Source organism: Lepidochelys olivacea (assembly GCF_965140295.1).
Source record: "Lepidochelys olivacea isolate rLepOli2 genome assembly, chromosome: 6".
Taxonomy (NCBI): domain Eukaryota; kingdom Metazoa; phylum Chordata; order Testudines; family Cheloniidae; genus Lepidochelys; species Lepidochelys olivacea.
Genome location: NC_140416.1, coordinates 122263821 through 122385716, shown reverse-complemented (window position 1 = coordinate 122385716; position 121896 = coordinate 122263821). Strand labels below are relative to the sequence as shown.

Genomic DNA, 121896 nt, shown 5'->3' with positions numbered 1-121896 from the left:
TATAGTCCATTCATCTAGCCCATACTTCTTTAACGTGCTGACAAGAATACTGTGGGAGACCGTGTCAAAAGCTTTGCTAAAGTCAAGGAATAACACGTCCACTGCTTTCCCCTCATCCACAGAGCCAATTATCTCATCACAGAAGGCAATTAGATTAGTCAGGCATAACTTGCCCTTGGTGAATCCATGCTGACTGTTCCTGATCACTTTCCTCTCCTCTAAGTACTTCAGAATTGATTCCTTGAGGATCTGCTCCATGATTTTTCCAGGGACTGAAGTGAGGCTGACTGGCCTGTAGTTCCCCAGATCCTCCTCCTTCCCTTTTTTAAAGATGGGCACTACACTATCCTTTTTCCAGTCGTCTGGGACCTCCCCCGATCACCATGAGTTTTCAAAGATAACGGCCCATGGCTCTGCAATCACATCCGCCAACTCCTTTATCACTCTCGGATGCAGCGCATCCAGCCCCATGGAGGGGCCACAAGGGGGCACAACCGTACAAACTTGGTGGAGAATGTGGACATTGATCTAGCCGCTGGAGAAGGGAGCAGGTCAGGACTTTAAACAAAAACAAAACCTAAGAAATGCATCCCCAGCAGCAGGGACATGGATCAACTGCTGTAACAGATGGCAGAGCAGAATGCCCAACACCAACAACACCTCCAGCAGATGGTTACACCGCAGCAGCAGCTGATCCAGGATTTAGCTGCCCGGCAGCAACCGCAACAACAGCTAGTGCAACAAGTCACAAACAGATTGTGATCTCCCACAGTGGCAGGGCCTTGCCTTTCTGATCCTATCAGACCAACAATGATGTGACCTGAGGATGATTCAGAGGGTCTTTCTCAAAATGTTTGAAAGGGCGGCAGTGGCAGCATGATGGCAACCTGAGCCATGGGTAATCTTTTTGGTCCTGTACTGGACCAGGATGGCGCAAACAGCCTCGTATAAGTTACCGCTAGTAACATCCTGAGTTTATGCGGGACTCATATTTTGGACCCCTTGGGTATCTTGGAGGAAACATTCCACCAGCAATTTCAGGAGTGGTATCCTCCAGGGGCCTGACCCTACATTGTGGCACAGAACTTGTGAGATCTGTGAAGGCGGTGGACAGGGGTCCAAGTACCAGCAATGATTTTGCTGGAACAATTTATGTAGATACCCCTCATCATGTGAGAAGACTGAGTCTTATACCACTGATCCAAGTCAACAGCTGAAGCCTTCCAGCTAATGAAGAATGATATAATGGCTAGGACAGCTATAGTGACATCCCGATAGGGACCCCTTAGGGCCAACGGATGGGCTCTGGTGAATGGGAACCTGCCTGGGAGGCTCCTAGGCCCAGTTGATCCTGCCTTACTAAACCTACAGCCAATGTCAGGTGTGGAGAGGGGAGTTAAAAGAAGGTGACCTAGACCAGTTGAGGGCTGACCAGCAAGGACAGCAGAGCTCTGCTACTTCCTCAGTGAGCCAGCCCCCACCCCATACCTCTTCCCCAGCCACCTCCCCTCCCCCTCCATCTGTAGCCCTCCCGCAGCCACCTCCCCTCCCCCTCCATCTGTAGCCCTCCCGCAGCCACCTCCCCTCCCCCTCCATCTGTAGCCCTCCCGCAGCCACCTCCCCTCCCCCTCCATCTGTAGCCCTCCCGCAGCCACCTCCATCTGTAGCCCTCCCCAGCCACCTCCCCTCCCCCTCCATCTGTAGCCCTCCCCAGCCACCTCCCCTCCCCCTCCATCTGTAGCCCTCCCGCAGCCATCTCCCCTCCCCCTCCATCTGTAGCCCTCCCCAGCCACCTCCCCTCCCTTCCCTTCCCCCCATCTGTGCCTCTCCCTGTGCCCTAATTGCCCTTCTCCCTCCCTAAGCCCCGCCCACAGCCCCCACCCCCTCTCTCGGCCCCGCCCCCCGCCATCTATCCCTCTGCCCCGCCCCTCCGCTGCCTGCCCGTGTCCGCCTGCGGCGCTGTCAATAAAGTTGGTTGAACGCGAGACCCCTCTGCCGGCCTGCCTCCCCGCTGGCGTCGTCCCTCGCGCTCGCTCCGCGGGCAGCCGATTGGTCGCGGCCGCTGCCGCTCTCGGCCTTGGGCCAGTGGGCGGCCTAGGCCGCCCCTTTCTCCCCGCCCCTCTCCTGCTGCCCGGCGCTGCGAGCGAGCGGCTGCTGCGCGGAGGCTGAGGCGCTGCGGCCCGCGGAGGGACCATGTTCCGCCGAAAGCTGACGGCGCTGGATTACCACAACCCCGCCGGCTTCAACTGCAGAGGTGCGGGGCCGGGCGCCGCGAGCGAGGGGACGAGGCCGCGGGCCCCTCTCCCCGGGCGGGCTCCGCCTCCCGCAAGCTGCTCCGGGCCCTTCTCACCGTCCGCGGGCTACCCTGAGCCATGCCCCCGCCGCCTCCGCCTCCAAAGAGCTGACCCGCCCCTTCCCCCTCCGGCCTGCTCTGCCGCCTCCCCCGCGGCCCTTCCCCCCTCCGGCCTGCTCTGCCGCCTCCCCCGCGGCCCTTCCCCCCTCCGGCCTGCTCTGCCCCCTCCCCCACCCGCCGCTGCCCCCGCCCCGCCCTTCCCCCCTCCGGCCTGCTCTGCCCCGCCCCCCCGCGGCCCTTCCCCCCTCCGGCCTGCTCTGCCCCGCCCCCCCGCGGCCCTTCCCCCCTCCGGCCTGCTCTGCCGCCTCCCCCGCGGCCCTTCCCCCCTCCGGCCTGCTCTGCCCCCTTCCCCCTTCAGGCCTGGTCTGCCCCCTCCCCAAAGAGCTGACCTGCTCCTTCCCCCTCAGGCCTGCTCTGCCGCCTCCCCCGCGGCCCTTTCCCCTCAGGCCTGCTCTGCCGCCTCCCCCCCCTGCCGCCTCCCCCGCGGCCCTTCCCCCCTCCGGCCTGCTCTGCCGCCTCCCCCGCGGCCCTTCCCCCCTCCGGCCTGCTCTGCCGCCTCCCCCGCGGCCCTTCCCCCCTCCGGCCTGCTCTGCCCCCTTCCCCCCTCAGGCCTGGTCTGCCCCCTCCCCAAAGAGCTGACCTGCTCCTTCCCCCTCAGGCCTGCTCTGCTGCCTCTCCCCCCCCCCGCCGCCGCCCCGCCCCTTCCCCCTCCGGCCTGGTCTGCCCCCTCCCCAAAGACCTGACCTGCCCCTTCCCCCTCCGGCCTGGTCTGCCCCCTCCCCAAAGACCTGACCTGCCCCTTCCCCCTCCGGCCTGCTCTGCCGCCTCCCCCCCCCCCCCCGCCGCCACGCCCCTTCCCCCCTCAGGCCTGGTCTGCCCCCCCACCCCCCAAAGAGCTGACCTGCCCCTTCCTTCTCAGGCCTACTCTGCCCCCTCCCCCGCGGCCCTTCCCCCTCCGGCCTGCTATGCCCCCCCCCCCCCGCTCTGGTGGCCCCCAGGGCACCCTGTCCTCCTCTGCTTTGGTAGCCCCCCTATCGTCATCCCTAGCTTTGGCCTTAGAGCGCCCCTCCCCTCCGGCTCCTGCAGAGCTCCAGGGCTGCTCCCAAATGAGCTACTGGACCCTTTGGCTTCCGCCCTCCAATAAAAACGCTTGCCGCCTCTGGCCCCATATGCCCAGCTGCTGGTTGGCAGCTGCTCCAGCCTTTATTGCTGGCTTCATGCACACAGGGTTGTGTGGCCCGGCGTCCTCCCCTCCCCTAGGAAAGAAAAGTGTGTGTTTGGGGTGGGTGGATTCCCCACTGCCGGCTTGCCTGGACTGGGGAAAGGCAGCGTTAGGAATGGTGTTAACTAACAATCCATGCAGACTAACACAGCTGCTACTCTGAAATCCATGCTTTGTCCTTCCTGGCAATCAGGCTATGAAAGAGATGTTCCTGGACAATGTACGATAAGGCTGTTTCTGGTCAAAATCTGTGTTTTTATTTTTTAATTCATTTTAAATTTAATTCATGAAGGTGGTGAAGTGACACTGTAAAAAGTTAGCAAATGCCAGAATTCAAGTTGCCTGTGCAACCTTACTTCAGCTGGGTGTGTGCATTGTTTTATAGTGTGTAATTACCTGATCATATTCAATTTTTTTTCCACAGGCTGCTGTCTCCGTGCATAGGATTTGCTTAGTTAATGAGCAGCTATTCCATATTTTGTTTCATCTTCGTTGTTAAGGATGTGGCCCTAGACCTACCTGACCGCACACTATTTAAACCCTTCCCTGATCACAGAATTATTTCCTCATGAGTTTTTCCATGGTGTTTATCACAACAGTACCTGAGTGCTTCCCAAACAGTAATGAATTTATTTTCACAAGACTTCTGGGGGCTAAGGTGGTGATATTATATACCCATGTTTGCAGTTATCGACCGGAGGAGGCACAGATGTCCAGTTTGAGATGCTTAGTAACTGATTTTTCAGAGTGCTTTCCATTATATATTGCTTTATGTGTTCAGACGCAGCTTGGATTGATTGACTTTGGTTGCAACTGTGAGTGCTCAGCACTTCTGTAGTTCAGATCCCAGGATCTCAAGTTGGACACCTAAAAAAATGAACACACAGTTTAGTTGCTACCTGTGAAAAGTCTGGTTTTAAGTAACCTACCAAGCCTGCTGTAGGAGCTCTGTGCCAGAGGCAGGGATAAAACCCAGTTCTGCAGTGCACCGTTTGGCTGACTTTTTACCATGAGACCATCCTTTCTCTTCCTGCAATCCCTACCTTGTTCACTACACACCTTCCAACATCAACAACCAAGGAGGTACAGTTGTCCTGCAGACAGGTCTCATTCACACATAGCCCTGATTCATTCCCCAGAGCAGGTCCAACCTTCACTGAATCAGGTGGTGTTTCTATGGAAAAAATAGTACCTGATCATGTAATTATAGACTGTATCATAATGCATGTGCACAGGCATCCCTACTTCTGGCACTTCCTAACTTTTCAGCGCTTGATTTTTGCAGCCTTAATGTTCTTTTACTGTAGTCTTTTGGGAGATAGACATATATAGATCGATAGATGTGTAGTTTGGCTTGTGTGTTCAGTTTTAAGCTTCAGGTGGTTTGTTCAGAAAGTGGAAAAGAGATGTTCTTGCATACTGACATTTGCCATTGTTGCTTGTCTAAAGTGCTTTGTGGTGCACCTTGATCACTGTTGAGTCTACCTTATCAAATCTATCTTGTCAGGCAGTTCCACTTCATTTAGGTTGGGAGCACATCTCTTTTTTGTTTTTTCCCTTCTGCTTTCAACAGGATTAGGGTACATTATTCTGCCAAAACATTTTTTCAGGCATTGGGAATATCGATTTCCACCCCTCCTGAAAGAATAGCTCACTGCAAGGATTGAAAATTAACCCTCGTCCGAGGTCCAGGAGTAGAATTTGCTACAGGATATTAAGCACTGAACCAATGCAAAATAGCCCTGCTGCTTTGAGGGGCCAATGTGAGATACTATAGCTTAAAAATATCCATCAACTGTGTGTAGAAATTAACGTGTTATATCACTGAAGAGCAGGTTTTTGTTTTCTGGATCTCATGGCCAAAGAGAGAACCATCTTGCACCCCTCCCTCCATCCCCAGACCTCAATTGGTCTAATTTAGTGATTGTTCTGTAGGACCTGTTAGATTTGAAATAAGCATTTTACATTGAATGAGAGCCAGGAAACCCAGGTCTACATTCGCCAAGGGGCTTAGGTGCTTAATTGCCATGTTAAGTGCCTAAATCCCAGAATCAAACCCCACTGGGATTCACAAAACCCCTGTTTATCTGCTCTGAACCCTGTAGGTGCCTGAACTCACTCAATGCTTAAGTTTTTGCAAAAAAAAGTTTCCTAGGCATACGTTTTTCTGCGTCTGAGCATGCACAGTGCTTCGTCACTCGAGACATCCAGATGCCTAAGCTCTAGTGTGATGGTACGCTAGCTTGGGACACTAGCCTCCGAGAAACTAGACTGACAGGAAATTTTGAAGAGTGAAATAACACCCATACTCTAAGCACTGAAATTTTGCATTCTGACTAAGAATGCTTTCACAGATGGATACAGATACTGCTGGGGCCATTATGTGTTTCTGATTTAATGTAATTTAGCACAGTATCTTAATTATCTCACCCTAAGAATCTGCATGGACAGTTTTTAATATTTTAAGTTTGTTCATGTCAGTCCTGGATCACTGATCAGGAACAAAATTCTTTCTGCCTCATGAGGGGGTAGAGGGGCGTGTACATGTATCATATATATGAATGTTGTCTTTACAAGACAGTGTTGATGCACATTACAAAATGTAGCATCCTTGTTTCAGTGACCTGCTAGCCAATCCGTCTTGTAACCTGTGACTTGATAGAGTATTGAATTGCAATTTTTTCCTATCATTGCTTTGTTCTCCTTTCTCTTCATACTTTGCTTAGTTGTAATTATAACTACATTTTCTGACAAAAATCTGTTCTTGTTGTTGACTGATTAGAAGTTTAAGCCCATTTTTTAACATGATTAAACACTCAAGTAAATTCTCACCAAGAGACCACATGGTGAAAGATTATAAATTAAGGTGTATTATTGGAATCACTGGACAATAGAATTTAAAAAGAAAATTAATTGGCTGGGGACACAGGTATTTAAATTACCTCCATGCAGTGGATCAGAATTTAAGGGCCTGCTTCTTCCCTCATTGACTTCTGTTTCTAAGAAAACATTACTTTATTCTGATTTATTTCTTAGCTTATTTTTATTTCTGGCTTTAGATGAAACAGAATTTAGAAACTTTATTGTCTGGCTCGAAGACCAGAAAATCAGACACTACAAGATTGAAGACCGAGGAAATCTAAGAAACATACACAATGACGAATGGCCTAAAGCCTTTGAAAAGGTAACTTTGTACCTGAAATAGTAGAACACGTTATAGCCTATGTGTGGTGGTAGTTTTTGGTGATAAACCATTTCTCTTTTTACTCAATTTATATGTTACAACAAATATTTGAGAGAAAAGGTGGGTGAGGGAATATTTTTTTTATTGGACCAATTTTTGTTGGTGTGTGACACAAGTTTTTGTGCTTACACAAAGCTGAAGAAGAGACCAACAGAAGTTGGTCCAATCTAAGATATTCCCTCAAACATACTGTCTAATATCCTGGGGCCAAGGTGGCTATAACAGCACTGCATACAACAAATATGTATGAAAGGGGGAAAATGATGAATTCGAAATTTGCTAGAAATCTAAATATTTTACAGAAACCAAAATGCAGGGGTGATTGAACGCTTTAATTTGTTGTACATAATTTCCACTTTAATCTAAACACTATCAGTTTTTGCAATATTTGGTATCTTTACCTCTTTACTGGATAAGGTATTTCTGCCTTTGATGCGGAAGGAAAGGGACTAAAAATAGTCAGTTTTTCTCTAAATGAAACTATACACCAAGGTGGAAACTGACTAGGATCAGATAATCCTAGTTTTAGCAGCATATAAAGGTCTACTGTAGCCAACTCCATCTGTTGCTACTTCTGATGGATGATTGTCCACTGCGTGCAGAAAGCATGGTAGACAGCCATCTATTTGTGGCAGACCTGCTGTGCATGAACACTTTGACACTCTCCTCACTGTCTGTGTGTGACATCCACATTCCTTTCTGTCTGAAGGCACAATCCTGCAAGGTGCTGAACACTCTCTGGATCTGATACTGCAAAGCCGTTAGTCTTTCAGCACATTTATTTCAGTGGGACTACTTGCATGCTTCAGTGTCTTGAGGGATGAGGCTAAAGTGCTCAGGACTTTGTAGAATTGAGCCCTAAAGCACTGGAGGTGTAGTTCTTCAGTTTTTCTGACCTGTCCTTTGCTTTCCCTGCTTGTGTTGTTGGAAGAAATGTGGGGGCTCAGGGTGGTGGCATAAAATATAAATTTAATTAGAATGTTTTAGAGTGTCTTAAATCTCTTGTGTATAATATTATAAGGAAAACATCAATTATTCACTAGCTCAGAAGCAGATATGATTCCAGTATAAGCTGTGTTATCCGGCCCTATACCAACTGGAAAGCTCTATAAACCGACATTTCTAATCTTCATAGAAAGTCCAGTGTATAGTCCAGTTGGCTTGGGGCCAGCAAGGCTGGCTCTGTGTGGCTCTCTGGAAGCTGCTCCTAGTGTGGGAGAGGGTGCGGGGCTGGGGGTTGGGGTCCAGGAGGGGGTGTGGGGTGTAGGCTCTGGAGGGAGTTTGGGTGCCGGAGGGGGCTTGCGGTGTGGGAGGGGTTTTGGGATCTGGGGGTAGGGCACTCACCTCAGGCAGCTCCCCGCAAGCCGCGACCTGTCCCAGCTGCTCCTAGGCGGCAGCTGTATGCTGCCTCTACCTGCACGCACAACCCCCTCAGCTGCCATTGGCTGCGGTTCCCAGCCAATGGGAGCTGTGGAGCTAGTGATCAAGGCGGGGTGAGGGCAGCACGCAGAGCCACTTCCTGCACCTCTGCCTAGGAACAGCCGGGACAGGTTGCCGCTTGCAGGGAGCTTCTTGAGATGAGTGCCCCCCCCCCCCAATCCAGCACCCCAAAACCCCTCCCACACCCCAAGCTGCTGCCTCGAGCTCCCTCCCAGAGCCCATACCCCCTCCCGTGACCCAGCCCCCTGCCCCCTCCCACACCCAAAGTCACTCCCTCTTAGTTAACCGGCATTTTTCACTCACTCATTGACATTCCCCCAACAAGCCGGATAAAAAAGCTTTTACTGTACTAAGCTGAGAGACATGGATGAATTGTGGCATGGGAAGCACTGAAATGCCTCAGAGGAACCACAGTGGGAGTATAACGAATTTCAGGATGACATCATTCATTAATACTAGCCTTCTGACAATACAGAGCTTGATAGAAGAGGTGATTGTCCATAATGCTTATTTATCAAAGCAGTTCTGCCCTGCTGACTCGTTCGTGGATATGTTCTCTCCCAACCAGCCATGATGATGGATGCGTTTTCCCTTTTTTTTCCCTCCTCTACAGTATCTGAAAGATGTTAACTGTCCCTTCAAGATACAAGAACGACAGGAAACAATTGATTGGCTTCTTGGGTTAGCTGTTAGGCTTGAGTATGGAGATAATGGTATGGTTGATTTTTTAAATACCTTTACTTAAAGGTGGTAGGGAAATGGTTTTGAATGATTTTTGTTAATATTTTACAGGATTTTTCAAACTGAGGCAAGGAGAACGCACAGAAAGTTTGTTTATTAAAAAGGTGTAATTTACTTTCAGCGTTTTTATGAATTCCTATTTTTATTTTGTAACATTCAAAATAAGAGTTTTTTCTCCTTTCCAGAGCAACTTCTCTGGGTTGATTTTTAACAGCAAACTCAAAATTGGTTTCCTAGTTTGTTGGCAGAGGAAGGATTGAAGTAATACACAGAGTTGACTTCACTATGGGATCAATGTGAGGCACGGAGGTGCAGAAAAAGACATCTTTGTCTGTCTTCAGCATATCTTTGATCTTCAGAAATAACAAGTCACATGTTCTTAGCAAGATATACTTAATTTTTTTCCCCAATATGAAAGCAAATGGCAATATTCCTATCATGTTATCCAATAGGAATGGTGTCAGTTGTATAGTAAAGTGTCATACTCATCCATCCAATGTCCAAGGATCAGGGTCAACTGAAATGTGTGACTAATGGTCCCATCTAGAGTGATTACTGAATGTCACCTTCATTAATATTGAAGCGGCTCTAACTTGGAAAGCTAGTTGACAACCTTTTTTTATAGTAGTTCTTAACTCTACAAGAATCAAATTGTTCCTTTGAGCTAGTACGTAGGCAGTAGTAACAACTCCTACTTGAGTAAGGTTTATTAGAATCTTACTCTTCTGGCGTTTCAGTAGTGGGGAAACAACTGAAACCTCTACAAACTGATTTGGCTGCCAGTCTTCCACCATGTGGTGAAAATGCAGCTGGCCCAATTGCAGCTAACAATGTGCATTAATAATGCTTTTTTCTATGCTTTTGAGCTCTATTAATTTTTAACTAATTATTAGCTCTCACTTGAATTTTACATTCATGAAGCAAAACTGTTTTTATTTTGGCAGCTGATAAGTATAAGGACTCCACGCCTGACAGTGCTAAAAATACTGATAATGCTGCAAAAAATGCAGAGCCACTGATAAACTTGGATGGTAAGTATGTAGTAACTTTCTTTTTGATCTCTAGAAAAACGTTTTTGTTGTTGCATCTTCCTTCAATCTGTTCCACTTAAATCTACAACCTCTATGTATATTTTAAGCGAGAACCTGAAAGTCAATATTTTAGCATTTTGGATACGAGATAAATTGAGAAAATCATCTTCTGAGTTTTTGAAATTTGTGGGTTCTGATATTCTAATCCTGTACTGAAAATACCTATCTCAGGGCATGCTATGTCTTTTGATGTTCATTTTGAAAGCTTTATTTCCCAAGATTCTGCATTTATACTGAAGGAGAGACGAGTGCTAGTGTTTTGCTCCAAAATAGCTACTCCATTTTAATTTCAGTCTTTTTTAATTGGATTGATGAAGAGCTTGTTTTGGTGGGAGAATCTTTTTCCTGTAGAGCAAAATACCTAGAGTTTTATTCGGGCATGAGGAGGAAGGAACGCAAGCCAGAAGAAGGGGGGTGGGGGGAAAGAGAATATTCTAAATAGTCTAGTCTAGTCTAGTCTAGATGTAGTGTAGTCGGCAGGGCCTGATGAAATGCACCGTAAGTACTTAAGGAACTAGCTGAAGCAATGTCGGAATGATTAGTGTTCTCTTTGAGAACTCAAGGAGGATGGGTTATGTCCCAGAGGACTGGAGAAGGGCAAACAATAGTACGTATCTGTAAAAAGATGACCTGGGTAATTACACTGTAATTTTGATCCCTAGAAAGATATTGGAGCAAATTATTAAGTGACCAATTTGTAAGCACCTAGTGGATAATAAGTTGATAAGTAATAGCCAACATGAATGTCAAGAACAAATCATGCCAAACCAATCTAATTTCCTTCTTTGACAGGGTTACTGGACTAGTGGATGGGGGAGAGCAATCAACATGCTATGTCTTGATTTTTATTAATGCTTTTAACGCAGTCCCATGTGACATTCCCAGAAGCAAACTGGTAAATACACTTTACCAAGTGATCCAGATCCCTGTCCTCTTCATTATTTACCATTTCCCCAATCTCTGCGTTGTCTGCAAACTTGATCAGTGATGATTTCATGTTTGCTTTCAGATTATTCATAAAAAGCTTAAATAGCATAGGGCCAAGAACTGATTCTTGTGGGATCCCACTGGAAACATACCCGATGGATGATGATTTTACAGTTACATTTTGAGACCTATCAGTTAGCCAGTTTTTAATCCATTTTATACGAGCTACGTTAATTTTATTTAGTTCTATTTTTTTAATCAAAATGTCATGTGGTACCAAGTCAGATGACTTACAGAAGTCTAAGGATGTTATGTCAACACCACATTTATCAACCAAACTTGTAATTTAATGAAAAATATCAGGTTAGTTCGATAGGATCTATTTTCTAAAAACATGTTGATTTGCATTAATTACTTTACCCTCCTTTAAGTATTTGAGTCCCAGGATCGATGTCAAGCTGACAGGCCTAAAATTAAGGCTCTGATTTTGTCATGGATATTTTTAGTAAAAGCCATGGACAGGTCATGGGCAATAAACAAAAAGTCACAGAAGCTGTGACCTGTCCCTGACTTTTACTAAAAACATCCCTGACAAAATGGGGAGAGAGGAGGGTCCAGCACCTGGCCCCGCTGCATGCAGCGGCTGAGAGCTGCGGCCTCCCACCACTGGCCAGTGGCTGGGAGTTGTGTGTGGGGGGGTGTCCCCCACTGCTCTTGGTAACTAGGAGCTGTGGGGCGGGGCGCTGCCTGTGGGGGCTGGGAGCTGCAGGGGTCCACACCGCCGGTAGCACCTGGGGAGCTCTGGGGTCCCTCTGCTGCCCATGGGGCTGGGAGCTGGGAGGGATCCCTCACTGCCCTACAGGGCTGGGCAGCTTCCGGCTCCCCCTTCACCCCTGCCTGTGGCAGCTGCTGGGAAGCTGCCTGGTCCTCCCCACAGCAGCTGGGCAGCTGTGGTGCCCCAGTGTCTCGGAGGTCTCTGGAAGTCATGGATTCCGTGACTTCTGCGACCTCCTTGACGTAATCTTAGCCTTACCTATAATTACCTGGATCGTGCCATTGAGCCTTTTTAAAAATTGGCAAAAGATTAGCTTTCCTTCAGTTTTCTGTAACTGGTCCAGTATACTCCTCAGCCAGCTCTTTGAAAATTATTGGATGCAACTTACCTGGACTTTCTGATTTTAAAATGTTTTACTTTAGTTGCTTCTGTTTATCTTGCTCTGGAGATACTAGCAGAATGGAAAAAGTGGTTATCACCATAGGATGAGATTTTATCATCTGTCTCCCCCTCCCCCATAGAAAAGACAATTTGATTGAACACTTCTGCCTTTTCTGCATTATTATGATGATTCTACCATTTCCATCTAGTAATGTACCAGTACCATTGTTAGGGTTCTTTTTGTTCCTTGTATATTTAAAAAACTCCCTCTTATTCTCTCTAACTCTGCTGCCCATAGATTTCTCCTTGTGTCCCTTTGCTTCGTTTGTCCTAAAATTCTTAACTTCTGATTTATATTCATTATTGGGATGTAAATATTTTTAAAATTACCCATTGAATCTGTTAAAATTATATCTGTTTACTAATATTTTACATCCCTAGTTGCTACCCCGTCAACACCCCCTCCTGCACACTGTCATGGCAATGCGGGGAGGGGAACACCATCACATGATCTGGGAGTGTTATGGTGGTGGGGAGAACCTGTCATGTGACCGGGAGGTGTCATGGCGACATCAGCCTCCCCATCACATGACCCAGTCTCCCTCGGTACCTTGTGGGACTTTGGCAGTTGCCTGTACAATAGGAGTATGGATGATGTCCAGGGGCCCGGTGGAGTCCCCGGGGCAAGGGGTATTCCGGGGGGCTGGGGCAGTGGCTGCTCCCCAGGCAAGGGGCCCATGTCTGTGGGGGAGGGGATGTGCCTGGCCACGGTCCCTGTGCTGGCTCCTGGAGGGGAGCAAGACACCCAGCCCTGGGAGCTGGTGCTGATCGCCCAAGAGCACAATGCATTCTGACTGCCTCTGGTCCCTGCTGTTCCGGACTGGCCTTCTGCTTCTTAAGACATTTCCATGTATTTAACATGCATACTGGGTTGAAAATAATGCTAATTACACTTTATTGCCATTTTTATATAATCAGTTTTCAGAATACAGCTTCACTTTAATTGCTCAGCAGTTCTCAGGGTTTGCTTGCTTTATAAAATGAAATGTAGATTAAACAAACATATTGCCAGATTGTGAATCCCTTACTCACCTATGTAGTCTTGTGGGATTACTCATGCAAGTTACTGTGAACCCCTTATTCAAATTTGTGATCAGTCTGATACATGCAGAGCTAGAAATCTGACCTGCATTTTAGAACCAAATATAATGACAGTATTTATCTTGCAGTGAATAATCCTGACTTTAAGGCTGGAGTGATGGCTTTGGCTAACCTTCTTCAAATCCAGCGACATGACGACTATTTGGTAATGCTTAAGGTGAGGTTCACATCTTTAGTTTTTCATCTTTTGGGAATCTGGTCTGAGCAACTATTATCTACCAGGAAACAAACTCACCCATAACATAGTGTGTGAAGACAGTAACTTTTGATTTTTTAGGTGCAAATAAAAGTTTGTCTGCTAATACATTTTGTACTTAATTTCTGGTTGGAGTAAAAGAAAAATGATCTTCCAAATTGAAGATATGGGCATTCAAAGATTTTCAACAAATGTTGGTAGAATTCCTGAAGTCGTTATCTGAGAATTCGTGTTCAGTACTTGGAATGCTTCTGAGCCATCTAAAGCTACTGCTTTGCACTTATTTCATGCCTTTTATTCCAGCATCTCTGAATGCTTTAAAAATGTTAATGAATGTAAACCTGACAACATACCTGTGAGATAAATAATGGTATTCTATTCTAGAGATGGGAGAAACTTAAAGACAGAGGCTAGGTGATATGTCCAGAGTCTCTTAAAAAATCTGTGGCAGAGCCAGAATTAGAACCTGTTTCTCCTGACTTCCAGTCCTGTACTTTTTCCACATGACTGTCATTCCACTTTGCCTTAACTAAAGCAGATTTTATTTTATCCTGTAAATTAATCAGACTTTCTAGTGGCCAGATAAAGCAAATTGGCTGATTAATTTTCTAATTTATGCTCCGATCCCAAGTACTAATTGAAAGGCACAGAAGATCTGTGGTTCAGTGATGGAACTCTGGAAGTCTTCTATGAATCTCAGTTCAAAACTGTATTCTTACATAATTGTACTGGATTGGAGCAAACTAACAAAATCATTTCCACATTTTATTATAAGCTTTGTTTTGTTCAGCAACCAAAAACCTGCTAGGTATTTCAGACAAATAAAAGGATAAGGTCCCTGCCCTGCAGAGTCTACAATCTAGTGTAAATTTGTTTTGGAGATAGTGTGGATTTAGAAGTTTGTAATGCCTTCTTATGAAGTATATGGAAACCTGTAATAGCTATGTTAAAAATGTAGTTTTTACATTTTCACTATATCCAGTGCTAGACAGCAATAATTGCTATATTTTAAGGCTGTCAGGCGATTTAAAAAATTAATCGCAATGTTAAACAAGAATGGAATAACATGTTTTTAGATGTAGTCTACACTTTCAAATGTAATTGAAATCAGTATAACACAAAATACAAAGTGTACAGTGTTCCCTTTATATTTATTTTTGATTACAAATATTTCCACTGTAAAAAACAAAATAGTACTTTTCAATTGCACTACAGTACTTGTATTAGGTTAATCTCATTATCATGAAAGTTGAATTTAAAAATGTAGAATTATGTACAAAAAGTAACTCCATTGCAAAAATAAAACCATGTAAAACTTTAGAGCCTATAAGTCCACTTAGTCCTACTTCTTGTTCAGCCAATGACCAAGACAAACAAGTTTGTTTACATTTGCAGGAGATAAGCCTGCCCACTTCTTGTTTACAGTGTCACCTGAAAGTGAGAACAGGTGTTCAACATGGCACGGTTGTAGCTGGTGTCGCAAGATATTTATGTGCTAGATGCTCTAAAGATTCATATGTCCCTTCATGCTTAACCACCATTCCAGAAGACTTGCGTCCATGCTGATGGGTTCTGCTCGATAATGAGCCAAAACAGTGCAGACCAGTGCATGTTCATTTTCATCATCCGAGTCAGATGCCACCAGCAGAAGGTTGATTTTCTTTTTTGGTGGTTTGGGTTCTGTAGTTTCCGCATCGGAGTGTTCTTTTAAGACTTCTGAAAGCATGCTCCACACCCCATCCCGATCAGATTTTGGAAGGCGTTGCAGATGCTTAAACCTCGCGTTGAATGCTGTAGCTATCTTTAGAAATTTCACATTGGTACCTTCTTTGCTTTTTTTCAAATCTGCAGTGAAAGTGTTCTTAAAACCAACAACATGTGTTAGGTCATCATCTGAGACTGCCATAACATAAAATATATGCAGGAGACCTACAATTCTTCCCCAAGGAGTTCAGTCACATTTAATTAATACATTATTTTTTTAACGAGTGTCATCAGCATGGAAGCATGTCCTCTGGAATGGAGGCCAATGCATGAAGGGGCGTCCTAATGTTTAGCATATCTGGCACATAAATACCTTGCAATGCTGGCTACAAAAGTGCTGTGCGAACACCTGTTCTCACTGTCAGGTGACATTGTAAATAAGAAGCCCGCAGCATTATCTCCCGTAAGTGTAAACAAACTTGTTTGTCTTAGTGATTGGCTGGACAAGAAATAGGACTGAGTGGACTTTTAGGCTCTAAAGTTTTACATTGTTTTGTTTTTGAGTGCAGTTATGTAACACACAAAAAAGTGTATTTGTAAGTTGTACTTTCATGATAAAGACATTGCACTACAGTACTTTTATGAGGTGAATTGTAAAATACTATTTCTTTATCATTTTTACTGTGCCAAATATTCGTAATGAATAATATAAAGTGAGCATTGTACACTTTGTATTCAGTGTTGTAATTGAAATCAATATATTTGAAAATGTAGAAAACATCCAAAATATTTAACAAATTTCAATTGGTATTCTATTGTTTAACAGTGAGATTAAAACTGCGATTAACTCAAATTAATCTTGATTTAAAATATTAATCACAATTCATCGCAAGTTAACTGCGATTAATTGACAGCCCTACTATATTTGTACTATGTTCTTCTATGTAAATGTGTTTGGGGAAAAAAAAAATTGAGAGAAAAGCAGTGAATAGGACCAGAAATGTGGAGAGGATGACAAAACAAATCAGGCAAGAGGAGAGTATGGCAAAGAACATCCTGAGAGAGCTCTTTTGCTCTTAACTGGGTTAAGACTAAAATTCCATGTTGGCAGTTCTGGCTACATAAACCACCCTAATTTTGTTCTCGTGGCTTGATATTGCTAGAATGTGTCAGTGGAATTGCGGTTTGTGCACAATTTTGTGATACATAATATCTGTATGTGAACAATGTGATAATCTAAATTAATACTTGGATGTTATACAATGGCTGCTTTAGAAAAACCTAAGAGAGAACGAGTTCCAGCTAAAATTTACTAAACCTTAGTAGCTAGTAAAGCAAAAATTCCTTTATATTCTCTTTGCCCAACTAACATTTTGAGAAGTTGGCCGGGAAGAACATCTTCCTCACAGGTACCAACTGTGCTAAAATAATTTTCTTTTTGCTACGTCTCATTATTTTGATGATCATCCGAGATGTAATGATTTCATGAGATATACTAAACAAATTCATATTCTTAGTCAAATTAATCTCTCTCAATGCTAGCTCCCCTGGTTTGAAAGAAAATTCTGTATTGCCATAGATCAATTTGTAATGTCACATGTCAACTTTAATCATATGCCAAGCAACAGGAGAAATAGAAAGTGAAGTGATGCATGAAGTAATTTTGAGTGCTTTTGTCAAACTTGGATAACTCAGCAAGGAAATGGTGAGAGAAACCGCTGTAATGAGCAGGCTTTTTGCTTTGTTATGGTCGAATTCTGGCTCGCTCATATCCCTTGTTATTTTTAGAGGCCTTTATACAGACGTGTATCAATATGAATAGTCCTGGAGTGGTGCAAGTTGCCAAGTGCAGGAGCCAGTAAATTAATCAGATGGGCAGAAGGATTCTAAGATATCCAAGATCAAGGCTGGACTTTTTTCCCCCATTTTTAAATATTACAGGTCCTTTTGATTTCACATTTTATAAACAATTCAATAGCCAGATTTACTTCAGATTCTGTGCGCGTGGATGAGGGCTTAGATCATCGCAAAGGACTCCCAGCTGCAGAAAGCACATTCAATGGAAAGGTTCCAGTAGCGCAAAATTTTGGGGGCCTTGCAGTTGACAGCATAGCCTCAAAAGTAGGTACTGCTGACTTGGGAGGGGACCATGGCTAGTTCATCCTGGGGGTGAGCTAGCCTCTGGTAGAGTTAAAGCTGCTTCAAGCTGTTTGACTTCCTTGGAGTACTGGAGAGACATGCATCAACATGGAATTCTTATGTTGGTCTTCAAATTTTGTTTCCTAGGCAATTCGCATTTTGGTTCAAGAGCGCTTGACTCAGGACGCCATAGGAAAGGCAAATCAATCAAAGGAGGTATGTGCATGTAACACAAGTCCACCTGATGTAATGAGTCTTTACAGTGTTCAGTCAAGTACATTTAAATATAGAAATGTTATTTGTATGTGGTAGCATTCAGGTAGGAGAAGTAGAAGATGATTTATCCACTTCATACAGCAAACCTGAATCTGAAAGAGCAAAGGAAAAGTCACAAAGCATAATCAAATGCATGTGATTTTTCATATTACAAATATAGCTATATTTGTAAATGATAGTTATTTAAACAAAAGTTTACTGCTTAATGGAGTGTAATCACAATCCTCTAACATTACAGTAATGTACACTACGACAGGTTTCAGTATCATTTCAGTGAAATTGGCAGAGAGGTCCTGGGCTGACTCTTGTTTCCAAGTAGTAGTGGTGGCTAAATAAACAAGTGGAAGTATTTTATTTTCTTCTCTGTAGTGTAGAATATGCTGTTTCTAGCTTCTCATGTGACTTTTGTGGGAGTTTGGGAGGGAATCTAGGCTTCTTTCCCCCCCATCCAAGAGAAATGACGGAGATGTATAATTCCGTAATTAAAGAATTGCATGAATAATATATCTGTGCAAATACGGCTACAGAGCCATTTTGAATACTAATAGGTTTGTAAGGCATTCAGAATGCTTTTGGACAAACATCACAGAAGGAATGTTCACAGGGAATAATTCTGGTTTATCAGAGTCGTTTCTTAAACATTCTGGCCATTCATTCCATTACTTGCAGTACGAGCTGCTGGTGTGGTGTACTGAGTTCAGGTAGTAAAGGCAACTTGTACACCTTTAGGGCAAAGCATCGTCCAGAACTGTTCCTAAAAAGCATCTATATGTGCTCAAGAGTAGCAGGTCCCTTCATTCCTCATAATACCTACATCACAGCACACATACTGTATGATAAATAGATGGCACTTCTTGTACTTGTTAACTGGTGACTACAAATGAGTCTTGAGTTATAACCCACACTGACTTAGTAAGCAGTGGTGCAATAAACAAAGGCCGAAATGTACATGTGATGGGTTCCCCAGTTCCAGTTGGCACCTTGGGTGGTTCCACTGAGCCCTCTGACCCACCAGCCTGGGCTCCCTCTCACACTGTGCTGCTGGGACAAGCTGCAGACTGCTCCCAGTTCTACACTCCCACCAGCATTCACGCGGGCAGGGACACACTGAGCTACCGTTACATGCCAGCTGTCCAGCCACTGCATGAACCAACAATAGAGAGGCTACAGCCAAGATATCCCCAGCTTCCCAGCCTAGGACCCCAGAGCTGTACCGCTCTGCCCTGGTCGAAACTCCAACCGGTATGAATTTATTTTCCGGTTCACCTCTCCCTCAACATGGAGAGAAACATGCAACAAACTTGTGTTAACCAAGTTGAGATTTTTTTTCCCAGACACTTCACTTAAAGGCAAACAGGTTTAGGTCAAAACATAAAACAAGTTTATAAACTAAAAAAAGATAGATTTTAAGTGATAGCAAACAGATCAAAGCAGATTACCTAGTAAATACACAAAACCACAACCTAAACCTAAGATATTAGAAAGATTGGGTGTGAATTAGCTATTTCTCACCCTGACTGATGATACAAGAAGGCTTGCAGATTCTCAAGGCACAAGCTGCACTTGCTTTGCAGTTGGGCTCCCTGCTGCCATTCCAAGTCCTTTTCTTTTAGAGCTTCTTTCAGGTGTTCAGTTGTGGAGGAGTGAAGAACAGATGATGTCACTCCCTGCCTTATATAGCTTTTCCATATAGTGGGAACCCTTTGTTTCAAACTTGGTTCCCAGACCAGTTTGTGGAAAAAATACAGGTACCCGAAATGGAGTATAGAGGCATGTGGTCTGGTCAGATGCCCTTGAGTCATAGCAGCCATTACTGACAGGCTGTCTGGAGTTCTCAGGAAGGCTCACCAGGTGGGGGATAAGCTTCTCCTAAGGCTTATTGTTTTTCCTAATGGCCCATTATCCTAAATAGGCCCTTCACCACCAGCTGTCTAGCTGGAAGCATTTTGCCTAGTGGGTGTTACCCAGGTGTAACCACATTTGAAATACAGATATATATATATATATATATATATAGTCAATATTCATAACTTCAGATACAAAAATGATACATGCATACAAATAGGATAATCATATTTAGCAAATCATAACTTTTCCAATGACCGCTTACATGACCCATCCTGTATGAAATGCATCATTATTATGCCATAATCCTATCATCATAATATTACTATGACCAATATGAGGCGCACTGTCACAGTACCTTAGTGGTTGAATTAGATTTTAAAACTATTACCAGAAGAGAAATGTGAACAGCTGAGATTACGATATCAATTTCAGTTATAGGATGTTAAGCTTGTAAAATTGAAAGCTAACCCTCTGCTGCTGTGACTTGCGTCACTACGGTGTTGGAGTAGGAAAACAGAAGTTTGATTTCTCCCCGCCCTGCCCCCCCACTAGTAACTGCTATGAGAAAACATAAGCCTATTCTTTGTTTGGGAGAGGGTAGAATTCCATTTTGTTCTCTACTTTCGGCAATCAGGGTTATCTGTTAATATTTTGTAGTTCCCAGAGGTGTGTTTGGCTCTTCACAGAAGGCATAGAATGAGCCAGTAACTAGCCCAGAGTTCTTATGGACTAAATTTTTAGAGTGATGCAGTAAGTGACCAAGACAAATAGTAAGGAGGAAATCGGTTTGTGAGAGGATGAGTGTTTTGGTAACATAACCACTCAGATACTTAGTTAATGAATGTACACAACTTGGTGGTGCTGCATAGAGTTGGGAAATCAGATTAGCAGAATAAATAGATTATATAATGAACTACTGGATCTTCCACAACACACCTTCTAGGAGGAAGAAAGACCAAAGGTGCCAAATTGATCAAAATGTCTTTTAGGAAGTTAAATCATTAGGAATTTAATGGGATAGAGAGGGTAACAAACTTTTCAGACTTTGCCCAACTTTGGACACTACCAACCTGAGCTGTCTGATGGCTATTAAATAACTGCTTTCAGTGAAGCTATGGTCTCTTTCCTGTGCCCCTTGGACAAGACTCTGCATAAAAATTGTCGTACTGACATTCTTGGCAGCCTCAACACAATGGCTAAGGATTAAATGGATGTAGAAATGGAACTCCTAGAGATGATTTCTCCAACTGAAGGATGAGGCATGCTGCCAGGACTCTGTGAGGAGACTTGCACAACCCCACCTGTTTTTTACCAGCTCTGTGAATAAACTGAAAACTTAAGTTGGCTAGGACTCTCAAAAACTACATCTTTTAAGGTCAGTAGATTTACTTACTTAAATAGGAACTAGGATTTTTTTTAACTGACACTTTATAGCTCTAGGTCAATATTTAATCAGAGTCTAGACTAAGATTCTGATTATACTTTTAGCTGAAGAGAAACTTTTATCACTGACTTGAATATGAACACTTTCCAATTCCTGTAATGTACCTTAGGTATATTTGAAATATGAAAACAAATTCCGTCTATAAACATAAGAAGCTTTCAGTACAAGATCATTTTATCTGTATTACAGTATTTAAAGGTTTGCAATCAGTGTCCATACTGTAAAGTCTTTACAGTAGACACAAGGGAGAGGAAGTAGTTACATTAATTATTTTGGTGTCTTGCCACAAGACCACATTCTCATCCCTTCATAAAGCCTCTTTATGACACAAAGGGGATATAAAGCTGCCTTAAGACAGCATCTGATTCCTGGGGTTTTTCTGACATAGGGAGTGTCAGAGGTAGGAAGGGGTAGGTCAAGTCCAATGTGCTCCAGTGAACCTGGCCAACAGAGAGGCCCTTTGAGAGGGCCATTAACGGTCAGCACGAGTTAACGAATACCCCAGGGGCTGGTTCAGGAGCTCAAGTGTAAAACGGACAAGGGCATTTTTACCACCATATTGTCTAGACCTTGCTGTACAGTGCACATGATTCAATGCAGCACTGCTTACTTCATCTGGTATAAATGTATACTAGAGTCACTGGAAAACAATAACTGTCTTGTGTAACAAATTGTATAATGGCATCCCTCAGTGCTTCTAAAGAAAAGATAGCCCTCTATTTTAAGGGACTAGTATTTAAAATTTTAGTGACACTTCCGTGCTGGATAAAACGTGCATGGAACGGCTAGTCTTGAAGCAAAGGTTTTGCACAGCCTGAAATCAGGCAGGCTTTCATTTTATTTGCACTGGATTGCAAAAACGATAGGTGACTTCAATTATTTTTGGTCACACAAAATTGAAATTGGTTTGCTTATTAAATTTGATTCTTCCTGGACATGAGTCTGTAAAGTGAATTAGTGTAGTGGATGGAGGGGATTTTAAATGACCACTTGTTTCCTTTTCTTTATGTATTGTAGTCAGGGCCTAATTTCAGGTTGCCAGCTCACCATTAGAGAACTAAAAATCACTTTGGGCAAAAAGCCTGGAGCCACTGGGGGAATAAGAGCACACCCACTGTTGCTGCAGAAACATCTGTTGCTCCCACAGCTCCTTGCCTGCCCCAATAACAGATACCACATGATCCAGGAAGAGAATGACTTCCCTGCCGCTTTGCCAGGATGAACAGCTGCTATGAGAGCCATAGATCACTGTGTATCACCAAAAGGACTCTCTGTTCCAGGGACAGAGCTGACGCCATGTCCATGTGGGAAGGAGGCATTACCAAATAGTATTTCTCATCAGAAAAGTAACATTAGTGGCCTCAGTCCTCCAACACACTTTAAAACTAACAAGTCACCAATTTACGACTGGTTGTTGTCATGTTTATGTTGTAGAAATATTTTTTTCGCTTTCTTCCGAAATGAAGAATTTCACATGGATTATCTGGCCCCCGGAAGCTAGGGGCTTTCATATGTGGGTAACAACTTTCTGAGTAGTAGCTTCAAAGCCTGCTGTAGATCTTGCATGAGTAGTTCCTAAACACCGAATTTGCATTGAAACATTGGGCCATGACTGTTTTGAAAGTGTGTCCATGCTCATTCAAGACTGAAGATGCTAGTTGTAGCTTTGTGGGGTTTCTTTGTATGTGGGAACCAGTCCACAAGGAACTGACTGAGTTCACTTACGTCCACAGGCCTCTAAGGCCCCATAAGGCAATGAGGGTCAACTTAGGTCCCAAGTTTGGGTTTTTTTTAAATGCGTGTTTATAGAAAACATCTATAGCGGTTCACAAATTTTAAAAATTGTTTCCATTGAAATTTAATGTTCTTCTGGAGCGTTTGCAATACAAACATATAGCATCTTGTGAATGTACAGTATGATACTGATTAGAGAAAATTGTTTTCATCGTGTCAGATGAATGTAGTAGAAGAGGTAAACAGAATAAATTGTGGGAAATAACACTTTAGATGATTACAAGTAAAGACTTAAAAAATCTAAGAGGTAGGAAATTTAATATAAAAGTTTGAATCTGACAGTTACCCTTTACAGGTTGGAGATGGAGAGAACATTGCATATAAAGGACCACTTACTTTCCTCATGCTCTAGGAGCCTTTGTGTAGCTGGACTGAGGGTGTTGTGCTACATTTAACTTAATTCGCTTGGTTTGGCTGTGACCTCTCAGTCTTACATAAAATTTGAACTGCCTTAGTAATTGGATTGTTCCCTCTTGTGTTTAAGTAGTCTTGTATTATCCTTGTCCATGGACTTCTGTCTCCCAGCCAGTAAAATCTCAGCTGAAACTATTAGGCCTGGTCTGCACCTAAAACTAAATTTTAATCTAGCCACGTCACTCAGGGCATGCAAATTTTTCATAGCCCTGAATACCATAGTTAGGTAGACCTAATCCCTGGTGTAGATGCGTGTAGGCCTTCAGAAACCTTCTTCCATTGATGTACCTACCACTTCTCAGGGATGTAGATTATCTACGTTGAGGGGAAAAAACCTTTTTTGTCAATGTAGGAAGTGTCTAAACTGGGGCTCTACAGTGGCGTAGCTGCGTCACTGCAGTGTAGACGTAACCTTACAGTGGTGCCACTGTGAGATTGTCTTGGCATTTCTATTAGCAATGCTGTAGAAATAGGACTTAGAAACTTGGCTACCGCAATCTGCTCGAAAGCTGGAAGGTGATCCAAAGTGTGCACTCTGTGCTCTACGAGCAGGCAAGAGAATGAATGAATGTAGGGAATGGTGTTAAGGATGAAACTTTCCCTTTGATGTACAGCTAGATTACACATTGCACTAAACTGGGTCAAATGCTGTCCTTGTGAGGAACATGGTACTCAGGTGGGTTCAACCGGAATGATCACATTTGTGTTTTAGTTGGGCAAAATTATGGTCCATTTTATTCCAAAGTTTAGTCTAATTTTTTCCCAAGCATTTCTAATGGCATTTTAATTTTTTTTCCTTTTAAGGGTTTGCCTGTTGCTTTAGAAAAGCACATTCTTGGTTTTGACACAGGAGGTAAGAGATTTTATTCTTTATATGCTGTTTTAAACATGATGCTGCATTGGACGAAGTACATAGTTAATCTCTAGAAGTACATGACATGTTCAGTAAAAAGGCATAATTTTTCCAGAAGCGGATAGAAGCCAAAAAGGGATGGTTTTTCTTACTTGCAGGAATTTGTTTACAAAAGTTCTTCCATCTTCTGCTGGAGCATAAAAGTAGAAGACTACTGGTATATTGATAGAGTAGAATATGTCTAAGGATAATGTTTACATGTTGCTGCCATATAAAGACTGACATAGTTTATTGCAGGAGGGATTTATCCTTTTGAAAGTGTCTTGTTTATAAAACCTTGTTTCTCCTGGCAGAGGACTTCTGTTGATTTAATGGTTGCCAAAGGAACCAGTGTTGATCTGCTGTGTTTTGATTATTGGTTTGCAGGTAGCATACTTGAGCCAGACATAATAGTACAAACTGATGTGCTCTCTGTTTGAGTGAATAATGGTTAACTGTCTACAGTCTAGTCTACTCTGACTGCCACAGATATAGTTTTTACCCTTAAACTACTACTCAAAACTAATTCATTTTCAGGTCTGCTGCAGCTCCCTTGTTCACTTAATCCTGGGCAGCTTCAGATTTGGAGTACCACAGAGGTTGTGTAAAGCCAATTTAGGTCTTGCACAGAACACGCTGGCCAGGCCTGAGAATCAGGCCCATTATTACAAAAGGGTTCATGGCAAATTTGGAATACTTTAGTTTGTGCTCTGAGCTTTTCATACAACTGTGAATTATTCTGGTCTGAGTGTCTCCATGTTTTAAAAGGGAAAGTGCTTATTAGCTATTAATCCATTTCTCCTTTTGCCAATGAACTAGATGCTGTTCTTAATGAAGCTGCCCAAATTCTTCGATTGCTGCATATAGAGGAACTCCGAGAGCTGCAAACAAAAATTAATGAAGCTATCGTAGCAGTTCAGGCAATTATTGCTGATCCAAAGACAGACCACAGACTGGGGAAAGTTGGAAGATGAGCAAGTGAAGACTATAGTCTCCTGTGTACTTAGTACAATTAGGAGCTATGTACAACTCTGGCATGCATTTTGAAGTGGATATTCCACTCTCTTGAAAGAAAGCAGAGGAAATGGAATCCTGACTGGTCTAGTGAACTACCATCATTTTTCTTTTAAATAAAGTTGGGGAAATGCTAAACAGAACAATGTGTATCTATAAGTTGCCAAGTATAGTAGTCATTCTTATTCCTTGCTTTGTTTTTGTGTTTGCAAATCTTTATATAACACGCCCTTTTAGAGTTCTGTGTTGCTATATTCTGCATTATGAAATCCTAGTTTTGGTACAGTTACTACTACTCTGAACTCTGCTATGCAACAAAAACCTAGATCATATGGAAAATTCAAAACATACTTTATTTAATTACTGAAATAACCTAGAAAAAGTGAGAAGTTACATTTCAACAGATATTTACGAACATGGATTGGTCAATAATGGGTAGGTCTCTGGAGGCACTTAAGGACCATAGTTAGCATATTCTTCTAATATAAATACTAAAAGACATGCATTGAGGCAGAGGGAAAGATATCTAGAACTGTATGTTGGAAAATCTTTAATGCATTTGCCATTTCCCAGCACAGTTTCTAAAATACACACAAGATCAGGGCTGTAGATTAATTGACCCAGGTAAGACACTGCATTAAAATCTTTCCATTCACATTTAAGTTTTTGGCTAAAAAGAACCTATTGGTCAGATTGTCCATTTTTTTTAATTTCCTCCCATAAAATACTGGATTAAGAAAGTTACACTAAATTTTTTTTAAATTGCTTACATAAGCAAAAATTAGAGTAATGGCATAGTATTCCCAGAGCCATTATATTTTCTTGCAATATATCAAAATGTCATCTTAAAAAAATACAGTAGTAAAGATTGAGGTATAACTTAAAAAATACTTGATAATCTTTTGCATTAAACTAGATCACTTCATTGCCTTCAGTAAATATCAATGGCCTTTTTTGTAGTTTCTTCCCCTCAGTGGTGTGCAGTGATAATTTTCTGGGTCTGGAATTCTTCCTCCTGGTGTAAAGATTGAACTTTTTTTCACTTGAAGTAGCAGATTATTTTCTTGCTGCAGAGGGAGAGGAAATAGATGGAAGTTCATGTTAAGATAGTGAAATTTACATATTGGCAGTAGCTGGTCTACACTAAACAAGATGGACTTTACCTCCTGGGCAGTATGGGTAAACTGCAGTTATTCCATAGAGATGTGATCTCTGCTCTGGAAGATACTCATCAGTAAGGAAGCCATTGTCTTTATTCACAGCTATAACACCATCCCTATGAACAAAAGTGAGAAATCCTTTAGTCTCCCACAGAAATAAATAGTCTTTCAATCTTCAGAATAAATTATAATGGTTCCTTGTGTCTTAAATTCTATGACCACCTGCATAACACAGGCCAGAGACCCTCACCCAGTAACTCTGCATCAAGCCGCTTCGTTGTGCTAATGTTATTTTAATCAGCACAGGGCAGAATCATTAAGGGAACTTTCAAAGGCAGTGGTATTACGTCCCAAATGTCTGTCATTAAAAATTTGGAAAGGACACACAGGTTTAAATTGAAAATAATGGAATGAGGTTGGGAGTGGTTCTTTGTTGCCACTACTGTCACTATAAGGGTTTTTTGGAGTGGGTGGAAGAAACAGGAAGAGGACCTTAGTTATGGGGCATGTTTCCCATTTGGAAATGGGAGTCTCAAGATTTTTCCTGACACCAAGAATGTTTTATAAAAATGTAGCTGTGGCCCCATTCATACTTTTTTTGCATTGATAATGTGAAAGCTGGGGTAGGTTCTTTTAAAATCATCATATACCTTTGTACGCTGCTTTTAATACAAAGCGCATATTCCATTTGGGCCTCCATTGAAAGGACTACTAACCAGAACTGGCTTGAAGAATATGGGGTTGATTTTGCAGTCTATTTGACACAAATGGTTTCTGTAAAAATGACTAACTTGTATATTAGTTAAAATTCAGTTGAAAACCCCTGCCTATAGTACCAAGGCAACTTGGAAAACAAGAACCTGATATTCTAGTGAGTCAACATCATTCAGTGTAGGCTGAACAATTGCGATGGAACAGAAACTTCCCAAACCATGCCATAACTGTTACTAATACAACTCTCAGAATAGGCTGGCTTGCTGCTTAATATGACATGCTGGCATTTTGCCTTTTAAATAGTTAGGTGACCATCCAGAGTGTAATAGTTACTAGCCTACCTTCTCCAGTCAGTGTGATAAAAGTGATTGGCATAACTAACAATGCTGAAGGGGTAGTTGAGGTTATTCTGAATGACACGCCTTCGTGTTCCATCTGGTAACGTGCACTCCAGCTTTTTAGTACCTTTTACAAATAAAACATTTAATCAGGCAAGAAATAGTGTATTTTCCATGGAATTTTACTCAAGCTAGAAGTTGATAATAATCAGAACAGTCCTGATCAGTAAACTTGTATCCTAGGTCCCTTCCTTCTAAAGAATGTGAAAATCCACATAATTCAGGAGGACTAGAATTTTGGTTTTTAAGGTGTTTTCTTTACCCTAGAGGAATTAGAATCATAGAATATCAGGGTTGGAAGGGACCTCAGGAGGTCATCTAGTCCAACCCCCTGCTCAAAAGCAGGACCGATCCCCAAAATTAAATCATCCCAGCCAGGCCTTTGTCAAGCCTGACCTTCTCTAAGGAAGGAGATTCCACCACCTCCCTAGCTTACGTATTCCTGTGTTTCACCACCCTCCTAGTGAAAAAGTTTGTCCTGATATCCAACTTAAATCTCCCCCACTGCAACTTGAGACCATTAATCCTTGTCCTGTCATCCACTACCACTGAGAATAGTTTAGATCCATCCTCTTTGGAACCCCCTTTCAGGTAGTTGAAAGCAGCTATCAAACCCCCCCTCATTCTTCTCTTCCGCAGACTAAACAATCCCAGTTCCCTCAGCTTCTCCTCAGAAGTCATGTGTTCCAGTCCCCTAATCATTTTTGTTGCCCTCCGCTGGACTCTCTCCAATTTTTCCACATCCTTCTTGTAGTGTGGGGCCCAAAACTGGACCCAGTACTCCAGACGAGGCCTCACCAATGTCGAATTGATTCTATCCTGGGAGTATAGTGACAAATGGCATTCCCACTTTGACTGGGTACATACGCACGCACCTCTACTCAATCCACTATAGGTATGTAAAGGAAAGCATTTACCATATATACTTGTTCATAAGCTGAATTTTTTTGGTTAAAAAGTGAAGCATTAAAGAGAAGGGGTTGGCTTATTGATGGGTCTACACCAAAATTTGACGATTTTAAGCTCTATTGAATATCTAATACATTGTTGTTTTGCTTACCTGGAGCGTTCACAGGCACAGAGCCCCTCAGCTCCCAGTGGCCGCGGTTCGTTGTTCCCAGCCCATAAGAGTTGTGGGATATGGTGGCCAGCATGTTCCTCGGCCCGCGCCACTTCCCGCAGCTCCCATTGGCTGGGAATGGCAAACCGCGGCCACTGGGAGCTGAGGGGCTCCGTGCCTGCGAACGTTCGAGGTAAACAAGATGTCCTGACCCAGTAGCAGCTTACCCTGATGGGCCGGGAGCAAAAGTTTGCCAACTCCTGAAATGAAAGGTTCATATAGTTTTTGCCATTTTTACCTATCCATCTTGGGGGGGTCGGCTTATAAACAAACGGGCTAATGAACAAGTATATAGGGTACTTTATTTTTGTCTGTGCGCCTGAGTACAGAGGCTCAGTTCTTCAATCTGTGCCATATATACAGTATTCACTGAAAGACCCATGTAGACTCTAAACTCGGTCCTGAAACATATCTCAGTACAAAATGCATCTACACCTGCATTCTCCTTAGATGCTGTATAGGTACAGAAAATGTCCATCTGTGTATAGCAGCCAATACACCCTTGTGATGAAGTACGAGCTGTTGTGTGTTAAATGTTACAATTCCACATTAATATTCATGACAGTCAAAACAGCATGCAAAAGAACTGTGGAGAAATCTAAACAAGGAACGCTTTTGTAGAAACTATAAAGGGGCATCCCAATTTTAGAAGTTAAATTATTTCACCTTTCCTTTAAAAATAAAAATCTCCTATCTACGTTGAGTTTCTACATTCTACTGCTTGAAGTTGGAAGCCTTTGTTCTATATACAGCCCTCTGCCGGTGGCTCTAAAGCTGGTCTGCCCTACGCTCACTTAACCTGTGAAGACATCCACACTTTATTCACATACATAATCCTAATTCATGGTAGAGGAATATCGTCCACAATCTTTTAGCTGACAGAGGCCAGCTAACACACTTACACAGCCTCAGCAAGACCATATTATTCAGTAGGACATTTTCAGAAGTCAGTAAAGTATTTTTTGCCTTTTCAATCTAAAATTTGTCATGTTTAGACAGGCAATGTGTGAAAAAAGTCTACTGTGTTTGTTTGTTATGGGGGGATGATGGGAGGTGAGGAAGCGTAAGGAGAATTTTTATAGCTGTGCTTTGTTTCCAGTATGTTTCAATCTGTATTAGCTTAAGTTACCTGCGTCTGCCCAGCAAATCAGTTTGGAGAACGGGTCAAAAGTCAAGCCATTTGGTAAGCCGATGTCCTTATTCACCAGAATCCTCCTGTTAGCTCCATCTATGGTTGAGGTTTCAATTTTAGGTGCTTCACGATTCCAGTCAGTCCAGTAAAGGTTGCTGTGAGGGAACCAATTAAAAAACCTCAGTAAGGATGCACAGTGGGTGAACCAATTTAAAAAAAAACAAAAACAGAATTTGCAATAACTATCAGAAAAGTCCCAGACCTCTCAGTCTGCTTTCTGGAACAGATCATTAGCGGATTTGAAAGTCCATAAAAGGAAAGCTGAACAAGCTCCAGAACGTTTTTTTACAACCAATCATTTGCAATGATTAGATTAAAGATATTCTTCCGTGATTAGGGCCAGTCCCATTAACTTTCTAGATAGCAACTGTACATACATGGGGGGTTATAACAATCGTCATAAAACCTGTGTTCCAAATTTGCACAAGATTCAAACCTTTCAATAATATTTTAAATCTGAACACAGAATATAATTGGCAAATTTAGCCAAATACTAGATTAGTAAATAAAAGGGGACAATGCATAGGGCAAAAGTGTTTCACGCTCTGACTGTTGCGATTTTGAGAGCTTCCTTCCTACACACCCTTAAGGAAATAACTAGCTGGAGCGTGTGCACATGAGAGAAATGTCTATCATGCCAGACAGTACCACTATTACTTGATTTGCAGCTAGGTAGCATTTACTCATTATTTAGAGCACAGAGAGTTTTGTCTCAGTGACTGATTAATAAATTACTGTAGGGGGCAGCATGTACATGAGGAAAATTCAGATCACTTAGCCACCGGTGCTTTTCCAGCAGGGTAGCCAGGAGGCCAATGTATTTACTAGCAGGTTTCTCTAACCCTGTTCTGAGACTTGTCTACACTACAGCTTCCACTATTGCAGCGGTGCTAGAGGTGAATTGTGGGTCTGACTTTTAACACTGAAAATGCGGCTCCTAGGTCCAGCATTGTAGTCAGTGGCCCTGTAGGTGAATCTCATTTCATTCCAACCCACCCTATGAACATACTGACACAAAGGTCTGTGAGAAGACAGCCTTTTCCAAAGCATGGGTGCTGTGCTGCCATTTACCCTCTGATTGCATCCACAGCGATTGCACGAGGATTCACAAGGTCTGCATCAAACAGAACTCGGCGCTCAGAACCATCCAATCTTGCACGCTCAATTTTGTCCAGGCCGCTATCTGTCCAAAACATGGTTCTGCGGAAGTGGTCGATGGCGAGTCCTTCGGGACTCATCAGGCCTGGAAGGATATGCAAAGAGGAGCACGGTCAGTATATGTGCAAGGGAGTATTTCATGCTCATACTTGGTATTTATGTACAGTAGAACATCAGGGTTACGAACACCTCGAGAATGGAGGTTGTTCGTAACTCTGAACAAAACGTTCTGATTCTTTCAAAAATTTACAGCGGAACATGGACTTAATACAGCTTTGAAACGTTACTTTGCGGAAGAAAAATGCTGCTTTCCCTTGATTTTTTTAGTAGTTTACATTTAACACAGCACTGTACTGTATTTGCTTTTCTTTTTTCTTCCCCCCGTCTCTGCTGCTGGCTGATTGCATACTTCTGCTTCCAAACGAGGTGTGTGGTTGACTGGTCACTTTGTAACTCTGGTGTTGGTAACTCAGGTTCTACTGTAATACATTATATTACAAAATTTAAAGTAATTAATCCTCCCTGTACCCCTGTCTGGCGGTTTACTATTATCCCTGTTGTTCCATCTTGCTTGGTAATCATAGTTCTCCTCCCCAGAATCTATCATAATTTGTGATGCCTAATTGGGAAAGCCAGGCAGATAATGGCTTGCCAAAGGTTATAGAGAGTGACCGCGTCAAAGCTGGGATTAGAGCTCAAAAATTCCTCATTCCCAGCCCCACTGTGATTCTGCTATGTGGACGACAGCTTCAATGTCTGTGTTCAAACCCGCCATATTCAATCCCAAGGAAATGGTGTTTTACCTGAGTTAATAATGGTTTCAGGTTCAGCCCCTGGTTCTAAACTTGCTCGGTTAACTGTCCGACCAGCAACGTCTGTCCAATAGACCATTTTTTCTCGACAATCATAATCTAGTCCAACCACTATGGAACCCTGTAGGGATAAATATATCTATAAATTATTTTTACTTATTCTTCTCCACTGCAAAGGTCTTTACGTGGCTGCAGCTGATGGGAGGCAGAGCTGACGCAGGCAATCCTGGATGCCTGGCTCGGCGTTCTAGCCGTAGCTTGAGGTTTGTCACTTTAGTTCTGCTGGGTACAATTTGGTTAAAATGAGCAACCTTTCTGTGTGCGGGAATAAGATTGTAAGACATCAAAGTTCAAAATGGGTGGTTATACTTTAATTCAACCAGCGGGGCCAAATTCTGTGCTGCTGTAAGTGGCTGCAGCTCTACCAACTTGAGTTGCGTTTCAGCCAGCAGAGAATTTGAACCGCTCTATTTGTCTGACTTTTGTTTGGTTTGAGAGACTCAGGCTGGAAGAATGTAGAAGTGCTTCCTTCTACGCTGAAGCACTGGTGTGTTACTGTCCAGGTTTTGTTAGTTGCACGGCCTAAGGGTTTGTACTGAAATCTTTGGGAATTCTTATTTAAGACAGATGTCCAAGCCACATGTCTGTCTCCAGCTGGGCTTTAAAAAAACCTCCGGGATCAAGCAGAGACTTGTACAAGATTGTAGCCAACACATGTAATGCCCTTCAAGCTTTCAGGAGGGAATATTTCACAAGTATATTTTCCACCAAGATACAGATTTGATGGTCATGCCCCAATTCTTAGTGTCTGTCTGCCTGTTTAACCCCTTTTGAGATATGTGTGACTAAGTGGCTTGTCTCTAATGGGGAGGAGGAGGAGGAGGGAGAAAAGATATAAAAAGAGAAGGGGCTGGGGAAAGGTTCAAATACTTTCTCAACGGAGTATCTGAAGCAAAAGCTCAAATGGACGTTACACCTTGGAATCATTTGTATAGTTGAGAGCAATCTCTTATTTGGCCTGAAAAGAGATATTTACAGAGTGACGATGTGGATAGTGTCTTAAAAACAGACTGGGGCAGAGGAGAGCAAAAAAGTCGCTCAGGAACGTTGAGAGGAGGGAGACGAATGCTGCCCATGTTGCTGGGGTAGTGGAGGCAAGTGACTGGGAAAGAGGAGGGGCTGTCTTTCATACAGTAGGGATAACTGACCGGTTTTGCCTCCTGTTTTCTGGTCGTTGGAACCTCACCACCTCAGAGTCTGGTTTTATTTTATTGGATGGAGAAAGAGGAGAGAGATGACAAAACTGAAAATATTATCCTGATACACAAGCCAGGCCCACTGGGTGAGGGGCTTTGTGTCCCTCTAGTGGTGGCCATGGCACAGCAAGGTCGATGAGTCTACTACAGCCTTGTCTCCAAGACCTGGGTCTTGCAGTTCAGGAAGCAGAAGCACATACATTCAGAGCCGGAGGTTCAATCCCCGGCTCTGACAACACACGCGGGGCATGGCAATACAAGTGGTGGCCTGTACAGAGAACTCAACTGGGAAACCTCAAGTTCAAGCTGGCCAGGTGGAATGCGTAAGCCATGTCCGCTTGGCGTAGTGCTCGGTCTCCTCCTGGTGGGGGCTAGGCCGCACTGCGATTGATTAGCCTGCTCCAGTTTGGGCAAGAGAGTTGGGTTTGTTTTTAACTTAGTCAGACAATTCCCATCACCCGGCCCCTCTCCCCGGGGTACTGGTGTTACATACATATACATTACTTATACAGACAGCTCATCTCCCGAGGCAAAGATTCTGTATCGACTTGTCACCACAGAATACGCATCCTTTAAAGCCTGAGCTGCTGGACTCAACGCATTCTGAAGAAGATACTTTACATGCAATGAGAGCAGGGTCTTTGCCATCTCTTTCTGAAGCCTTGTGCCGTTCAGCGGTAAATAGCCTATTTGCTGTCCCTGAGCATACAGCAGGAAGGTGCCTGCAGTGGGCGGAGTCACATCAGGACGAGGAGAGGGCTGGACCGTGGGAGGAGCAAGGCTGGGGAGACCTGTCAGTCAAACACAAAGATTACATTCCTGCTTGACCTCACACAGAGAGACTTTAAGGATGCAGTGACCTCCGGAAGGGGAAGATCAGCTGTTCTGAGCAGAGTTCAAGGTGGAGACGTGTGCGTGTGTGGGGGGGGAGAGGGGGGGAACACTCTCGTTTGCCCCTCGCTCCACCACCATTTTCTTTGTCAAAACTTTGTTTTGATGGGAATTTTCCACCCAGCTCTAAGACTGTGTGTGGGCAAGTGCACGCACACACAGAGACAATGTGGGAGAGGTCGTATCTTTTATCGGACCCCCTTCTCTTGGTGGGAGAGAGACCAGCTTTCAAGCTACACCGAGTTCTTCCTCCGGTTCCACACTTCTGAAATCTACCACACTGGAATCATTGCTAGATGGATGACAGTTCAGCTTCCTGATGATTGATTTAGGGCCTGATCCTGCACTTGGAGCAGAAAAGACATCTGGATCCCATTGCAGCATCAGGACCTTAATCAGTTATATCCTCTGATCTGCAATGTCTATAGACCCTTGGCTGTGACCCAAGTGAATCTACGAGCATTAGACTAGCAGCAGTGTGACTGTTTTCCTTGCCCCAACAAGCCTTTTGTTTCATACACCATTTCCCCCCAGCAAATCATTGCGTACTCACACGGAGGGGGAATGCCAGGTTGCGATCTCGTTCCTTGAACCTCTCTGCCGCTTTCATCCACGCACCAACAATACCCACTGTTGCCATGACACTGCAGCGGGTTAAAGTTGCCCAGAGCATCACACTGGGGTACGTACTGGTCTTCACGTGGCCTGCCACCGTAGTGCTCAAGAAGGCTTTGCCTCCAGCGTTCACACATCGTCTGCGGTCTCTGGGTGGGCTCTACAGCGAAGGGTAAGAGGTTCGGATGGGAGCAGGGCCAGACTCTCCTTACAACACACACAAGCCCTACGCACAGGCTCCACCTTGCAAGGCTCACCGGCGTTCCTGCACCAGGCCCATCAATGACGCTAAAAAAAGTTTAGCGCCCAAAATAATTAAAATTGACTCGAGCTTAATGGAAAACGTGCAGCCATCTGAAGTATTTTCAGGCTGGTTTATAATAGCTTTCAATGGGACGGCGTCCCTTTAAGGACTTACTCATCGCTCCCAACCCAGGTCATTCTAACCCGTACAATGCCAGCCTTGGCAATCGGTATCCATGAAAAGAGATGGTGGCATTTACTACAGTAAAGAGAAGATACATTTTGAGGACCGAAGCAGGGTCAAGTACAGGAATTGACACTTTGACTCTGGGCTCTGGAAACCGTCTGAGCCAATGATAAGCCCTGGAGAGCAGCCGACTGGTTTATACAGAACACAGCGGGAACTCTGCTTAGGAAAGTATTTAGAGGTTAAGCAAAAGGCTATAGCCTTACGGCTAAAGAAGGGGGGTGGTTTCTGTTTGAATTATTTTCTGAACAGCTTTTAGCACCGGTTACACAACCCACTGAGCTGAGTGCAATTTGGAAATGGGGGGTGCTGATCGTAAGCTGGGCCATCCCCGATCGCGTGCCCAGAAGGGCAAAATATAACCAGCCAGCGAGGACAGTGATGGGATGGGAATGGAAGGGAGAATGGAGAAATCCCTTTTGTACCAATGCAGCTCTGACCCCAGGTGTGAGCACTGGGCATCTCACAACCTCCCTAGGAAGGGCCTTGCCTTTAGCTCAGGAACGGTACGAGAAAAGGCTCCGATTTGTGGGGCTGGGATCTCAAAGGGGAGCTGAAAACAGAAAAGGTCACGTTGATTTGGGAAGCTCCCCAGTGACCTTCTTCCTCCCCCAAAGCAGCAGGGGGCCGAGGCTCAGCACCTCAAAGGGATTTAGGTGCTTAACTTCCAGAGATTTCAATGGGAGTCAGGTGCCACAATATCCTTAAGCATCTGGGCCCGAGTGGCTTCAGCCTGCTTGGACTTCACCGGGGGCAGGGGGGGCTTGTTCCATCATGGGACAAGCCCTGCTCCACGTACTTTGCCTTACTCAGCAGACAGATTAGTAACCCTCTCTGTTCACTCTCAGCAGAGGGACCTTAATACACCTGCTGCTCTGGGCCTGATGCTGAGAGGTGTGGTGCACCCACAGCTCCAGTATATTATGACAATAGCTAGTGTGCTAGGTGCTGTACAAATACCTAGGGAGGGACCGTCCCTGCCCCAGAGAGCTTCCAATCGAAAGCGGTAAAGTGAGTTACGCAAGCTCAGTGGCAGAGCTGGAAATAGACCCTCTGGCACCTGGAGCCCAATCCAGTGCCCGGGCCCCACTGCCAGCCAATATGTGTGGAGGAGCAGGAGGGAACAGGGCTCAAAGCCTCAACATCAGCCCCTAAGCCAGGGCTCATAGACCTACAGCGCCACCTCCTCCATTGCCACCCCCCGTGCCCAGGGCTGGGGCTGCGTAGTACTCAGGAACCCAGGTGCATTTTGGCTGTGCACGCTGAAAAGCGGGCGTCCTTGGTACCGGTGTCACGGCCCCCGGCAGTTCCCACGGTGGCCTCAGGAGGGCGGGGCTCACTCACCCGATGTCCCGCAGCGCGGCGGGGCGGTGCCCGGTGGGCGTCTGCTCCCAGCGATCTCCTGCCCAGCTCCGTCCACACACCAGCAAGAGCCAGTGCTACCGTGGCACTGTAGCGGCCTGTAGCGCCCCTCGGCGTCGCACTGGGGTCTGTGGAGCCCCGGGCGGGCGGAAACGCCCCCCGGCCCACCGGCGGGCTTTGGATAGAGGCGCTCCTGCTCACACGGCGTCAGGCGCTGGGCGGCTTCTGCCCACAGGCACGCAACAGCGAGCAACCGACACAGCAACGAAAGAGGGGTGAGGCCGAGGTAAAAATCAAACACTCGTGGACAGCCCCGGATAGCCGGGGCCAGGGGAGGCTAAGTCTCCCCAAACAGTCTGGGTGACCCCGCCCATGCTCCACCGCAAGACCCCCCTCCTGCCTCCCGCTCTTCCCCTGTGGGCCCAGACCAGGCTGCTCCTCTGCCCACCCTTGCTCAGCCTCTCCCCCGAAGCGGGCAGGGGCTAGCGTGGGCCGGCAGCCTGGACTCGGGGTGGCTGGGGCCGGTGCTTGGGCTGGCCGGTTGGGGCCAGGGCTGGCCAGCACTCCGGGCTGGCTGGTGGGCTGGGACTCAGGGCTCCTCTGGTCGTGGTGGGGGGCTTGGGGCTCTGGCGGGGGAGGGGGAGAAGGGTGGGGCTTCAGTCTGAAGGGACGGGGCTGGGGACTAGTCCCACCGCCCATGGGGACAGTCGTTCCCCCCAGCCTCTCTGAGCTTGTTCCGGGCAGTGCTCCAGCCTTAGGCACCTTTGCATGGGAAGCAAATAGCACAATCCCCTTTCTATTGGTAAACTGAGACATAGAGAGGTCGGGTGATCAGCCAAGGCCACACAGCATGTCACTGGCAGAGTCAGGACTAGACCCCATGAGTCGCAACTGCTTCTCCCTTGCTCTAACCACTTGACACCCCCCCTCCCCACCTTGCAATCCAGCTTCCTTTACTTGCCCAGATTTTGGGTATTTGTTTTCATATTGCCCCCCATGGCAAACATTGGCCAAACCAGACAGATAAGCTTTGGCCACGTACATACTCACGCTGTACATACACCAGTGAATGGTGCTATAAATTACAATCCGCCCGTTAAAGTACTCATTACTTGTTCTGCCCAGCATCAGCAGGGTTTGACCCTGGCCCCTTCAGCAGGGCCTCTACCATTTGAGCGAATGGCGCACCTCTGGTAGCAGTAGTAGGCAATTATCCTCTAGCAGTGCAGTCAATAGAAAGGGGAGCATGGTATACACGTTGCCAGTGTGCTCAGCTAAAGAGAACTAGGCTCATGTGTTCAGTGACTTTTGTCCAGCCTTGGGCAAGAACACACAAAACAGGCTGCACGAGGGAAGCCAATACAAGGCTAGCAGTCAGAGTCGGTGGGTATAAGAGGCCAGGGGAGGCTAAGCCTCCCCAAACAGCCAGCCCCACGGCCTTTGGTATGCGCCACCACCAAAATAGTGGGTGCTTTGGCTGCGGCCCCACCATCACACCCCGCTCCAACTCGTCCTCCTCCCCTGAGGGGCGAGCAGCAGACGGGGTGGTCAGGGGTGGGGGCCTTGAGGAGGGGGCCGAGCAGGGCCGGTGATGGAGTGTGGGTGGGGCTTTGAGGGGAGGAGGCTGAATGGGGGTGGGGCCACAGTCTGAGCACGGACCGCCTCCCCCCCCCAACGGAGCAGTCACACGCCTTCCACGCGAGCAGTGTTTATATGATGCTCAGACGACGCATGGGCCTGTCCTGACGTTCGTACTGCATCAGGCCTTCAGCCCGTGAGCCCTTACCAGGTGTGCAGTGGAAGCCGTCCCCTTGGTAGCCTGGTTTACAGCGGCACGAGAAGGAGCCGGGCGTGTTGTAGCACGCGGCGGCTTGGTGACATCTGCCTTCGGCGCATTCATCCACATCTGCAGTAGAGTCAGAATCTCAGGGTTGGAAGGGACCTCAGGAGGGCATCTAGTCCAACCCCCTGCTCAAAGCAGGACTAAATCCCCAGATCCCTAAATGGCCCCCTCAAGGATTGAACTCACAACCCTGGGTTTAGCAGGCCAATGCTCCAACCACTGAGCTATCCCAGGTAGCAGTTTACAGCTGGTCTATACCACCATGTTTAACCCTCCCCTGCCCCACCCCAGGTGCAGGCTCAGCGGTGCCATGGTAGAGCCCGGGTTGTCGGTTTCGCACTCACCCACCCGGGGGATGCAGCAAGCGAGGGCGTAGTCCTGCTTATTCCCAGACCCAGGCTCCAGGTTGCCGGCGCAGGAGCGTGAGTGGGGGACTGACTCCCTTGCACGTCACCCTTGACCCCACAGAGCGCAACCCGCATTGAAGACCCGATTGAAACTGACCGACCCTGTTGCTATCGATTGTCCCCAGCCCAGAGCTCTGTGTCGGGAAGCAGGCCAGCGTCCCATCCCATCGGTTTCCACGGCGGCTAGGAATATAGCTACAGCCTACGGCCTGCTTCATTGATACGTTTCCCTAGTCGTGTTAGGGCAGTACACCGGGATCAGGAAAGTGCAAGGCACGTGTGAGTGTCTGGGTTCCTGCACGCGGTCATTCTGCCCATCCCTTCCGGCTAGCCCAGGGCGCGCCCGTCGGCACTGCTCTCGCGGCCCGGCTGCCGCAGCGACACCTCCAGCTGCAGAAAGGCAGCGAATGTATTGGGCACGGTAAATACAGATGTGGAGCAGGACAGAGCCTAAGGGGAGGGAAGGAGAAGCCCCCCGGCAGAAGAATGTTCAGGGCCTCCGCCAAGACGCTGGCTTTCCCCCTTCTGCAGGGAGCGGTTTGGCTGTCCACGGCCCCGGCTGCGGGCATCACCCGAGCCTCGAGGGGTGGACTCGATCAACGGGTTGCAAACCCTCCATGCTGCAGAAACTGATGCCCTCGACAGCTGGCTGTGGTGATGCGTACCACGGCAGCCCCTGCTGAGCCCAGTTGTACCAGACTCTCGGGCCATGGTCTGCAGGGGCTTGTGGAGAGGAATGCAGCGAGTTCAGACCCTGGACTATGCATCTGTGTAAGAGAATAAAATCTCTCCTTACGCTGGATCTCCAGTCCTTGGGCAAGGGACTAAACCGGACTAAGAATCCTTTTGCTCCATCCCTGAAGCACGGGGATGGGGCGTGGGCAGGGCCTTGGCTCGTCCCACCCACTCACCAGCCAGCACAGCTGAGTTGGCACAGGGGTTGGGATTGCCATAATTTACTCCTGGTCCAAGCCAGCAACAAGTCGCTACCCCATTCCCACGCCTCTCCCCAGAGGGCAATGAGGAGGCAGAAGAGGATTCTGGGTCTAAAGTCACAACCCAGTCCTGAGGCTAAAGGAGGATCCAGTCCTGCTCCTGCTGAAGACACTGGCCCAATGCCCACTGGCATCAATGAACATAGGAGCTGGATCCTGGGCGAGGTGCCCGCTTGCGAGGAAAATCCAACAGGCATAAGGCTCGCAGTAACCCTGCCTCCTCCTGCCCAGGCTGTACGTTCTGTTGCCCAACAAGGGCCAGGACACACCTGGGGATAAGTTAATGTACAGATGGGCCCAGAACAGCCCCTCAGCTCCAAAGGACCCCGTCCTTTAGGAGTGTTCACAGTCTGAACCCAGAAACGTGGCTGAATTTTGCAAATGGCCTCTCTCTTTGGAATGGGGCCATGCCAACATCCCCTGAATGTTGAGTCCAGATCCGGATTTTGCAGCATGTTATCACCAACCCAAACTGGCATCTCCCCCTGACGGTCCAAGCAGAGAACAGTGGTCCTGACAGGGGAGCACTCCAGAGGGAAAGAGGTAGGTGGGGAGCCCAGCAAGGCCAGTCTGAGTGAACATACCAGAGCAATTATGCCCGTTGCCCGTATAACCCGAGAGACACACGCAGCTGAATGAGCCGCCTCCGTGGTGAACGCAGTGGGCCCGGTCTGCCGAAGCGCAGGTGTGGCTGCCGTCTTCGCAGGGGTTGGACGGCGGGGGGATTGCTGGAAAGGGAACAACATGATACGAGGATTGTGAGTGGCCTGGGGCTGCCTGCTTTCTCGGACTCCTAGACTTTAAGGCCAAAAGGGACCATCATGATCATCTAGTCTGACCATGGAACCTCACCCACTCCTGGAATAGACCCCTAACCTCTGACTGAGTTACTGACGTCCTTGAATCATGGTTTAAAGACTTCGAGTTACAGAGAATCCACCATTTACACTAGTTTAAACCTGCAAGTGACCCATGTCCCACGCTGCAAGGGAAGGTGAAAAAGCCCCAGGGTCTCTGCCAATCTGACCTGGGGGAAATTCCTTCCTGACCCAAAATCTGGCAATCAGTTAGACCAGGGGTGGATACTTTTTGGCCCAAGGGCCACATCTGGGAGGGGAAATTGCATGCAGAGCTGGGGCAGGGGGTTGGGGTGCGGGAAGGAGTGCAGTGTGTGGGAGGGGATGTAGTGTGCAGGAAGGGGCTCAGGGCAAGGGGTTGGGGTGCAGGAGGGGTGCGGCAGGGGGCTAGGGGTCTCAGGGTTGGGGTGCAGGGTGCACGAGGGGTTCAACATTCACACTCCGGCCTGACGCCACTTACCTTGAGTGACTCCGGGATGGCAGCAGCATGCAGTGGGGCTAAGGCAGGCTCCCTGCCTCCCCTGGCCCCGCGTTGCTCCCGAAAGTGCCCAGCGTGTCCAGCAGTGGCTCCTGAGGGTTGGGTGGGGCAAGCGCTTCTGCCCCACGCTGCCCTTGCCTGCGGGTCCCACCCCCAAGCTCCCATTGGCCACAGTTCCCCGTTCCCGGCCAATGGGAGCTGAGGGGGCAATGCCTGGAGGTGAGGGCAGCACACGGAGCCCTCCGCCCCCCCACTCCAAGGGCCACAGGGACATTGTGCTGGCCATTTCTGGGAGCGGCACGGGGCCAGGGCAGGCAGGGCGCCTGCCTTAGCCCTGCAGCGCCATGGGGTTGGCAATCCCGTGGGCCAGATTGTAAGCCCTGATGGGCCGGATCCAGCTCGAGCCCTAGTTTGCCCTCCCCTGAGTTAGGCCCTGAGCCTGTGGGTGAGATCCCCCAGCCAGGCACCTGGGAAAGAATTCTCTGTAGTCGCTCAGAGCCCTCCCCATCTAGTGTCCCATCACCGGCCGTTGCAGGTATTTGCTGCTGGCAGTGGCAGATCGGCTACGTGCCATTGTAGGCAGGCTCACCAGAGCGCTGGGTACAGCAGCGAGAGGGCCCAGCCCTGGCCCGTCTGCCATTCAAAGGAATGGGCCCAACAAGAGCCCCTACAAGGAAAGCATCTTCCCCTGTGGGCGTGGGTTTTACATTGTCACATAAATGACCAGCAGCCAGCCAGCCCTCTCCATCCCACTGCACTGTCACAGGGCAAATGGGTCAGGCCCTGGCACAGCATCGCCATCTCTATGCTTCCACTCCCATTGCACAGAAGGGCCTGGCAGGGCTGCGGGGGGGCCTGGCCAGAGTGTGCTGAGCTCTGGTGATGCCCACTGGCTTTACAGCCCTCGCGGGGGCATTACAAGCCATCACAGCCCCCAGGCTGCTTTAACTTGTGCTGTTGGCCTGCGCCAGGCTGAAAGATGGTGGAAGGCCACCTTTGCCCCATCCCACCTCCCTGGGCCTGGGTTATTGCAGGGTTAGCCCGGGGAGTTGCACCCGGGTCCGAGCTCCAAGTCAGCCTCGCCCAGGTGCGAGCAGCCACCCTGCAAAGCCCCGCCTGCGTGACTGGGTCCTCACTGGTGCTGCGGTCCCCCGTGCGTGTCGGCAGGGTTTCTGGGGAGGGGCGCACCCCGTGGTGCACAGGGTGCTGAGCCGCAGTGAGTGGCGGGAGAATGTGTCTGTCCTTCTGGGTGCACAGGGGGCATTGTGGGAAGGCGATGGAGGACGAGCAGCACTCGGGTGAGCTATCTGCATGAAAGCAGCCCCCGAGCTCAGGGGAGAGGGCTCTGTGTGCGGGCCAACACCTTGGCAAGCGCCAGCCCTAACTCCACCACCCCTGAGCACGGTAATTAACAAATGCTCACCAGGGTGGTCCCCTGGCAATCAACGGGGGCAGCTCACGGGAGTGCAGCGCTGATCAGGGTGAATACGGGTGGCCCAGCTAGGCCCCAACTCAGGGGTGGCCAACCTGAGCCTGAGAAGGAGCCAGAATCTACCGATGTACATTGCCAAAGAGCCACAGTAATAGATCAGCAGCTCCCCACCCCATCAGCTCCCCCGCCCCCCACGCCTCCCGCCCACCAGCAGCCCCGCCAATCAGCACCTCCCCGCACCTCCTAATCAGCTGTTTAGTGGCGTGCAGGAGGCTCTGGGGGGGAAGAGGGGAGGAGCAAGGACATGGCAGGCTCAGGGGAGGCGGCGGGAAGGGGTGGAGTGGGGGCAGAGCCAGGGGTTGAGCGGTGAGCGCCCCCCCAGCACATTGGAAAGTTGGCGCCTGTAGGTCCAGCCCCGGAGTCTGTGACTAGACAAGGAGCCGCATGTTAACTTCTGAAGAGCCGAGTGTGGCTCTGGAGATGCTGGTTGGCCACCCCGCCCCAACTGAACGGGCCCCGGCGAGTGCTTGGGGCCAACTCTCGATTAACTGCCAGGCGATGGCAAAGCTCCCTCCGACTCCAGTGGGAGCAGGATCCTGGGAAAGACGCCTTTGACCCGTGCTATAGCATGCAGGGAATGTACAGCTGGGGTCGCGGGGAGGGGGAGGAAGACTCGCAAATGGGCTCGACACTTACGCACGCAGGTGTGTCTGTCAACAGCCAGCTGGTACCCGCCGGGGCACTCGCACCGGTAGCTGCCTGGAGAGTTGATGCACATGGAGCGGTGGCCGCATCTGCTGAGGCTCTCCGCACACTCGTCGACGTCTGAGCAGGAAGAGAAGAATCCGATTACACAGACGGATGGGGAAAACATTTGCTTTTAACACTTCCCGGGGGCCTCAGCGCAGGGGTCTCCGTTTAAACCGGCTGATCAGGAGCGTAAACGTTTCCTTCCTAAGCACTGGTTTGGCTCTCTTTCAGCGGGAACATTTCGCCCCCCTCCACTAGAGCCAACACAGAGAGAGAGAAATGTCTGCAGATGTTTTTAAGGGGAAGCAGATCTATGAGCTCCTTCCTGTACTAACAAACATCAACTCAGTCTGAGAAAAACACCAACTCGGCTCAAACGCACAGAGCCCGAGCCGGACCTCGTTTACACCAGTGTAACCCCACCGACGTCAGTGAAGCTGCTCCCAAATTCCATGACAGTCACTGAGGGCAGAATCAGGCTCCGAATATCCCACTTCCCCCCAAACATGTGTCTATAATTTCCTCCCTTCCAGCAAAGTTCTTGGAAGACTTTTTTCCCTCCCCCACTAAAAATGTTCAACATAATTAGAGCATAATTAGATGACGGGGCTACACCCTGGAGCTGGGCCAAAACCCGCAACCAAGCTCCCGGAAACTTTGGATTCCAGTTCAGCAGGTAGGCCCAGCACTACTAGACTTCAGGGAATCTATTCCCGCCTCTGTCACAGGCCCACAAAGGAGGCAGCATGGTCCAGGGGATAGAGCGCAGGCCTGAGCGTCAGGAGACCTACGGTCTATTGGCCTGAAGAGTCACCATGGGCAAGTCATTGTGCCTCCCTGCCTCAGTTTCCCCGTTTGTACAATGTGGGTACTGCTGCTGCTGACCTTCTTTCGTAAAGTGCTTGGGGCTGCATGGACGAAGGATGCTACCTACTAGGTAAGTATTATTCTATTACGACGTGGCTTTTGGCAAGTCGCTGGCCCAGATCCTCCAAGGCACATAGGCGTCGCTCGGCAGCATTGCAACACCTCCCCCCTCGGCGGCCTGAGGCATTCTCTGCCCCAAGCGAGGCACCCGTGCTCTCTGTACAACGCATGGGGTGAGTGAGGCTTCTCCGACAAGGATCCTCAGAAGCCAGCACGCTGCAGGGGGTGCTGCCAAAGCTAGCCAGGAGGGAAATGCCAAGGAGCGGGGCAGGGAAGGAGCAGGACTCAAGACGCCTAGGCCGTGGCCTGGTGTTCCAGGCTGATGCACCAGAGATGGGCACCTTCCTCTGCCACAAACCTGCTCCTGGAGACAGGCCCCTGAGCCAGGTCAGTCGCTGAGGCAGCTGATACCAGTCAGCTCTGTGTTCTTGGGGAACCAGGGTGCAGTATCCAGCCTGTGGGACTCATGAAAGACACCCCCTCCCCTCGTTTAAACCAAAATCCATCAGAGGAAAAAACTTGCAGAGAGCAGGGAAGGGTGTTGGGAGACACACTTAGACCCCTCCTGACAAGGGTGACGAGATTAACACATCTCCATTAGCATACAGAATGAAGAACAGAAACAACTCCCCTAGCCTCATCTGCATGAGAGATGGGACAGGGAGACATCTCAATTTGCATACAGAATGGAGACTGGAGAACCGCACTGAACTCTGGGACCAGAAAAGCAGGGACGCACTGCGTCATGGGAATCTCTGCTCCAGATGTTAATGAACCTACACCGGCCCACACCCAGCTCAGCAGTTATCAGACCAATTCTAGCAATAAATCCTTGACTGATAGTCCAAAATACTGACAGGTTTCAGAGTAACAGCCGTGTTAGTCTGTATTCGCAAAAAGAAAAAGGAGGACTTGTGGCACCTTAGAGACTAACCACTTTATCTGAGCATTTCCGAAATACTGAAGCAGCCTAGTTGCACTGTGAGCTCCCTGGAAGAAAACACCGCCAAGAGTGATCGGCTTCTATTGTCTAGCCTAAAGAAAACCCTTGAGTCATCAGTTTATCTATAAACAAATCTAGTGTTCGCCCTTGAACCATTGTATTTTCTCTGTAAATACCCCTACCTATGCCCAAGTAAGTGTTCTGATGCTTAGATCCAAACTTTGCATCAGTTCCACTGGGAATCCATCTTCTCTTGACTGACCGTGCTGGGGGCTCTGCCTGTCTCCAGCCCTCAGCACCCTGAGCTACCCCCATCACCTGGGAACCCCGACCAGTTCAAGCCTCCTGGAGTGGGTGAGATCCCCCTCTTTCTCTCCATTTTCCTTTCTACCTCAGGTATTAACCTTTAACCATGTACGTTATGTTGGTTTAGCCCTCCTTGTGTAGTGATCACTATTATTCAGTAAATAACTGTTATGGTTAAGCAGGTTGCTTCTCTCTCTGAACTTTACTCTTTTGTGTTTTTATCTTCCCCCATGCTAGATCCCTGTAGTGCCCCAGAATACTGTGGGGTTTGCTCATCAAGTGCTACCATCAGTACAACTGTGAGGTGAAAGTGGGAGAGGGACGTGTTAAACCTGTGGCCTTGACAGTGCTGCTCAATCCAGCCCACTGAGTACGGGGACAGATAAGGGGATCAGCTGGAGAGCGCTGATTGACCCGGTCAGACTTGCTCTGTTAGTGTGTGAGCCCATCTAGTTCTAGGGCTGGAGGAACCCAGCCCCGGGGAACCTGGGGCCTGCAGGAGAGCTCCATTGGGAGGGGACTTGCAGAAGGAAGGAGTAGAGCTCCATACGAAGACACAAGTGACATAAGCAGTACATTAATAGAATTACAGAATCCCACCCGCCCAGAAGAGTAACCCTAATAAATGAGCATACCCCAAAGTAACGGGCACACCTGGTAACACAGCCCAGGCCCTAGCAGTCTGCTGCTCACACTCTCCTGCCCACCCTACATTTCCATGGGCACTGGCGGTCTTTGTGTGGGTGCTGTGAGCACCCCCTAGTATCAGCAGCCTGCTTCCAGCCCTCCTCCTGACAGGTGTCAGGCCTGAGGCAGACTCAGAACATGCCTCTGGGGTCAGGCCCTGCTGGTGAGACAGGATCCCTGCCTGGTCTGAGAATCCTCCGGGCCCACAAGGCTTCAGCTTGAGCGGGGCTCAGAGCAGCTTGTTAGCTGGGAGGTGGCATCGGCGGGGAGGCTGCTTTGCAGAAACTTAGGAGCCTGGGGGATTTAGGCACCTCCTGGGTTAGGCGGCAGCTGAACAGTGGCTTTGGAAATGCCAGTAGCACCTAAATGGCGGATAGGTATCTAAATACCTGTGCGGATCGGGGCCGTACCTGCTGGGTGCCTCAGTTTCCCCATGACCATGATACTGACCCTACTTTGAGCTCATCCGGTGAAAAGTGCTGGGTACACTCCCACTAAGCAAGTATCATTATAAATCTCCCTTCGGCCGTTCAGTAAGGACATACAGAGACAGGCAAGATGGTGGACTGTAGATCACGACGCCTGACCCGCAGAATTGAGCCTGCGATTGGGCGAGCAGCCGCTAGCAGGGTTCTCCACTTACCCACACAGTCTCTGCCATCTCCCCAATAGCCGGCCGTGCACTCACAGGCGTAATCCAGACCGGTGCCCGGCTGGCACCGTGCTGTCGTGTCACACGCATGGGTGCCGTCATAACAGGGGTTCACTGTGCTCAAGTCGGCGCCACCTAGATTGGCCAGAAAGCAAAAGGCAAAGCTGGCTGAGGAGCCTCGGGACGGGTATTTATATTACAGGAGAAGCCAGAAGCCCCCACTGAGCTCAGAACCCCGTTGTACTAGGCACAGACACCTAGCAAGAGTCTCCCTGCCCCAAAGTGAAGGAAGGAAGGAAAACAGAAATGAGGTGACTTGCCCAAGGTCACCCAGCAGGGCAGTGGCAGAGCTCAAAACAGAACCCAGCTCTCCCGACTCCCAGTCCAGGGCCTTACCCACTGAACCACACTGCCTCCCCAGGGCACACAGCTGTACGGCATGGGCTAGGCAATGAAGATGCCGCTGGTGCCACTACAGCTTGCCCCTTGGCCACCGTATCACTCGCACACAGAGCAGAAGGGCGAAGTTCTCTAACCCACCAGGCGAACCTGGCCTGTGGCATTCTGCTCCCCTTACATGCGTCGGATGCAGAGAGGGGGAAGAACATCCCAGTGCCGTGCAGATCGGGAGGATAATGGTGTCCTAGAGGTGCAGAAAGACCCAGGCACGCAATGGTGAGTGAATGCACCTTGCCTGCTGGCACTTTCTAAAGCTAAACCAAGCACAGCTGGTCACCCAAATAAAGGAAGAACCACAGTACATGCTGCTGGGGATGCAGCTATTGGCTAATTTGGGGCTGGACGCTGCTCTGTCCTGCATCCCATATAGACCATAAGGAGGTGGAAGGCACCCCCTTAATCCGCTAGACGGGCTCCCCATAGATAGGCTCCTCCTGCACGTGAAAGGATGGAAAACAGTGCAGCTTTGGCTCGAGCCTGCCAACACAACAGCCAACGCACCTGTGCCAGGGTGCGTCCCCCACGGAGCAGGGGGAAACCAGGACGCAGAGTGTGACTCCGAAACAATCTGCCCCCAGTCTGTTCCTATGTGCTGCCCCCTGCACGGTGCCCAGGCAAAGCCAGGACTAGCTCTTGAAGTTCCTTGTTTAGGGAAGTCAGGGAGAGATTGAATTCGGCTTTGGACTTTGTCTCTAGGTTACCTCTTAATTCACTGGCAAGATCAGTTCATAATGGAGAGGAGCTTGACCCAACACCCAGTGGAGTCCAAGGGGGTCTTTCCCATGGAGTCTGCATGGCTTCAATGGGTGCTGGATTGGGCCCTTGAGTAGAAATTTCAAAAGCCCCTGAGTGATTTAGGATTCTAATTCCCATTTTCAATAGCACCTAGGTGGCTTAGGAGCCTAAGTCTCAGGGAAGTCATTGATTTCAATGGGAGTTAGATGCCTGAATGCCTTTGAGGATCTGGGCCTAGGTGACATAGGTGCTTTTGAAAATGTTTCCCCTGACCAGCTGCAAGTTTGCGAGGAAATCGAGAACTGCTGGTTAAGGTCTCCTAGAAACAACCCTGAAAAACTCAACGAAAGGACTTTCCAGGATGGTAAAGTTCCACCAGCTTTAAATAAATACAGACCAGTCAGGACCAAACCCTGAAGTCTATATTCCGTTCTTACACGAGCAAAACGCCTGTTGACCTCACCTTACGAAGTGAGTAAAGACTCGCCAGCTTTCAACCAAGCTCGTAATTCAAATGATTTAGCCTCTGCTTCTGCGTTTTCATGGGGTTTCCTGATGGAAACTGGCATGATCTACATTGGCCCATCTGAAAACCAGCTGGAAGAACACCCTGATTTATAATGTTACCGTCTCGACTCTAGAGGGAGCAGGTGTGATCTACTGTACATTTGGACAGGTCCCAGAATACCCCTCTGGGTAACGAATGCAAACCACAAAATCATTCCAATGGCTGGAAGTTGAGACCAGATAAATTCAGACTGGAAATAAGGTGTACATTTTTAAGGGCGAGTGTAATTAACCAGGGGAACAATTTGCCAAGAGTTGTGGTGGATTCTCCATCGGTGACTTTTAAATCAAGGTTGGCTGTTTTTCCAAAAGCCCTGTGGCAGGAATTATCCAGGGGCAGTTCTCTGGCCTGGGCTATGCAGGCAGTCAGATTGGACGATCACAATGGTCCCGTCTGGCCTTGGACTCCATGAATCGGATTCCATAGGGCTGGACTGTGTTTTCACCAGAAGCCCTGAGTAAGGGACTGGGTGTAGCTGTGCTGGCCAATGCACGGGGGCTGGGACTTCCCCCACTCCCCATCAACCTGCACAGGGACCAGGGGCTTGCAAGGGCTGCTCTCCTACCAGGCTGTGATGTGTGATCCAGGAAGCCCAGCCGGGGGAGCACTCAGGCATTTTACAGCTCCTTACTCACCAGGGCACATGCTCTGGGCCAGAGACAAGCTGCCCGGCCCAGCGTAGATTCAGCCCAGCACGCAGGAGCGGCTTTAGCAGCAGAACTCCCACTAGCGTGGGACTAACATGACTCCGGCAGCTCCAGCCAGAAGCGTATTGCTGAGAATGCATCGGACCGGCACTGGGAACGTTCCAGCCCAAGGCCCCCGGGCACACACTGCCTGGCTTTCGGGAGGCTGCCGGGGCTTCTGCTGGCTGTGGCCGGAGCACAGCCCCACCTACAAATCGCAGCTGCTAACTCCAGCCCCAGCCTTCCCGCGGACCCGGTTTTGCTTTGCCCCTTTACACCGAGAAGGGCTGGCAGCGGAGCAGCCTGCGGATCTGAATCTCCCCCAAGTTCTGGGGGTGCTGGGACCTGGGTTCTCATGCCCATCTCTGCGATCAGCCCAGGTGGGCGCTACGCAGCCTTGGCCGTGATCCTGGTGTAATTCGTTTGCTACAAGCCCCCGACACTGAGACGTCCCTGAGTTGCAGACTCTGAATCCCTCTCACATTCGGTCCTGGTTGTGCTCTCAAAAGCTTCCTCCTCTATCTCATTATTGCACTTGGCTAGCCAACAGGAGCATCCCCCTTTGGATCCTTTATGGCCTCTATTAAATGGCTTGACTTCCTGACCCCAAGAGCTGGAGCTAATTTACTTGCTTGGAGTAGGAGGCTGGGGAGGCTTTTGTCCAAGGAGCGGCTCCTTAAGCAGAGCACATCCACCCTGCACGCTCCCTCTCTCTTCACCCTGTAGGGGGAAGAGCGCTCCACTCCCAGGTGATTGCCCCCGCGAGAGTCAACGTGCCCTTTAAATTCCACACAGTCAGGAAGGGAAGAGGGGGGTCAATAGCTCTGGCTCCCAATTACTGATTCAGGAAGGACACGGCCCTTTGACTCCATCCTCCTGGAAACAATGAGGCTCCCAGAAAGCGCAGACAGCTGTGTTGTCCTACACGCATTCCAATTAGATAACAGCTCCCTGGGGACCAACAGGGAGATTGGGTTTCAGGCTCCACTCAGAGGAAGATCCCTCTTCGGAGGGATTACCAGCTTTCTACTCTGAGGGCAGCAGCGGGAGACAGAGAAGAGCCAGCGTCCCCCACCTAACCAACCAGACGGTGGCTAGCACCCACCCACCTGGCCTTAATCAGCTCTCCCCCATGGTATATCCACACTTCAGGCCTTCCGGCTTCTCTGTCTTTTCGCCACCGATGGTGATATGCAACTCAACAGGTAACGATGCAGACACAGCCGGGGCCTGATCCAGCGCCCCTGGAGTCTTTACACTGCTGCCAGACGCACCCAGAACAATGCCCACTGCACACATGGTACTACGAAATACACTCGGCACCACCTCTGATCACCCCACTCCCACTCCGGGAAATAAAAGGAATACAGCATCTGGCTCCAAATCTGGTCCTGTACAGACATAGAGAGAGCTTTTCTTCTATCTTTTCTTGAGCAACTCCTGGGCCAGTAGATTAGACAGAGATTACTTACACACACACACACACACCCACACCCACCCCTGTACACAGAACTCCCAGTAAGGTTTAATGTAGAATCTGCTTTGGCTGGAGAGCAAAAATAATGAAGCAGCAATGTGGAATTTCCACCCCACTCTGCAAACGGGCTGTCCTGATGCTGTGCAAGAAGGGATGGAAATGGCTAGATGGGTAACACGTGGATGTCCCGGTGCATTTTTGAATGAGGAGACACCAAGTCCGTTTGTAGCTGTGTTACCAACCTAGCTATTTCGTTCTCCTCTAACACAGGACACCACCACAGTAGAGCTGGGTGGAAAAAAATCCCCATTTTTGCTACTTTACTTTTGTCTTAGAGCCAAAGCGGAATCGTGTGAAAGTTCACAAAGCCGGGGTAAATGGTACCACTTTCTTGACTAAAGTTTTGAAGTTGTAGGAAGCAGCAGTGGCTGCTGGGAAATGGGGTTCATTGTATTTCAAACTATGGGCCACCGTATCACTGGCTATGCCAGCCTGGAGACAGACCTCTGCCAAGAGAAGGCAGGAGGAGATGGGGGTGGGAGGTGTGGGGCGGGGAGGGTACTTGCTTTCCACCTGGCCTGTCACTACATTTTTTCATGGCTGGGGAGGGTTTGCAAGTCCAACAAACCAACCAGACCCCAGAGTTCTGCCTTTCAACACTGAGAATAAAACTCAGCACGAAGCAACACTGCGGGGCGATTCTGGACCAGCTCTGCCCGCAGCATGGATAGCTTTGTACCCAGCCGTGCAGCAGAGTTTACAGCGGGAAAAAGCTGCCTACAAACAACGTGTCTCAAAGCACAGCATAGGCCTGCCAGCAAAACCCTCGCTGGTACCCCAGGCACTCAAACTAACAGCTTTTGCTGGGGGGCAAATCCTGAGCAGATGAAGTCCTGCAGGGATCTATCATCATGGCAGGTGCTTAGCAGGACAAAAAATCCAATCCCTTCATAGTCATCTAACAGCTGTGGGGAAACTCCACCTGGGTGAAAACGGGGCAAAGCCAGAGAGGTCAGCGGCATTTGGCCCCTGTCCACACGGCCTACAGGAGCTCCACAGATATTTTCTACAGGGAAAATTGGAGCGTGTACAAGCCTGGGTGTGCTCACAGGAACTGTATCATTCCACCAGCAGTTACACCCAGGGCCAGACTGCCACGTGGACCATGTGTCTGTGCAGAGGAGGAAAAATTCACCTTGCCCTTGCGCATGGGCTACCGAGACTTTTGGTCTGGGGCCACTGGAGTCAGCCGGTCACTCCTCCTAGAGCAGATGAACAGAGAGCTCTGACTCTATCCCGTCCACCCCCTGCCCAGCCCCGCTGAGCCACTGGGGGGTGGTGCAATTTACTGCTAGGAAATCACAACCCCCAGGGACCAAGGGGAAGCAGGGGAGGGTTGTGACTCAGTGGCACAAGGCCCCCCAGGTCTAGTCCCGGTGATGCAGCTCATCGCTCCGCTCACAGCCATGCCTGTAGTCACGGTAGACTGACACCGATCTTCCTTCTCCTTGCCGCCTGCTGTTTTAGGCCACGCTGAAAGTGGGGGCGTTGCACCGGCAGGGAATTCGGCCCTTGCTTTCAACAGGCCAACGGAGTCGGGGAGGACTCGGCAGAGCTCACCTTCGCTGGAGCCAATCTGGTTGGCGATGGCGTAGCGCAGGACCCGTTCCTCGTCGTTGTACAAAGCGAAGATCCGATCCACGCTCAGCCGCTGAACGGCAGGAACGACCCTGTGGTGGCGGGCGGGCAGGCAGTCCTGGAAGGTAATGTTCTGGTGCAGTCGGTAGGCAAAGGTCTGGTTGATACTCCCAAAGGTGAGGAAATACCGCCGGTAAGCTGTGGAAGTCACGGCTGCAAAACAGCGTAAAGGACCCTGGTCACACAAGCACGCGGTAGCTTGATGAATTATTATTATTTGCACCGCAGCAGTGCCTAGAGGCTCCCATCAGGGATGCAGGCCCTGCTGGGCTGGGCACTTTCCAAACATGGAGTCCCTGCTCCAAGGAGTAATGCAACAACTGGTGGATAAGCCCAAGCAATGGGGAAGGGGTGGGGGAGAAGACGAAGAAAGGAATAAATACAACCGTGTTTTCACAGACTAATTCTGTGCACTGATGACTATGATACTTTCGCTCTCTGGAGATGTGAGCACTGGGCTTGGGCCAATGGCCTTTGGTTAGCCCTGAGCACTGCCATGCAGGAAATAGGGTGGCCAGATTGAAAAGCGGACCTGATAGCGTCCAGTCAGATCTACTGACCAGACAACCAAAGTCCAGTTACTGTGGGCGGGGGAGGCTCTGGGTCATCACCCACGCCAGCCCCTACTCAGCCAGAGCCGCTTCCTACCTGCATCGGGCAGCTGCAGCTCCCACCCCAGCTCCGCAGGAGAGTCCCTCCTGAACCAGGCTGTGGGGGGGAAGCCATGAAGACCAGCGGGCGACAGGGGGAGGGGGAATGAGGAGCAAATGGAGGCAGGGCAGAGGCAGGGCCCCGGGGGGGGAAGAGGCAGGGCGGGAGAGATTCCATTTTTAAATATTACGAAGTTGGCAACCCTAGCAGGAAACGTAGTGATTTCACGATGGGCAAGCATGCACAGCACAGGGTGGGGGAGGAAGATGATGGGAGGGAGGCGGTCTATCACTCAAACGTGACTCCTGCAGCCACGTTACAATGGCAGCCATGCCAATCTGAGATTACAAAATCCGAGTCAGGGCTCAGCTCTGGATTCCAAACACCCCAATATTCTGGACTGTTCGGTTCCTGGCTTTCGGCTGATCCCTTCAGCGAGGCAGAGCCCACCTGCCAAATTCAGGGGAGGATTCTGATCTGGGATTTGGACTCCATCTCTGCAGTCCAGCCCTTTTCGGCTGGGAGAATGTTATAGGAGACCCGGAAATGCACTGAGTCCTTCTGCCTAGAAAAGGGAGAGCGTGAGTGCTGCAAGGAAGCAGTTTCTCAGCAGATACTGGTGGAAAAAAATTAAAAATGACCATTGGTTACTTGAAAAAACCCTGCAGAACACTGCGGAATTCCAGTGTGTATATCAAGCTGTGGGCAGCCTGGCTAAGAGCAGGCGAACAACATTTGCTCTGCAAAACAAAAACACACAATGCATGAGAGTCCTTCAGTCCTACCTGAGTGAGAGTAGTGGTAAAGCTCCTTGTACGGTGCAATGTGGACAGTAAAGTTCTCCGGAATAAAAGGCACCTGGCCCTGAATATTTGTCTTAAGGCTTAGGTAATTTTCTGGACCCAGGCCATCAGCTGTTTGAGTGATATGGACCTTCTCCTCTCCTGGGTAGAAAGTGACTTCCAAACTGTGGGTGAATTTAGCACCTACAATGAACAGGGAAGAAAACCAAGCTCTGCTACAGCCGTTTTAATGGATAAACGAACAATCTTTTTACCCATTCCTTAGAGTATATTTGAGACAGATAACACAAACCGATCATTAGCACAGAGCGGCACCAGAAAATACCAGTCAATAATACCGACCTTTTCTGAAGCCTTTTGATTCAAGAGGCTGTTTTAAAGATCTGCATGTGCTAATATCACACACTGCCTGCATCTACAAAGGGGAGACTAATCGGTTACACATCCAAGTCGTTACCCAGCCCGGAATAGGTCAACGCTGCTAGTCACTTGGAGTCCAAACCCAAGTTCGCACTACACGTTCAGAAGTTTTTTGGCAATAACGTTTTCGGTGTAAAGGCTGGGCCAACACTGGTGTAATGGGATCACAGGGAGATGGAGATTCTGCTTGGTGCTTTAGCTTCCAAGTCTGCGGGGTCTGGGAGCACCCAGAGACAGCACACTTAAGCCCCAGTCCTCGGAGGTATTGCGGCACCTACCTCCCACTGGCTATGGGCCTTAGTCCCGGGGGGAGGGAAATGCCTCTTGCCCCTGTAGTGAACCCTCTGGCCACTCCAGGAGAGCTCCAGAGAAGACCAGCCAGCAGACAGGGAGTGTCACATAAGGGGAATAAAAAGGAGGAATGGGGGTTAGGGCGCTCAAGGTTGAAAGACATCAGGTGTGAGGAGAGGAGGGGAAATTTAAGGAAGTATATAACCATTACACAAGACAACTTAATACCCCTGTCCCAGAGGCCCGAGGCCTAGCCAGGCCTGATTACAAAGGAGCCACACCTGGGTTGGATCAGGTGGTCCCACCAGAAGGCTCCCACCGTGACGGCGGTCTGGAGAGTTGCTGAGGGGCAGGGTCAGAGCCTCAGCCCAGCAGGGGAATAGTTACTGTGTCAGACGTAGCTCTGGTTTGCCGTATGGGGAAAAGGAAATAAAAGCCTGGCCAGGAGGGCCTGGGAGAAGGGAATGTAACGGGAGAGCCCTGAAGAGGGGAGAAATTGTTAGCAGGGCACCACGGAAGCATGCCTGGCTGGGGGGAGGGTGTGCATGGCAGGCAGCTAACCCTGCCACAATCCCCCAGAATAACTAGTTTCCTCCATCAGTAGAACCAGCCCCATAACTTTGGAGATTCAGAAGGAGAAAACAAGCAGCAGCTCAGAAGACACTGGGCGTTCCTGACGATTAGCTGTTCCATGCCACCCCCTCACTCCTTGAGAGCCCCCCAAAGTCAACGGGAGAGGCTCCCCTGGGGAGCAATGGGCCCCAGCCCATGCCCTGTTTGCACTGCGTAGTCAAACGTGACGCACTCCACTTACCAGTGACACTAAAGCCGTTCTCGTAGCCTGGTTTTTCCAGAGCAAAAAGCCACCCGAAGAGACCTCCGATTGGAGTCAGCGGCATGAGCGCACGAGCTGCTGGCTGAGGTATATGGCTAATGGCAGTGTAGGCTCTCCCATCGTTTCCAACTATGTAGGCATGTAAGTCAACGGCACTAAACCGCACGGGCGTTTGTCCCACAAGGAGATTCCCACTTACTTTACCGTTGAGACGGTGAGCGGCCCCTGGAAGAAGACACGACGCCTTGGATCAGTCTCAAAGAACAAGTCAATGCCAGAAGCTTTGAAGCCTGCAAACACCCGCTACAATTTACCTTCTGGCAAGCAGTGTCTGCCGTTCCCATAGAACTTGGGCTGGCAGTGGCAGCAGAAGCCGGTGGCGTAGTCCGTGCAGAAGGCATGCTGGGAACACAGGCTCTGGTTCCACTGGCAGGTTTCCTTGCTGGCGGTATTGTACGTGAACCCTACACGCAAAGCACAGGTTAGCACGTAGTAAGGAACCATGCCTTCGCACATCGCCAGTTGCACAGCAGTCTACTAGCAAAGCTGTACAAAGAAGGACAAAACCTTCAGATCTTAAAGGAAACCTGACAACACCTGCCATCTCGCCGTCGTTGTTTGGAGTTGGACAGTCAGCTGTCCCTTCAAGGTGGGTGGGATTCTGCACAGACAAAGCTCTCGCTGACCCCAAAGGGAGTTTAGCCTGCAGCAGGACTGAAGGATCGGGGCCTGCAAACACCCGCTACAACTGAAAACACGATAGGTGTTCCACGGGTGAACAAGACAATAGGTGCCTTATAAATGCCCTAGAGAGACAGCCCGTGGTTTCCACCATTCCCCAGTTCCACCCAGGTGCCAGGCATGTAGTAATGGAAAAATCCTTCCCAAGGAGAATTGCAGAGGTACAGGAAACCTGCAAACTCTATTCCATCATGGGGTCTGCAGCCAGCCAGTGTCCCCATCCACAGGGGTGAACTCCCCCCTGCCACAGACTGGGGTGGGATGGGTGACTGTGTGAATGATGAAACCCAACACCTCCACTGGCCATTCTCATTTTACCTCATTTTTTCTCTCATTGGCCATTTTACAACTGTAGGAAAGGACAGTTGTAAAATTCATGTAGGCTGGGAGGTTTGAAGGGGCTTAGGGAGTTAGGCACCCAACCGCAACTGAAGATCAATGGGATTTTAGCACCTAACTCCTTAGCCCCAAGTGAAAACTCCAGCCTGCATCCCTCCTAGATACTGAGAGACACGATCACCATTGGTCTGCCCTGGGCCCGTGCGTGACCTCATTTCATATGCCACGATTCACTAGAGCGAAGTGGCTTACAAAGCTGCAGCCTTTGTGGGCATCACCGTAAAAGAGCCGACGTCCTTGAGTTCAGTGCAATCACACCTGGGGCGAGTTTGGCCCAGCGTACGTCAAACTTCACACACAACTACAGCTGGCCTTGGTGCTCTCGAGCATTTGCCTTGGTAAGGGCCAGTTCTCAACTGCCCGTCGTTGCAATGGCTGAAAGGTTCAATTTCTGGAATTTCTTGCTTTTCACCTTCCTGGCCAACTTTTTCTCATGCAGCTTGTAATTCTCACCCAACAGCCAGGCTACGTCCTTTATCTGGCAGCTGTTAAACATCATGCCTCATCCTTCAGAAGGGCTGGAATCCCCAACCCCGCTCTCTCTGCACATCAATAACAACAACTCCTTACTCTCCTTCCCTGTCAGCTTACTCAGGAGGACATCTGGCAGAGCTCCCTCCGGCTTGTGCCAGCTGTCATAGGGACAGACAAGCACAATGAGCCAGCCAATGCAAGCTTCTCACACAAAGACGCTACCTCCCACCGAGACGGTTCCGCTGTTGGGGACTCATTACCTTCTCCCACATTCCTGCCCCCCCCCATCCCCGGTGTAGGACCAAGGGATCTGGCCCCATTACCATGTCCTTAAAAAGTCTCCAAAAAACTCTCAGGCAATCTCATCACCTCCACCTGGTCCTTGTGGAGTATGAAGCTTGGAGTAAGCTTGGAGTTCGCTCTGTTCTGGATCATCCAATCCCCCTAAGAGTTCACGTAGCTCCCCTGCCTTTTGGGAGCCGGGGCAGCCCCTCATACCCTTGTTACAGGAAGTTAAAAAATAAGATTTCTAAATATTAGAAGCATTTGTCAAATGTGTTATCTCGGCAGTTAGTTCCCTGCGGTGGAGAAATCTCTCTCACCCAAAGCCAGTGTAGGGTTATACAGTGACCCCCTCCCAACAATGCCCAAAATAACAATGCTCCTGCCACTGTATTATCTGTACTTCCACACTCCGAACCTTAAGCTAAATCTCCCTTCCCTTTGATGTAGCTGAATTCTAGGTAAGGGTATCAGAATCTGGCCTTGTGTTACTCTGCTTTCAGTTCACACTGCTGGGGTGAAGGTCATTTACTGCTCAGTGGATATGATATTCAAAGTTCTGCGGGACATCGCCAAGTTAAATCGCTCACGATGGGCCACATCCTCAGCTGGTGTGAATCGGCGTCGCTCCCCGGACTTCAGTGGAAGTCAACTCCTAAGTCCAGCTGGCTTCAATGCAGTCGATGCCAGTTTACGCTAGGGAAGGTTCTGGCTCAGTGGATCTTAATTTCACTCATTTCCTGATCAACAAACAGGTCTTTTTGGTGAAAACGTTGTTAGCTACAAAGAAACCCAACAGCTGGAAATCAGTTACAGACACTTTGGATTCAATTCACTTACCCTCCCGGTTAAAGCTGCCGTCTTCGTCCACACCAACTACCTGCCTCCCACGATTAAAGGGAGGGGAGTTCTCTGGGTAGCCCTGAAGCATGACCTCCCCCTGTGGGTAGACTGAAAAGATGTCCGTCTCGGACGGTACAGTTCCACTGTCTGGGTAGGGCTGGGCATTGTCCTGTTCAGGGTTTGCTGGCAGCCCCTGGGTCGTTAGCTCCAGCAGGCTGTCCTCGGTCTCTAGTGAGGATGGGTTTCTGATTCCTGTTTCTTGGGAGGACTCCACTTCATCTTCCAACGCAGGAGGCAGCTGGGATGGGCCTTCCTTCATCCCGGGCACTTCAGGATAGGCCGGGCGACGGCTGGACACCGGATACGGCAATGTGGATTCCAGCTCCGAATCCAGCCTGGCACCGGAGTGTCTTGGCTCGCTGTACAAAACATCAAGTCTCGTGTAAACATCAGGCACCAGCTCGGTCGGGTACTCAATGTCGTCTTCTTCGTTCTCATCGTAAAAGGGCTCGGCATAGTCTATGTTCTCATCGGGGTAGTCAGCGTCCAGGATGTTCTGCTCCAAGGTGGCACTGCTGAGCGTGCTCTCCGGAGTTTGCTGGGAATGCCCCTCAGAAGGCTTTTCACCAACTCGAGCTGGCATGACATTGTCCAGCGGGGAGGTGCTGCCAATGTGGAAGGCCCATACACCAGGAATCCCTGAGTTGCTTGTTCTAGAGACAAATTACAAACAGTTACATGCCACTGCTATTTACAGCTGCTTACAAATCACAGAGCGTCCCATCCAGCAACTCCTGCTCAGACAAAATCTCCCACTGTGCTCCATGGGAGATCTGCCTGAGAAAAGACTGTACAACTGGAGCTATGGGTCAAAACGGTCAGAAATGGCGAGTAATTTGGGGGGGGCAAACACCTGAAACACCTTAAAGGGGCCTGATTTTCAGAAAGTGCTAACTACTCACCCTCTCAATAAACAGACCCCTTTAATAATACCTAGCCCCTGTCATCGGTAGATCTCCAAGTGCTTCACAAAGGAGGACCAGTATCATCATCTCCATTTTACAGATGGGGAAACTGAGGAACAAAGCAGGGCAGTGACTTGCCCAAGGTCACCCAACAAGCCAATGGCCAAGCCAGGTCTCCTGAGTGCAGTATTCTCTCCACTACACTGCCTCCCTTAAGGGGCCTCAAATTGGCCCCCCTTAATTTGGAATCACTCATCCCATTTGAAAATTTCGGCAATGATCTTTCTGGCACAGGAGAGGGTCAATATTTATTAGGTCAGGAGGAAAAATCAAAAGTTTATTTCTTATAAAATCCCATTCCATATGTTTTCACAGCTGTTTTTTAATTCAATTTGATCAGCTCTAACCAGCCTGCGATTTGAGCTGCGCCCGGCCTTAAAAGGCACTAGTGCCTTGTGGGAAAAAACGTTTCTTTAGAAACAGTTGTGCTTTTATGTCACATTTTCTGCATTTTTTTTTTCTTTTTCTTCCCTTGTTCTTTACGGCTGAGGTCAGCTGTGCGCAGAACAGCTGGTCCTTGAGAACAGTGATAACGTACAGAACGGCTGCCATTTCACAAGCTCAACGGCTCCCATTGTTTGGATGAAATCCCCCCTCTGTGCAGAAGGCCAATACAAGGCCTATAGGACACTTCAGGATCATATAAGCCCAGCTTTGACGGCTTCACCGGTGTTCTGCCTCTCTGTACGTGGGTGAGTTTCAGCCCTACTGAAGTCTGTAACGGGTTGGTGACATCACAATCGCTTCCACAGCAACCGATTCTGATGTCTCCGGCTCTAACTTTCTCAGAATTCATACACTCCTAGACACCTAGGGCTAAAAGGGAGCTCCAGAGGTCATCTAGTCCATCCTGTGTGCTGATGCAGAAGTAAGTACACCTCAACAAGCCCTGACAGGTACTTGTCTAACCTGTTCTTCAAAACCTCCAATGACGGGTTTCCACAACCGGCCTTGGTAACCTATTCTAGTGCTTAACTATCCTTAGAGTTAGAAAGTTTTTTCCTAATATCTAACTTCAGTCTCCCTGGCTGCAACATAAACTGATCACTTCTTGTCCTACCCTTGGTGGACATGGAGAACAACTGATCACCTAAGTTCCCTGTAAGCCGTGTGGCCATGCAGCCACCTATTTAGTGCCGCTCAGGCACTCAGGGAACCCGGCCAGATCTGCTGCTACGGGGCACCCCTCTTCCAACCCCAACTTAGCCTGCGGCCCGGACCTGCCGCAGCTGGGGCGGCATGGCCAGATCGGGCCCAGACGCAGCCAGGGAGGTGTGGCGCGGCCCAGCCCGACCCCGGAGTGGCCTGGCCCAGACCCAGGCATGGCAGGGGCAGCCCTCCCCCAGCCTGGAGCTGCTGGGGTGCGCTGCCCCTACCATGCCTGGAGGGACCCCTATCCTTCAGCCCCAGCTCCAGAGCTGCTGTGGCAGGGAGAGTGTGGGGGGGTGGGAGGGCGGGAAGAAGAGTCCTCTCTCCCCACCGTAGCCTGATCACCCTCCTGCACCCCAAACCCCTCATTCCTGGTCCCACTCCAGAGCCCGCACCCCCCCCAGCGCCCAATCCTCTGCCCCAGCCCTGAGCCCCTCATCCCTGGGCCCATGCCAGAGCCTGCACCCCCAGCCAGAGCCTTCACACCCCTGCACTCCAACCCTCTGCCCCAGCCCTGAGCCCCAGCCCCATCCCAGCCACATGGATGTTGTTATGTGCACCACTATTGAGGTGATGTGTCAGAAATATTGATGCACATAACAAAATTCATTCTGCACATGGGTGGGAAAAATTAGAGGGACCACTGCTGATCACCCTCCTCTTTCTAACCACCTTTGACACACCTGAAAACAGCGAGCATGTTGCTATAACGATAGCCTGTTCCACAAAACTTGGACTATGTTCTACCTCATCAAAAGCACCGAGGAGCATTGGCAAGAACAGGTGAAATTCTGGAGCTGCTAAAGTCAACGGCAAACCTCTCATTGACTTCCGTGGAGCCGGGGCTTCACCCAACATATGGGCTTGACCAATGTCAATACACAACCCATCCAGCCTGCTTGTTTCCATATTTTCCATGTCTTAATAGCACCTATTATGATCTCCAAGCCAGCCAGCTCATCAAGTGATCCATCCCCTGTGGCCCAGTTCCAGCTTCTGGCAAACAGAGGCTAGGGACACCATCCCTGCCCAATCGCCATTGATGGACCTATCCTCCAGGAACTTGTCTAGGTCTTTTTTGAACCCCTGTTATAGTCTTGGCCTTCTCTAGCAAGGAGTTCCACAGGTTGACTGTGCGTTTTACAAAGAAATACTTCCTTTTGTTTTCAACCTGCTGCCTATTAATTTCATTTGGTGACCCCCTAGTTCTTGTGTTATGAGAAGGAGTAAATAACACTGATTCAGCTAGTCCAGTGGTCCCCAAACTTTTTAGCTCGCGACCCCCAAAGCCCTGTCCGCACCCTCCCCCACAGGGCCGGGAGCGGGGTCACGGCTCCGGGAGGATGGGTAAGGGTGTCAAGGCTGGGGCCGCAGCTGGGGCGGGGGCAGCGTTTCGGCCAGGGCCAAGGCCGACAGTTGGGACCCCAATTGTAGGGCAGGCAGCCGGGACCAGCAGCCGGAGTCGGGGCCAGGAGCAGAGCTGGGTGGCGCTTGCTCCCTCCCTGCCCCGCAAGGGGGCTGGCCTGGGCCCCAGACACGCCCCCCGAATGTTCTTCTAGACCCCCGTAGGGGGACCTCTGAGCTAGTCATTACCTAAGTGCAATAACAGGGGTAAGTAAACAGTAGGAAACCAGCAATCAAGGCAACATGATCGGTATGCATTTCTGCGTAACAGGATCCCAAAGCAGAAGACGGTTTCCAAAGGGGATGTTTTCCCTGAGGCAGCCTCTGCTTTTAGTTCTGACAGATCCAGCATTTCAGCAGCCTGGGGTTTTAACTGATGAAAGAACCGCGTTATACAGACACGCCGTTCAACGCGCTCCCATCGCGCTACTTACTGGTAGAGATTTTTCACAGATTGCTCGCTGCTGGTGACAGTGTAATACGGCCCTTCTCTCTTTACGTAATCCGTTTCGCCTCTGCTGAAACCCACTCTGGCTGGCAGCTCCAGTTGGACGTTGTAAGACTCCTTGGGCCGAGTCCCAAAGAACTGAAGGCCGTCATCGGGATAAAGGAAAAGGGCGTAGGTGTCGGAGTCATCATAGGCTAAGACTGCCTGGAAGGTATTCAGCTGCAGAAGAAAGCATCATCACAAACGTATGGGAGACTTGTTAAAGGCCTGGATGCGTGAGAGAAAGCCCTGGAATGAGGGACACAAACTGACCTCAGCTACATGGGACTTTGGTTTTGATGCAATTAGTTTACAGCAGTGGTTCCCAAATTTTAACAACCGGTGTACCCCTTTCACTAAAATGTCAAGTCTCGCAAACCCCCTCCTAAAAATGAATATTTCCAGGGATTTTCTCCTTTACCTGAGTATAAATGATAAAAGCAGTGATCTTGGAAATATAAAATTTGTTTTTATGACATGCTTATTACACACTATTATTAATTATTATTTATCATTACAGTATTTTTATCGAAAATGGCAACACTCTTCCAAGATCTCACTTTCGTAGCCTGTATCACTTGGAATAAGCCTGTTATAAGACAAGGCTCCTATGGTTCGTCAAGGAGTATCAGATGTGAAACAGCATGACAGTATTTAAGAAGCCAACTCAAATCGTTCCTCCTACACACGCATTCAGGGCCTTGAGCAGTCCAGGCAAACGATGCACGGTACAACAAAGCTTAAACTTGTTCTTCATAATAATTTTAGAAAACAAGACTAGCTGCCTATTTAATTTTAAAAACAGCAAAAAATATCTACCTCCCTTTCCATTTCTTATAAGGAGTCTTGAAGTTTAAATCTCCTCAATGTGACAGATACGCTTGCTTTGATCTGCTTAGTTCTTGGAAGTCCAGGGGCTCCATGCTGCCCGGGGTCCCAAGCGACAGCTCTGTGCACCATTAGGGAATTTTTTCCCCCCGAGAACCCCCTGTAACATTTCACAAACCACCAGGGGTTCACAAACCCCAGTTTGGGAACCACTGGTTTACAGCAATTAAAAATAAGGGTGCATCAAAGGGGCTTGGGACTTTGGGACCAGACTGGATAACATCTCCTGTGATGAAAACTTGAGAGGTAGGGACAACGGCTATGTTAGGGTTCCCTTCCCACTCTGAACTCTAGGGTACAGATGTGGAGACCTGCATGAAAGACCCCCTAAGCTTATTTTAACCAGCTTAGGTTAAAAACTTCCCCAAGGCACAAATTCTTCCTTGTCCTTGGAACAGTATCGCTGCCACCACCAAGTGAGTTAGACAAAGATTTAGGAAAAGGACCACTTGGAGTTCCTGTTTCCTCAAAAAAAATATCCCCCAAAGCCCTTCAACCCCTTTCCTGGGGAGGCTTGAGAGTAAACAAGGTGAGCACAGACCAGACCCTTGGGTTTATAGGACACTACAAACCCCAATCAGGTTCTTAAAAGCAGAACTTTATTATAAAGAAAAAGTAAAAGAAGCACCTCTGTAAAATCAGGATGGAAGGTAATTTTACAGGGTAATCAGATTCGAAACACAGAGGATGCCCCTCTAGGCAAAACTTTAAAGTTACCAAAAAAAAAACAGGAATAAACCTCCCTCTTAGCCTAGGGAAAATTCACAAGTTAAAACAAAAGATAATCTAACATATTTCCTTCCTATTACTTACAATTTGTAATCTTAGATGCTTAGTTCAGGTATGGCTTTAGGAGCTGTATTTTCCCTGCCCTGATTCCTCACTGACCCGGAGAGAACACAAAGAAACACAAAACAAAAACCTTCGCCCACAGATTTGAAAGTATCTTCTCCCCTTATTGGTCCTTTTGGTCAGCTGCCAACCAGGTTATCTGAGGTTCTTAACCCTTTACAGGTAAAGGAGGGATTTTATGCTACCTTAGCTGTATGTTTATGACAGACTAGGATTTCACAGGAGAGTTATGCCTCTCTGAAATTCTCTGGGAACTGGGAATCTCATTCCCTTGGAAAATCCCACTCAATGTGCTTAACCAGAAAAATGTGTCAATAGCAATGTGTCTCTTTCCCCCTTCCCCATGTATGGCCAGCATTAGAATTATTACAAACCCCCACGTCTCTTTCACTGAGGAGCGAATTATTACAATCATCGCCTTTTGAATCTAGGAAAATAATTTAGTGTCACAATCTTACATGTGTTACAAAATGATCCGTAAGTGTGATCTGTTCTGGGTGTTTAAAACAGGAAAGGGGGGAAATTGTCTCCAACACACAGACAGAGAGAGAGCACGCTGGCATTCAAGAGAAGAGAATGAGGGCCCAAAATATTAGCTGGAACTACAAGAAATGTGCAATCTGGGGCTTTAACGCTGAAGAGAGACCTCCTAGCATATCATAGGGAACGCCATGCAAAAAAATTGAGTCTGGAATGTGCTAATAGAATTGCTGTTACCAACCCCAGCACTGTACAGAGGAACAAATGCAGTGTGTGCCTGCCACTTTTCATGTGATTTGTGTTTGACTGAATGCTAACATTGAATTCTTGCCTCAGCTCACACAGGAAAGCAGCCAGAGATCAATAGCGGCTCAGGAAGAACCAAAACCATACCACATTCAGCATTCGTTATTTTGTATGAGAGAGAGATGGCTCATTGGCTCAACAGGATGTGGTTTAAATTTGGCTTAATGAGATTTTTTTGTGGAATTGGTGCAAATGGTCCACTTCAAACAAGGAGAGAATGATCAGTTCACACCACAATGATCCCATCATAAGGAGTTTCCACTGTTTGGAAATCCAGGCATAAACTTCTACAGTACTGCCCACCAGCCAGTCAGACCACGAGACTCACCATCTGTCCATAGATTAGTCCTCAGTCTCCAGACATGTTACATGTGAAACAAATTTTGCTGGCCCCAGACACAGTCCCTAGGGAGCAAGACAGCCCAGATGGCAACCTCTGGTCAGGACAGCAGAGGACCAAACAAGGGCAGGAGAACAGGGCTGCGGTCAGGAACAGAGATCATTCACCAGACTGTGTGGGGACTATGGTTTCCACAGCTCTTCCTCCCATTACTCACCTGCCTTTCACGCTGATCTGATGTTCAGACATAAACAACCCTCCCAAGACTGTCAGCGTCCCTTGTTACATAAACAGGGGGCTGTGTAGGAATTAGCGATGACGAACACAGCACCCTAGCTCACCCCCACCAAGTGGTGATGCCTCAAGCTTCTGTCCAACTCAGACAGGGGCAAGAGAGACACCTGAATTTGCCACTGTGAGCCAGGAAATGCCCCTGTGAAGTGTTTTTGAGCATCCTCCGGCTACAGGAAGACACATTATTAACAACGTGAGGCTAGATTCTGTTCTCACTTATACCTGGAGTCCCTATCTCTAGTTTCTATCTCTCTAGTCATAGAATCATAGAAATGTAGGGCTGGAAGGGATCTCAAAAGGGGGGCCAGCACCACATGATGAGGCAGAGTTAAATATACCTAGTCCAGGGGTTCTCAAGACAAAATTTTTGGTGGCTTCAGATTGCGGCCATCAATTCTTGCTGGTGGCCACTCTCATACTTTTTCCTACAATACTTCATTAGCTTTAGGAAAAACAAACAAATATGCACATAGACACGTCCAAATCATTGTAGTTTGTTTATTGCTAGCTAGTAAGTCTGCTGTGAAAAGTGATATTAACAAACATACAAGTATCACTTTTCACAGCAGACTTACTCAGCCCAGGCAAGCCTGGGGACAAATTCAACCCTGGGTAAGGGTCAGGGGAGGCAGTGAGGGTGGGTGGGTGGCCGGGGGAGGTTGGAGCACGAAGCCCTGTGGTCAGATCCCAAAGCCCCACGGCTGGGGAACGGGGCCCGGGGACAGAGCCCGAAGCTCTGTGGCTGGAGCCCAGGGCTGGAACCTGGACCCCCGTGGCCAGAGCCTGCCGCCTCCCCAGGGCTAATGCCCAAAGCCTGACCTCCACCACCTCTGGGATGGTGGGGAACTCACTGGCTGCCTGCTCCTCCAGTTTTGTGTCCCAGATGTCCCCAGACCCAACCCCTGCTGACAGCCCCAGCAACAGCCACCAACACCAAGGCAGTACATCCAGCAGCAACAAGGAGTGGCCTCTACTTTCCCTCTTCCCCACCCATCACAGCCCAGGAGATTGTGGCGTCAAGAAAAGCCCCTTGGTGGCTGCATGCGGCCACATTTGAGAAACGCTGACCTAGACCAGCCCTGACAGGACTTTGTCCAACCTGACCTTAAAATCCTCCACGGATGTAGATTCCACAACCTCCCTAGGTAGCCTCTTCCTGTGCTTAGCTACCCTTAGCGTCAGTAAGCCTTTCCAAACATCTAACCTCAATCTTCCTGGCTGCAGATTAAGCCACTTCTTGTCCTTGTCATGGAGAACAACCGATCACTGTCCTCTTTATAACAACCTTGGACATATTTGAGGGCTGAGATCATTTCCCCCCTCAGCCTTCTCTTCTCTAGATAAACATGCCCAGTTCTTTCAACCTTTCCGCAGAGGTCAGGTTCTGTTAACCTCCTCTCCTTTCTGCTGCTCTCCGCTGGACTCTCTCCAATTTGCTTGCAGTCTTTCTTCAAGCGCGTTGTCCATTGGATCAGAGGAGATCAGAATCTGTTCCAAAATCCTGAGATTGTCAGTTTACGACTACTTAGGCTATGTCTGTGTAACCCACACACCTCCTGGGTGTGGTGTTCTGCCCCACCTAGTGGTACTGAGACCACGTGGAGGTTAATGAGTCTGCTCTACAGCCTTAGAGAAGTGCCACAAGGCTTTTGGCTCACGCACTAAGCTCCAGAGGTCCCAGGTTCAATCCCACCCGCTGATGACCAGGGTCGGTCGGCGTTACATCTACACTAGAAGTGCTTGACCAGCACACTATACTCCCAGTGTGGACGCAGCTATGCTAGCAAAGCCGCAGTTCGTATGAGTGTCGTACAACAACTACACTGGTAAAAGGGCAGGTTTGCGGCTATATCTACATTGTGCTGGCACGGCTCAGTCGGTCAGGGATCACACCTCTTTGCACCCCTGACTGACACAGCTACACCTGCAGAAGGTTGTAGTGTAGACGTGGCTGTAGCCCTTGTCTATACACAGGTTTTGTACTGTTATCAATGTGAATTTTTTCCCAACATAGTTTTACTGGTACAACCCCACATGTGGACATAATTATATCAGTATAAAGGTGCCTTCTACCAGTGTAGCTTATTCCTCTTCCCAGTCACTGTACGATATCCCAGTATAAACACATTTATACCGGCATAACTGTCCCAACACTAGTGGCTTGGTGCAACTTGTGTGTGGAGACAAGGCCCAATGCACTGGAAGGAAGCTGCTAATTCCTCAGAAGGTGACTCAGTATATCACAGGTCTCCTTGGAGGAGATGTACCTTGTAACCAACACCGGGCCATGTAAATGGCATCGCCCCAGTGAAGCCAGTAGACCTGTGCTGATTTACACTGGCCTTGTCTAAAAACTAGTTATAAGCAGGAATTTTTAGACTGATCAAGGAGCGGCTCCAGTTAGCGAAGCTCATAGGGCGTCCCAAAATTAAAATAGGTCCCTGGTCCATTGTCCTTGGGTGAAATTCACCCTGGGCAGCCACCCAGCACATCTATCTGAGAACTTCACCAACACTATTTGATTTCATCCCCAGTCCCCATCTGAGCTATAGCAGTGCTATTAGCCCCATAGGAAACTGACGCTCGGGGAAGATTAAATGACTTGCCCAAGGTCACACAGGAATTCTGTGACTCAGCCAGGAACTGAGTCCAAGTCCAGTGCCCTATCCCCATCCTTCCTCCTCAAAAGAAGTGCTGAGCAGGTCTCGTACTGGTCCTCTGTCCAGGGCTGAATTCCATCACCTGAGGGGCGATCAGCCACATAACAAGCACTGCATTGTGACACTTGCATGGCTCCAGGGTGAGACATTCATCTGCTTCAACGCCATCCTAAACAAATTCCACTTCCCTCCCTTCCTCCCCACAGGCTCCCAGTGAGTTATTACCAGGACGTTCTATTCCCCTGCAATGGGGCTCTTCCATCATTTTCTCTACTTTATCTTCTGGGCTCTTAACCCCAGCTCTTCTTTTCCTGAGCATACAAGAAACTCCTCCACAACATCTGATTTTTCCTTCACAACCAGGAGACTTTTATCCTTCTGCCGTCACCTAATCTCCCAAACTCTCTCTCCAAACTGAGCCCCAAGGCCTGGCTTCACATCAACACCCTTGGTCAGAACATTGGGAGAGTAGAGAGAAAACACATCGCTGGCCACGTTCTGGACTCTGGTACATTGCTTGCTCAGAAGTTGACCCCCTAGTACAAGATCATCAGGACCTGCATAAAACTGCTGTCTCTGTTACCACAGTGCGCTGCTACCAGGTGGGCATTTCGAGAGGTCCTGAAAATTTGGGGTGAAATCCTGGCACCAGCGCAATCAATGGGAGCTTTGTCACTGACTTCGGCAAAGCCAGGAGGTTATCCTCAATCAGGTGCATGTTTCCCCTGAATGTTCCGCGGAGCGTTCATGAGCAGCGGGCATTCACAGCTAGCCCCTTGCAGGGTAACTAGTCCTAACTCATCCTGAGCGAGCTACCTTGCAGGACAACCCACACCTCTGATATGCTGAACTCCTTTGGACTTGCCTTTCAATCTTGCCTCTAGGTTTAAAGGAACCTTTGTACTGCATTCTGAGTGATCCTGAAACACGATTCTCCTGTATCTCACATCAGCCCTCTCATGGCTGTAACCCCATTGGCTGCTTTGGAGTTACTCCTTCTTTGCACCAGCGGGAGAAGAATCCGTCCCCCAGTCTCTACGAAAACATTTTTCCCCCCTGAGTTTTGGGCTCCCTGATTTAATGAGGCTGAATCTCTGTGTCCATCAATTCCCCAGCTGGAAATTGCATGATAATACTTCCTTTCTCACTGTCTTTGTCTTGTCCTTTCATACCGGCAGGGACTGTCTCCTACTATGTGTATGTACCACGTGCCTAGTGTAACACCAACAGACCCCAGCTGTTGGTGGGTGGGATTGAACCTAGGATCTCTGGAGCTAAACACATGAGCCTCTACTGCATGGGCTAAAAGCCACCTGGCTCTTAGCCAATGCTGTAGCAGACTCGTTAATCTCTTGGTGGTCTAGGTACCACTAGAGGGGACAGTGCATCACACCAAGCAGGCATGGGTTATGTACTTCCCCTAGCCGAGGAAGCAGACCCCAAGCTTCTGAGACTTCCCAGTTGATAGCCCAGACGAGGCCCCACTTGTAACACTGTCGGCAGGTGGGATCAAACCTGCGACCTCTGAAACTTACTGCATAAGCCTCTACTGCATGAGCTAAAAGCCACATGGCTCTTTGGTGGCTGTAGCAATCTCATTAACTCTAAGTGGTCTAGGTGCCACTAGAGAGGGACAGAGCCCCACACCCAGCAGGCATGGGTTACACTAGCACAAAGGGGCCCTGCTCTCAAATCGGGTCCTTTAAGGGCTACTGAAACATAAGTACAGAATGAGAGTGAGCTGCTAGTGTTTTATCTGGGGGGAAGGAAGGCATTGAAATGATGTTTTAAAGCCTTTTCAGAGAAATGATGGAAAATAAAATCCTACTAATGATCCAATTCTAAGTGTGACGATGCGGGTAAAGTCACGGAAAGATGCCCTCCCACGTCGGTTAGCCTTTGGCTTGACAGACACTCAGCAGCATGGACTTTTCTCATTACAGTAATTTCAGCAGCCAAAAAGGGGCCCCAGCTCTATTTGTAGAGTTTCTTAGCATTTCCACAAGGCAGTCATCATCCCTCCTATATAAAGGGAGTTTGTTGTGAAGGACGCACACCCACACTCACAACCCCAGGCATTTAGGACTATGCCCCAGTGACAGCAGTTCAGCAACACAAACAAAGCTACACTGAAAAAGATTGGGGTGGGACGGGGGACACAAACACATTACAAAGCTGGGCAATCAGAGACTGCACCAAATCCATCCCTGGTGCAACCTCACTGCAGTCAACAGAGTTTACTCTGGAGCTTGATTCTGCCCACTAAGTCCTCACTGAACAAACTGAGGATAATCAGATGGGAATCACTGCTAAGGTTTGCCAGAAGGGTTAGAGAGAAATCGGACAGATAAGAGGGATGGATGGAGTGTAAAGGACAGAGGTCAAAGAGCAAGAACGGTTAGCTCAGAGCTTGTTACTAGGCTGATCTCAATGGAGTTTGGCCATTTAAACACTTGTTAAAAGAGCCATAGAAGGCAAATTCCACCTCAGTGCAGCTTCCCAGAGCTCCAGCTAAGGGTAAGCCAGATTTCAACTCGCTTCACTGTGCAGGCTGCCAGAGACCATACTGCTCACAAACACTGTTGCTGTTTTCAGTTACTCGATCAAGAGAGTGTGCCATTGTATAAAAAACACCATGGAGAAATGTCTGCAAAATGCTGTCCCTAAACAAACTCAGTAGCAGCACTGTCAGCAACAGTATATTGATCCAGCATTGCTACATCTTGCGGTTTTATCGCAAGTCTCATTCGGTGTCTATTTTAAAGCTCCTGCTCTTGGAGTCATGTGATTATGTGAGAATCTCAAATTTTTTTTTTTTTAAATGCAAGTAAGGTACTAACTCATGCATGCAGAGAAAAGCTTGAAAATGTGACCCCAAAGGTTCAAAACCTAGAAGGCAAACAGAACCCCTCTTTTTTTTAAAAAAAAAGCCTCATGATTTTTAAGTCACTCACGATTTTTTTGAGTTGGAGGGACAGATTTTTGAACACTTGAGTTCAACAAAATTGTTGCTCCTTGAGTGATCGATGCTTGGCATGTCACAAGTAGCTGATATTTTAATTAGTGATTGTACGATTCTTTTCCCTGATGCATATAGCAACTTCCTCCTTCAAAAAGAACATATTTTTCTTCACTCCCATTTGGTACCAGGTTAGGAAGTCCTGAAATGCTGTCACTCCATTTCTCTCTTGCTCTTTCCCAAACCGGCCATAAAAAACCCTCAGCACAAACCCCACCAGTGACCCTCACTTCCTATGTCAGACCAACATCCTGCAACAGAGATGCACTGGCATGGCCCCAAAACCCACAACTGGGCCAGGTGGCTCCAGCGACAGCAACCCTGCTAAGCAGTGGACTTTTTTAAGAAGATGTGTTGAGGGGAGGACTGCACTCCTGTTCGCTGCTTGGCACGGCATGGGATTTTTCTTCCAGTCAATCAGCCAACCTCCAGGAGACCCACTGGGTCCACAGAGGAAAGCGGTGGACAATACTGCTCCACTTGGGAATGGGAGATGCATTGCCAAAGGAAAAGAGGCACTTTGACAGCTTGAAAGGCAACTTGACATTCAGCCAGACTGTTCATCACAAGCATGGAGAGGCAGCAGAAAGGACTGATAAACAACCTAATAAGAGCCCATGGGAAGAGAGAAAGAGTCTATTTGTAAGGTTCTTGAAGCAAAGAGGCCAGGGGCCAGTGCTTTGGAGATTTCTCGGTCCTAAAACAGGCTGTTCCACATCCCATGCTTGACCTGAAGGAGGAGATGCAGAAAGACATTCATGGGGAAGCAGCACTAGCCTATATGCTGGATGGATGAGGAGAGTAAAGGTCAAAGGAGACCTTGTTTTCTGAAGACACCCTTAACCGTTGCAACCTCTTAATACTATAGTACAAGTAAGTGCAGAATAGTGAAATTCTGTCAGCACATGGCAATGCTGGGCCACATTATCTCCACCACAGGATCAGGCTCTTCTATTTGCCTTCTCATCATCATACAAAAACAAAAGGATGGCAGCAAATTTAAAACTTGATTAAAGGAAATATTTTGCATATACAACATGTGGCTGGTTAGCCGGCAGAACTCATTGCCACAAGGTACCAGCGAGGTCCAGGGTTTAGCAGGATGCAAAAAAGGATAGGGCACTTGTATAGACAACTGGATAATGAGAACAGTCAGCGTTACATTACAGTAGAACCTCAAAGATATGAGCACCAGAGTTCCGGACTTATTGGTCAACCAGACACCCTCTGGAACAAGAAGTAATCAGGCAGCCGCGGAGACAGACAGACAGACACACAAAGCAAATACTTTATTGCCTCTGGGCTTTAGCTTGCTCCGGGCAGGGTCAGAGCTTCTGACCCTCGGGAGCACTGGGCTCAGGATTTTAGACTTGGGGGAGTGCTGGGGCTTGTGGCTTCAGCCCCATGGCTCCGTTCCCAGTTTCAGTCCTGTGGGGGGCACTGGGGCTTGGGGCTTTAGCTATGAGGGGAGCGCTGGTTTCAGCCCCAGCGCTCCCCCTATAGCTAAAGGCCAGGCACCCCTCCCCTCACTCAAACCAAGAGCAGAGCCGTGGAGAGTCCTGAGCCCCGGTGCCCCCCAGGGCAAAAGCCAGGAATGGAGCTGCAGGACTGAAGCCCTGAGTCCTGGTGCCCCCCGCGAGGCTGAAACTGGGAGAAGAGCTGTGGGGCTGAAGCCCCGAGCTCCTCCCAGATCTAAAGCCCAGAGCTCTGGTGCTCCCGAGGGTCAGAAGCCCTGACCCCGGCCACAGCCTTAACACATACCCCCACCCGTGGCTGCAGCCCCAACCCTCCGTCTCCCTCCCCATGGATGACGGCTGTAATGTCTTGTTCAGAGTTAAGGACATTTCAGAGTTATGGACAACCTCCATTTCCGAGGTGTTCGTAACTCTGCGATTCTACTGTAATATTTTTTTGAAAAGTCGGGTGGGGCGGAGAGAAATATATGCAGCCTAGATGTAGCCATGATATAAATATCATGTGTATATATAAATAATCATATAAATATTCATGCTTCAGGGTACAAACCAGCTCCTAACTGATAGGGTTGGGAAGAAAATTCCCTACTGCAATTTATTCAATAATTGCCCATCTCTGAAGCATCTGGTACTAGTCACCGTCAGAGACAGGGATGCTGGATTAGATGGAGCACTAGGCTGACCTGGGATGACAACTGCTATGTTCCTATCATGTTGCAACATGATGTTAGCATGTCATCAGCAAGCTGCACGCAGGTAGCTCAGAACAGCAAATCAACGGTATTTTTCAAGAAGTTTTTTCTCTGCAACCCAAAAGAATTCCAGATTTAAAAAACAAAAACAAAACAAAAACTACAGCCAGGCTTTCAGAGCACATGAGAGATGTGCAAATAGCACTATAAAAGTCAAGGAGCGGGGCAATGACAACACTAGGAGCTCCCTACCCCCTCAGTAAGGGATCAGACCAGTGAACAGCGTTCATCATGACAGCAATTTCCGCCTTCATGGGCCAGAGCCATGAAATGACTTGGGAATCCAAGTGCTGTGAATCTGAAAGTGTTTCAGTCTATTCATGAGTGTTATCAGTTCGTGTCTCTGAAAAGCATGCATCACTGCAGGAAGTTCTTGAGACCCGATCTAAGTGGTGCCTACTTTCCATATCAACCCACAGTGGAAATTCTGAAAGCTATTCCCCACAGACATTTGTTAACGAGTAGCTTGGAAAACAAACCCCAGAAAAGGAGAATAGGAGCCCAAATCATTAACAAAATGTTTGGAGTGCTTAAAAAATATTTTTTTAAAAATCAAATCACAAATCCTGGGCCAAATCCTACCTGATATACTCACAAGTATCAGTCCCTCTGAGCCAGATTCGGATCTCAGTTACACCATTGTAAATCCAGAGCAACTGTATTGAAGGTACATTTGCAGCTGAACCTTTCAGCAAAGGCCAGTGGGGGATTTCTGCACCACCTCTAGCTAATACCATCACCCGGAGCATTCTAAGCGCCTGCTTGGCTCTCTCTTTGTCTATACTTAAGCCCCTTCGTTTTTGGTTTAAACCAATTTTTACAAAAAAACCCCAACAACCCCAGGTTTTACAAAAAGAATTACTTGTTTCTTTTCTGATTTTCAACCTACTTTTGTATCATTCCAATATATTTTAAAAAATCAATCGTTTTATTAGGGAAATACATCTCTCTCATGCAATGGATTGTTGTACAATAATACATTTTAGTCTGTGTGTATATGCAAAGCTGTCTGTTGAAATAAGGCTGTGTATTGGGCTAGACGATACACACAACAAACAGGTATGCACACAACTCTGAAGTGCGTGCGCATCTGAATGTACTCATGAATATTACGCCCGCCCCGCACACATTTCAAGCTGTTAGCAGATAACGGTTTAAAGATCTGATACACTAACATGGGAAGAAAATGAAAATCTGTCTCAGAATACGTTTCAGAACACAAGGAAGTATTTAAAATTAAAAAAAAAAACAGGCGAAAAGGATGAAGTTGAGTGTATGCGCTGCAAATGATGTGGCCCAATTATTAAATGTAAATATTTATAGGCTAATAGTTCTAAGTCTACAACAGTAAACTGTTTATTCAAATGAAAAGATTCATCGGGGGGATGAGAGATGTACTGTTTTCTTAAACTCAGAGGTGACACTTTGTTTTCAGTTCTGTTTTAGTTCTGCAGCAAACCACATTGAATTCCACTCATCAAAGCTACTGGAGACTTTTCCCCCGAGCTGCCATCCACCAAAATAAACCCTGATATTTACCCAGAAAAATTATTAATTGTTTTTTCCACCTGTTTTCGTTGTTGTAGTAATAAACACCGATAAATTCCCAGGAAAATTAAATATAATAAAAACTGAAAACAAAAGGCCCTATCGGTACTGTACTGCAAGGTCTTTGCAGCAGAGACCACCAGAGTCTTTGTATATGTTGAGTGGATGCTGTTAGTAGTCAAATTATAATAGCTCATGACCGTTGATTTCCACCACTGGTGTTTGCAAGAGAGATCGTGAATCCCTTGTGAGAAGTGAGTGACAAGAGTAGCCCAGCTGACTTCAGCACGACTCCTTGGAGTCAGGGTCTCACAATCGGTCCTTAAGGGGTTTGTGAATGGTATTCTAGCCTCACCAAGAGAGATCCAAGCTGTGCTGCCCTCAGCTGTTCAATTGTAGTCCCTCTAGACCACGGAGTTTGGGCTGTGACTCCACGTCTGAGCTCTGGCTCAGCTGATGCTCCATGAGATGTTCGAGAGCACGTGAGTGAACAGGTCTTAGGGTATGTCTACCATGGGCGCCAATTTCTCCTGGTGCCAGTGGGTGCTCGTGCCCCCTCACCTCTGGCCCCGCCCCAACTCCATCCCCCTTCCCCAAAGTCCCCACCCCGGCCCCGCCTCTTCCCCACCTCCCCCCAGAGTGGGCCATGTCCTCGCTACTCCCCCCTCCCTCCCATAGCTGTTTCACAGCAGCAAGCACTGGGAGGAGAAGTGGGGAGGGCACGCTCAGGGGAGGAGATGGAGGCGAGGTGGGGAGCTGCCGGTGGGTGCAGAGCACCCACCAATTTTTCCCTGTGGGTGCTCCAGCCCCGGAGCACCCAGGGAGTCGGACCCTAGGATGTCTACACTGCACAGTTAAGCCAGAGGCACTTTAAGCCCAGGCTAGCCAACCCAGCTGGGGGTATGGGTTAGAGCCTGAACTCCACTTTAACTCAGGTTGAAAGCCAACCATTTTGCAGTAAAGATAAGGGCTAAATCACTCAAGTGCTGATTGTCCTCTGGGGGGAGTTGTGGGAAGGGCATTGGAGGACTGACAAGTTCTTCAGTAATTGACATAACTTACAGGGAAGGAATCCTAGAGTGTCTCATCACAGACAGCCCTCCTGCGATCTGCCCCCCCCACACACACACACACGGGTGAGGGTAGAAACACTGGGGACACAGTAATGCAGGTAGTACTTTGTGTAACCCACACACCTCCTGGGTGTGGTGTTCTGTCCCATCTAGTGGCACCGAGACCACTTAGCGAGAGATTAAGGAGTCTGCTCTACAGACTTAGCTAAGGACTATATGGCTTTTAGCTCATGCGGTAGAGGCTCATGCACTAAGCTTCAGAGGTCCCAGGTTCGATCCTGCCCACCAACAACCAGGGACTGTCGGTGTTACAAGCAGGGGCTCATCCGGGATTTCAACTGGGAAGTGTCTGAACATGGACTTCCACGTAGGGGAAGTATGTAACCCACACACCTCCTGGGTGTGGTGTTTTGACCACTTTAGTGGTACCGAGACCACTTAGAGAGAGAGAATAATAAGTTTACTCTACAGCCTTAGCTAAGAGCCATGTGGCTTTTGGCTCATGCACTAAGCTTCAGCGGTCCGAGGTTCGATCCCACCCGACAACGACCGGGGTCTGTCATTCTTACATTTGCAGTGGGCATGCTCACACCTGAGTAAGGCTAACCAGGGTGCTCAGACCCTGGTGCCAGTCACCTGGGATAACTGTGCAGTGTAGACATAACCTTAGTCTGGAAAACTGGTACAGATGCTCAAAAACAGGGGCCATTGACGTGGGTAATATTTGCACCATGCATTTCTGGTTAGAAACCTTTTCCCAGCCACATCTCTCTCTGGAATTACACTGTTTCTTCAGATCCCAATGGGATCACAGCAGCTAACATTAACATTGGCAGGTTTCAGAGTAGCAGCCATGTTAGTCTGTATCACCAAAAGTATAGTACACCAGTATACCAAAAGTATATACACCAAAAGGAGTACTTGTGGCACCATAGAGACTAACAAATTTATTTGAGCATAAGCTTTCATGGGCTACCGCCCACTTCATTGGATGCATAGAATGGAACATATAGTAAGAAGATATTTATACAGGTGATTTATAGCAGGTGAACACGCCCCGGATGGTGTGGCTGATGTGATTAGGTCCTAGAGTGGTGTTCCCTGAATATGGGGACAGAGTTGGCATCGGGCTTGGTTGCCAGAATAGGTTCCTGGGTTAGTGTTTTTGCACTCTCACAGATCTTGGGAGACAGGCCAGTCTTCGCTTACAGACAGCCCCCCAACCTGAAGCAAATACTCACCAGCAACCACACACCACACAACAAAACCACTAACCCAGGAATCTATCCTGGCAACAAAGCCCAATGCCAACTCTGTTCACATATCTATTCAGGGAACACCATCATAGGACCTAATCACATCAGCCACACCATCCAGGGTTTGTTCACCTGTACATCTACCGATGTGATATATGCTGGCACATGATGGCAATGCCCCTCTGCCATGTACATTGGCCAAACTGGACAGTCTCTATGGAAAAGAATAAACAGACACAAATCTGACATCAGGAATCATAACATTCAAAAACCAGTAGGAGAACATTTCAACCTCTCTAATCACTCAGTGACAGACTTAAAGGTGGCAATTTTGCAACAGAAAAGCTTCAAAAACAGACTCCAGTGAGAAGCTGCTGAACTTGAATTCATATGAAAACTAGATACCATTAACTTAGGTTTGAACAGAGACTGGGAATGTCTCGGTCATTATACTAACTGAATCTACTTCCCCATGTTAAGTATCCTCACACCTTCGTGTCAACTGTCCGAAATGGGCCATCTTGATTATCACTTCAAAAGTTTCCGCCCCCCCCTTTCCCCCCCCCGCTGATAATAGCTCCTCTTAATTAATTCACCTCTTACAGTTGGTATCGGTACTTCCACCTTTTCATGTTCTCTGTATGTATAAACATCTTCTTACTATATGTTTCATTCTATGCATCCGATGAAGTGGACTGTAGCCCACGAAAGCTCATGCTCAGATAAATTGGTTAGTCTCTAAGGTGCCACGGGTACTCCTGTTCTTTTTATTAACACTGGCCTTACCTTCTTGGAGGGCTCCGAGTTTCGAGACACTTCCTCATAGGCACCCACGTTCTCCCAGGTGGCGACGAAGGCATGGGTGGGAGCGAAGGCAGCTGCAGCTGCACTAGGAAATCCAGCATGGATAAGGCGAGCGGCCTGGCCCAGCACCTCGATGGACTCATCCTCCCGGTAATAGATCTTCCCCCTCCCGCCGCTGGTGTCAATATCGGACATGAAGGGGGCGATCGCTGGGAAGTCAGTGGGGAAGTCATCGTCCACATACTGGGTTTCTCTGGGGAAATCCTGGGTGGAGATGATCCCATTGGTTCCTACCTACAAGAGACAGCAAACAACTCTGCTCAAAGCCCTCTCCACCATCTCGTCCACCCACACAGGACTCCTGTCAACAGGCAGCAACAGCTGCAGCGCAGAAAGATCCCATTCAGTGCAACACTCCCACCCTTCCTCTGCATCACCAGTTCCTCCCTCCGAGCCAAGTCCTTCCACCCACCCCATCCAGGGGCTTTCAGTCCAGCCGGGGCCCAGCCACAAGGGACCTCACTTACCCAACATTACGGGGGGGGGCAGGGGGGAAGGAGGGGGGACGACGACAAAGACTCAGCTTCCTCTCTTTCCTCTCCACCCATGTAAGCTCCATCCCCAGCTGCAGGCTCACTCCAGGCAACCCCCCACGCCAGGGGAAGCAGCTGGGCACAATGTTTTCCAGCACCATTAGCTAGACAGAGGGGTAGGAATAGCTAGGTGAAAGGGGAGCACGTAGGACAATCTACGGATGCACCAAGTTCTTCGCAACTTCTGAGACCAGGGCTGGACAAACTACGGCCAACGTCCAGCCCATCAGACCCTTTAATCTGGCCCTCGAGCTCCTGCTGGGGAGCGGGGTCGGGGGCTTGCCCTGCTCCATGCGTGCCGTGGCTCCGTGCAGCCTCTCCCCCCTGTCTGGCTCCTATGTGTAGGGGAAGCCAGGGGGCTCCACACACTACCCCTGCCCCAAGCGCCGGCTCTGCAGTTCCCATTGGCCAGGATCCACGGCCAATGGGAGGGACGGGGCGGCCCGCCATGCCATTTCCATACCCAGAGGTGGCCCTCGGGCCAAAAGGTTTGCCCAGTCCCGGACCAATAACCCCGCTGCGGGCTGTTATTGGCCCTTCAGCTTTAGTTCTTGCCGCCGGGGGGCTGTAGCCTGGGCGCGCCCGGGAGCCCCGGGGCGAGCGGCCGCGGGTTCGAGCCCGGGCCCGGGCGCTCAGCCCCGCGGCGGGCACTCACGTAGAGGTGGCTGAAGCGCGTCTCGTAGAAGAGCAGCGGCTTCCCGAGCGTCACCACGGCCGAGGTCTCGTCGTCCCCGTCCTGCAGCAGCCGATCGCCCCGGGGCGCCCCGAAGGGGAGCAGCTCCCGCCGGGGAAGCGCGACCGCCCAGCCCAGCAGCAGGCAGGGAACGAGCAGCGGCGGCGGCGGCAGCGCGGGGAGCCCCATGCTGGGCCCTGGCGGGGCGGCGGAGGCGGCGGCGGCCCGGGGCTGGCTCCCCTCCCGGGCGGCGGCGGCAGGGGCAGGAATCTCCAGCCCAGGAGCCGCTTCCACCACGTCCGACCTGCGCTCCCGGCGCTGGCCGGGGCGGGGTCTCGGCTCTGCCCCAGCGCCGCCATTGGGCGCCCCGAGCCCGGCCAGCGGCCAATCGCGCCCGGCCCCAGAAACCGGAGCGGCGCCGCGGCTGGTTCGTGTTAAGCCCGGCGGTGCCCTGGGGGGTCCCCCCCCCACACCCCCGGCAGGAGCCTAGCGCCCCCCAGCCCCGCGTGTGGGGGACGCGGGGCCCCCGTTGGCCGGGGGCTGGAGAAGCACAACCCGGCCCCGCTGGTGCGCTGCACACTCCGGATTACAGGGGGGGGGAAGGTCGGGGTTACGATCAACCCCTCTGTGTATGAGACCCCCCCCCCAGCTGTGGGGTGGTGGAGGGACTGAATCAGCCCCCTGGGGTGCTAAGGGCTGGACTGCTCACACCCCGGCCAGGGAGGGTGACCAGATGTCCCGATGTTATAGCGACAGTCCCGATATTTGGGGCTTTTTCTTATATAGGCTCCTATTACAAGCCCCCACCCTCTGTCCCGATTTTTCACACTTGCTCTCCGGTCACCCTACTGCCACGGCCAGCCATGCACTGAGGGGCTGGTGTGCCAACGTGGCTCTGGTGTGGGGAGCCCTCTGGGCTGGTTTGGCCCCCCTGCGTTGACTGCCGGTGAGGTTCACTTGACTCCATCTCCCCCCAGGGGCAAGGCAATCCGAAGCTGCAAGGCTTGGAGGAAGGCTGGGCAGGTCTCTTGGCCAGCTGACGACGAGGAAACACACACACACGACTGTGAGTCCGTGGAGATTTTACGCTGGCGTTTTGCAAACCTACAGCATGCAGCTGGTTGCCCTTCCTTAGACCCCGCTCCGGCCCATCCCAACGGGGGTGCAGAAAGCCAGGGAAGCCACATCACTCAATCAAATGTTCGACAGCCGAGAGTTTCACCAGGGATGAGTCCTTCTGGGGGGGCCTCCATTTTTGGGTACCCAAGTTGATCCCCCATAAAGGAGATTTGCCAAAGGAGGAGTGCTCGGCACTCTCCAAGACACAGGCCCCTCTAAGGTGTCTCAACTTGGGCCCCCCAAAATGGAGGCAGCCAGTAGCGCCAGCTGCTTTTGAAAATCTTGGCCTGATTCTTTACCGTTGTAAACCTTGATCTTCTCCAGCTAATAATCTGACTATACCTTTCACATTCCCTACTCATGCCCCTTTGGCCTGAAACATTGTATTATCTCTGCACAAGCACCTACTGACATCCCTTTGGACCGAGCGGAGCTGGCATCCAGGGGGAGCAAGCGGAGTGGCTGGCGGGGTACAGAGCCAGCAGCTGGCACAGCAGCAAGAGGCTGGTGAGGTGGCCAGTGGTGCAATTGGAGTGGCTGAAGGAGTGACCAAGGTGCCTTCTCCACCCCCTTCCCCCCCCCCAAGGTGAACTCACACTAATGCCCTTCTGAAATCTGGGTCTTCACTGACCGAGGACAACAGCTGTGAGTGGGGTGCGGTAGAGGGAGAAGGGAGGGGCACATTAAAGAAACCTTTGGTTGTTGGACTTAAGAACCCGTGGCAAAAGACACTGCCCAGTGGATGGACTCTGGGTTGTGGGTTTTGTATTTCCAATAGCTAACACCGCAATCTTTGTCTGCTGGGCTTTAATTATTTTAATAGTTCCGTCTTAACAAAGAGACATGCTTATTATCAACCACGTGTGTTCCTTTTGCTTGGTCCTGAAAAGTAGAAACAGATCGGGCTCTCTTTTTTTTCAAAGGTAATAATATGGAATACATTTGTGTACAAAGAAGATTTTTAACAGCCATGAAAGCATTCAGGAGGGCAGTTATCAAGTCTAACATCCGCCGCCTTCTAAAGCTGTACGCTGGGTAGAAACAGGCCGAACGCCGTGCTGATTCATCACTGCTGTGTCTGGCCATCACTTGGACTGTCCCCATTCAGCTCGTAATTTGCCGCTTTGAGTGGCCACATAATTGACACTTTCCCACCTGCTGATTTGCAGTGGGTAAAACCCACAAATGATCAGCCCCTTTTTCATGCCATTCTACAAGCATCATTAAATACAGTTTGAGAGGGAGGGGTTGGTTTATTTCATCAATGGATAGTTCGTACCTAATCCCATAGTCGGTTATATTATCCACCACTTGTAAAGCCACACACCTTGGTGGCCACTGGTGTCTTACAAATGCTTAGCTAGCTACTTCCTTAGCAGCCTTCCCCCCACACTGTCTGTTATCTCAGGCTGCACTGTGATTCCATATCTGCATAGCTCCCAGCAGGGCCCCATTGCCATACCATGCAAGGGCCTAAATTAACACCTCCTCACACCTTTCCCCTAGAGAGATTAAGCGACTTGCCCAAGATAAAACAGGAAGAGGATTGAACCCAGCTCTCCTGAGTCCCACTCCAGTGCTGTAACCTCAAGCCCCATGGTTCTTAACGCCGCAGCCTGCAGTAAGGGGCAGTGTGCCCCACTGGGAACTTCTGGAATGGGAATGGAGCCGGAGTTAGGGGCAGGCAACCTAGGCGACCACCTGGGGTGCCGGGTTTGGGGGGCGCCACGCTCGGGGTGCTGTATTAAGGTAATAAGGTATTCAAAAGCTTAACAAATGGAAGGGGGAGGTGCCAAAGATGCTCCTCGCCTGGGGCACTATTTGGTCTAGGGCGGGCCCTGCATAGGAACATGGCTGGTGTGCCATTTTCAAGCAGGGTGCAGCGTACACTCCCCCCCCCCAGCACAGAGATGGGCATGGCCCTCGCCCCCTTTGGAGAGCTAGCAGCACTGGGCTGGAGCACACTCAGAGGAACACAAGGACGGAGACTATGCCTGGAATGAAAAGGGAGGTCGGGTGCAAAAATGCCTTCCCCCTTCTTCCCCACCCCAACCACACACGCTATGCACCCAGACATGACCAGACACAATCAAGTCTTTATACTGCATGCTACTCTGGACAGGGACCTCAGTTTGTACCCGTCTGCAAAGTGCCATCTGCACCGATGAGGCCTGATAGTCAACAATATTTACCCACACACCCTGGACCCACGGAGGGAAAACTACAGCTAGACTCGACACCAGAGAGCATGTGAGAGTTTGTGGGGCTGCAGCACGGACAGGAAATCCCCACAGCCCTTGGAGAGTTGATTAGAAATTGCACCAGGGGAAGCTAAGAAAATAAACAGGAAATGCTAATTTCTCCTGGGACGTTTTGAAGACAAAAACGGATTCCAAGTGATGTTGTCATTGTGCTTCTATTTGAGGTCGTCATGTTATGGCGTAAGGACCATGCGGAGAACAGGCTGGTTTGGGTTATGTTTTGATTCTACAAGGATCAGAACAGGAGCAAAGGATTCTTTGTAATAGTGTGGGGAGGGGGCCCACCAGGCCCTGCCCCTGCCCCTCTTCCCCCGAGGCCCTGCCCCCCGGGCAAGCCGGAAGCTGGAGCCGGGTCCCCACAGCTGCCTGGGCTTCCTTGCCCACCCTTACTTGAGCCAGGCTCCTGCTTCCAGCCTGGTCGGGATGAGGGGGCAGGGCCTCAGGGAAGAGGAGGGGCAGAGGGCCAGCCCCATGGCGAAAAGGCCTGTCCACTTTCAGAAGCGGAAGGGTCATGGCCCCTTCCCCCCGTTCCAGCACCCTTGAATCAGAACAGAAACAACGTAGAGTTCTTAAACCTAACCTCAAAGCCTAATCATCTTCATCTGTCTGCCTTAGGGTATGCACTGGGTGCCCATTAATTGTTGTTATTAATTTGTATTACTACAGGAGCCCTACTCATGGACCAGGAGCCCATTGTGCTAGGCGCTGTACAAATGCTGAACAAAAGACAGTCCCTGCCCCCAAGAGCTTCCAATCTAGGTAGAAGACGAGAGCTACAAATGGATTCAGACAAAAGGGAGAGCACAAGGAAACAGCGAGATGAAATCGGTCAGCCTGATCGGCTGCGGTCTCAGCACACTGGCAGTCTAACCGCTGTTGCAGCACAGCAAAGGAGCGTTTGGAGCAGGGATTTGAAGGGAAATATGGAGGTAGCTTTGTGTCCGTTTACGGGGAGCTCCTCCCAAGCAGGAGGGCCAGCATAGGAGAAAGCAGGAAGGTGTCTGTTTGAAAACATAGCAAGTTTTTCAGTGCCTCCTAAATTAACAGATCGGCAGCACGAGGTTGCTAGTGTATTTCATGTAGTCTCCTCCCCTCATCTGCTTCCCTGGTTAGAGGAAGCTCTGCCTGGGGTTGATTTCTTTGAAGGGGAGGGCTGTGGTTACTGCTTTAAATGTTCTTCTGGTCTTGGTGGAAAAGCTTTGCTCAAAGAGGAAGGGCTTGCTGTTAAGTGTTTGGACTCTGGCATGGGGTTAGTTTCACTGGTATTATTTGTGTCCACATTTGGTCTCAGTTTTGTATGGGTGTGGATTTAAATGCCACCACATGGTGCTCACTTTTGAGGTCAAGACATAGAGACAGTGAACACAGCCATCCTGCTTCACGTTCACAGGGATTTTTTAAAAACGTTTGCAGGGATATAAACCCTCTGGCTTCAAGTCATAACCCAAGCGCTGGGAGTAGGAAGAAACAGGAGATCTCAAAGCACTCTACAAAGGAGAGATGGGGAAACTGAGGCAGAGGGAGGTTAAAGTGACCTGCCAAAGGGCACCTAGCGGGCCAGGGGCAGAGAAAAGAACAGAGCCCAGATCTTATGAGTCCCAGTCCAGTGTGTTACCCACTAAGGGAACACTATGCTCCTAAAACAGCTGGACTGAATTTATGGATGGGAAAGCAAAAATTAGTTCAATACTTCTGTGCTCAGTAAAGCTGAGCTTGATCCAGTATTAAACCCAGAGGGTGAACTCCTAGTCCCACTGAGATGAGTGGGAGTTTTGCCTTTAGTGGGACCAGGATTCCCCCCCTAACACAGGCATTCAGCCTGACACGATACCTGCAGTAGCTCTTATCAACGCTTTGACAGAGTGCAGGCAACAGTTGCTTCTGTTAACCCGGCAAATATTGTACACGCACAACATTCAGCCCCGGGTCGGTTCGCAGTCTGTGCTGATGTCATCCGGGAAGGAAAGGGAATGTTTGTCTGAAGCATGTCAATTCCAAGAGGGCTTAGCAGACGTCCCTGCGGTGACATACCGTGAGAGCTTCGCACTCTCATGCACGGCTCTAACTTCGCTGGTAAGGAGCAAGGCCGGGAGCATTTTTTAAAGGGGGAAAAGCATTAAGATGCTTAAACAGCAGGAGACCGCACCACATGGCAGAGGCGCTCAGGAGGGGAGAGAGGAAATGTACGAGACGGATGGGGGGTATTTCCTCCCTTTCCCCTCTTCATATTACTAATCTTTTGGCTTTTGAGCGAATCTCTTACAGCTGCTCGATCTTGCGTCTTGGCCAAGGACCCTTTGTTCGTCCGATCTGCACCCACATATGTCTTCGCACACAAAGTCCGCAGCTTTGGGAGTAATAGATGCTGTCACCTCCAGGCCTGAGCAGCACAGAACCGCTGCAGGATTCCTTTGCCAGCAAGTGAAGCACACATGGGCCCGTTTCCTCACCCTTAGAGCTAAGGGTGAAATCCTGGCTCCACTGAACTCTGTGCGAGTTTGGCCACTGAAGCCAGGATTTCACTCTAGATTTTCAAAATGGTGCCCAGCCCCCAGATACGTATAGATGGCACTTGTGTGCACACGGACACGGATGATGTAGCTGAACGACTTCCCCAATGTGTCTTTCTCTCTATTTCACCTCGTCAGATACATAGGCCCTGATTCAGAAAAGCATGCCAATCCGGGAGAGCATTATGCACACGCTTACGTTCCACTGGCTAAAATAACACCCAGTGGTTTAGCACATTCTTAAGTGCTTTCCCCTGAAGCAGGGCCTTAGTTGTATGCTCTGGGGCACGGTCTGTTTTTTGTTGTGTGTACAGGGCCTGGCACAATAGACCCTGATCCCTAAGTCAGGACCCCTGGGTGGTACCACAGTATAAATAGTAAATAATGTGCAACCAAGACCAGATGACAACTAGCTGAGTCAGACTCACTCTTGTTAAGGCAGAGGTCATGCCTGGAGCTGTGGGGAGCAACTGGAATCAAAAGCAGAGATGCTTTATTCCACCACATTTCTAGGGAAGACGTCCACTATTTGTTTGCCAGGTTCATGCCCCAGGGGTGGGGGGAGGTTGGGTGGATTTCTAGAGTGATGGTGTTTTTGTGATGTGCACAACAGACCCATTCCTTGGATAAATGCTTTGGGCCAGAGCAATAATTTTCTCTGTGTTGTACAGTCCCAACTGGCTGAGACGTTTGGCAGTCATAAAATAACAGAATACGACCAACAACTCCTTTCATGTTGGGTAGATCACTAAATAGCTATCAAATGACAACAACTTGGAGTCATGATTGATATCAGAGAGCCTACATTTAGTCCATTTGGCCTACTTCATAGCACTGAACTTTTCTTGTGGCGAATTTGGCTACCACTCCAAATCCAGAACTCCACAATATCTTCTACAAAATAGGGCAGCAGCTGCTGATTTATCTTTAGTAATGATTGCAGCTGATTGCGTCCCTTTTTTTTTTTTAAGTGAATGTTTTTGCCTTCTTTTTGTTGTTGTTCTTTTCAGTGAGAAGTCGATGATTGTCTACTACAAAGATACGTGCTAAGCAAAGCCACAGGTCTGCAGGATTTATAGCTTGTCTGAGTCAACATTTACAGGAGAAATCTATTTTCTTCACTCTTGTCCAACTAGTCCTTCCTCAGCATTCCCAAAAGCTGGCAGTACCCACTGGGTTCTGCAGTCATTATTATATCATGGTGCCTAGGAGCCCCAGTCATGGACCAAGATCCCATTATGCTAGGTGCTATACAAACACAGACCAAAAAGAGAAGTCCCTGCCCCAAAGAGCTTATGATCTAAGTATTGGGAAAGAGACAACAGACGGATACAGACAGGTTCTCACTGCTCTATATGGTAGCACACACTAAACACTACAGTGTAACTAAGTCACGCTATAGGCCACCCACTGATCTCAGTGACACCCAGTGAGTGGGGGTTACACGGTGATATCTACAATCAGGATTTGGCTCAGTGTTTCTGCACAAGGACATAATTTACTGAGGCCTTCACAAATGGTCACTATTTTCTGGGTGCCTCACTGTCCAACTTGTGACCCCTGAGCTTTGATTTTAAGAGTTGCCGAGCACTTGCAGCTTCAGTACCCCCATTGACTGCAATTCTAGCTATACTGGGGACTTATCTGTAGCATCTGAGCACCTCACCGTCTTTAATGGATTTATTCTCACAACCCCCCAGGAGATGAGGAAGTGCTATCACTTGTGGAATGGAGGCTCAGAGAGAGACTTAAGTGACTTGCTCAAGGTCACACGAGAAGTCTGTGGCCAAACAAGGACCCACACAGGAACCTGGGTCTCCTAAGTCCAAGACTAGTGCCCTAATCACTGGCCCATCCTCCCACCTCTGGATTTATGGGTGCAAAACATTTCTGAAAACCCAGCTCCCAGGTGTCAAAAACGGAGGTGTTGAAAATGTCCTTAGCTTTGTTTGTTGGCCAACTGAACGGCTGCTGTGATTTAACCAGAGAGATCCCCGAAAGAAAGGTACAGTACGTGTTCTATAGCCAACTGGTAGTTTAGGTCTTTCACCAGGGCAAATGAAGTGCAGCAATGGGAAACGCTTCTCTTAAACCGGTTCACTCTGCTCCTTGCTCATCACCCATTGCAATTAGGGTCTGATTTTGCAAACTTGAGTCAACAGGAGTTGTGCCAAGACGCAGTCGCAGGTCATGTGCTGACAATTTTCTCAATGGGATTTCCTGTTTCCCGGATATTGAAAACTCCACGGAAGTTACTAGGAAATTCTTTGATCAGGGCGCTTTGCTAATCAAGCTGAGCGTGATGCTCAGCACATTCTCACCACGTATCCCTGAGTCACGCTAAAGGCTAATGCTGGCCTCTCAACCAAAGTGCTATTATCTAGCGGCAAATAAACACTGCTCATAGTCTTCGGAAGGGAAAATTAGTTTCTTCTCCATCCCACTCGTTTTCCATGTGATCGTGGCAGCTGCAGTAAGAATGGCTGATGTTCCTCCAAAAATGAACGATTATCCTTGCTGCTGCAACTCCCACAGGTCAGAGTGAGTGGAAGTGCGGGAGCCTATCTGGAGAAATGATAGATGCAATCTAAAGCTATTAGCCATTTTGTGTCTGAAACAGATGGATCTAATTATAGTCAAACGGGCCCATTGGCTGGATGCTCAGATTTCTTTACTTAATTGATCCAAGCTGCCGAACCATGAATATTAAAAGCTTGATCACAAATCAACAACATTCTCTCACACAGATCGCTACAGGCAAGAAGGAGATTGGTTCACTTTGGCCCAGATCCTCAACGGTATTTAGGCTCCTAACTTCCACTGAAATCAATAGACATAGGAGCCTGTGAGGATCTGGGCCTTTGTGCCTACTTCTGCCCTGACCTAGGAACAGCCAAACTGAGCCAGACCAGTGGTCTTTCTAGCATCTACTCTGTGACAATGGCCAGTACCAGCTGCTTCTGGGGTAGACAACTCTGGATTAAACTGCCGATGGGTGATGTTTCCTCCTGACCCCCACTGGGTAGTAGTTATTGCTATTGCACAAAATGTAAAGAAGAGCAGGATTTGGTCCTTTGTATTTTTCTGTATCCCAACACATTAGGAATGGCTCTGCTTGAGCTTTGGTAATAGAATCATAGAATCATAGAATATCAGGGTTGGAAGGGACCCCAGAAGGTCATCTAGTCCAACCCCCTGCTCAAAGCAGGACCAATTCCCAGTTAAATCATCCCAGCCAGGGCTTTGTCAAGCCTGACGTTAAAAACCTCTAAGGAAGGAGATTCTACCACCTCCCTAGGTAACTCATTCCAGTGTTTCACCACCCTCTTAGTGAAAAAGTTTTTCCTAATATCCAATCTAAACCTCCCCCACTGCAACTTGAGACCATTACTCCTCGTTCTGTCATCTGCTACCATTGAGAACAGTCTAGAGCCATCCTCTTTGGAACCCCCTTTCAGGTAGTTGAAAGCAGCTATCAAATCCCCCCTCATTCTTCTCTTCTGCAGGCTAAACAATCCCAGCTCCCTCAGCCTCTCCTCATAACTCATGTGTTCCAGACCCCTAATCATTTTTGTTGCCCTTCGCTGGACTCTCTCCAATTTATCCACATCCTTCTTGAAGTGTGGGGCCCAAAACTGGACACAGTACTCCAGATGAGGCCTCACCAATGTCGAATAGAGGGGAACGATCACGTCCCTCGATCTGCTCGCTATGCCCCTACTTATACATCCCAAAATGCCATTGGCCTTCTTGGCAACAAGGGCACACTGCTGACTCATATCCAGCTTCTCGTCCACTGTCACCCCTAGGTCCTTTTCCGCAGAACTGCTGCCTAGCCATTCGGTCCCTAGTCTGTAGCTGTGCATTGGGTTCTTCCGTCCTAAGTGCAGGACCCTGCACTTATCCTTATTGAACCTCATCAGATTCCTTTTGGCCCAATCTTCCAATTGGTCTAGGTCCTTCTGTATCCTATCCCTCCCCTCCAGCGTATCTACCACTCCTCCCAGTTTAGTATCATCCGCAAATTTGCTGAGAGTGCAATCCACACCATCCTCCAGATCATTTATGAAGATATTGAATAAAACCGGCCCCAGGACCGACCCTTGGGGCACTCCACTTGATAATGTGGATCTTAGAATCATAGGACTGGAAGGGACCTCGAGAGGTCATCTAGTCCAGTCCCCTGCACTCAAGGCAGGGCTAAGTATTATCTAGACCATCACTGAGACGTGTTTGTCCAACTTGCTCTGAAAAATCTCCAGTGATGGAGATTCCACAACCTCCCTAGGCAAGTTATGCCAGTGCTTAACCACCCTGACAGGAAGTTTTTCCTAATGTCCAACCTAAACCTCCCTTGCTGCAATTTAAGCCCATTGCTTCTTGTCCTATCCTCAGAGGTTAAGAACAACAATTTTTCTCCCTCCTCCTTGTAACAACCTTTTACGTACTTGAAAACTGTTATGTCCCCACTTAGTCTTCTCTTCTCCAGACTAAACAAACCCAATTTTTTCAATCTTCCCTCATAGGTCATGTTTTCTAGACCTTTGTGCCCTGGCCTTTTGGACTTTAACTCATTTCCATCTGAAATGTTGCACAGAACCATCTGGGTCTGCATTTACCTCCATAGTGAGTCCAGGGGAAGCCCCTTTTGGGTTCCTCCGGCAGCTTGGAAGTCAATGGGGCTATGCTGATTTTCATCAGCTGAGCAACTGGCCCTGTGTCTCTAGAGCCTCATTAATATTTCCCTTTTTGGGACAAGATTTCATTTAATTTGTATATCTCTTCTTTAGAGCAGAAAGTGACTTCTGCTGACTCATCTCCTTCTTGGACTCTCCCACTGCTCAGATGGGGAAGGGAAGGGGGCATGCCGGTGTCCACTCTGGGTCTGAGCAACGTGGGGCCCAGCTGTCGTTCCCCCAATAGTCCCTGAGATTAGCACAGTGAAAGGTTTGATTGATGATGTCGATAAGAGAGGCCTCCACACAGAGAGATGGAGCCAAATTTATCCCAGCGGTAACTCCAGCTGAGCTCGGCTGTGGAAAGGTGCCTTTACGTGTGGAGGAGAAAAAATGTGGACCTGTTACTTTGAAAGGCCAGCTACTGAAGCTGATTTATTCCTGGTTCTCCCAGCCAGAGATGTAGCAAGGCTGAGAATTTCTAAGTCAACCAAGGGATCTGAGTTCCTTGTCCTTGTTCGAGGAGAACAGGATTGGGGTTTCAAATCCTATAGGCAGGTTTGGAAAATCTCAGCTCAACTGGCTAATGCAAATCCTTAAAAATGTATTTAAGAGGCAAAGTTTGAAAAGAAAAAGGAATTGTATCTGTTGTACCCCTTTCTTCCTTCCTTCCTTATCAATAGCTTGACCTTTCTTTGCCACCGCATGTCAGGAGATGACCATTAAATGATGAGAATGAAACACGGCCCCAGCTCCTTGGCTGTTGTAAGTCAGCATAGCTCCATTGACTTCAGTCGTGGTGTCTGTCCGGCCCTTCCCCCACTAGAAAGTGAGATGGCATCTGTAACTACATCTGGCAGGTTTCAGAGTAGCAGCCGTGTTAGTCTGTATTCGCAAAAAGAAAAGGAGGACTTGTGGCAGTCACTAAGGTGCCACAAGTACTCCTTTTCTTTTTACATCTGGCAGTGATTGATTTTCTTAGTGACAGTCTCACTTTGGGACAAAGCCAGAAGTCCTTACTTGGTTCTTATTCATGCAAAACTCTTCCTGATGTAAAGGATTTCATTCAATTCAATTATGGAGAAACACAAGACGCTCTTGTTTAATATCAGCTCATATTGCATAAGTGTTTTGCATTTCCAATACAGAGCCATCATTTTCCCATGTGCTGAAACTGTGCTTTCTTCTTACTGCCATATAGAAATATTTTCAGGCGTCTTAAAGTGCTGATCTTTACAGAAGGAACCTTTTGTTGTATATTTCCCCAAACAACTCTCAGGTTTCCGCAATGCTCATTGAGACACACGTATCCTGATGCCTGTCCCTGATTCCTGGCTTTTCACTGTGTAGAAATTCCTTCTGCTACAGTTCGTTGCTCAAAGGCAAAAATCAAATGTTTTAGGTAATTCGGCACCAGCAAAGAGGGGATTAAATGCAGAGCAACCATCTTTCGCTGTGGAAGCCGGTGGCAAGTGTGGGACAGTGGTAGCGATAAGTATTACATTGTTCATTGTGAGACACAGAGGTATCTCCTGGCCAGGCAAGGATCGATGAATGAGGGGAGTGGCATTTTGTATCTTTTGACAGGACAATCAGAAATTCCAAACCCTGCTCAAACACATAACAGAGGTCAGAGCGAGACCCACCCATGGGCATCCTAAAAGAGGGGAATTTTAAAAAGAGGATATGTTTAGGGTGACGTGACCATATTTCCCAAAGGGAAAATGGGACACCATGCAAGGCAGCCCCTCCCCCTTCCCATCCTGGGGCTGGCCCAAGCCACTTGCCAAGCCCCCATCCCCATGCAGGGGGCAGGCAGGATTCAGGCGAGCAGCGACACACATATTAAATAGGGTGACCATATTTCCAAAAGACTGGGGCTGGCATCGCTGCTCACCCGAGCCTTGCTTGCCACCCGCATGAGACTGCTGGCTAGAGCCCTGCCTGCCCCCCCCACTGGAGCTCTGCCTCTCCCTTCTCCCCCTGCGCGGGGCTGGCATCACCACTCCCCCCTCACATGTTCCACTGCACCCCATTTCCCCCCCCCAAGTGGGCATTTGTCCCGTTTGCTTTTGCCAACTGATCACATTGGACAAATGCCCACTTTTGCCATAAAAAAGCCAGGACAGCTAGGACAGGCTTAAAAAAGGGACTGTCCCAGCCAAAATTGGATGTACGGTCTCCCTAGGTATGTTTGAAATGCAGCACGGTACCTCGTCTGCGCCATAAGTCACACTGCCGATATGCAGTGCATAGGTCCCCTCTTCTCCAAAGCAGGCAACAGTTAGTGCTCTGAGAACATGCGGCTTGAAAGCCCTCTGTGTCGTTGGCCCTGTGGCCTCATATTTGATACAGCCCTTTTGGCCCGGCAGTGAACGAGCAGCAGCATTCTTTGAATTTTTATGCAGACGATGTTGCACAGGCCAGGCGCTGCAGCAGGAGCATATGAGGAAATCCCTAACGACTGCTCAGATGGAAAGTTCTTCAACCGATGCTGCAGGAAGCTGACACCCCCGGGAGATTTTTTGATGCTCTGGACTGTAGGAAGCCCAGATCCCGTTACTATATTAACGCAAGACAGACATTTGCTGACTCCATCCTAGTTAGGCTTTGTATACAGGTGTGGGAGCCTATAAATAAGCTGGAACAGGAACTCTTTGGCTGGAAAAGGCCGGCCTTTTCCAACAGGGAATAGATTTCCATTGTTAGCTCTTCCGCATCCTTTCCACAATAAGGGCTTCATCCAAAATCCATTGAAAACAATGGAAAGACTCCCACTGATTTCAATGGGCTTTGCATCAGGCCTTGGTGCTAGAGGGTCAATGGGCAGATGTAGCTCCACTGAAGTCAATGATCTGCACCATTTGAGGATCTGGCCCAGGTGATCATTTCTATTCCTGTTTCTCCTCTCACAACTGTGCTTTAATATATTGGAGATGGACCCCGATAGCCTTCCTCCTGCTAACTAGTGTCTTGTTCCATGAGTAGTCTCGTTGAAATCTAAGAGTAAGGTGCTACTCAGCATAATCTGGCCCTCTACAGCCTGTGGAATGGGCTATTAATGCCACTCTGAGAAACTTCCCAAGGTCATCCGCAGACTCCTGAGCATTTAAATCAATAACCCAGAGAGACAGTAACATGAAGTTACCCTTAGTCGCAGACAGAGCCGAGGAAGGACAGAGTCCATGCTGAAGAGTAAGGTACTCTGACTGCTGGAAGGTTGTTGTCTTTGATCTATTCTTAAGGATTCGCATAGGAATCTCCATTTGCGTGGCAGCACTTCTCCACCTCAGAACTCAATAGCAGTGCCTCTAATAGAAATGTTCAGACCCTTCCCAGAGTCTGGCGCTTGCTCTGCTCATCTCACCCCAAGCGGGATTCCACCATTGATTTTCCAGATCCTAAATATGTCACTGGAGCTGATTTTTAGTGGCACGCTGCTGCCAGCCGGGGTCCCGGCTGCTGGCCCCGCTCAGCCTGCTGCCAGCCTGGATGGATGGAACCCCGGGCCAGCAGCCGGAACCCCAGACCGGCAGTGGGCTGAGCCGCTCAGCACGCTGCTGGTCTGGGGTTCTGTCTGCCAGCCCCTGCCAGCCGGGGTCCCGGCCGCCGGCACCGCTCAGCCCACTGCCAGTCTGGGGTTCCGTCGGGGGGGCCCCTCTAAATGTAAAATTTATTACTGGGATGCAAAACCTTAAATTAATGAAGACTTGGCACACCACTTCTCAAAGGTTGCCGACCCCTGAGCTAGATCTCTAAATTTAGGATTTTGGGGGGATAAACAATGCAAACTTATGGGTGTTTCACAGGAAGGGTCTTTTAGGCAGGAGTGATCCTCTTAGAATGTAGAGCAGGTTGGGAAAAAATTGAAAATCTAAATTTCTATGAGAAATCACAAAACATATTGGCAGCAATTACACCAAAATTTCCTCCATCTTTCAGCCAACGCCAATTAGTCAAAATAGTCTAGAGGGGAAAATCCCCAAGAGTTTGGAAGGGATCTAACCCCTCATACTTGACCGCTTAAGCCAGTTTCTAATTAAACCCTTGTTTACCCAAGAAAATTGCACTGGTTTAATTTAAATCACTTTTCAAATTGGTGCAAATGGTGGGCAGTTATTCTGATTTAAGAGTCATTTATTCCAATTTAGCTTAAACAATTCCTATTCGATTTAAACTAACCAAAAGAAACCAGTGTTAGACCTAAATAAGGGCATCCATGGGGGAGTGGGGATTGAACCCATTTAACTAAATTGCTAGAAATTCACATCTGATGTTAAACTGATTGAACTTCCTTGTGTAGACATGGCCTAATGGGGGTTGGAAAGAAACTCTCCCTGGGGTCAGGTTACCCCATAACTACCTTCTGCAGAGTTTTTTTTGCTGAAGCAGCTAGTGCTGGCCATACTAGAGAAAGGATACTGAACAAGATGGACCCCCGGGCAACTCCTATTCAAATGAAAGGTCTGGCTCAAACATCATGCCGCAATAAGGATTAGATGAGCATGAAGATTTGTCAAACAACATTAAACTCCCCTGTGGAGCCATATGAAAGCAAATGCAATTGTAGCCTAATGATAGTCAGATACTTACAAATCATTTCCGAGAGCACAGACCGAATGAATACATCCCTGGAGAGAGGATGAGAGGGAGAAACAAACCAGACAGGACAGATGCTAGTCACGACTCTCGATGCACAATGAGAAGGGGTGCAACTACTCCGGTAAGGAGGGGAGAATCAGAACCTGACTCAGATAGAATCATGTTTGAGGTGGCAGGGACTCTTCCCCCTCACGCTGTGCCCCAGCTAACTGCTGTCTTCCCCACCTCTGCAGGGCGACGGTTGATACATCCTCATAGATGCAGACCCACCTCTTCACCAGTCTGCCGCTAAACCCACCAGCAGACCTTGCACGGCTGGTGCGCTCTGAATTCTGTTCCCTTTCTGAGTAGTGGAACCACAACTCTGCTCTGCCCAGTGCCTTCCCAGTGCGGGTCAGGACTTGCTTCTTTTGTGTTTAATAAATGAGGGGTTACGAGGTTTTTTTTTACCATGCAATGGCAGTAATGCATTGCAGAGGGGAAGATCTTCTCCGCTTCTGGCTGCTTTGCTCCCTGGTATTTTCCACATTATGTACTAGGCAGATTTTAAAAGAAAAAAAAAAGAAAAAAACAAGAAGTGGGTACAAAACTTGATGAAGCTTTCAGGGCCTTTTCCATGCAGGGCAGCGAAGGTGAGAATTTGTAATGACAATTGCACCCTCTGTTGTGTAAAGTGGAAAAGACACCCTCCTAGTAGTCTGTATCAGCAAAAAGAACAAGGAGTCATTGTGGCACCTTAGAGACTAACAAATTTATTTGAGCATAAGCTTTTATGGGCTACAGCCCACTTCATCGGATGCATAGAATGGAACATATAGTAAGAAGATATTTATACATATAGAGAACATGCAAAGGTGGAAGTACCCATACCAACTGTAAGAGGCTAATTAATTAAGAGGCGCTATTATCAGCAGTGGAAAATACAATAGGAAGATAGATAGATAGATATACACACACATTCAGAGAACATGAAAAAATGGGTGTTGCCATACACACTATAACGAGAGTGATCAATTAAGGTGAGCTATGATCAGCAGGAGAAAAAAACCTTTTGTAGTGATCATCAGGATGGCCCATTCCAACAGTTGACAAGAAGGCGTGAGTAACAGTGGGGAGGGAAATAAGCATTGGGAAATAATTTTGCTTTGTGTAATGACCCATCTACTCCCAGTCTTTAATCAAGCCTAATTTAATGGTGTCCAGTTTGCAAATTAATTCCAATTCAGCAGTCTCTTGTTGGAGTCTGTTTTTGAAGTTTTTTTGTTGTAATATTGTGACTTTTAGGTCTGTAATTCAGTGACTGGGGAGATTGAAGTGTTCTCCGACTGGTTTTTGAATGTTATAATTCTTGACGTCTGATTTGTGTCCATTTATTCTTTTACGTAGAGACTGTCCAGTTTGGGCAATGTATATGGCAGAGGGGCATTGCTGGCACATGATGGCATATATCACATTGGTAGATGTGCAGGTGAACAAGCCTCTGATAGTGTAGTTGATGTGATCAGGTCCTATGATGATATCCTCTGAATAGATATGTGGACACAGTTGGCAAAGGGCTTTGTTGCAAGGATAGGTTCCTGGGTTAGTGTTTTTGTTGTGTGGTGTGTGGTTGCTAGTGAGTATTTGCTTCAGATTGGGGGGGCTTTCTGTAAGCAAGGACTGGCCTGTCTCCCAAGATCTGTGAGAGCGAGGGGCTGTCCTTCAGGATAGGTTGTAGATCCTTGATGATGCGCTGGAGAGGTTTTAGTTGGAGGCTGAAGGTGATGGCTAGTGGTGTTCTGTTATTTTCTTTGTTGGGCCAGTCCTGTAGTAGGTGACTTCTGGGTACTCTTCTGGCTCTGTCAATTTGTTTCTTCACTTCAGCAGGTGGGTACTGTAGTTGTAAGAATGCTTGATAGAGATCTTGTAGGTGTTTGTCTCTGTCTGAGGGGTTGGAGCAAATGCAGTTGTATCGTAGAGCTTGGCTGTAGACAATGGATTGTGTGGTGTGGTCTGGATGAAAGCTGGAGGCATGTAAAAGTACAGCGGTCAGTAGGCTTCTGATATAGGGTGGTGTTTATGTGACCATCGCTTATTAGCACTGTAGTGTCCAGGAAGTGGATCTCTTGTGTGGACTGGTCCAGGCTGAGGTTGATGGTGGGATGGAAATTGTTGAAATCATGGTGGAATTCCTCAAGGGCTTCTGTTCCATGGGTCCAGATGATGAAGATGTCATCAATGTAGTGCAAGTAGAGTAGGGGCATTAGGGGACGAGAGCTGAGGAAGCATTGTTCTAAGTCAGCCATAAAAATGTTGGCATACTGTGGGGCCATGCGGGTACCCATAGCAGTGCCGCTGATTTGAAGGTATACATTGTCCCCAAATGTAAAATAGTTATGGGTAAGGACAAAGTCACAAAGTTCAGTCACCAGGTTAGCCGTGACATTATCGGGGATAGTGTTCCTGACGGCTTGTAGTCCATCTTTGTGTGGAATGTTGGTGTAGAGGGCTTCTACATCCATAGTGGCCAGGATGGTGTTTTCAGGAAGATCATCGATGGATTGTAGTTTCCTCAGGAAGTCAGTGGTGTCTCAAAGATAGCTGGGAGTGCTGGTAGCGTAGGGCCTGAGGAGGGAGTCTACATAGCCAGACATCCTGCTGTCAGGGTGCCAATGCCTGAGATGATGGGGCATCCAGGATTTCCAGGTTTATGGATCTTGGGTAGCAGATAGAATACCCCAGGTCAGGGTTCTAGGCATGTGTCTGCACAGATCTGTTCCTGTGCTTTGTCAGGGAGTTTCTTGAGCAGATGGTGCAGTTTCTTTTGGTAACCCTCAGTGGGATCAGAGGGTAATGGCTTGTAGAAAGTGGTGTTGGAGAGCTGCCGAGCAGCCTCTTGTTTCTATTCCGACCTATTCATGATGACGACATGACGACTTTTTTCTCCTGTTGATAATAGCTCACCTGAATTGATCACTCTCGTTATAGTGGGCATGGCAACACCCATTGTTTCATGTTCTCTATGTATATATATATCTTCCGTTGTCTTGCTCACTCTTGCTCTCTCTGGGACTCAGCTTGCTCCCGCTGACTTGCTCTTCATGGCTTGGCCCTCCAGCTAGGTCCTTCCCTTCTGGGGTTATCACAGCCCCATTGGACAGCTGTCTCAGCCAATCTTCTGGTCCACTGTCCACGCTGTGCCACTTCCCCAGTGGCTGGTAGGGGAACATGGTCCTGTTCACTATTCCGGGTCCCAATCCAGGGACTACAACCAGCAGCCAACATCTCACTGCCCCAAACCTTGCTGCTGTTTCCCTGGATTGTTTCCTACACCCCCTCTATCAGGCTCCTTCTCTGACACCTCTCTGGGTACGCCTTTCCCTCAGGGCCCGGATCCTCGGGCTTTTATTCTCCCCCTGGCTTCCTCCTTTCCCTCGCTAAGCCCAGAGCATGACTGCAGATCTTCCATACTGCAGCCCCTTTCTCACTGCCGCTTTCCTGGCTTTGTACCAGCCCCGCCTGTTCCTTCTTATCTGGGCTCCATCATCAGTCAGGAGTTGCTTAGGCCACCTAATTCCCCTCAGCTGCAGCATTATCTGATTCTCAGCCTCATTAACCCCTTCCAGGCTAGTGTGGGGGTGAACACTCCATCACCTGTGGACTTGGGCAAGTCACTTAGCCTCTCTGTTCCCCACAGGGGGGCTCTGAGGATGAATACATTAAAGATCATGAGGATCTCAGATGCCATGGTGATGGGGACCATCGAAGTACCATAGATAGATAAAACCAAATTAGATTAGATGCCCATTAGTCTGAATGAGTTAATCAGTGGATCCAGTACTGTCCTCCTCGAGTTCCTTTGACTTCAAGAGAGTTTGGCCAGAGCACAGACTTCAGGCTATGTCCCATTACATATAACAGTGGAAATGAATATATGTCTCTGGACTGTGGCCATAAGATAAGCAAGTTGCGACGTTGACTTCACATCTAGCCCTAGGAGAGGATGCAGTCTGCTAACAATCTTGTTTCCCCATCTCATCACTTTGCCGATGGCACAGTAAAATCCACTTACAATCATTGGAGCCTGATAAATGACGCAGCTGGGACATTGACTAGGGATGGCATCAGCAATGAATTAATGTACAGCTCACCTAAAGGCAACAAGCCCATTAAAACAGCCTACCTGTGTAACACCGACAGACCCCAGTCGTTGGCGTGTGGGATCGAACCAGGGACCTCTGGAGCTTAGTGCATGAACCTCTGCTGCATGAGCTAAAAGCCACATGGCCCTTAGCCGAGGCTGTAAAACAGACTTGGTCTCTCTCTAAGTGGTCTCGGTACCACTAGATGGGACAGAGCACCACGCCCAGGAGGTGTGTGGGTTACACCTGGCTTTACCGTGTCTGCAGCCTACTTGCAGACCCTAGCAGGATTCGAGTTTGCTTCTATGCATTTCCAGATTTGTAGCTCCTGGACTGATTCCTTCTTGTGCTAGGGCTGCTGGATGATGTGAGCTGCATATATAGCTTTCTGGGGAGAGTGAAATAGTTAATTAACTTCCACTAAATGCTTTATTTCATTTCCTTCTCCTCCTCCCTGAAACAGGAGGCGTGTGCGCTGCCTGTGAGCATCATCTAGGTAATTTCAGACTGAAAAGGACAAACTTCACCTGCTCACCCCAGGTACTGAGTTTCAGGATTGCATTTGTTTAACCTGTTATGGTGGGTGTCACCCGTGGGTGCAGTTACATTTATTCGTTCTTTGTGTCAGAGCAGAGTACAATCTTGGAAGAAGCGCTGCATTGGTGTTAGTTTTGTGATGCTGTATCTTTAAGGGGGAGGTGTTGCAAGCAGCAGGGGAGTTTGCGCTCTGCCGTCATCTCTCTATCTAGAGCCACTTTTGTGGGGGCGGAGATGCTCCCTGGGAACCCAGGCATTGGTGTCTGGGCTGGGATCCTGTGCGCTGTTTGTGACCACCTCTGTTCCAGGACTGGTAAATAAAACAAGTTACCTTAAGAATATAGCCAGACTCCTCATCACTGATTTCACCTCCAATGAGAAGCCGACCACTGGGGCCCCAACCACACGGCAAAGGGGTGACAATACGAATCAGTTATTTACATTGTCCTGTTCTTCCACAGCCACGCAGGAGAAAAAGGTCCACCTCACTCCAGCTGCCACACGGCTACATAGGAAATACCCAGATCTTGGGCCAGGTCATAGGGCTTGCGTACCTCATACTCCTGCCAAGCAAGGAAGTGGGTAGGAAGGGGGATGCGAGGGGCAGGGAGCGGCGGGGAGCAGGCAGAGCTATATCTTCACCCCACCGGCACCGGAGGGTAAAGGGCTTGTCTTGTAAGGGCCGTTGCAGGACGGTCTTCCCCCGCTATGAAGGGGAGCTCTGACAGACCGTGCCTCAGAGAGGTGTCTGTGCTCCTCCCCAGAAAGCAGAACTACGGGCTGTCCCGTGCTCGGGGCTGAGCCTAACGCCCCCATCTGGCCCTTTAGAAAACAAATCCCACAAGCACAGGCTTGGGATCGGCTTTCCCAGGCACATTTTCAGGGCGCGGCCCCCCACAGGACCGGCAGGGAACGACTGGCCACCGCTCCCTTCCCCACTGCAGCGGACAGGGGGCCGGATCACGCCCACCTCCTTCCCTCCCCAGCCCACGAGAAGGCTGCTGCTGGGCACGGAACGTTTCTCCACACCGTTCCTGTGCGACTGGCACTAGCCGAACACAGGCAGCCTCCACCTCGCCGGGCCTGCAGGCACGACAGCACGAGGCCCCTCCACCCCGCCCCACTGCGGGACACAGAGCCGGCCTGTAAGGCCTCCAAAGCAGGTGACGCCAGGACAGGAGATAGCCGGGCCAGGCCAATGCCGCTCTTATAGCCACTGCTCCTGTAACGACTCACCCTCGACAGAGCCTGTTGCCGCTCAGTGATCGCGCTGCCCCTGGGAGCTGAACATCCCCATGGGAGCTGGGGGGGGTGGCACAGAGACACCATGTTTTATACTCAGCCACTTGCCTTGTCCGGAGGCCGTGTGTGCAGGGCAGCCGTGCCCCAGCTTGGATGGGCACAGGCTAGTGTCCACCGCCCTATGGGGGGGCGGCCCTTTCACCACCACGTGCTTGATTGTGCTCAATGAGAAAACAGGGCCTTTACTTCCCCTCCATCCCTTGCTCCTCCACCCCCTTTTGATTTAGTCCTGCAGCATAGCCTGCAGCATGGCCCCCAAACTGTTTTTACGGGGCGAGACTGGCGCAAAGGTCAAGCTGAATGACGACGCGCCGGGTCTCTGTTATGATTAAAGGGTAAACGTTGTCTCTGGAGCGTATCCCGACGCCTCTGCCTGCAAAGAGGGGGGTCTCCGGGAACTTCCAACAGCCTGGTACCGGCAGGCTGTAAAGCATGCCCCAGCACATCAGCACTGATCTGGCAAGAGAGCTGCAGGGAATTTAATCCACCCAGGGCGCTGAGCCGGCTCGGGGAATGAATGTTTAGTTTCACAAGGACGCTGATAAAAAAAACAACTTGAAAATGGGCTGATCCGGCAGCATACCTGGAGCCTTATAAACTCCTGTGAGAAAATCCCATTAAACAGAGAAAGTCCATGAGCCACATGCTAAAGGAACGCAGGCAGGGCTGGCTGTGTGTGATTAATATACTGAACTGGCAGCCTTTGCAATCCTATGAGACGTGCTGGGGCTAGGGTTGCCAACCCTCCAGGATTGTCCTGGAGTCTCCAGGAATGAAAGATTGGGCTGTATTCGTAGGAGCATTGCCAGCAAATTGAGGGAAGTGATTATTCTCCTCTATTCGGCACTGGTGAGGCCACACCTGGAGTATTGCGTCCAGTTTTGGGGCCCCAACTACAAAAGGGATGTGGACAAATTGGAGAGAGTCCAGCTGAGGGCAATGAAAATGATTAGGCACATGACTTATGAGGAGAGGCTGCAGGAACTGGGCTTGTTTAGTTTGCAGAAGAGAAGCGTGAGGGGGGATTTGATAGCAGCCTTCAACTACCTGAAAGGGGGTTCCAAAGAGGATGGATCTAGACTGATCTCAGTGGGAGCTGATGACAGAATGAGGAGTAATGGTCTCAAGTTGCAGTGGGGGAGGTCTAGGCTGGATATTAGGAAAAACTTTTTCACTAGGAGGGTGGTGAAGCCCTGGAATGCGTTACCTAGGGAGGTGGTGGAATCTCCTTCCTTAGAGGTTTTTAAGGCCTGGCTTGACAAAGCCCTGGCTGGGATGATTTAGTTGGGGTTGGTCCTGCTTTGAGCAGGGGGTTGGACTAGATGACCTCCTGAAGTCTCTTCAGCCCCTAATTTTCTATGATTCTATGAATTTGTCCTGTGACGAGACCTCCAGGAATACGTCCAGCCAGCGCTGGCCACTCTAGCTGTGGCAGCATCTCTTCTGCTCCGCCGCACGGAAGGCTGGGAGACATTGTGTCTGAGGGCCGTGCAGTGCATCACGGGGGAATCACATTCTGACCCCGGCACCTGTTCTAACCTGCTCCCAGGGGCTAAGGAAGAGGGAGGGGAGGAGCCAGAAGTCCCCCGAAGGGGAAGTAGGGCCAGATTCTGTCCCCTTGGGGCTGTCATAGGAACACAGGAACTGCCAGACCCCATCAGACCTGAGGTCTGTCTAGCCCAGCATCCTGCCTCTGAAAGTGGCCGGCACCAGGGCCATTATTTGCTATGGGATGGGAGTTGGGGGGCAGTTGCTCCCCCAACCTTGGTGTTTGTGTGTCGTCCCCCCCCCGCGACTTTTCATACTGCTCGCCAGCCAGCGCTGTGGTGTCTCCCCAAGGCCTGTGTGTGCTGCTGTGGGGTGGGCTGGGTCAGGGCTGCTAATCGCCACATTGTCAGCAGCACCTCTCTGCCCCCCAGCCAGCCGGGTCGCAGCACTGGCAGCTTGGGCTGGAGCCGAGGATGGAGTGAATGAGCCAGTCCCACTCCCTGTCCTAGGGCCAGTCACTGGTGAGACAGCCCCCTTCCGCCCCCAACACACACACACTCCTCGGGATAGGACCAGCCCGCCAGCTCCCCGCCCCCTGTCTAGGATGGGACTGGCCCACTAACCCCCCACGAGTAGCCGTGGCCTCGAGGGGGAGGTGGGAGTGGCGATGATGACACAACTTTGCCCACCCCAAAATTTTTAAGGAATGATGCTCTGGCTGACACCAGATGCTTTACATGAATGGTTTTCAAACTTCCTTTTGGGGGACCCAGTTGAAGAAAATTGTTGATGCCCACGACCCAGTGGAGCTGGGGTTGAGGGGTTTGGGGTGTGGGAGGGGCTCAGGGCTGGGGCAGAGGGTTGGAGTGCGGGAGTGAGGGCTGCAGGGTGGGGCCAGGAATGAGGGGTTCAGGTTGTGGGAGGGGGCTTTGGGTTGGGGCAGGGGGTTGGGGCAGGGGGTTGGGGTGCAGGAGGGGGTCAGGGCTCTGGGGTGGGGATGAGAGGTTTGGGGTGCAGGAGGGGCTATGGGTTTAGGAGGGTTCAGGGTTGAGGCAGGGATTTGGGGTGCAGGAGGGGGTCAGGGCTCTGGAGTGGGGATGAGAGGTTTGGGGAGCAGGAGGGGCTATGGGTTTGGGAGGGTTCAGGGCTGGGTCAGGGAGTTGGGGTGCAGGAGGGGGGTCAGGGCTCTGAGCAGGGGTTCCAGGCTTTTTTAATGTCCCGGTCGGCGGTGCTGACCAGAGAAAGGTGACCCAGCGCCTTGCATGCCGCGACCCAGCAGTGGGTCACGACCCATGGTTTGAAAAACACTGCGTTAGAGGAAGTGTGAGAACTCAACTGATGGGAGAAAAAGCCCATTCATCAAAACCAAACCAGTTCATGGGAAAGGGTTTGGTCTCCATGAATTTCCCATGTGGGGATAGTCTGTGTGTGTGTGTGTGTGGGGTGATTGGGGGCAGAAGCGTGGATGTCTAAACATCCCATTCTGACATTCGCTGAATGAAAAGTTCTAGTTTTGGGACTGACACAACTCTTCATTTTAAAATGTAAGTGAATTTAGAATTATAAAAACTATAAAACATAGATACACACTAAAAAGGATGAAATCAAAAAGAAACGTTTAGAAATGATCAGAACGAAAGGGGACCCGATCTGAATTTTTTTTTTTTCATATTTTCAGTTTGTGACTATTTTAAAGATTTCAATTTTTCCTCCTGATTCAGGACGGGAAAGATTTTTGGACAGCTTGACAATTCTCATGGAACGTGTAAAACTGTTCCCAGCCCGTGTCTAGTAAGAACGGATAATCTGCCCCCTACTCTGGTCTCCTGTAGTCAGAGATAGAGATCGGCATGAACCCTGAAACACAAGGTTTAATAGCCCTTACAAAATTTTGTTCTTGTTAATTATGGTAACTGGCTATTCTTGTTATTCTTGTAAATCTTTTTTAGAACCCTGTTAATGGCAAAAGGATATCACAACATCTATGTCCCTTTAATTCAATTCAACCAAAGGAACAGAACCTACTCAGTACGACAATTCGTCTGCTCTTCAGCAACGGGAAATATATGGGACTGTAATGGGGTGCACTGACCTCTCGTGAGCACCCCCTGGTCCAGTATGTGCGTGCCTGCAGGTTTTCCCTCCATTTCCTCTGTGGTCTGCTGCGCTTGCCAAGCCGGTCTTCAGGGACTCAGCCCTCCAACCGAGTCACACTCGGTCCGGGTGCGAAACAAACAACCCCCTTCCTGGGTACACAATCCAAACTGTCCTTCAGCCCTCCCTGGGCTCAGTCTTTAATCAGTCCGACAAGGCCCATCACGGTACCTTCGCTTGGTCTGGCTAGGTTGCAAGGCTCCTACTCTGCAATTGAGCAGCATCCCAAAGGCTTCTTCCCGGGGGCTCCTTGCCTATACTTGAGTCCTCAGTTACCCCAGCCTTTCTGCTGAGCCAGGTTCACTGCCCGCAGCTCCCCGCTGAGTCAGTCCCAGGGCAGCCCCCTTCCCTGGGGGGCCACAGTTCTAATTCCCTTCCTTAGGGTGCAGCCACTTCCCGCAGTGGCTGGTGGGGGGGGAGGGACTTGCTCCCACCCACTGGTCCGGGTCCCAACCCAGGGACCCTTTAAGCATAGCAGCCTCGTGATGCGTCCCTTTACTAATTGCTGCTCTACGTTTCCCTGGGTCACTTCCCCGTAGCCCGTCTTTGAGTCTGGCAACCAGTCAGAAGCTATTCGCTCGCTCACCCAGTCCCTGCCAGCAACTGATCTGCCCAGCCCTTTCAGCCCCTGGAGCCAGTCCCCCAGCCCCTGCCAGCAGACTAGGGTGACCAGATGTCCCAATTTCATAGGGACAGTCCTGATATTTGGGGCTTTTTTTTTTATATGGGCTCCTATTATCCTCCCACCCCCGTCCCAACTTTTCACACTTACTATCTGGTCACCCTACAACTCTCATGCTGGGCCTGCAGATCTCACACTGGCCCTGCAGCTCCTATTATATGGCCTGCTGAGCCCTGATTGGCTGCTCCCTGCAGAGTCTCTCATTGGCTGCTTCCCCTGCAGCCACTCTAGCCCACTTGAAGGACCTCTACTGCTCCTTTCCTGGGATGGGCGTGGCAGGACCCGGAGACCTCCAGCCCACCCCCTCACTGGGACACCAGGCTGGCTGGTGAGGACTCTGTTAAGAACTGGCAAGTTAATCTCTGCTTCCTTAGCTCAGGGCATCAGCCCTCCTTCATCAAAGACCTTCGCCATCTTAGGGACTTTGGACTCCTCCCTTCTTTCAGCTCTGGCTGGCCTGAGGATTGCAAGATGCAGATTCCATCTCGATAACCCAGGCTTGTGTCTCCTCATTGCAGCTCTTTTGCAACATACTGTAGCAGCTGGGGCTAACCTGATAGCTGCTCTGGGCCTCCCACTGGTGCAGTATGGGGCTGCTCTCCTTTTACATAGGACAGAATGAGAGAGCGTAACATCCCTGTGCACCACACTCTGCCTTGGCTGCCGGTTCCCTTCCAAGTGAAATTCAGGGTATGGGTCGTCATCTGCTATCTCTGAGGTCAGCCCCTCGTTAGCCCTAGTGCAATCTGGAGACAAGCTTCTCTAAACAACAGGCCCTGACCCTGGAATTTGACCTGCCAGAAATACATTGTCCAAACTGTAAGATAACTCTTCATTTCGTCTTTCTGGTAGCATCCGACACTGGATTCCCCAGCTATTTAGAGCCGGAGCGTCACATAAGCAATTGTGCATGCAAAGATATGGGCACATATGCATGCCTATTTGTGTAGGTAATTGTGATTGCCTGCACACATTTGGTATTTGCATGTGCAAATGGCCAGTTATACAAATAAGAACAGTGTTGCTGCTGACCAAGGAGCAGAAAGCTCTTTGTTCTACTTAGCGTTTTAATAAAATCGCAGTCAGTCTCCAACCATAGCTGTAACTGTGCTAGCATTTTCTGCTGTGAGATCCACGAGGGTTTGCAGCAAAATTGTTACCCAGTAGATGGCGGAGCATCTCCGCGAATGTTCAACAGCTCTGGGTTCTTGTAAGAACATTTCACTGACTTTCACTTGCTGGAAGCATATTTGTTAGCACTCAGGGGTCATGTAGGAGCCAGGATAGTTTTCAGAAGGATAATGTATACAGCAAACCAAAATATTTGAGAATTTGATTCTTTCACCGACCGGTTCTCAAGCCGTTCCCCAAGGTCCAGCCCTTTTTAAGACACTCAGCTGCCTCTGCCCCAACCTCCCAGTCCTGACTTCGCACCGCGCCTTGCCCACCCTGGGCTAGGCTGAGAGTTTCCCCTCCACTCTGTGTAGGCCCAGGAGGGACTCGGGAGAGGAACTGTGACTCACAGAGATGCCTGAGTCATGGTTCCTGCCAAGCCCCTGTGCTGTAAGGGGCTGCGGGGAACAGCGCGCTGAGTCAGCTCAATACCAGCGCAGGCCCAGCAGCTCCCTGTATCCCTACCCCACGCCCCAAACCCGCTTGGGTGTGGAGTTTGTGGGGTAGGGGGAAGCACTGGACAGGCAGGCCCTGTTGTCTCCCTGTGTCTGGAGCCAAGATCCGGGTAGGTCTCTGCAGCTTCTGTAACCTCTGTGCAGCGCCCAATCTCACCCCTGACAAAGTCCTAGTAGGGGACGCGTCAGAAGCCAGGACGCAGTAAAGCTGCCTGCGATGGCCTGGGTGTGGCAGCTTGGTTCTATCCCTGCTATTTTTAAATCTGGGCCCTGTATTTCCTGCGCAGGCTGGTGACAGCACGAATAGGCACGACTGCCGGGTGCGGTTCCGCACAGAGCCGCCTTCCATCAGCCCGGCTAAAGAACATTCTGGGCTGGGCTGAGGACCCACCGCTTCTGGTCTCCCTTCCTCCAATTTCCTCAGCCCTCACTTTCCAGGGCCCCGAGCGGTTTGGGTCGTTCCTTCCCTTTGTCTGGCCAGGCTAGCGCCGCCCACCAGCGCCACCCACCCCCATCCCCCCCCCCCGCGCCCCCCAGAACAGCGACAGTTATACCCAGAGCGGCACAGGGCCACATCTACACTGCACTGTCTGGGCTTGTGGACTCAGCGTTTCCAAGCCCATGCTGCATGGTGAGCCTGGGCTTACAATTGCTTGACCCGGGTCTTCCAGCCACGCCAACGTGTCCATACTGCACTATGCAGATCTTCCAATTCAGGTCTGTGGCGTGAACTGCATCCACACGGCAAAGCAACAGGCTCCGATCCACCCCCACTGCAGGGCCCTAGGACCCAGGTCCTGAATTTTTGCGGACCCGAGTCAGCCTGCTTTGTATAGGTTGGCTTGGGCTCAAACCCGAGTCTCTTCCTGGCCTTAATACGCAGTGTAGACACCCAAGGAAACATGCGCCACTGAAAGGCCCACGCGGGAGTGCGGCTGGAAGATTCATGTACTCACCGCAGTACCACCGCTCTATCCAGCTAACTTCGGTGCTTACATGGCCCCCGCACCCCGGGTCGGAGCGCCTCACAGTCTGGGAATGTATCTCTCTTCACATCACCTCTGTGAGGCAGGGAAGTGCCAGTATCCCAGTTGAAATCAGTGGAAGTTAGGAGCCTAAATACCTTTGAGGATCTTGGCCTAACTGCCTTAGGAGCCTCCCATTTTCAAAAGTGATGCAGGCCCTTCGAGCCTTTCCGGGAGACGTGGGCCCTTAAGCACCAAAGTCACTTTGGAAAATGGGACTTAGGCACCTAAGTCATGTACATCTACATGGTGGGAAATAAACTCAGGCAGCGAGTAAAGAGCTGGGTAAATATTCCAGTTTGGACTGGAGCTTGGGCTCTGAAACCCACTCCCCACCCTGGCTTCAGAGCCAGACCTCCAGCATCCACACAGCTGTTTTTAGCGCCATGGCACAAGCCCACCTCTGCAGACTCAAGCTGCTGCAGGGGCAGTGTAACGGTGCGAGACTCACCCAGCGGCGCCTCCTGCTGGCTGTCTGGGAATTAGCTCTTTTTACCAGCTCCAGAGCACCCTCTGCCAGTGTCTCGCTGTCCCTGGCCCCCGTGTCCCTCCCGGACCCTGGTGCCCTTTTACCTGGGGTGCTGCCCCTCCAGGCAATACCCTGCAGATCTGGGTCTCCCCTCCCTGGGGAACCGCCACCCTCTATCCCCACCTTGCCTCAGCCTATGGGCTACTGCCAGTCACCATCTAGCCCCCTTTCACTGAGGCTGACTAAAGTTTGTATAAGCCAGTCATCATAGGCAAGGGGGCCTTCCTCGGCACTCTGGATCCTGGTCCTGGGCGAGGACTTCAACACCACCCTCGAGGGCCGGGACCGCTCAGGAGTCGAGACATCCCAGGCAGCCGCGGGCGTCTTCAGGGAGATCGTGGATCATCACTCCCAGTGGAAGTCTGGCACGACCACCACCGGACGACGATGTTACCTTTACTTATGTCCGGGTGGAGGGGGTTCGGTCGTGCCACTCCCAGTTGGACCGCATTTATATCTCGCATTTCCATCTGGCACGAGCCTACGCCTCCGGCATCCGGCTGGCCCCGTTCTCGGATCACCACTTGGTGACCGTGACAGCCTCTCTCAGTTCGGGGCCGGCCTATTGCCATTTTAATAACAGCTTGCTGGAGGACTTGGGCTTCGTTGCGTCCTTCCAGGAGTTCTGTCTGGCCTGGCGGGGGCAGCGGCGTGCCTTTCCCTCGGCAAGGTGGTTGTTGGATGTGGGGAAGGTGTGCGCACGGCTCTTCTGCCGCTACTACTCCTGGAGTGCCACCCGGCAGAGGGATGCGGCGATAGGGCAGTTGGAGCGGGAGGTTTTAGAGCTAGAGAGGCGTCTCACCTCCGGCCCCGAGGATCCACCCCTCCGTGCAGCATACCGGGAGAAGAGGGAGGAGCTCCGGGCCCTGGAGGACCATCGAGCCCGGGGGGCTTTTGTTCGATCCCGCATCTGCCTCCTTCGGGAGATGGATCGCGGCTCCTACTTCTTCTACACCCTGGAGAAAAGGAGAGGGGCCAAAAAGCACTTCACCTGCCTCCTGGCGGAGGCCAGGACCCCCCTCACGGATCCGGAGGAGATGCATGGAAGGGCCAGGGCCTTCTACGCTAACCTTTTCTCCCCAGATCCGACCGACACCGATGTTCGCAGGGTGCTCTAGACCGAACTCCCGATGGTCAGCGTGGGCGACTGAGAACAGCTGGAGTTACCTTTCTCTCTGGCCGAGCTCTTGGAAGCCCTCCGTCACATGCCCACTAATAAATCTCTGGGCATGGATGGGCTGACCATGGAGTTCTACCATGTGTTCTGGGACGTCCTCGGCCTGGACCTTGTCATCGTCTGGGCTGAGTCCTTGCAAATTGGGGTCCTCCCTCTCTCTTGCAGGTGAGCTGTGCTCGCCTTATTGCCGAAGAAGGGGGACCTCTGCGACTTACGGAATTGGAGTTCCGTCTCGTTCCTCAGCATGGACTACAAGGTCGTAGCGAAGGCCATCTCACTGCGGCTGGGGTCCGTGCTGGCGGACGTGGTCCATCCTGACCAGACCTACACTGTCCCGGGCCGGACCATCTTTGACAACTTGTATTTGGTCCAGGACCTCTTGGAACTGGGGCGTAGGGATGGTCTGTCATTTGCCCTCCTGTCGCTGGACCAGGAGAAGGCGTCCGAGAGGGTGGACCACGGGTATCTCCTGGGCACCCTGCGGGCATTCGGCTTCGGGCCCCAGTTTGTAGGCTTTCTCCAGGTGCTGTACGCCGATGCAGAGTGTCTGGTCAGGCTCAACTGGACCCTGACCAAGCCGGTCAGCTTAGGGCGGGGAGTACGGCAAGGGTGCCCCCTCTCGGGCCAGCTGTATGCTCTGGCAATCGAGCCCTTCCTCCGTCTCCTCCACCAGAGGTTGACGGGGTTGGCGCTTCAGGAGCCGGAATTGCGGCTGGTCCTGTCGGCGTACACCGACAACGTGCTCCTCATAGTCCAGGACCCAGACGACCTGGTGGAGGCCTGCCAGGCCATTTACTCGGCGGCCTCCTCTGCCCGGGTCAACTGGGTCAAGAGCTCTGGCCTGGTGGTCAGGGACGGGTGGCAGGCGAGTTCCCTCCCACCCGTGCTTCAAGCCATCCGCTTGCTCTATCTTGGCGTTCATCTATCCGCCACACATCCTTCTCCGCCAGAGAACTGGCAGGATTTGGAGGCCAGGCTGGGTGAGCGGCTGCGGAGATGGACAGGACTCTTCTGGTGTCTCTCCCTGCGAAGAAGGGCGCTGGTGCTGAACCAACTGGTCCTGTCCATGCTCTGGCACCAACTCAACACCCTGAGCCCGGCCCCAAGGATCCTGGCCAGGCTCCAGAGGATGGCACTGGAGTTCTTCTGGCCGGGGCTGCACTGGGTCTCTGCAGGGGCTCTGAGTCTTCCCCTGGAGGAGGGAGGACAGGGCCTGGTTTGCTTGTGCAGCCAGGTCCATGTTCTTCCTCCTCCAGGCCCTGCAGAGACTCCTTTACGGTGCAGGTAGTCCGGCGTGGTTGGTGCACGCCTTCCTCCGCCGCCTCTGAGGGCTCCGATATGACGGGCAGCTCTTTTTTCCCCATCCGAGAGGCCTTCCATGAGACCTCTCCAAGCTGCCGGTCTTCTTCCAGGACCTCCTCTGGACCTGGAAGCTTTTTTCAGCGACCAGGTTATTTGTGGCCACTGAGGGAGCGGACCTCCTCGCGGAGCCCCTGCTACACAACCTCAATCTCCGTGTGCAGGTGGCGGAGTCTCCCTCGGTGTGTCGGAGGTTGGTCCTGGCAGAAACCACCAGAGTCGGAGACTTCCTGGACTACGACGGGGGGACTGGGAGGTGCCTCGCGTGCTTGGTCGACGCATGGGGCTCTCCACCCTTACGACCCCTAGGTGCGTACTCCAGGAGGTGAAGGCCGCCTTGTCACCCGATTCTTTCGTTTTCCTGCAGCGAGCCCTGCGAGAGGATGCTCCCCGCTCACCCCTCACCCCTGGCCCTCTGGACATTATTCTTGGGCCCGTTCCATGAGCCCCCCCGGCCTCCCCGCTCCCACGCTCTGAGCCGGCTGCATACTCTGCAACCGGTCCGGTTTCGAACCATGCCCAGAAACCATCTATACACGCTCGTCCTCCATACATTGCATTTTCTCACCCTTGTGTCCCGCCCCGACACCAAATGGCGGGACTATCTTCCACCTAGAGAGGGTGAGGAGCCCTGGTGGGCCAGCCTTTATTCCACCTTGGTCCCACAGCCCGCCGGGGACATCCACTGGTGGCTCCTTCATGGAGCCATGAGCATGGGCATGCACCTGGCATGGTTCACCCCTATACCTGAGGCCTGCCCCTTTTGCGGCGTGAGGGAGAACCTGGTGCACACCTATCTCGAATGCGCCAGGTTGCAGCCCCTATTCCGGCTCCTCCAGAACCTCTTGTTGAGATTCTGGCTGCACTTTTTGTCACACTTATTCCTTTTCGCACACCCTATCCATAGCCTCACGAAGTCGCGAGACCGCCTCATCAACCTCCTCCTGGCTCTGGCCAAAGTCTCCATCTATAATACCAGGAGGAGGATGTTGGACGAGGTGGTGCTCTGCGACTGCGGGGCCTATTTCCATTCCTCCCTAGTTTCATGCATCCGGGCAGAGTTCCACTGGGCAGAGTCCGCTGGCTCTCTCGACAGCTTTGAGGAGCAGTGGGCGCTGTTCGGGGTTCTCTGCTCAGTGTCCCCATCCAGTATCCTCGTTTTGAACCTATGACCTTCACTCCGATCCCTGTTTTTCATTAATTGTGCCCCGTAATCAGTTGGTCCCTGGGTCCAGTGGAGGAGGAGCCTTTAAAACTTCCCGGGTTTTCCAATACGACCCTGCTACAGGCAGTCATCAGTGTAGACCTGTCCTCTGGCCCTTCTGAAAACGTTCCCCAGAGAGTCTATTTGTTCTCTGGGGATGGCGCTGGAGTCTTTTGAAAAATTGGCCTTAAACTTTTATTTGGATTCTTAAATGCAAAAGAGAGACAAGAAAAGGAGCCACTGCCTAAAGTCTGCTGAACAGAATGGCGTCTTATTCAGGAGGGAATCCTAGTGACCTGCTCCCCCAGGAAGGGTGTGCTGTAGACATCCTTACTGACTTATGGGTTGATAGATAATTGTCTCTTGGGCTGTTTTTCATCTAGCATAGTCCACATTGCGTTTTATGTCATGTCCTAAAAGAAGCACAATAGTCTACACAGCACAGAAAGGGGAAAGAGGCCACGTTTGCAGCAGTATTCTTTGCGTGCAGATGTGGTCGCCCCATCTCAAAAAAGATAGATTGGCATTGGAAAAGGTTCAGAAAAGGGCAACAAAAATGTTTAGAGGTATGGAACAGCTGCTGAATGAGGAGAGATGAATAAGACTGGGCCTTTTCACCTTGGAAAAGGGACGACTAAGGGGGCATATGATTGAGGTCTATAAAATCATGGAGAAAGTAAATAAGGAGGTGTTATTTACTCCTTCTCATAACTCAAGAACTAGTGGTCACCCAATGAAATTAATAGTTGGCAGGTTTAAAACAAACAAAAGGAAGTATTTTTTTCACACAACGCACAACCTGTGGAACTCCTTGCCAGAGGATGTTGTGAAGGCCAAGATTATAACAGGGTTCAGAAAAGAACTAGATAAATTCATGGAGGGTAGGTCCATCTATGGCTATTAGCCAGGATGGGCAGGGATGGTGTCCCTAGCCTCTGTTTGCCAGAAGCTGGGAATGGGTGACTTGGTGATCACCTGTTCTGTTCATTCCCTCAGAAGACAGGATACTGGGCTAGATGGACCTTTGGTCTGACCCAGTATGGCCGTTCTTTTGTAGCACTGACTGTCATTGACATATCCAGGCACTAGATTTGGGTCTGCAGTCAGAAACCTCTGTGACAGCAATTGCACTGGAAATCACTCCATACGCAGAACTGTTCTGGGAGTCATTTGCACCCCAGAAAAGTACAGGTGCAAAAAGAAGTGAGGCAGAAAAGTCAGCTCCTTAATCACTTCATAGAACCGGACTTTCATAAAAGCTCAGCCACTACAGTCGGCCCTGATTTTCAAATGCACCCAGCACGCTGGTTGCATGATAGATGCTGAGGGCTTTTCGAAATCTGGCTACTTATTTAGGTGTGTACGGGAGAGCTGAGCTGTTTGGAAAAATCTGGCCCACACTGTGCCTGAGAGTTACTAGAAATCTGAGCCATTTGCTGTTGGCCCAGCTTTCTTTGCCACTACCCCGGCTTATCTGTAAACAGTCCCCTGAGACAAAAGCGCAATCAGCAAATCAGTTCATACATCCTCTGCCTCTTCTGCATCGAGGTATCTGATGTAAAAACCCAGCTGGCATCTTATCAGAACGTCTGACAACCACTACAGCAGCTGTCTTATATCCCGTGTAATTAACACGGAGATGGACCCTTTAAACAGATGGCCCCTTAACTCCTGCACTGAGTCCCTATGCTGAAATCCACAGCACTCTGTCACTGTGGAAAGGGCCACATGTGCATGGTTGTGGGATTGGTCCATGGGGATTTCCAGGAAATAACTTTTCTTCTTTCAAATAACTCTGCTTGTTCCACTAACTCCCACAATTACATCATACCAGCATCCTCACAATTTCCACAGCAACCAACTACAGTGCCCCCAACGCCCATAGGACTAGCCAACCTGTGCTCATTACAGAACCTCAGTGGGGAGGGAGAAGGCAAAAGGTCATTTGCCCCCCTTTTGCGGCTGCCTGATTTTGGGGCCTGCCAGGGGCTGGCTTGGTCCCCAACATAAGTTAGAGCAGCCCCAGTGCTGGGGGAACTTCCAGCTGACCAGATGGGGAGGGTTACCATATGTCCGTATTTTCCCGGACATGTCTGGCTTTTTGGTTCTTAAATTGCCATCTGGGAGGAATTTTTAAATATCTAAAAACGTCCGGGATTCTGCCATTATTATTTTTCCCCAAAGAAGGGTTGATCATTCAAGAAAGAGAGTGAATGTTGATCATTCGAGAAAGAAAGTGAATGTTGATCACTCAAGAGTGTGCCCACTTTTTCCCCCTAGCTCCCAGTGCTTGCGCCGCGAAACAGCTGTTTCACGTGGCTGGGAGGGAGTGGGGAGGAGGGGGAACGCGGCGCATTCAGGGGAGGAGGCAGGGCCGGGGTGGGGATTTGGGGAAGGGGTCCAATGGGGAAGGGAGGGGGCGGAGTTGGGGCGGGGACTTTGGGGAAGGGGTTGGAATGGGGGCAGGGAAGGGGTGGAGTTGGGGCAGGGCCGGGGGGTAGGGGGCGCGAGCAAATACCCGCCCGTGGAGTGTCCTCTTTTTTGAATGTTCAAATATGGTAACCCTAAGATGGGCCTGGGCTTTATGGGCATTTCATGCAAAGATGCTATTGCAGAACAGAGAATCAGACCTGATGGTTTTAAGCAGGCAATAAGAAGCAGGAATGGGCAAATTCCTACTGGGCTAGTCTCCACTCAGCATACACATGCAGCAATAAGAGGAGCTATGCAGGTGCCTAACTCTCATTGGGGTCAAGAGGAGTTAGGTGCCTGAAAGCATTTGCAGATCTGGAGCTACATCAACTAGCCGCAGATCTAGGTTTTTACAACGGTGGGTGCACGACTGGCCGCACTTGGCTTGGTAAGTAAATTAAATGTGTGCGTCTATCTCAGGGGATGGGCTCCCCTTGAAGGAACGCACTGACACTCAGTTCTCAGGTGCATACTTACCACCTTTACAGACCATGTCTGCACTGCCCAAGGATTCACACAGCACAAGCTGACCTCTCAAATCCCCAGCATGCACTGGCCCCTGGAAAACCTGATGGCTCCTTTGCGGGCAGCTCCTCCGCAGTTGCTCCAAAGACCTGGTCAGGAACACGGAAACAATCTTCCCAGGGCACTGCAGGGGGAAATTCATTTTCTTTAAGGGCCCAATCCAAGAAGAAGGGTGCCTGGCTGGAATGATATCTTTCCTTCATTCCTTTGGATAGTTGCTGAGTTATTTAGCACCTATTTGTTTCTCCTTTAAAACAATTAACATGCACCCGCCCCGCGGTACAGTTGAGCACAGATCAGCAAGGCAGAGCACAGGTTGGCCAGACTGAGGACGTGCGCGCATTGGCAGTGGTAATTGAGGAAGGTTACTGAGGTCTCTGCTTGCACAATGCTATTTTAGATTTCTGGAAGAAGCTTGTTGTCTTCAGATGTTTATTACAGATCTCCACCCTGCCGTGTCTTGCCTTTCCTGCCGCTCAGCTGCCTTGCTTCCTTTTCTGTACTCTGAACATGATCATGCCAGAAAGCACATGGCACAGACCTCAGTCATTATTGCTTCAGAGGCTGCAGGGCAATGGGGCCAGATCCTACTTCCACTGAACTCCGTGTGGGGATTTATAGGAAGCTTCCAGAGAAGCAAGAAGGCAGCGTCTCCCCAGCTTGCTAAGGGCTCACTGCCTCCCCAAGGGCTCTTTTAGGCGGTTTTAGTGTCCAAACTTCAGTCCAATCAACACAAACGGTTCCTCAGCTCACCCTGGGCTACAGCTCCCAGGGGCCTTTCCCCCTGTAGTGCTCAGGTTCCTTCTGCCTCCCCTCCCCAGGGACTCTGGCCCCTCACGTCCTAGCTCTCCAGGGCTCCCGAATCCCAGGGAGCAGGCAGTGAGAGCCCCAGCTCCCTTCTCTCTGCCCCTTGCCTGCCTGGCTCTCAGCCTGACTCACCAAGGTTCCCTCCCCCTCACCAGCTCGCTCCTTCTCCAAGCCCAAGTGCCCTCTTTCAGAGCTCAGCTGGGGTCAGCTGGCCAGTCACAGGTGCACTGACCCGGCTCCCCCTTGAAAGGCCAGTGTCACCCCAGGGACAAGGCCTGCAACTAAGCACACATGCAAGCATGTGCCTGACAGCTGGTTTGTGCAGGAACATTCACAGCAGTGGAGGGAGAGCTTCCCATCTCCATAACTCTGCAGCAGATGGTTAACAATAACATTCTCATTCTTTCATGTATCCAGCATCCCCAGTCACCATGGTGCAACCATTCCAAAGAAGGCAATGCACTAGTAGTATTTAACTGGGAATTGGTCCTGCTTCGAGCAGGGGGTGGGACTAGATGACCTCCTGAGGTCCCTTCCAACCCTGAGATTCTATGATTCTATGATACTTTGGGAAATATCCCTGAGTCTTTCCATTCCTGGGAAGAGGCTTTTCCATGCCAGCATACATCTTGAATCTAATGGGAATTGCCTCCACTTCTAAATAAAGGACAAATGATTTAAAGATTCTGAACACAAAAGATTTCTTGTGATGAGGCTTACGCACATATATTACTCAGCTGTTACAGAGTTTGCCTAATCGGACCAGACCATTAGCAGTTTGCAGTCTTTATCCACTTACATTAAAGTTTCATTCTCAAGCAGTTCTCATGATCAACTTTTCTTGGGACTTAGAACTCTCCAGAGAGCAATTTTATCTGGTCAGCAAAAAAAAAAAACGTGGAGTCCTTGTGGCACCTTAGAGACTAACAAATGTATTTGGGCATAAGCTTTCATGGACTAGAACCCACTTCATCAGATGTATGAAGTAAAAGATACAGGAGCAGGTATAAATGCATGAAAGGATGTGGGTTGCCTTACCAAGTGTTAGGTCAGTCTAATGAGATAAATCAATTAACAGCAGGATACCAAGGGAGGAGAAATAACTTTTGAAGTGGTAAGAGAGTGGCCCATTACAGACAGTTGACAAGAAGGTGTGAGTAACAGTTGGGAGAAATTGGTGTTGGGGAAATTAAGTTTAGGTTTTGTAATGACCCAACCACTCCCAGTCTTTATTCAGACCAAATCTGATGGTATCTAATTTGCAAATTAATTCCAGTTCTGCAGCCTTACGTTGGAGTCTGTTTTTGAAGTTTTTTTGTTGAAGAATTCCCACTTTGAGATCTGTTCTTGAGTGACCAGAGAGATTGAAACGTTCTCCTACTGGTTTTTGAATGTTATGATTCCTGATGTCAGATTTGTGTCCATTTATTCTTTTGCGTAGAGACTGTCCGGTTTGGGCAATGTACATGGCAGAGGGGCATTGCTGGCACATGATGGCATATATCACATTGGTAGATGTGCTGGTGAACAAGCCCTAGATGGTGTGGCTGATGTGGTTAGGTCCTATGATGGTGTCCCTTGAATAGATATGTGGACAGAGTTGGCACTGGGGTTTGTAGCAGAGTTTGGTCCCTGGGTTGGTGTTTTCGTTGTGTGGTGTGTAGTTGTTGGTGAGTATTTGCTTCAGGTTGGGGGGCTTTCTGTAGGCAAGGACTGGCCTGTCTTCCAAGGTCTGTGAGAGTGAGGGGTCGTCCTTCAGGATAGGTTGTAGATCCTTGATGATGCGCCTGGGAGGTTTTAGTTGGGCGCTGAAGGTGATGGCTAGTGGCGTTCTGTTACTTTCTTTGTTGGGCCGGTCCTGTAGTAGGTGACTTAGAAGAATAAAATTTATGGCAGTGGTTTCTAAACGATGGTCCGCTGAGGACTTACGTTGAGCTGGTTGGTCACATGGTGCTGGCGTCTCGTCTTTCCGGGTGCTACCCTGCACTGAGAGACAACTCAAACGACATTCCGAATAGCCATTTGTCACGTCACAAACTGCTGTCGTGCCACAAGGATACTATCTGATCCCCTATGGGAGGGAATGGATGGCTGCCTCCACAAGACAATCTCTCTATGGAAACGTGGTCCATGCTATGAAAAAGTTTGGGAGCCCCTGGTTTATGGAATTTGATGTATGTTTCCGTCCTGATGCAAGCAAAACCAGAAGCAGCTGTGTTCATGGATTCAGCGTCCTATCGGAATATCAAATAGGCACTGTCTTGCCAGTGCGGAGTTCAGCAAGGATTTCCCCACCCGGAGCAGTGTCCTAAAGAGGAATATACAGCAGATGCCCTCTTTACTACATTTCCCTTCCCAATTTTTTAGGTCTTTTAGTGCATTAGAAACAATTCTGCCCAATTCCCATTTCTCAACACATACGTTTCGAAATACAATGGCTGAGATCCTCAGCTGGCATGAATTGGCATCCTTCCACTGAAGTCAATGGAGCTACAGGCATGTACAACAGCTGAGGATCTGGCCTGTTATTCCTTTGGTAACCGTCTGAAGTTCCAGGATTTCACAAAAAGTGTAGGGGATATGCCATGTGGCTTGTGTTAGTTTATACTAGGGCCTGAGCTCATCCCCAGTTCCAAAACTGACAGCAGCCCTGGAAGGCTCACTTTACTTTCTCTGGTCATTGCATCAGGGTGTCCAAAATTTGCCACGGGTTTCCAATTTTTGTGCAATTAGGGAAATGTTCCAGTATTTCCAGCTATCCCTTGCATTCATAGTCCTCAAGGGACATAGTAGGGCTGATGCACGCTGCTGCTTTTCCGCTTTTGGCACATGGCATTGGGATATGAAGAAGTGGTGTTGGGCCACACTGTATTTGCTACAAAAGGTAAGTAATAGAGTCTGTGGTAAAGTGTGACAATGGAACATGTCTGTGGCATACAGATACTATGCACGTCAATGTCATTTGCCCATCCGTTTGGTCAATGCCTATACCAAGGGTTTGGCTCCAGGCTTGACTAGTTTGGGGATATTGCTTTGCCCAGCTCTCACATACTGTGGCGGGTCACAGACATTTTCTTTGCAGTGCAGCTGGCTCAGGGCAAGCTGTTTTGGAATTCTACAGCTGGAGAGAATTACAAGGGCTTTTTTAATGGTTATTTGATTAGTCAGAAAAGGCTTAAATTTAGAACTGTGAACTTGTTTGTGCAGTTAGGATCCAATAGTGCAATCTCTCCTTTCACAGAGCTCTGGCTGACTTACACCTGAAGGAGAGATGTGGGCCTTTAAATGGTTGAAGGTACTAGGATTAGAACTTAAGAGGCTGAGAGTGTTTTAAGTCCTGACTCTCTGTCTGGTTTCATTTTAATGAAACACAGTCAAACCCTAACTTCTGTGTTATCTACAGGTGCTCAGCACTTCTGAAGACCAGACCTGTTAGTTGGGTGCCTACATAAGGATTTACATGCTCACTTTAGATACCTAGATTGGGAAACATTAGCCTTAATTAGGCCCCTTTTCAGGGAATCACCCCTCTTCAGGAAAGCACTTCAGCACTGACTTCACTTAAGTATTTGCTTACGGCCCAGTGATATCAATGGGATTCAGGTAGGTTCTTAAGATTAAGAACATCCGTAAATGCTTTTCTGAATCACAAGCTTGGGGCAGAAGGACTGGGGGAAAGGAGACCAGATTGGAAACATATTTTTGTAAGGCGTCAATTCCAGGGGTGGAGCCCACAATTAAAAAAAAATAATTGCAACGATTGGTTATAAAACTGTTTCCCCGAAAGCCTATACAGGTGAGGATTGTACAAGAGGAGTGTAGCAGGGCGGTCCCCCCGCTCCAGCCCTGAAGGGGTTAAAGCAGCCCTGGAGACGGCTGCAGCAGGGAAAGAGATTAAGAACAACTGGGGGAAGCTGACTATGTAGCTGACCACAGCTGTGGCAGGCTCAATCAGGCCACAGCTGGCCCTATAAGAGGGCTGTGGGCCAGAAGCTGAGGAGTCTCACTCTAGCCTGGGAGTGGGAAGGGCTAGCTGCCTGAGAGTAAGGTACCTTAAGCAGAGCAGAGCAGTGCTGGGGAAGGGCAAAGGGAGCTGGGGAGCTCCAGCCTGGTAAACGCTCAAAAGATACTGGGGCTGCAGAGGGGCAGCCTGAGGATAGGCAGAGGCAGCTGGTCCAACCTCCTTGCCAGTGATGAGTGGCCATTACACTGCAGGCTGCCCCAGTGAGCGGGGGCTAGATGATGACTGGCAGTAGCCACTGAGGCAAGGTGGGTTTAGAGGGTTGGGGGTTCCCCTGCTGTGGGCAGAACCCCAGGGTAAGGGGCATTGGGGTCCAGGAGGGACACGGGAGCCCTAAGGCAGGTGAGATACCAGCCTGCAGAGGGCGCTCCAGGCTGGAAGAGCTAGTTCCAAGGACGACCACGAGGAGGTGCCGTGCCGGTGAGTAAGTGCTTTGCTACAAGGAGACAAAGTGTTTGCTCCAGTGATATTCTCTCCTCACTCAGCTTAGAACAGGACGAATGGCTGCTAGGAAAGAAACTGCTCGGCCAACGAGGCCGGGAAGCAGCGCGGCGGCCAAAGGGTCTTGAAAGATCCGCAGGAGACAAGGCTTAAGGAGCCAAATCCTGGCCCGCTGGGGTGGAGAGAAGGAAAGTGGGAGAGACAACCCCATCTCTCAAACCTAGTGTCATGACCCACTGCTCTGAAACCCTGGACCGCATTACAGGAGCAGCCATGCTCCAACCCTCCACCTGGCAGCCTGCTGGCAATAGCTGACCTGGGACGCATGAAGCTCAGGCCCAGTGTGAGGCTCTGCCCCCCCCCACCCCGCGCTCCCCAGGTCTGATTGGTGGAGTCCCAAAACAGCTGGCTGGCCCTCCTTAACCCAACAGCAGGAACAGGAAGATGTTTGACCAACTGGGTGCTGCCCTGCGGGCCTTGTGCTTCCTACTCCCTCAGCTTGATTTCCTGGCATCTGACTCGTGGTTCTGATCTCCCGTTTGTCTCCTGCCTCTGATCTCCCAGTATCCCCACTCCTGTCTCGTGCCTATGGCCTCAGGCTTAGACTGCTAGGTCTGGCCCATGACCGTGCTGTGACAACCAGATTCTTAACTTAACTGACATCACTGGCCTGATACAGTTCCAACTTCAGGAGAAGGCATTTAACCCCCTAGGGGGAATTCTCCCATGCCTGGGAGGATTCAACCGTATATTCGTTCACTTTCTATAGTGCACTGTCATGGCTCAGGCATCCGTCGCTCTAACTGGCTTAGAGTTGTTCTGTGTTGTGCCCTGCGGAGTTCCAAGAGGTGTTACCCACACACTCTAGGGCACCCCATCTTTACCCTTCTGTGGGCTCAAGGTGTAACCCGGTTAATTTAGGCACCCACCCTTCCCCAGTTCCTAAGGCTCTGGACATAACCTGGTTAATATAAGTACCAACCCTTACTCAGTTCCTAGGGCTCTGGTGTAATCTTCTGTGGGTTTATGGGGCCTTTTATTAGTGAAAGAGATTTACATGGTAATATCCTTAACCTCTATTTATTAACGGTCACCAAAACTGTATGCTTAGCGTGTGCATTCTATGCTCACCACTCCCAATAAGGCAGTCGAACTTTTCTTGGTAGCCAGTCAAGAATAGAAAGTCCGGAGCTCCAGCTTCCTGCACAGTGTGGTTGGCGGTGGGTTGAGCTCTGGCAGCTCTGATCTTGAGCTGTGTCCTTGAGTTAGGCTCCGAAGAACTTCCTTTTGGACCCCAGTTCATATAGTTAAAACTTGGGTCCAGCGAAGTAGGACCCTACCCAATCATTTTAAACTAAAGTACCACAAAACAGTATTTTTCACCAATCCTCGCCCATTAAAAACAATTCTTTAACCAACCATACCCCACCACCTTAGTGATTTAAATCTTGCAAAATGAGTTATGTAACAGACAAAACAAACAACGAATCAGAGACCATCCAGATAAACAATAGAGAAGTAGGGACCATAAAGACAAAACAATAAAGAAGTAGAGATTTCACAATCGCAACTGTTGAGAAGTGATTCCTTGCCAGACAGAATGCTATCTAACAAAGTTAAGAACATGAGAACGGCCATACTGCATCAGACCAAAGGTCCATCTAGCCCAGTATCCTGTCTTCTGACAGTGGCCAATGCCAGGTGCCCCAGAGGGAATGAACAGAACAGGGAATCATCCATCCCCTGTCACCCATTCCCAGCTTCTGCCAAACAGAGGCTAGGGACACCATTCCTGCCCATCCTGGCTAATAGCCATTGATGGACCTATCCTCCATGAATGTATCTAGTTCTTTTTTGAACCCTGTTATAGTCTAGGCCTTCACAACATCCTCTGGCAAGGAGTTCCACAGGTTGACTGTGCATTGTGTGGGAAAAAATACTTCCTTTTGTTTGTTTTAAACCTGCTGCCTATTAATTTCATCAGGTGGCCCATAGTTCTTGCATTATGAGAAGAAGTAAATAACACTTCCTTATCTACTTTGTCCTCACCAGTCAAGATTTTATAGACCTCTATCATAACCCACCTTAGTTGTCTCTTTTCCAGGCTGAAAAGTCCCAGTCTTATCAATCTCTCTTCATATGGCAGCCGTTCCATACCCCTAATCATTTTTGTTGTCCTTAAACATCTTAAGATCTGTTTCTTTATCTGGTGATGGTAAGTCCTGTTAGGACAGGAGCGCCTTCTTAACAGCCCGCTATTACACTGTTTTGAAGCAATTTAGATGGCAGGTGAGGATGTGACTCTCTGCTGCTTA

At 49.3% G+C, this 121896-nt stretch overlaps 2 protein-coding genes and 1 long non-coding RNA gene across 5 annotated transcripts; 2 read left to right on the top strand and 1 right to left on the bottom strand.

Annotated features, from left to right (window-relative positions):
- Positions 1–2095: 2095 nt before the first annotated feature.
- Positions 2096–25202, top strand: RTRAF (RNA transcription, translation and transport factor). Its single transcript, XM_084632639.1, has 8 exons — positions 2096–2254; positions 6635–6759; positions 8873–8972; positions 9945–10031; positions 13404–13492; positions 17522–17590; positions 23955–24003; positions 24862–25202. Exons 1-8 carry the CDS (start codon positions 2194–2196, stop codon positions 25014–25016), a joined length of 735 nt encoding a protein of 244 aa, XP_084488765.1. The 5' UTR covers positions 2096–2193; the 3' UTR covers positions 25017–25202.
- Positions 25203–25390: 188 nt separating this feature from the next.
- Positions 25391–79358, bottom strand: NID2 (nidogen 2). 2 transcript variants are annotated; one of them, XM_084632638.1, is made up of 21 exons: positions 78924–79358; positions 77658–77969; positions 61876–62108; positions 57861–58576; positions 55439–55588; positions 55104–55349; positions 53561–53761; positions 52047–52277; positions 46493–46636; positions 42933–43061; positions 40054–40197; positions 38011–38130; positions 36207–36449; positions 34311–34532; positions 33488–33657; positions 31602–31731; positions 30712–30883; positions 29578–29735; positions 27272–27395; positions 26220–26332; positions 25391–26123 (listed from the first exon to the last, which is right to left on the bottom strand). In XM_084632638.1, the coding sequence occupies exons 1-21, from the start codon at positions 79128–79130 to the stop codon at positions 26113–26115; spliced, it is 4176 nt and encodes a 1391-aa protein (XP_084488764.1). In that variant the 5' UTR covers positions 79131–79358; the 3' UTR covers positions 25391–26112. The 2 variants fall into 2 exon arrangements, with proteins under 2 accessions (XP_084488764.1, XP_084488763.1); XM_084632637.1 differs by lacking the exon at positions 25391–26123 and having other exon boundaries at positions 26185–26332; positions 78924–79255.
- On the top strand, positions 78948–81293 carry LOC311522989. 2 transcript variants are annotated; one of them, XR_014712230.1, is made up of 3 exons: positions 78948–79085; positions 79919–80007; positions 80984–81293. It is a non-coding gene; the product is annotated as an uncharacterized lncRNA (long non-coding RNA). The 2 variants fall into 2 exon arrangements; XR_014712231.1 differs by lacking the exon at positions 78948–79085 and adding an exon at positions 79311–79368.
- The last annotated feature ends 40603 nt before the right edge of the window (positions 81294–121896 follow it).

Coding starts and splice junctions, on each gene's coding strand:
- RTRAF (XM_084632639.1), top strand. CDS start 2,194: ATGTTCCGCCGAAAGCTGACGGCGCTGGATTACCACAACCCCGCCGGC. Junction 13,493..17,521: donor ACTATTTGGTAATGCTTAAG/GTGAGGTTCACA, acceptor TTTGTTTCCTAG/GCAATTCGCATTTTGGTTCA. Junction 17,591..23,954: donor AGGCAAATCAATCAAAGGAG/GTATGTGCATGT, acceptor TTTCCTTTTAAG/GGTTTGCCTGTTGCTTTAGA.
- NID2 (XM_084632637.1), bottom strand. CDS start 79,130: ATGGGGCTCCCCGCGCTGCCGCCGCCGCCGCTGCTCGTTCCCTGCCTG. Junction 31,732..33,487: donor AGACCCTGCTCTCATTGCAT/GTAAAGTATCTT, acceptor TTATCCCTACAG/GGTTCCATAGTGGTTGGACT. Junction 26,333..27,271: donor TATCACACTGACTGGAGAAG/GTAGGCTAGTAA, acceptor TTTTGTTCATAG/GGATGGTGTTATAGCTGTGA.